The sequence below is a fragment of the Macaca thibetana genome, chromosome 2, assembly GCF_024542745.1.
Source record: "Macaca thibetana thibetana isolate TM-01 chromosome 2, ASM2454274v1, whole genome shotgun sequence".
Classification (NCBI taxonomy): Eukaryota; Metazoa; Chordata; class Mammalia; order Primates; family Cercopithecidae; genus Macaca; species Macaca thibetana.
The window spans coordinates 916,953-1,055,381 of record NC_065579.1 but is presented as its reverse complement, the minus strand read 5'-3'; the positions used below and the strand labels follow the sequence as shown (position 1 = coordinate 1,055,381).

General features: G+C 51.7%; 2 protein-coding genes and 1 pseudogene across 3 annotated transcripts; 1 reads left to right on the top strand and 2 right to left on the bottom strand.

The window, feature by feature from the left end:
• Positions 1–24,412: 24,412 nt before the first annotated feature.
• Positions 24,413–31,320, bottom strand: LOC126947846 (kinesin-like protein KIF3A; annotated as a pseudogene).
• Positions 31,321–45,387: 14,067 nt separating this feature from the next.
• On the top strand, positions 45,388–107,055 carry MUC4 (mucin 4, cell surface associated). The gene is made up of 25 exons (XM_050776129.1): positions 45,388–45,469; positions 71,041–71,084; positions 76,861–76,999; positions 78,450–78,583; positions 80,299–80,463; positions 81,313–81,468; positions 82,528–82,658; positions 85,172–85,260; positions 86,428–86,607; positions 86,778–86,903; positions 87,688–87,807; positions 88,376–88,584; positions 89,068–89,158; positions 89,824–89,991; positions 90,499–90,600; positions 90,977–91,207; positions 92,789–92,926; positions 94,720–94,901; positions 97,759–97,918; positions 99,222–99,401; positions 100,703–100,776; positions 102,262–102,326; positions 102,415–102,638; positions 104,799–104,961; positions 106,444–107,055. The coding sequence occupies exons 1-25, from the start codon at positions 45,388–45,390 to the stop codon at positions 106,646–106,648; spliced, it is 3,558 nt and encodes a 1,185-aa protein (XP_050632086.1). The 3' UTR covers positions 106,649–107,055.
• A 13,451-nt stretch (positions 107,056–120,506) lies between these two features.
• Positions 120,507–131,971, bottom strand: MUC20 (mucin 20, cell surface associated). 2 transcript variants are annotated; one of them, XM_050776117.1, is made up of 4 exons: positions 131,797–131,921; positions 126,758–127,987; positions 124,254–124,345; positions 120,507–120,907 (listed from the first exon to the last, which is right to left on the bottom strand). In XM_050776117.1, the coding sequence occupies exons 1-4, from the start codon at positions 131,870–131,872 to the stop codon at positions 120,839–120,841; spliced, it is 1,467 nt and encodes a 488-aa protein (XP_050632074.1). In that variant the 5' UTR covers positions 131,873–131,921; the 3' UTR covers positions 120,507–120,838. The 2 variants fall into 2 exon arrangements, with proteins under 2 accessions (XP_050632074.1, XP_050632069.1); XM_050776112.1 differs by lacking the exon at positions 120,507–120,907 and having other exon boundaries at positions 123,882–124,345; positions 131,797–131,971.
• Between the last annotated feature and the right edge of the window lie 6,458 nt (positions 131,972–138,429).

The window sequence follows — 138,429 nt, the reverse complement described above, 5'->3', positions numbered from 1 at the left end:
TGGATCCCTGTGAGACTCAGGGCCTGGACTTCATTTGCTGTAGAGTTCTGTAAGGCGGGATATATGCTGCAGGAGAGAGCACAGCAACTCAGTTACACGGAGCCAAGCCAGAAATGTTAGGAACAAGGAGCCCTTCAGTATGTTAGGCATTTTAATTTTGTTTTTCTGAGTAACTCATATATTCACACGGTTCAAAATTGAAAAGGCGCTGAAGAGTGTACAGTGAAATGACCCACCCCAGCCGTCCACTTCCCCAGCCCAGAGACGCCTGTGTCACCAGTTTCTTGTGTAGTGCTTGTTGTTGTTTTTGTTTTTTTACTTAACAGTATTTTGAAGAATTCCATAGCAATATTGAATGTGCTTCCCCATTCTTTTTTTTTTTTTTTTTTTGAAACAGAGTTTTGCTCTTGTTGCCCAGGCTGGAGTGCAGTGGCGTGATCTCTGCTCACAGCAACCTCTGCCTCCCAGGTTCAAGCGATTCTCCTGCCTCAGTGTCTGAGTAGCTGGAACTACAGGCGCCGCCACCACTCCCGGCCAATTTTTGTATTTTTAGTAGAGATGGGGTTTCTCCATGTTGGCTAGGCTGGTCTTAAACTCCTAACCTCAGGTGATCTGCCCGCCTCAGCCTCCCAAAGGGCTGGGATTACAGGCGTGAGTCACTGCGCCCAGCTGGGCTTCCCATTCTTTCCGGTTGCATGGCTGTACGGGTGTACCACAACCTACTTACCTGGGCTCCTTCTGATGAAGGGCAATTTTAGTTGTATCCGGTCCTTTGCAGTTACACCCATTGCCTCAGTAAATGGTGTACGTGGGCACGTCAGTCTGAAAGATGAGTTCGCAGCAGTGGGGCTCCCGGGTCAGAGTGTGTGCCGTGGCGGTGGGTGCTGCTGAACCTGCCCCCAGTGGAGGGGCGTCCTCAGTTGTCCACCACCTGTGCAGGAGGGCGTTCTGTGTGTGAAGGAGTTTTCTGATCTTTGCCAGACTGTTAGAAAATAGTGTTTCTATAGTTTTAATATGCATTTCTCTTATGAATAAACTCAAGTTGAGCCATTTGTGTTTCCTTTTTAATGAGTTGCCTATTAATATCCTTGGCCCATTACAGAATGTCAGATTATTCGTCAGTTTCTTTCTGCTTTCCAGGAAATCACTAGGTCAATTAAGGAAACTAGCTCTTTGAGCTTCACATAGGATCATGTGACCTTGATAGGAAAAGAGGTAAATCATAGGAAAGTAGGCTGATGACTCGGGTTTATTGAAAACAAACAGGCCATTCAGGATGAGTCTGGGCCACGTGTGTGTCGGTGGCTATAGGCTGGCCTTCGGGGTAGGCCCTGAGGCTCAGAAGCTCTGAAGCCTGGCAGATTTGCATATGCCGTTTGCAAAGGCAGGAATTCTATTTTAACTGTGATTTAAAATACCTAGTCAAATAGACATAAAAAGGAACAAGTTCTTTTTTTTTTTTTGAGACGAAGTCTTGCTCTGTCACCCAGGCTGGAGTGCAGTGATGTGATCTCAGCTCACTGCAACCTCCGCCTCCTGGGTTCAAGCGATTCTCCTGCCTCAGCCTCCCGAGTAGCTGGGACTACAGGCATGCACCATCGCACCCGATTAATTTTTGGATTTTTAGTAGAGACGGGGGTTTCATCATATTGGTCAGGCTGATCTTGAACTCCTGACCTCATGATCTGCCTGCCTCGTCCTTGATCCCAAAGTGCTGGGATTACAGGCGTGAGCCACCGCACCCAGCCAGAACAAGTTCGTATCAAGTGAGCTTTGAGCATTGCTGTTAGACCTGGATTTCATTCCCAGCTCTGTTTCATCTTAGAAACGTTATTTAACTTTTCTGAGTCTGTAAACTGATGGAGTAATTCCTGCTTTCTAGAAGGGTTGTGAGGACTGACTGAGTTTGTGAAGATAAAACATTTTGCTTAGTGTGTGGGCCATAGTCAGTACCCACTACACAGTAGCTATTATAAATGTTATTTCCGCGTGTTCCTGCCTGTTTCTATTAATCAGTAGCTTACGTTGTGCACTGACCACACTCTGCACATAGAATTGTGTTTTACATTTCTCATTTTCCCTATTTTTTTGGAAACAGTTTATTCTTTTGCTCACAATTATCCTATTTAGAGATCATAGGTGTTTTCATTTTTAAAAAGACATCCATTTTTTTGTAAGCAATCCAGACGTGTGTATGCTTTACAAGAATTTAAAAATCTGTTTCAGAGCCAACACATAAAGATTTTTGCAGGGGGCAGAGGATGTCAAAGCAGCTGGAGTTTTCTCAGGGGAGCAGGGAACCCCATGTACTTTTCCTGCCAGACACACAGTTCCCTAAACCCTGGGGTTTCCTGCTGTGTTTTTCTTGCTTCTAATTGGCCTGCCAGCTTTTCCGGCATCTTCTGGGTTTACCGAAAAGATCTTCAGTTGGGATGTTGAAACGCTGACCCAGGTGTGTTTGCCAACAGGGAGAATCAACTCAGTGGGGAGGTGTTGGGTGCTTTTTGTGTGTTGAGCCCTGATGAGGAAACACAAGCCGGCTAGAAACAGTTCGTGCCCCAGAGGGGTTCTCAGTCTTTGGGGGACTGTGACATCATCATGGCAAGACAAGTGCTCTGTAATCACTGTGCCCCAGGTGCCTTGGGAGCAGAGGAAGTGGCTCCCCACGAGGTCACGTTGTGCTGACGTGATGGGTAAGAACGGTGCGTGCCAGGTAGGTGAGGGGACAAACGCACTGCACCCAAGGCGGCGGACGCGAGCCGGCTTGTCCCAAGCACTGAAGTTGGCAAGGCCAGAGCGCATCCTTTTGTTGTTTTGGGGGTGGGTTGGAGGCGGCTCTCGTGATCCTGGCACGTGAGGCAGGCCTGGATCATGAGGCTGCTAGTGTGGAATGCTGAGTTCTTTTCGACTTTGTAGACAAAGGAAGACAGCAGGAACAGCCAGAGGGGCGGTGGGGTTGCGTCTGCGTGTTTAAGCAGGATGGGTTTGCTTGAAAGTGGCTGGCGGCTCCGCTGTGGCCACAAGAGGAGGAAAGATCTAGCGCGTGTCTCTCGCTGCACACTGCGGACGGCAAGGTGTCCTTAATTCAAAGCAGGCTAATCTGTACAGAAACTAAATTTGGAGATTGGAGGAACCTCCAACTCCTGGAATCTTTGTCGAGAAGAAGGGTTCCTGAAGGCCAGCCCAGGGCCACTGCCCGTCTAGAGTTAAGTGTTCAGCCCCCTGAGGTGAAGTGATAAGAACTACAGGACTGAGCTTTCTTTAAAATGAAACAGATTCGGTTTCAAGGATGGTCTTTATTTGGATGTTTGTGTCTTCCTGAGTTCTTGGTGTTGAAATGGCTGTTCTTGCATGGTGGTGGTGGCGGTGGTGGTAGACGGTAACTGTGTCCCCGTGTCCTTGGGGAGCAGTGCTCTGTCCCGACGCCCCCCAGCAATGACGGCTGTTTGAGGGACCCCGAAGTCAGCCTTGGGGACCTGGGGCCAGCGTGCGTTCGTGGTGGGCAGCACCACCTATTGGCACAACGTGGCATTGCAGGCCCTCTGGCTAAATTTCCCAGCATGGGAGGGATGAGACTGTGCAGTCATCAACGGCCTCATAAATCAATTAAGTCCAAATCTGCTGGCCCAAGCCCACGGGTGCTTAAAGGGAAGCTCCGGGTCGCCCACCGTCCGGAGCCACACGGGGACCAGCGAGGATCTAAGGTCGGGAAAGGAGACTGAAAAAGGCCACGCCTGCACCTGGGCCAGAAGCCTGCGGCTCTGGGCTGGCTGGAGGAAGCTGAGGGCTGGCAGAGTGGGCAGCCACTCTCCCGCAGAAGTCCTGGCATCACACCACTCCATCTGGGAAGCCTCAGCTCCTGTATTTAAAAACATGTTTTTATGATTGTCAGACATGCTCTTCGTTGAATGGGACCATTCAGAAAACAGCAGTGAGAAAATTAAACACCCAGAAAGTCGCTTAAAATTTTGATATATTCCACTTTTTTTCTGTGCACATATATGTTATGTGTATTATGGTTTTGTAAAATAAGATCATCCAGCATGCAGGGTTTTCGTAAGCTTTATTTTTATCTTTATTTTATGTGGTTTTGTTTTGTTTGAATCAAGGTCTCCCTCTGTCACCCAGGATGAGTGCCTGGCATGACCATGGTTCAGGGCGGCCTGGAATTCCTGGACTCAAGCGATCTTCCCACTGAAGCCTCCCCAGCAGCTGGGGTGACCGGCATGCCCAGCACACCTGGCTAATTTTTTTTATTTTTTTTATTTTTAGTAGAGACAAGGTCTCACTATTTTGCCCAGGCTGGTCTCGAATTTCTGGACTCAAGCAATCCTCCTACCTCAGGCTCCCAAAGTGCTGGGATTATAGGCGTGAGCCACTGTGCCTGGCCAGTTTTCTGTAACTTCAAATTCATCTTCTCAAAGAATATTTAAACCCTGCCTCGTTTTTATTCTGTGGATAAACTCCAGTTAATACACTTTGTTAACATTTTTATCTTGTAACTGTTCATTTGTTTAGAGACAAGCTGTCCCTCTGTCTTCCAGGCTGGAGTGCAGTGGCGCCAGCTCGGCTCACCGTACCTTGACCCCTCTAGGCTCAAAGGACCCTCCTGCCTCAGCCTCCCGAGCAGTGAGGATGACAGGCACACGCCACTATAGCCGGATAAGTTTGTTCTTTGTTTTCCTTTTTTCTGTAGAGATGAGGTCTCACTATGTTGCCCAGGCTCACTATGTTGCCCAACTCCTGGGATCAAGTGATCCGCCCACCTCGGCCTCCCCAGAGTGTTGAGATTACAGGCGTGAGCCACCGCACCCAGCTGTAACAAATTGTTTTAATAAATAGGGCTAAAAGGTTTTCCAGAAATATTTGTCTCTTTTATTAAAATAAAGTATATGTTTTGAATTTTTTCATGAAAGAAAATGTACTCTCTCTCTCTCTCTATATATATATATTTTTTTTTTTTTGAGACAGTTTCACTCTGTCACCCAGGCTGGCATGCAGTGGCCCGATCTTGGCTCCCTGCAACCTCCGCCTCCCGGGTTCAAGCGATTCTCCTGCCTCAGCCTCCCAAGTAGCTGGAATTACAGGCACCTGCCACCACACCCAGCTGACTTTTTTGTATTTTTAGTAGAGACAGGGTTTTACCGTGTTTACCAGGCTCGTCCTGAACTCCTGACCTCATGTGATCTGTCCACCTCGGCCTCCCAGTGTGCTGGGATTATAGGCATAAGCCACCGTGCCTGACCATATATGTTTTTAAAGAAAGGACTTATGTTCTGGACATATATTTTAAAATATGTAAAATTTTTATATGTATGTTTATAGAATATATATATATATATATATATAGTGAGATGGAGTCTCACTCTGTCACTCAGGCTGGAGTGCAGTAGTGCGATCTCGGCCCACCAGAATCTCTGCTTCCCGGGTTCAAGCGATCCTCCTGCCTCAGCCTTCGAGTAGCTGGGATTACAGGCACCTGCCACCACGCCCAGCTCATTTTTGTATTTTTAGTAGAGACGGGGTTTTACCATGTTGGTCAGGCTGGTCTCATGAATTCCAGACCTCAGGTGACCTGTCCACCTAGGCCTCCCAAAGTTCTAGGATTACAGGCATGAGCCACCATGCCTAGAGGATTTTTATTTTATTTTATTATTTTATTTCATTGTTATTTATTTTCTTTTTAGAGATAGGCCTCACTATGTTGCCCAGGTTGGTCTTGAACTCTTGAGCTCAAGCAATCCTCCCGCCGCGGCCTCCCAGAGTGCTGGGATTCCAGGCTTGAGCCACTGCGCCCGGCCAGAGTGCAGTAATTGTTTTAATGGAAGACGTACTGTCTGTGATGGCAAATCACTGGGTCGCTAGTCGCATGTCCTCCCCTGCCAGCATCACAGAGGGCCCTGGAGCAGTGAGCATCCCTGTACCGGGGCGGGCTCTGGAAGGACTCAGCCTGCAGGGAGCACCCCTACTCCCTTCCCTTCTTGGCCTGCCAGCCGCCCACCTCGCTCACCTGCTCTCCCTTGGAACCTTGGGGCTGATCATGGCCTTGGGAGTGAGGAGAACTGATCAGAGGAAAAGCCGTGTCAGGCCTAGCCTGGGTGGAGGTGGCGGCGCCACAGGCTTGAGCTTCTTTCATGGGCCCGGGCAGCACTGTGTTTGGGAGAGGGGCTCGGCTGCCGGAAGTCCTGGGGTTATGAGCACTCTGTCTTGTCTGATAACCACAGCCTAGTCCGCAGGCAGGAAAGCTAACAGCTTCCTCTAAGGTGCATTTATTTTCCTTTGTCTCAGTTACATCCTTCCCATTTGGAATACCTAATTCCTTTCTCTACCAGAAGTTTTGTTGTTGTTTTTGAGACAGGGTCTTGCTTGGTCCCCCAGGCTGGAGCGCAGTGGCACAATCTGGGCTCACTGCAACCTCCGTCTCCCGGGCTCAGGTGACTCTTCCACCTCAGCCTCCCAAGTAGCTGGGATCACAGGCACGCGCCACCACGCCCGGCTAGTTTTTTGTAGAGACGGGGTTTCACCATGTCGCTCAGTCTGGTCTGGAACGCTTTCCTGGGCTCAAGCAATCCACCTGCCTCAGCCTCCCAAAGTGCTAGGATAAAAGGCGTGAACCACCGCGCCCAGGCATTTTTTTTTTTTTTAATTAAAACAATTTTTTTTTTCTGGAAGCTTCTGAGGTCGAAAAAGGAGAAAAGAAAAATAAAATTTTGCCCCCTCATAGAAGTTTTAAAATTTCAGATAATATCATATGTCTAAGTATGTTATTCATCCATTCATCAACACACATTTCGTGCTTTCTGTTGTGTACCTGGCACTACTGGGAGCCAGAGGTATGGTGATGAGCAAAGCAAGAATAGGTGGCCAGGTAGGGAGGGGCCTAACATCACAAAAGCTGTTGTTACGACTATCAGCCACGTGCCAGAATAAAAGAATGGCCTTTTCCCCCCAGATAAAGTGTTTACCTTCTTTGCCAAAAGAACATTCTCATTATGGAGCTTCTGGATAACCTCCCTCTCAGAGCGTTTCCTGGGGACCTCCACCCAAGATGATGCCCGAAGTGTCCTACAAAAGAGAGAACAACAGAACCTTCAGCTCATGCTGGCTCTTGAATCCCTGTTGAACAGCGTGGGGCTTCTCTCCTGTTGTGTGGATGTTTTTAATGTGCTCACTTTATTATAGATTTGTAAATACTGAGTACATGTGCCAAAATACTCCGTCACTCCCCTTTGGTTGGTTATAGAGATAGTTCTCATTTTTCTTCTGTTATACTTATTGCCAAAAAAAGCGAATTGTGCTAAGTCTATTACTATCGAATCATCCCCTCTCAGTGCTTAGCATTTGCTCTGTTTCGTTCCTTGAAAAAAATCACTTGGCCATTATGCTATTTTTTCTTTTTTTTGGATACAGAACCTCACTCTTTGCCCAGACTTGGAGTGCAGTGGTGCAATCTTGGCCCACTGCAGCCTCTGCCTCCCGGGTTCAAGCGATTCTCCTGCCTCAGCCTCCTAAGTATGCTGGGATTACAGGTACCCGCCACCATGCCAGGCTAATTTTTGTATTTTTACTAGAGACAGGGTTTCACTATGTTGGCCAGGCTGGTCTTAAACTCCTGACCTCAAGTGATCCACCCGCCTCAGCCTCCCAAAGTGCTGGGATTCCAGGCGTGAGCCACCGCGCCTCGCCCATTCTAGCCTTTTAATCTCTCAGTGGCATCAGTTTCCTCATCTTGAAATGGGTTTGAGAAATTGTGAGGAATTTGATGTGTCAAAACTTCCAGCTGTGAGACCTTATTTCCTGTTCACTTTTGCTTCTTCCCTGCAGACCAAGTTGGAGGTGCGTCCTCCGTTTGCCAGACCTCCTCTCGTGCCTCTTGCTGTATGCGGAGCGTTGTGAGACAGTAAGAGAGAAACCAGCAGTCCCTTCCCGGTGGGAGCTTGCACTAGATGGGAGGGGCTCATGGAGGAGGCAGTTGAGGAAATGCATTATGGTGGCGGGGCGGGGATGGGGGTGGGGGGAGGCAGGCTCAGCCGGACTGTGAGCCAGGCAGGACTGGGCAGATTTGGACATGGGTGGCCTCAGTGGCAGCAGCATCAAGGGTTCTGGGACCAAAGCCATTTAGTTTGGTGCTAGTCTTAGTGCCCTCCACCCACGTCCTCCAAACCTGAGGAGGCCTCGGGGCTGCCTGTGGAGGTCCATGGCCTGTGGCCCATTCTCATCTTGTGCCTCTCAGGCAAATTTTCTATTTGGGTTGTCGTATTTTTCAGTTGTAAAATTTTCATGTTTCTCTTTAATATTTCATGTATTTGCCAAGATGATGTGTTTTTTTGTTCACTTCGGTAGTGTTTGTTCTTACTTCTTGGAGCATGGTTATAACAGCTGCTTAACGTCTGTGGTATTCCAGAACCTATGGCCTTGTCGTGGGATTGGCCTCGGTTGCTTGTCTGTCTCCTTGTGAGATGTGAGTTCTGTGGTTCTTCGTATGTTGAGTAGTTTTGGATTGTATCTTAGACCTTTGGAAGATGATGTTATGAGATTCTGGGTCTTGTTTAAAGCCCGCAGAGAATGTGATTTTTGTTTGTCAACGGGTTGATTTTAGCAGGTAGTTGACTTAGACTGAGACCCCAAGTTCTGCCTCCTGTGAGGGGCGGCTGCAATGTCAGTTCAGTTTTCAAGTCTTTGTATTTTGTGGTTGGGATCCGTCCCACATGTGCACCAACCAGTGACCAGTCTGGGACCGCGGTGGTAATCTGCCCACGGTTCAGTTCTCAGGGCCTTCAGTACGCAATTTACGGTCCATGCCTGTGCCGTCAAGGGATGGGCCCAGGAGCTCGGATCCAGCTTTATGGGATTCCTGCCCTGAACCACCTCCTTCTTTTCAGTCTCTGTGACACTTTCTGGCTTTCGGTCACCCCCGCCCCCGACCTTTCCCCCACCCTTTCTGGCTCTCTGGCTTGAAGGCCTGGGCTTTAGCTTCCCTGCTCCACCACACACTTCCTGAGGCTGCAGCTGCCTCTGGGGCCAAACAAAGAGAAGACGGAAAGAGAAAAAAGGCCAGTGGGAATTTCCTCCATACTTTTAGAAGCACAAGTCCTCTGGTCAGAGAGAAGAGTTCTAGGTGCTTGTCCAACTGTTGTGATGGGTTTGCTGTAAACTAGATACCCATTGACTGATGCCAACTATGGGATGCCTTGTGGGTCATCCAGAAGGCAGATGTGGGCCTGAAACTGAAAACTGTGATCACAGCCTGTAACCCCTTGCCACCTGCTAGAATGTAATCTCCAAAGAGGACAGGCCTTCATTGCTTTGTTCATGGATGTATCTCCAAGTGCCTAAAACAGTGCCTGGCACATGGTAGGCAATAGGTATTTGCTGAGCTTGGTGAACTATAATTTCTGGTAATAGGAGCTTCTGCCATTTACCCTGTACAGAGGCTCTAAACCTACGAAACTCAGTGTTCCCTTTCTAGGACAAATATTTTGCAACACCTTTACTATGCTGAAATGAAATTCCGAAGATAATATAATCTATCCACACACCACGTTTAAACATCAGCGTACGGTCTGTCACAGATTTGGGGTGTGCCACCCACACCACTCATCCAGGACCAAGACCCTTCCTCCAGCTGCAGGAGTGTCGGCTGCTCACAGCTGAGGCCCGAGAGAGCCACATGTTTGTCCCTGGGGGGAGGGGAGCACACATCCAGTGACTGGTCGAGTCTCCACTCCAGCATCCATTTGGGACATCTCTGAAGGCCACCCCAGGCCTGAGCCCTGAGGGACCAGCTGCATCCTCTGCTGTGACTATATCACAGCTGAACTTCTCCCTCTGCCCAATCCTGCATTACCTGCCCCTCACAGGCGTTTTTGAGAGCACACCCTACTTCGCTACGGGCACACACATCTCCCTCTCAGAGTGTTTCCTGGGGAACTCCACCCAAGATGATGCCCTAAGTGTTGTACAAAAGAGAGATAAGAGGCCAGGCGCCGTGGCTGACGCCTGTCATCCCAGCACTTTGAGAGGCCGAGACGGGCACGTCACTTGAGGTCAGGAGTTCGAGACCAGCCTGGCCGACATGGTGAAACCACATCTCTACTAAAAATACAAAAATCAGCTCAGTGTGATGGCGGCTGCCTGTAGTCCCAGCTACTTGGGAGGCTGAGGCAGGAGAATTGCTTGAACCCAGGAGGCGGAGGTTGCAGTGAGCCGAGATGGTGCCACTGCACTCCAGCCTGGGTGAGAGAGCGAGACTAAAAAAAAAGATAAGAGAATCGTAGTTTATAATAAATGTGTTCTCTGCACACACACTTAGGTGTGACTACACTGGGACCTCATAGCATGAGTTTCTCAGGTCCCCCCTCAGACCAGCTGGACAGGAGTCTGCACTTTGACAAGTTCCACAGGCATTTGTGTGCACACTGGCACATGAGAAGCGTTTCACTAAGATGTTACACGGGTCAGGTGCTTGTGCCTAAGTGGCTGCTGTTACACGCGCGGGCTGACGCACGGGTCACGGCCACTCAGATACCGCATGTGGCAGGTGCCGCCAGTGATTGGTTTCCCATGCTGGTGAACAACTGTTGGCAAAGTGCCAAACAAAACTCACTATGAAACTTTCTCAACTTACACAGTAGTTGTGTCCCCGGAAAATTCAGTTTGTCTTAAAATTGTGCGAAAAACTATTTTGTCAGGTAGGATCCGTGACATTTCCTCATTGCGCATCACTGCCCCTCGCACTGCAGGAGGCCCTGCGGCCCTGCCCTTCAGGCCAGTAGCCCCAGTAGCCGCTGGCTCGGTGACAACAGAAAACACCCCCAGAGCTTCCCACACTGTCCACTAGGGGTCATCACTGTCCTCGCTGAGAGCGGCTGGTCTACCAGAGAGAACCTTGTGCTTAGATCTTATGTGGTATTACACAAATCCTCCTGACAAGCATAAGAAGCCTTATATTCTCTCTTTAGCTAAGAAAACCAAGTTCAGAGAAGTTCAGCGGTTTCTCCAGGGTCACACAGCTAGTAAGCAGGGTAGCAAGCAAGATCTGGGCCCAGGTCTTCCTGTCACCAAAGCCCATGTTTGCCACCACGTGTGCTTTGCAGGTGTTTGTAGGTGATCAAGAGCTGCATGGTTACTAGGCCGTGGCTGGGTTTATTTATTTACTTTTATTTTTATTTTTGAGACGGAATCTCGCACTGTTGCCCGGGCTGGAGTGCAATGGTGCAATCTCAGCTCACTGCAACCTCTGTCTCCAAGGTTCAAGCGATTCTCTTGCCTCAGCCTCCTGAGTAGCTAGGATTACAGGCACCTGCCACCACGGCCAGCTAATTTTTTGTATTTTTTAATAGAGTAGTTTCACTGTGTTGCCAGGCTGGTCTCGAACTCCTAACCTCGTGATCTGCCCACTTGGCCTCCCAAAGTGCTGGGATTACAGGCATGAGCCACAGTGGCTGGCCAATTTTTAAATTTGTTTTGAGATGGAGTCTTGCTCTGTTGCCCAGGCTGAGTACAATGGCGCGATCTCAGCTCCACTGCAACCTCCGCCTCCCAGGGTCAAGCGATTCTCCTACCTCAGCCTCCCCAGTAGCTGGAATTACAGGCGCGCGCCACCACGCCTGGTTAGTTTTTGTATTTTCAGTAGAGACGGGGTTTCACCATGCTGGCCAGGCGGCTCTCGAACTCCTGACCTCAGGTGATCCGCCTGCCTTGGCCTCCCAAAGTGCTGGGATTACAGGTGTGAGTCACCGCGCCCGGCGGCGGCCCACGAGTTTTAAAAAGCTCTCCACGGAGTTGTCCTGAGCACCCAGGACTGAGAGGCCCTGAGCCTGACTTGGAACGGACGTGAGCTTGAGCGAGGCTTTGCAGCGGCCAGGCTTGGCAGGTGTAAGCAGAGCGGACCGCGGCTCGCCGGGCTGGGGAGGTGTAAGCGGAGCGGACCGGGTCTCGCCGGGCTGGGCAGGTGTAAGCAGAGCGGACCCAGGCTCGCCGGGCTCGGCAGGTGTAAGCGGAGCGGACCGAGGCACGCTGAGCTCGGCAGATGTAAGCGGAGCGGACCGGGTCTGGCCGGGCTCGGCAGGTGTAAGCGGAGCGGACCGGGTCTGGCCGGGCTCGGCAGGTGTAAGTGGAGCGGACCGGGTCTCCCCGGGCTCGGCAGGTGTAAGTGGAGCGGACCGAGGCACGCTGAGCTCGGCAGGTGTAAGCGGAGCAGACCGGGTGTGGCCAGGCTCGGCAGGTGTAAGTGGAGCGGACCGGGTCTCCCCGGGCTCGGCAGGTGTAAGTGGAGCGGACCGAGGCGCGCTGAGCTCGGCAGGTGTAAGCGGAGCAGACCGGGTCTGGCCGGGCTCGGCAGGTGTAAGCGGAGCGGACCCAGGCTCGCAGGGCTGGGCAGGTGTAAGCGGAGCGGACCGGGTCTCCCTGGGCTGGGCAGGTGTAAGCGGAGCGGACCGGGTCTCCCCGGGCTCGGCAGGTGTAAGTGGAGCAGACCGGGTCTGGCCGGGCTCGGCAGGTGTAAGCGGAGCGGACCGGGTCTCGCCAGGCTCGGCAGGTGTAAGCGGAGCGGACCGAGGCGCGCCGGGCTGGGCAGGTGTAAGCGGAGCGGACCCAGGCTCGCCGGGCTCGGCAGGTGTAAGCGGAGCGGACCGGGTTTCCCTGGGCTGGGCAGGTGTAAGCGGAGCGGACCGGGTCTTGCCGGGCTCGGCAGGTGTAAGCGGAGCGGACCGGGTCTGGCCGGGCTGGGCAGGTGTAAGCGGAGCGGACCGGGTCTGGCCGGGCTCGGCAGGTGTAAGCGGAGCGGACCGGGTCTGGCCGGGCTCGGCAGGTGTAAGCGGAGCGGACGGAGGTGCGCCGGGCTGGGCAGGTGTAAGCGGAGCGGACCGCGGCTCTCCGGGCTGGGCAGGTGTAAGCGGAGCGGACGGAGGCGCGCCGGGCTGGGCAGGTGTAAGCGGAGCAGACCGGGTCTGGCCGGGCTCGGCAGGTGTAAGCGGAGCGGACCCAGGCTCGCCGGGCTCGGCAGGTGTAAGCGGAGCGGACCGAGGCGCGCCGGGCTGGGCAGGTGTAAGCGGAGCAGACCGGGTCTGGCCGGGCTCCGCAGGTGTAAGCGGAGCGGACCCAGGCTCGCCGGGCTCGGCAGGTGTAAGCGAAGCGGACCGGGTCTGGCCAGGCTCGGCAGGTGTAAGCGGAGCGGACCGGGTCTGGCCGGGCTGGGCAGGTGTAAGCGGAGCGGACCGGGTCTGGCCGGGCTGGGCAGGTGTAAGCGGAGCGGACCGCGGCTCTCCGGGCTGGGCAGGTGTAAGCGGAGCGGACCGCGGCTGCGCTGGGCGGGGGAGCGCGTCCTCCGCGGCCGGGGTGGGGCCTCCCTGTCTGCGCGCGCCCCCTGCCGGCGGCACCCGGCCCCGCGGCTTCAGCGCTTCGGTCTCGGCCGGAGCTGAGCGTGGCTGGAGGAATCCACAGCCCCGTGTGCGTCCGGCTCCTCCGGAAAGCAGGCGCCGAGATGGGGATTAAACTCCCCAGGGTTCTATCAGGGCAGGTGACTGTGTGAGGGAAATAAGGAGGGAGCCAGAGGAGCTGGGAGCGCCTTCAGACGGCCCTGCAAGTCTGAACCTGCATGAAGGAATGAGAGGGGAGGGGGGAGGGGAGCGCCCCAGACCCGCCGTGTGCCTTCCTGCCCCTGCCTTCCTGCCCCTGCCTTCCTGCCCCTGCCTTCCTGCCCCTGCCGCAGCCAGCCGCTGCCTGGGGCTGCCCCGGGAGGCCCAGCCTCAGCGCACCGCACGCTCAGGGCTTCCCAGGGCTGCAGCTGGGCCTCAGAGTGATGGGAGGTCCCTTCCTCCCCGTGGCCACCTCACCAGTGTCGTGGCTGGGAGCGTGGGCTTTAGTCAAGACCACCTGGGCAACCCCACTGCTGCCTGGGTTTAGGAACGTGAACAGCTTTCTCACCCTTCTCGAGCCTCAGTTTTCTCTTCTGTATCATAGACATCAAAAGCATCTGCCACAAAGAGTGGTCACAATGATAAGGACTTAGCATATGGTAGAGACGTGACAATCCTTAGCTGTTGTTACTAGTGTTAGAGGCGTGTGAACCAGAGCAACTGCATCTTGAATGGGAGCTGGGTAACATGAGGCCGGAACCTACTGGGCTACATTCCCAGATGGTTAGGCATTCTAGGTCACAGGATGAGACAGGAGGTTGGCACAAGATACAGGTCATAAAGACCTTGCTGATAAAACAGGTTGCAGTAAAGAAACCGGTTCTATCCCACCAAAACCAAGATGGCCACGAGAGTGACCTCTGGGCGTCCTCACTGCTACACGCCCACCATGACAGTTTACAAATGCCATGGCAACCTATATGGTCTAGTAAGGGGAGGCATGGATAATCCACCGCTTGTTTAGCATATCATCAAGAGATAAACATAAAAACTGGCAAAGCAGCCCTCACTGCTGCATCTATGGAATAGCTATTCTTTTATTCCTCTACTTTCTTAATAAACTTGCTTTTAGGACGGGCATAGTGGCTCATGCCTGTAATCTCAGCACTTTGGCAGGCCGAGGCGGGCAGGTCACGAGGTCAAGAGCAAGAGCTCGAAACCAGCCTGGCCAACATGGTGAAACCCCGTCTCTACTAAAAATACAAATATTAGCTGGGTGTGGTGGCGGCGCCTGTAATCCCAACTACTCGGGAGGCTGAGACAGGAGAATGGCTTGAACCTGGGAGGCGGGGGTTGCAGTGAGCTGAGATTGTACCACTGCACTCCAGCCTAGGCGACAGAGCAACTCTGCCTCAAAATAAAAACACATAAACAAACGAAAAAATAAACTTGCTTTCACTTTACAGACTCAATCTGAATTCTTTCTTGCGCAAGATCCAAGAACCCTGTCTTGGGGTCTAGATCGGAGCCCCTTCCTTGTAACGTTAGGACTCCTGAACCAGTCCCATGTTATCTGAAAGAGTGTAGAGATGCAGTCTATCCCGGATGGAAATCTTCCTTGTAAATCCATCACATGTTTACATGTTCAGAGCTGCCTCCCCCAGGATGGGGACACTGGGGATTCTTTCTGCTCTACCGCAGCCCTTCCCTCCCTCCTCCACATCCACGGGGTCCTGGAGGCCCTTCCATCCACCCAGGACCTTGGCTTTGTCCAATTTTCCTCTTCCTGGAGCAGGCGAGAAGACTTTAGGAGCCATGGAGGAGGGGAGAGGGTGAAAGAAAATGGCCCTTGGAAAGGCACAGCCACAAAACCAGCACACCTTTCTTTTGCCATCGTTGGTGGCCTCACGACTCTGGTGCACTCTTATTCTGAGAGCATCTCTATTTCCCCTCCATTTTCATAAAGATACCCCCACCCCCAGGAAGGTGTGGGGGCCAACTCGGTGGCCTGTAGCATTGTCCATGGATGAGCAGGAGAAACACTGGGGAGGGTGTGGCCTGGTCTGGCTTGGAGGTGGGGGAGGCGCTGTACAGGGCTGCTCCTGGGGACAGGAACCTGCAGAGGAGGCTTCTGCAAGGGTTTTGTGGTGGTCGGCGTGGGGCGAACCGAAGGTGGGGCATCTGGGGCAGGGGTGATCAGGGAGGAAGTCCCTCCTTGGTCCCAGGGAGCAAGACCCAGGCCTCAGGCTAGGCACCAAGCAGGAAGTGCCTGGGTTTGCGACAGGCTGGAAGGGAGAAACAGGGCAGTGCTGGCCAGCCCAGCACAGCAGGGACTGCTCTCCTCCAGGTGTGTGGGCAGATCAGGCATGTCCCCAGTGGGGCCCCACACCTAGCGCCAGTCCCAGCTAGACCCGTCAGCAGCCTGTGCCTTCTTTTCCCCCCAGGACAGGCTTGGCCGTGGTCATCCCAGAGTGGCCCAGAGGCTGCCAAACCCTGGGGCAAGTCCTTGCTCTGCAGCCCGGACTTCGCCCTGTCCTCCTGGTGACCCCATCATCTCTGCTGACCCATGTTCCGCAAGCCGAGTGACTAATGCGCGGAAACCTTACCGGGGAGAGCAGAGACCAGGCCACACTCCGAAATGGAAACCAAGCCCGAAGGGGTGTGGCTGACAACCTGAGCAATCTCTTTCACTGCCCATAGGTGCCAAGAGAGGAGCGAGGCCCAGGGCAGGGGATGAAGAGGGCGAGGGTCGGAAGTGGGCAGGCAGAGGCAGTGGACACCAGACGGATGGGGAAAGATTTCCCACTAGACAGGAAGCTCCATGAGGACAGAGAGCAGGTTTATCTCCTGTACCCACAGCCTGGCAAGTAGCAGGCACACCATAAGCACTCATGGGCCACCGCGCCCGGCCCCCTTGTCTGATATTGGTGATCTTGGTGGGGACAGTTATACTCGTCCAGTGGGAAGATGTTTTGATCTAAAACTGCTTAAGGATTTTTGTGCCACTCTCCATCATTAGATTCTGCAGTTTAGTTGCAGCCTAGCCTGGGAGGTCTAGTCCCACAGCCTCACTGGCGAGGCAGAGTCACCCACTGGCTATTTTTCCAGCCTCAGCAGATATCTCTATAACCAGTGTCACATCTTTGCTAATTTTACTGAAAGATGCAACAAAATCCCTGCAAACAAACTGATGTGAGCTGCCTTCAGCTTCTAATACGAGTCCTCCTTCGAAAACACACACCAGCCCCCGGCATGGGACTTTGCTGGTCACTTCATATTCCACTGGAGGCCACCACCAAGGTTTGCAGGAAGCCTGTGGGTCTTGAAGAGCTAAACTGAAAAGTTAGTCAGCTCCAGAGACCTACCGCCTCAGAGAGTGACCACTTTTCTCATTTCTTGAGGAGTGGTTGGTAACACAGGCAAAGTCAATCCCATAGCTGGCTAGGGAAGGGAAGACAATTTTTGTCCTAGTTACATTTGCCAAAGCAAAACAAAATAACAAAGCAAAACTGTTCTCCACTGTCCACAGCTTCTGTAATCAATCTGCACGGCCAGACCTCCTGGGTCCCCTACCCTGGGCCCTGCTCCCTTACAGGCCAGGGTGCCTACAGGAGGGCCTTCATTCTAGATTGAGATCCAGTGCTCTCCTCTGGCCCAGGATTACTGCTATTTCCATTTCTTTTTTTTTTTTTTGGGTAAAACATTTTTATTCTTATTTAACCATGCTGCATATATACATACAATATCAATATGTACAACTTGAGCAAATACAATTTATACATAAAGTACAATGAAAGCATGGCTTTTGAAATTGATGCAACTGACTTACTACTCACTTTGTGATTTTGGCCAGTAGACAGTGTTGTAGTAATACTACTGAAGTTACTAATTATTTAAATTAGTTAGATTACAGCATAAGTTTAAGGGCACTAGAAAATCTATGTTTTTCCAGCCTGGGCAACATGGTAAAAACCCATCTCTACAAAAAATACAAAAATTGGCCTGATGTGGTGGTGTGTGTCTGTAGTCCCAGCTGCTTGGGGGACTAAGGCAGAAGGATTGCTTGAACCTCAGGAGGTTGAAGCTGCAGTGAGCAGGGATCGCACCACTGCACTCCAGCCTGGATGACAAAGTGAGAAAAAGAAAGAAAGAAAGAAAGAAAGAGAGAAAGAGAGAGAGAAAGAGGGAGGGAAGGAGGGAGGGAGGAAGGAAGGAAGGAGAGAGAAGAAAGAAAGAGGAAAGAAGGAAGAAAGAGAAAGAAAGAAAGAAAGGAAAGAAAGAAAGAAAGAAAGAAAGAAAGAAAGAAAGAAAGAAAGAAAGAAAGAACCTATGTTTTCTTCCATTCTTCTAGGTTTTTTGTTTTTGTTTTTGTTGAGATGGAGTTTCGCTCTTGTTGCCCAGGCTGGAGTGCAATGGCGCGATCTCAGCTCACTGCAGCCTCTGCCTCCCGGGTTCAAGTGATTCTCCTGTCTCAGCCTCCCAAGTAGCTGGGATTACAGGCATGAACCACCATACGTGGCTAATTTTGTAATTGTAGTAGAGACGGGGTTTCATCATGTTGGTCAGGCTGGTCTTGAACTCCCGACCTCAGGTGATCCACCCACCTTCGCCTCGCAAAGTGCTGGGATGACAGGCATGAGCCACTGTGCCAGGCCTCTCCTAGTATTTTTAAGAACAAAGAATAATTTTAAAAAAGCCAAATGTGTACGTTAGGAAATTGAGCAGACACTGGCTTACTTAAACGTAAACTCTACCCATTCCTTAATTCACAGCCCTGTAGGAAAGAGAACTTTCCTTGAGATTAGAGTGAAGGGGAAAGATATTAAAAACAGACTAAAAAGAAACAGAAGCAAAACAAACAAACAAAAAAAAGCCCAAACCAGAATCATGGTTTTCAGAATATGTTACAGATGAAGTAGCACCACCCAGTACCACGAAGTCACCTTAAATTATTGCTGCAAAAAAATTCCCCTTTCTCCAGAAAGTAAATGAAATAGCATATGGAATGGATTCCATTCATGGGGCAAGTATGTGACGCAACCTCCTCGCCTTACTACATTTCTACTTTACAATAATCTAAACACAAACAGAGAAGACGATTATATTTTAACACCTAACTATTGGTATATGTAATATAAGGATTTTTTTTTTTTTTTTTTTTTTTTTTTTTTTTGAGACGGAGTCTCGCTCTGTCGCCCAGGCTGGAGTGCAGTGGCGCGATCTCAGCTCACTGCAAGCTCCGCCTCCCGGGTTTACGCCATTCTCCTGCCTCAGCCTCTCGAGTAGCTGGGACTACAGGCGCCCGCCCCTGCGCCCGGCTAATTTTTTCTATTTTTAGTAGAGACGGGGTTTCACCATGGTCTCGATCTCCTGACCTTGTGATCCGCCCACCTCGGCCTCCCAAAGTGCTGGGATTACAGGCGTGAGCCACCACACCCGGCCAAGGATTCTTAAAGAACATACTATAAACCAGTAACTCTACCAAGGCTCGTTTTAATAAGTAAATATTACCTTTTAAATTAAAGGGAAAAGAGAATACCCATTCAGAAACCTGTTCCTGTACGTGTGCCCCTCATTAAAACACCTGTTCCTGTACCTGCGCCCCTCATTCAAAAACCTGTTCTTGTACGTGAGCCCCCATTCAAAAACCTGTGCCTATTCGTGCGCCCCCCATTCAAAAACCTGTTCCTGTACGTGCGCCCCTCATTCAAACACCTGTTCCTGTACGTGTACCCCCATTCAAAAACCTGTTCCTGTACGTGTACCCCCATTCAAAAACCTGTTCCTGTACGTGTACCCCCATTCAAAAACCTGTTCCTGTACGTGTACCCCCATTCAAAAACCTGTTCCTGTACGTGCGCCCCTCATTCAAAAACCTGTTCCTGTACGTGTACCCCCATTCAAAAACCTGTTCCTGTACGTGTACCCCCATTCAAAAACCTGTTCCTGTACGTGTACCCCCATTCAAAAACCTGTTCCTGTACGTGTACCCCCATTCAAACACCTGTTCCTGTACGTGCGGCCCTCATTCAAAAACCTGTTCCTGTACGTGTACCCCCATTCAAAAACCTGTTCCTGTACGTGCGCCCCCATTCAAAAACCTGTTCCTGTACGTGTACCCCCATTCAAAAACCTGTTCCTGCGCCCCCATTCAAAAACCTGTTCCTGTACGTGTGCCCCTCATTCAAAACCTGTTCCTGTACGTGCGCCCCTCATTCAAAAACCTGTTCCTGTACGTGCGCCCCTCATTCAAAAACCTGTTCCTGTACGTGCGCCCCTCATTCAAACACCTGTTCCTGTACGTGTACCCCCATTCAAAAACCTGTTCCTGTACGTGTACCCCCATTCAAAACCTGTTCCTGTACGTGTACCCCCATTCAAACACCTGTTCCTGTACGTGCGCCCCTCATTCAAAAACCTGTTCCTGTACGTGTACCCCCATTCAAAAACCTGTTCCTGTACGTGTACCCCCATGCAAAAACCTGTTCCTGTACGTGCACCCCTCATTCAAACACCTGTTCCTGTACGTGTACCCCCATTCAAAAACCTGTTCCTGTACGTGTACCCCCCATTCAAAAACCTGTTCCTATATGTGCGCCCCTCATTCAAAAACCTGTTCCTGTACGTGTGCCCCTCATTCAGAAACCTGTTCCTGTACGTGCGCCCCTCATTCAAAAACCTGTTCCTGTACGTGCGCCCCTCATTCAAACACCTGTTCCTGTACGTGTACCCCCATTCAAAAACCTGTTCCTGTACGTGCGCCCCTCATTCAAAAACCTGTTCCTGTACGTGTACCCCCATTCAAAAACCTGTTCCTGTACGTGCGCCCCTCATTCAAAAACCTGTTCCTGTACGTGCGCCCCTCATTCAAAAACCTGTTCCTGGACGTGCGCCCCTCATTCAAAAACCTGTTCCTATTCGTGCGCCCCCCATTCAAAAACCTGTTCCTGTACGTGTACCCCCATTCAAAAACCTGTTCCTGTACGTGCGCCCCTCATTCAGAAACCTGTTCCTGTACGTGCGCCCCTCATTCAGAAACCTGTTTCTATATGTGCACGCCTCATTCAGAAACCTGTTCCTATTCGTGCGCCCCTCATTCAAAAACCTGCTTCTATATGTGCGCCCCTCATTCAAAAACCTGCTTCTATATGTGCGCCCCTCATTCAAAAACCTGCTTCTATATGTGCGCCCCTCATTTTAAATCCTGTTCCTATATGTGCGCCCCTCAAATTTGCTTCAAATAATGAGCGAGTGTGTTCCTCTCTACCCTTTCACCACATCAGCACTGAAGTTATGAAATATTTCATTCGTGGACGAAGACAGTCATTGTGAGGAAACCACAGAACTGCTATGACTGGAACTGAAGATGTAGCTCAAACACCAGCGTCCCACATTTTCTTATGGCTATTCAGGCCTGGCTTGACAATCAAAGTTTGGTATTTCCAAAGGTGGACATTTAATGTCCATCTGGCATCACTGATTTTAACATAATGCTTTAAAAATATACTGCTATGGTGACCCTGCTTTAAGAACTTCTTCATTCTTCTTCATTGACTTCTTATGCTTCTTATAGATTGACTATTTTTTTTTTTTTTTTTTTGAAACAGAGTCTCGCTCTGTCGCCCAGGCTGGAGTGCAGTGGCACAATCTGGGTTCACTGCAACCTCCACCTCCCAGGTTCACGCCATTCTCCTGCCTCAGCCTCCCAAGTAGCTGGGATGACAGGCACTCGCCACTACGCCCAGCTAGCTTTTTGTATTTTTTTTTAGTAGAGATGGGGTTTCACCATGCTGGCCAGGCTGGTCTCAAACTCCTGACCTTGTGATTTGCTGCCTCGGACTCCCAAAGTGCTGGGATTACAAGCGTGAGCCACTACACCCGGCCTAGATTGACTTTTTATTTTGACTTTTTATAGATTTATTTTTGTTATTGTGGTAGGATGGGATAGAAAAATACGTAACATACTGGCTTAAATTTCCACAATGTGCCCTGCGAACATGGCACAGTGAGTGGTGTTGAGCCTGCAGGCTGTGCCCGCCGAGGCCCTGGCAGCTGTAGGCAGGCGCCGTCTGGACGCTGCACACAGGACCCGCTCTGCTCTCCATGTGTAAATTCACAGAGAAACATGAATGGCTAAAGACAGAACATGGTGTCCGAACAGGGGATCAGCAGTTTTGCACAGGCAGCATTGAGAGACGTGGTTTACTGTAGTCCGCCTGAAGCTGGGGCAACACTGAACACACAGGATGAGTTTGGTGCTTTGGAAAGTGTGAAGGCTGCTGATGGACTCTCTTATCTTTTACCAGGAGAAGTAACTGAAATTAATGAAGCTCTTGCAGAAAAGCCAGGACTTGTCAACAACTCGTGTTATGAAGACGGTTGGCTGATCAAGATGGCACTGACTAACCCTTCAGAACTAGATGAACTTAGGAGTGAAGAAGCGCATGAGAAATACGTACAATCGATTGAGGGGTGAAAACTAAATAAACGAGTCTGAAATAACACAACCCAGCAGGGCTGTCTTAAATTAGTGGTGGATGGAGGACTTAGAATAGCAACTTTTAGCATTACCGACGGGAAAAAAAAACTATTCTTAACACTGCCAGTGAAGGAGAATGCCTTCAACTTTCTTTTTTTTTTTTTTTTTTTTTTTTTGAGGCGGAGTTTCGCTCTGTCTCCCAGGCTGGAGTGCAGTGGCCGGATCTCAGCTCACTGCAAGCTCCGCCTCCCGGGTTTACGCCATTCTCCTGCCTCAGCCTCCCGAGTAGCTGGGACTACAGGCGCCCGCCACCTCGCCCGGCTACTTTTTTTGGTATTTTTTAGTAGAGACGGGGTTTCACCATGTTAGCCAGGATGGTCTCGATCTCCTGACCTCGTGATCCGCCCGTCTCGGCCTCCCAAAGTGCTGGGATTACAGGCTTGAGCCACCGCGCCCGGCCTCAACTTTCTAATGATGATAGAGAAACATAATACACGTCTTTCTCACAATACCCTATGATTTTTACACTAGGCTCTAGTATTCAGAATTCATGGTATTATCCATGGTAAAAACTGGTTATAAAAATTACATAATTCAAAGATAACCTTGTTATTCTTAAGCCTTATGTTACATTGTAACTCGCATACATCCATACCTGGATTGGGCTGAAATACCCAATGATTGTTCCATTGGAAACAGCTGGGAGTGAAGACGTTTTTGTGGCTTGTACAGGGTTAGATGAAGAACAACGCTATCTTAGTTTTGCAATATGCTGCATTTGCTGCTGCTACTTTTATACAGTGAAGCAACAGTTTTGCAGCAAAATAATACAATACTTCTTCGTTAAAAAATTTTCCATAATGTCTTAAAGCTTAATGCAAAAGTTACCCCTTTCCTATTAACTGAATTGTTAAAGGCTAGAAACATGAACTTTGTTTTGTTTTGTTTTTAGTTTAAGTTCTGGGATACATGTGCAGGACATGCAGGTTTGTTACATAGGTATCCATGTGCCATGGTGGTTTGCTGCACCCATCAACCTGTCATGTAGGTTTTAAGCCCCACATGCATTAGGTGTTTGTCCTAATGCTCTCCCTCCCCTTGCCCCCCACCCACCAACAGGCCCCGGTGCGTGATGTGCCCCTCCCCGTGTCCATATGTTCTCATTGTTCAACTCCCACTTATGAGTGAGAACATGCGGTGTTTGGTTTTCTGTTCCTGTGTTACAGAAACATGAATTTTTAAAAAGAAACATTGATTTTTTTTTCTACTGGCAAATTAAGATTTCTGTAGAGTAATTACTAACAGAGTTAAATGTGCATCATCCAAAACATTTTACAATTACCAAAATATTCTGCTGGTACAAAGTTTTTACAAGACACATGTTCACCTCAAGTCTGTGCAGTACCTAACAATGCCCCCACAGAGTTAAGTTATAAGCTTCTAACTATCTCACAAACCACAAAGAAAATGTTGCCAGTGAAATGCAATTCTAATTACCTAGAAAATGCTCACTATACACAGAACTTCACTTATGGAATGCACTTTAAATTTATGGATACCTTTTTACCATCACCTCACCAGTGTTCCATCTTCACTTGCCCCCTCTATACACAGCTCATACCTGTAATCCCAGCACTTTAGGAGGCCGAGGAGGGTGGATCACTTGAGCTCAGGGGTTCGAGACCAGCCTGGGCAACATGGTGAAACTCTATCTCTACCAAAAATACAAAAATTAACCAGGTGTGGTGGCGCACGTCTGTGGTCCCAGCTACTCGAGAGGCTGAGGTGGGAAGGTCGCTGGAGCCTGGGAAGTCGAGGCTGCAATAAGCCGTGGTCGTACCACTGCATTCCAGCCTAGGTGACAGAGCGAGACGGGGTGTCAAAAATAACTGACTAAATAAATAAATTAAATAAACAAATACTAACTTATGAAGTCTCAAAACATTTACAGCCAATGTGTTTCAGGGCTGATTACATAATTAAAAAACCCACAAAACATATAGTAAGTGATTTAGGAGTAACACAACTTTCAAAAAAGTGTAAAATTTTGTAAGCGGCCAACAAGAGGACAGACAATTCCGTCTATTACAACTTACTTTACTATGAAATGAAATGGGGTTTCCCCGTGTTGTCCAGGCTGATCTCGAACTCCTGAGTTCAGGCAATCCGCCCACCTCGGCCTCCTAAACTGCTGGGATCACAGGCGTGAGCCACTGTGTCTGGCCTGATCTGCTACTTTCTATGTGCAACATAGGACATAGTTTTTGTTTTCTATTTTGAAGCTCTAGTTATCGGAATACACAGTAGCTGGGTAAATAGCTAATAGACACACATCTAAACTGATGTATAGCACAGATGCAACTCTCTGTAGTCTGAACTGCCACCCAACTTCCCTGTACGGGGCAATGGAAGAGTCTTATTCGGACAATTTGAACAATCACCAGTTGTACCATTTTAATATTTCATATTAGTATACAGAGACTAACAGCTGTTAGGCAAATTATTATTTCCAGTCTTACTCCGTGACTTACAGCTTCCATGAATTAAAATGATAGAGAAGTCTTCACTGTTGCAATTAAAGATTTGGTCCAGGCATGAGAATATCACTGATTTTTATTGTGACTTTAAGTCTGTAACACGAACGTAAAGAGTCAACTATAGTTTCAGTCTCCGCAGAACGCGTTCTCCTCCCAGTCCTCAGCCTTGCTTTCCCGTTTGAATCTCGCGACCTTTCCCGGTTTCATCAAAGCCAGATGCAGACGCCCCTAAGCCTGGGCGAGATACACGGGAGAAAGGCCCACTTCAAAGGGATCTTCCTCCTTTTAATCAGGTACTGGATTTGCCTCCTCGTGTTATTTCCTGTGTGGGCGACACGTTTTAGCTGCTATTCTCCTGTGTCTTTATTCCGAGGGACACAGTTTTCTATCATTTCCTGATAAACCCAAGGTATGATGTTATCAATAACAGGCATCCGAAGTCGAAGCTCCCGGCTGAGCAGCCAAATGTTCTTCAGGAGGCCTTCAGTTTCTTTCTGGTGCTCTCACTGGACATCAGCCACTTCTGTTTGCAGCCATCAGAATAGTCCAAATTTTCTTTTCTTTTTTTTTCTTTTTCTTTCTCTTTTTTTTGAGGTGGATTCTTGCCCTGTTGCCAGGCTGGAGTGCAGTGGTGTGTTCTCGGCTCACTGCAAGCTCTGACTCCCTGGTTCAAGCAGTTCTGCCTCAGCCTCCGGAGTAGCTGGGACTACAGGCACGCATCATCATGCTCAGCTAATTTTGTTATTTTTGGTAGAGACAGGGTTTCACCATGTTGGCCAGGATGATCTCTGTCTCCTGACCTTGTGATCCGCCTGCCTCGGCCTCCCAAAGTGCCGGGATGACAGGCGTGAGCCACCGCGCCTGGCCCACACTTTCTTTAACGTTTTGGTCTTTCCCTCTGGTTCCTCTTGCAAACTGGTGTATTTTTCTTCCATTTCCAGGCGTTCTTACCTTTTCTCCTCAAGTTCTCTGCAAAGTCGCTCTGCTCTCTTCCTCCTTTCTTCCAGTTCCGTGTTAGATTCTTCGAGAAGTTCCTCTTGTTCCTTGGCTTTGGCCCACAAACCAACACCACCAACAATTACCTTCTTCTCCAGGGCAGAGAATTTTCTGGCAAAGATGCCTGTTTCTGTAATTTCGCTGCGGCCTTGTTTCTTCTTCCACGTCAAGCTTTGTTTCCAGTGCTTTCTCTCTGCATCCGCTCCGCCGGCGTTTCAGCCTTCTCTGGGGAGACTTTATTTTTCCCCTTTCTTTTTTTTCCTTTTCTCTTCATCTTCTCCAGCCTCACCCTCTTCATTGTCATCCCCCTCTGACCCCCTGACATCAGAGCCTGATGTTTCTTAACTTTCTCTGAGCTGCTTTTTCAGGTCTACTGTTTCTTTCTGAAATTGATGAAGCAAAGCATCCTTCAGATCTTCATTAATTCTAGCTTTATTTTTAATGTATATTTTTTCTGAGACAGAGTCTTGCTGGGTTGCCCGGGCTGGAGTGCAGTGGCACGATCTCAGCTCACTCCAACGTCAGCCTCCTGGGTTCTAAGCAAACCTCCTGCCTCAGCCTCCCGAGTAGCTGGGATTACGGGCGTGCGCCACCACTACTGGCTGATTTTGTATTTTTAGTAGAGACAGGGTTTTGCCATGTTGGCCAGGATGGTCTCCAGCTCCTGACCTCATATGATCCACTCACCTCGACCTCCCAGAGCGCTGAGATTACAGGCGTGAGCCACCGTGCCCGGCCCCATGGAATGATTTTTAAACTACTGAACTATAAAATGATTTTTAAAAATTTATTGATCAGCATCGTGACTGCCTCCCGTGCCAAGCAGACCACCCTGCTCGGGTGCTGCCCAGTGACGCCGGGTGCGTGGAAAGGCTTGCCAGAGACTCTGTGCACAGGCGCACCCTTGGTTTTTCTGTCTGTTTCCCATCAGCTGGTTTTTGTTGTTGTTGTTTTGTTTTTTTTTTTTTTTTTTTTTTTTGAGACAGGGTCTGGCTCTGTTCCCCAGGCTGGAGTGCAGTGCCGCGATCTTCGCTCATTGTAACCTTGAACTCCTGGGCTCAAGTAGTCTTCCCCAGGTCAGCCTCCAAACCCACTACGTTTTTGGTTGGTTGGTTGTTTTTTTGAGACGGAGTCTCGCTCTGTCGTCCAGGCTGGAGTGCAGTGGCCGGATCTCAGCTCACTGCAAGCTCCGCCTCCCGGGTTCACGCCATTCTCCTGCCTCAGCCTCCCGAGTAGCTGGGACTACAGTCGCCCACCACCAAGCCCGGATAATTTTTTGTTCTTTTAGCAGAAATGGGGTTTCACCATGTTAGCCAGGATGTTCTCGATTTCCTGACCTGGTGATCTGCCTGCCTCGGCCTCCCAAAGTGCTGGGATTACAGGCGTGAGCCACCGCACCTGGCCTGTTTTTTAACATTTTAAAAGGAGAGGATAGAGAAAAACAACAGGTGCACACGCACACATGCACACACATGGACACTCACAAACACGCACATATGCACGTGAACACATATGCACACACGCCAACATGCACGTGCACATACACACACATGCACACGCACACACACATGCACACATGCACACACGCAGGCATGCACACGTACACACGCACAAATGCACATGAACATGCACACATGGACTCACACACGCATGCACACACACACGTACACCCGCACATGCATGCACACACACGCTGACACGCACCTGCACACGCTCACACATGCATGCACACACACACACGCATGCACACTTGCATACACACGCACAATGCACATGAACATGAACACACATACACACATGCACACAGACATGTGCGCGCACACACACACAGACGTGCACACGCACGTACATGCACCCACACCCACGCACATGGATGCACACGCACACACATGCACACACGCACACACGCATGCACACACATGCACCCACACATGCATGCTCACGCACACATCCACATACGCACACACGTACACATGTACACACATGCACACAGGAAAAATCGCTATTTAACTCTCTAGACAATTCACTATGAGAATACACACACACACACACACACACACAGGAAAAATACTAACTCTCAGTGTTAAAAAAATACATTAAAATACAGGCACCAATTGGATTGCAGTCTTGCTCTTGCCACCAAGGCTGGCGTGCGATGGCTCATCTCAGCTCCCTGCAACTCTGCCTCCAGGTTCAAGCTATTCTCCTGCCTCAGTCTCCTGAGTAGCTGGGATTACACGCCCACCACCACACTTGGCTAATATTTTTAGTAGAGATGGGGTTTCACCATGTTGGCCAAGTTGCTTGAACTTCTGACCTCAAGTGATCTGCCCACCTCGCCTCACACAGTGCTGAGATTACAGGCTTGAGCCACTGTGCCTGGCCCCATGGAATGATTTTTAAACTACTGAACTGTAAAATGATTTTTAAAAATACTTCCCAGTGCTTGCAAAGAATTGGTGAAAGTGGCACTTTCATACATTTCGAGGTGCAGTTTTTTTTTTTTTGGTTTGTTTTTGTTTTTTTTTGAGACAGGGTCACACTGCACCCAGGTGGAGTGCAGTGGTGCCATCATGGCCACGGCAACCTCCACCTCCTGGGCTCAGCCTCATGAGTAGCTGGACTACACGACACCTGCCACATGTCCACTAATTTTTTTTGCAGAGACGGGCTTTCACCATGTTGCCCCAGGCTGGTCTCGAACACCTGGGCTCAGCAATCTGCCCACCTCTGCCTCCCAAAGGGTAGGATTACAGGTGTGAGTCACTGCGCCCAGTTGAGGTGCAAAATTTTTGAAAAATAATTTGGTAATGTGTGTTAACACACAGGGATTTCTGTACACTGTGCAGTAATACTACTTCTGGGAATCTATCCTAAGGAAATACTAAAAGAGAGGGAAAAGTTGTAGGCATAGTTTCCATGGCAACTATTTATAATAGTGAAACAAGCAAACCAAACAAAAACAATATATCTAAATATTCAACAATAAGGGAACGCGGGGTGTGGTGGCACACGTATCCCACATGTGAGAGGCACATCCCTTGATGTTGGGGGTTGCACCACAGGAAAAATCGCTAGCTGGGCGTGGTTTGCAAAGCTCTCTAGACAATTCACTATGAGAATACACACACACACACACACAGAAAAAATAGCTATTTAACTCTCAAAAGTGGTTAAAAAAATACATTAAAACACATGGATTTTTTTTCTTGAGACGGTAGGAGCAAAAAGTTATTGTTTCTTGTTATACCACCATTTTTTGAGGGGGCGTGCTCTGCGATGGCTCGATCTCAGCTCCCTGCAACCTCTGCCTCCAGGTTCAAGCTATTCTCCTGCCTCAGCCTCCAGAGTAGCTGGGATTACAGGCACAAGCCACCATGTCCAGCTAATTTTTGTATTTTTTGGTAGAGACGGGGTTTCGCCATGTTGGCCAGGCTGGTTTCGAACTCCTGACCCCAAGTGATCCACCCTCCTCAGCCTCCCAAAGTGCTCAGATTATGGGCGTGAGCCACCGCACCCAGCCCTAGTATATGTAATTTAATTATAAATTAAATTAAATATATAAACATATATAACTTAAATACATAAATATATAAATTCAATTATAAATTAAATATAATTAATATATGTGATTTTCTAATGTCAGATTTTAAAAAACATTTGTATATTGCTTTTGTTTTTTTTAAGTAATAAATGGAAGAATGGAGAAAGAGCGCGTGCATGTGTCTCCCGGCTGCAGGTATTTTGGACACTCCCCAGCCCTGCCCCACGCAGGCCCTCAGCCTCAGTCCTGCAATCCTGCATACAAAGGGTGGCCTCTGGGCACCAGCTCCTCCCCAGGAGGAGAGGAGCAGGCAGGGGAAGCAGCTCCTGACAGGGAGGGCAGATGAGGGCAGAGGAGGGGACAGTGTGTCCTGGTCCTTCCGTCCACCGCTGGGTTCCTCCTCCACCTATTCCGGTCCTTCCACCCTTCAACATCCACTCACATCTGAGGATCTGATTGATTGGCCAGCGTCGCTCTTGCTCGTACCCTCCAGATGGGAACCCAACAAGGCAGAGAGCCAGGGTTAGGCCCAGAAACCTGCCTAGAACTTCAGCATCCTGCCAGCCAGCTGTAGTGACCAACAACCCACCCAGGGCTGGCCGGGGCCACCTGGAGGCCCAGGTCTCTCCCACTGAAGGGTGAGGGGGAGGAGGGAGACTCCTGGATGTTTGCTTCATCTCCGTCTGCCAGAGACCCCTTTCCTTTCTTGGCCTGGCTAATTTCTACCGTCTTGAAAGACTCCACGGAGGGAGTGGAAGACCCCACGGAGACCCCATGGAGGGGCCACCTCCTGCGTGAAGCCTTCCTCAATACCTGCCTCCCTCCCAGGCTGGCTCCGGCTGGGGACACCGGGAGGACACAGACAGGCTGCGGCTTGGCAAACATGAGCTGATGGAAAAGGAAATGACTTGTTTGTGACTTCCTTGGTCTCACTTCTCCCTGGGCCCCGAATCCTCTGCACCACCCAGGCTGTCTTTCAAAGAACAGCTCCTCTTTCTCTGCATCTGTTGAAATCAAGAGATAAAAATAAAGAACAGCTTCCTCAGCCCACTCACGGAGTGTGGGGAGAGGACGCAGTGTGCCGCTGCATGAAATACTCAGCGTTTGTGGTTTGAAGCCACTCGGTTTCGGAGTCATTTGTGAGGCAGCAGCAGACGACTGATAGCCCCTCCTCCTTTCACGGGTGTTCTCTCAATCCATCTTTTCATTCACTTCTAATCCTGTCATGCCTTCAGCTTGTCAGACTGAAAAAACAGAGGTGTAAACATAGTCGTCAAAACAACCAGTTCTTACTGAACACCTACCTGTGGGACACGCTTCTAATCACGTCCCATTTTAGTTAATCCTGCAACCATCCTGCGAGAGACTCCTACTGTTCCCATCTTACAGACGGGGAAACACGCACAGATGGTAACTCATTTGAATGTGGAGAGAGAAGTTAGAATGGCAGAAACAGCTGTGGTCACTGCCAGGGTTCTTGTTCTGGCTCTGCCGTGTGGCTTTGGACAAGCCATTTCACACCTCCAGACCTCAGTTTATTTTTATTTATTTATTATTTTTATTTTTAGTTATTATTATTATTTTTTGAGACACAGTCTTACTCTATCACCCAGGCTGGAGTGCAATGGCCATCTCAGCTCACTGCAACCTCCATCTCCTGGATTCAAGTGATTGTCTTGCCTCAGCCTCCCCAGTAGCTGGGATTACAGGCACTTGCCACCACGCCTGGCTAATTTTTGTATGTTTAGCAGAGACGGGGTTTCACCATGTTGGCCAGGCTGGTCTGGAACTCCTGATCGCAGGCAATCCGCCCACCTCAGCTTCCCAAAGTGCTGGAATTACGGGCATGAGCCAGTGTGCCTGGCCCAGACCTGAGTTTCTTCATGTTTCTAAAGCAGCATACGTAACTACACACTACATCACTGGACCCTGAGGTCCCTTTTATGATGGTAACAAGGATAACAATAAGGTATCACTAGGATTCTGAGAGTCAGACTAGTAAAACCAACATAGACCAATAGACCAGATCACACACACAGATCCATACATACGTGTGTGTATGTGTACATACAACATACATGGCAACTGGAGTCATTCTTTCCATGGGGCCTAGAAATAAGAATGGATCAAGCCCATTCCACCTCCCTCATCAAATACAAAGTTCTCCTGAGACCCCGAGAATCCTTCGCTGGGGGTGACGCTCTCGTACCACCTCCGGCTCCCATGTCCCGCCTGTGGCTTCTTGGGCTCCACATCCCTCAAGGCATTTCTGCTTTGTCCTCTGTCCCTGCGTCAATCCCGGTGTGGGACGTGGTGTTTCTCTTTGGTTTCTGCCCCCGTGCCCCATCTCTGCGAGGCACCTGCCTGCTGGAGAGCCCTGACTGCGATCTTCAGGCCGCTGGCCATGCTGCGTGGCCAGCTGCTGCCTGTCGCCACGAGGTGGGCAGTCTCTCCCCCAACCCCCACCCCTGCTGCCTCCCGCCACAGCCTCCCCCAGCTGCTGCCTAGATTACTGGATAAAATACAGGACCTTCAACCACACTGAATTTCACATAAGTGACAAATCTTTAGAATAAGTGTTCCCAAATCTTGTATGTGATTATAATACTTAAAAAAATCATCTACTGTTTAGATGAAAGTAAAATTTAACTGGATATTCTCTATTTTTACTGGCTAGATCTGGCTTTGTCTTCCTTTCCAAAGCTGTCCTTACCCTTCCCTTCCAGATCAGCCCTGACCCTGCAGATTTTGGCCACTCTATAAGCTGGAGCAGTTCTGGTCTCCCCGGACCTCACCCCAAAACTCAGCCCAGGTCCACGCCTCTATGTCTAAATCCCTTGGGGACATCTGATCCTTTATTAGTTCAGGGCACCCACAGTTTATGTTTTTGTGTTTAATCCCTGTAACCTGTTCCTTTTGTCCCTGTGTTGCTGGTATGGTGTTTCTGTTGCACAGAAAGGCCTCCCGGGCTGACCTCAGGGTGTAGCAGGCCCTCAGTGCCTAGGCAGCATCAGTTACGTGGACCAAGAAAGAATGTACCTGAGAAGCCAAAGGAGGAATGAGAAGCAGGGGCCTGGGAGGCTGTTCCCAGGAAGAAAGCCTGGTGGGAGGGCAGGGGCCTTGGACACAGGGACCCAGTTCCCCACCTCAGAGAGGCCTGGAACCCATTCCTGGCAGGAGCCCGGCCTTGCCCGTTGGCTGGTATTAGGGAGGGTGAGGGAAACCAGTTTCGTGGCCAGATCAGTTTAGAAAACTTCCTGTAAAATGGTGTTTGTTTCAGAGCTTTGACCAGGCCGATGCACATGTGAATTTCCACAAGTGGGTGAGCGAGCAGACTTCTGCAAGCTGCATCATCCACAGAGTCTTTTATTTTCCTTTTTTTGGAAAAGCTGTTCATGCAGGAAGTTCGGCTTTGGGAAACGCAGTCTCACACCCCCCTCTCCCCTAATCCTGTTTCTAGGCTCCTGTTTAAAGCTTTCCAGTTTGAGTCTTCAGATATCCAGAAGCTGTGAAGGGGCAGCCCGGTCACCAGACACAAGCCTTGCAAAGGGACAGCGTCCGTGGAAGACGGACAGACCCACACGGGGGAGAACAAATCAACGGGCAAAGGAAGCATCTGGCCAGCTGGGGAGTTCTGCCTTCCATTTTAACTAATAAACCGGCCTTCCGGTTTGTGCGTCGGTCATCCTCCCGCGGGTCTGGCTGGCAGGCCTTGGTTTCTGAGGGGCTGGCTGCGTCTGGGGCCGGGTGGAGGCCTCACTCCTGGGCTGCCAGGATGGGCCAAAGTGACCTTCGATGGAGCATCTCCCAACTCTAGAATTACAGGGATTTATGAAATGTGGATCTTTCCTGAATGTTAAATTTGCTGAGGGCCAAAGCGGTCAACCATCTCAGCAATGGGCAGGGGCCAGAGGTGCACGAGGGAGGGAGGAGAGAAGTGAGGAGGAGACGCGGAGCGGTGGATCGGGGCACGGGAGATCAGGTCCAGGCCGGCGGGACAGGGGCCTGACGCGGGAGGGCGGCAGCGGGGATGTGTGGGGAGCAGGAGGTGGGAGGAAGCAGGCTGCCATGCAGGCTGACCCCAGGAGTACCAGCTGGGAGGAGAGGCGTGTCCCCGTCCAGAAGCGCTGAAAGATGGCCGAGGCTCTGCTGCTGCCCTGGGGAAGGCCATCCCTGGGAGAGCCCCTGTTCTGAGCTCTGGCTCCAGGGGGGAAGGGCCAGATGCCAGTGAGGGCCCTGCTGGGGTTCTGGGTGGTGGCAGGAAAGCTCTGGGAACCCGGGACTCAGAGCCTCCTGGGCCTTATCTTCCTGTTAGGATGTTACTTTCAATGGCCCCTGCTCTGGTCCTGCTGGCCTGTCCTGGGTGTGAAAGGAGAGGGGGACTCCTTGTGGGCCCGTGGAGAAGGGCGAGACCCCTTTCTAGAGGACCTCCTCGGCCTCCACATTTGCCAGGACACCATGGCGGTCGATTCCGTTTCCTCCGCCTGGTGCACCTGAGCTCACAGTTGCTCATTCTTCTCCTAGTAGACAGGAGCTGGGCCAGGCCTGCCACTCCCTGCACCCCCCACCCCCCACATCTCCGGCCCTGTCCCCGGATGCCGTCAGGGCCTGTTCCCCACCCAGTTCTCAGAGCAGCCCAGATTGAAACTGTATTTGAAACATCCCCTTACTTCCTTGTTCCTCTTGGCACCCGATCACCTCAGTCCCGGCCCCAAAACGTTCATTGTACCAGCGTCCTCCGGAATCAGAGACCCACCCAGGCAGACTCAGAGTCCCACAGTGTCAGAGCCGAACGGGGTAGTGACCGACTCGCTCAACCTCATTTCACAGATGAGGAAACTGAGTCGCAGGGTGCGGAGGAGCCAGCAAAGGCCACACAGCAGTGAGACCGTCCCCATTTGGGGATCTCCGTGACCTCCCCGAACCAAAAAGCACCCACAGTAGAAGTCTCCTCCGTCCAAATCCAAAGGCCTCCAAGTGGCCGACGACAGCAGGGGCCACTGCTGCCCCGTGACCTCTCTGTGTGCAAGGACCACCCGGCCGTGGCTGCCCAGTGGCGAGTCCAGCTCGGCCTCCTCCCGGGGCCCCAGCACCCCCAGCACATTTTCTGACTTTACATAGGCCATCGGGTAAATGCCGTCACCTGCACGAGCCTCAGTGTGTCCGTCTGGGAAAAGGGAAGCACCTCCCAGCAGGCTCTTCTCCCAGTGGTACTGCAAAGCCAAAATGAGATTCGGATGCAGACGCGCGCCGGGAGGGAGCCTGCGAGGCCTCTGCTAAGGCAATGGGGAAAAGGAAACCCACAATACGCACAGCGGGCTCCGCTCAGGCCACCGGCTCTGGGGCCGCCTCGTCCCATGTGGGCTCTGGCTTTGCTGACACCGTTCCCTTGTCTGGAGGCTCTTCCTCTGACCCTCAGTGGACCCGTTTGACAGACAGTCTGATGTGCCTTCTTCCTTTAAGGAAGACATGGTGTCCTGGTTTTGGAATCAGACCGAACTGGGTCCAAATCTTGTCTGCTGAATGGTTTTGGTGTCAACGGCTTCTCCTTTCTTAGAAAAAGTCCCAGATTCAGCCAGGTGCGGGGGCTCACATCTGTAATCCCAGCACTTTGGGAGGTCGAGGCAGGTGGATCATGGGGTCAGGAGTTCAAGACCAGCCAGGCCAACATGGCGAAACCCTGTCTCTACTAAAAACACAAAAAATTAGCCGGGCATGGTGATGGGCGCCTGTAATCCCAGCTACTCGGAAGGCTGAGACAGAGACTTGCTTGAACCTGGGAGGTGGAGGTTGCAGTGAGCTGAGATCACGCCACTGCACTCCAGCCTGGGCCACAGAGCGAGACTCTATCTCAAAAAAAAAAAAAAAAAAAGTCCCAGATCCTTCAGATGGCCAATAACACCCTTGAATTGTCCTCATTCGGCCGCCTGCCTCGGTGCCACTCGGGGAAACGGGTCCCAGCGCAGACTCACAGGCTGGGGCTCCAGGGAGGGCACGGCCGGCCCCAGAGCCTGCGCTGAAAGTAGCTTCCTTAGGAGATTCTGATGCTCACAGAGCTTGGAAACTCGAAAAATCTGCCTCCTGCCCCGCTGTGTAAGCCCACCTCACTCATCCCGCTCCTGCTGCCCCAGTCCCCCTGAGCCCTCCTGCCCCGCTGTGTAAGCCCACCTCACTCATCCCGCTCCCTCTGATCCAATCCCACTGGACTTCTTTCAGACCCTTGGATGGGCAACGTGTCTCTCTACCTCAGGCCTTAGCACATGCCATCCCTCGGCCCACAGCAGTCGTGCCAGCCTCTGCCTGGCTAAACTCACTCTCCTCCACTTGCCCCTGGTCAGGTGTCCCTCTGCCAGCCTCTCACTGCCAGCTAAAGTCGGTGCCCTGCTGTATGTCCCTAGAGCGTCTCTGCTTTCCCTTCGTAATACTTATCGCAATTATAATGATTTGCCTGCCTTTCTGTTTATTATCTGCTTCCAGACCAGGCTGATGAGAGCAGAGACACCAGCCTTCCTGCCCACAACCTTTACCTCTGCTTCTAGCTCCACCCCTGCACAGACGGGCACTTAATAGACATTCTTTATTCTTTCAACAAAATGAATCTTTCAGTTTCATTTTCTCTTCTGTGAAACAGGATGTTCACATCTGCTTTTTAAAGATTCAGGCCGGGAACGGTGGCTCAAGCCTGTAATCCCAGCACTGTGGGAGGCCGAGGTGGGCAGATCACGAGGTCAGGAGATCGAGACCATCCTGGCTAACACGGTGAAACCCCGTCTCTACTAAAAACACAAAAATTCGCTGGGCGCAGTGGCGGGCGCCTGTAGTCCCAGCTACTCGGGAGGCTGAGGCAGGAGAACGGTGTGAACTCGGGAGGTGGAGGTTGTGGTGAGCCGAGATCGCGCCACTGCACTCCAGCCTGGGCGACAGAGTGAGACTGTCTCAAATATAAATAAATAAATAAATAAATAAATAAAGTTTCAGTGAGTAGAGATTTTATATATAAATATATATTTTATATATTTATGAATATATGTTTTATTTCATTCATTTTATTTACCTGCATGAGAAACACCTTTACCTGCACAGGAGAAACACCTTTACCTGCACAGGAGAAACACCAGCTCACCTGACCCAGCCAGTTTGCGAGGACCCTTGAGGGGACAATAGCCTCCCGAGCCTTGTGGCCATGCCCACCCCCTCCCTCTTCCAGAATTATTCCCTCAGCCAGAATCAGGCATTGTCACTCCGTCATGCCTATGATCGGGCCCTCCACCCAGAACAACCCTAGACTCTCCTTCTAAAGAGTTTCTCTTCCCACGTCCACATTCGGGGGGCAGGGGCAGGGGACGCTCACATTTGCTGAGAACCTGCGATGTGCTAAGCTCACAGGAATCACGTCTACTCTCCTGACTGTGCAGACGTGGAGCCTGGGGCTCAGCTAGGAAGTGGCTTCGCCCGCAGTGACTGCAAAGCTCCTGCTCTTTCCCTGGCACCCGCTCTGCCTCCTACAGCTCAGCAGCGGCCCCTCTCTCACCCCGCTCCTCCAGCGGGAAACCAGGAGGGCCGGGCTAGGTGCTGGCCGAAGGCTCGAACCCTGGGCCTCGCCAGGTCCCGGCAGCTTATGCTGTCCCTGGCACCTTGGGGCCAAAGCCAGCTGCGGGCCCTGGAAGCTGAGCTTTCATTTCAGTGAAATGTCCATGCAGGCTTATCAGTCATCACCCTCTCACCCCCTCCTCCAGCTCCAGGAAGTGTGAGCGGGAACTGGGGCCGAGGACTGAGAACACTCCAGGTGCACCTGAGGCAAAGTGTCAGGGGTGGGGCTTGGTGAGAAGTTCCTTTTTCCTCTAAAGGGAGAGTCTGGCATGTGTGGGCTAAAGAGAAGGTGTCTAGGTCTGGCTCCTCCTCACCTGGAGGGCATGTGGGGGTCGCAGGTGGGTGAAAAGCAGGCGGACGCCCCTGTCTGTGGAATGCTTGAGGTTGAGGTGGGGCGCGTTTATTTTTAGATACACTTCCTGTCTCTCTCCCCTCTCCCACCCTTACCCTCTTCTCTGGGTACAGAAGGAAATGCGGGAAGGTGATACCTTCCAGTCAATAGCGGGTCCACCTTTGAGAGAGCAGGGCTGAAATCACGGAGGCAGGTGTGGCCAGCACCACCTGGGCCCTGCTCTTCTGCCCTCCTGGGCGGGGGTGGGGGGGTGGGGTGATCTCAACATGGGCTTGACGAGCTACAGCTGGGGGCTCCTGACCTCGTGACCCAGGAAGTTAGAGCGAGGGATAGCGAAGCTGATCGCTCAGTCACGCAGCCTGGCTCCTGACTCAGTGGTGACAAGAGCCGAGATTTGGGGGATTTCCAGAGCCAGCCCGGGGTGACATGGGCACACCTGCTGGTCTTCCCAAATAGGTCATTATTCGGCAAGAATAATCTATTGTAATGACCCACACACCTGCCCTGCCCCAAATTTTCTTCAGGGAGGTTGTACTGGGGTGAATACGTGTCCCCCAAAATTCATGTCACTCAGAATGTGACCTTATTTGGAAGTAGGGTCTTTGCAGAGATTATTAGTTAAGTTAAACTGAGGTCATGCCCAGTTGAGGCAGAGCCTAATCCAGTGACTGGTGTCCTTATGAGAAGAGAAAACAGACACACGCACAGGGGAGAAGACGGCCTCGCGACACGATGGAGGCAGAGGCTGCAGAGACACGGCTGCCAGCCCGGGAATGCGGAGCATGGCCAGCCACCCCTGGAAACCAGGAGACAGGCCAGGACGGCTCCACCCCAGAACCTCCGGACGGAGTGTGGTTCTGCCCATGCCTTGATTTTGGACTTCTCGGTTCCAAACTGTGAAAGAATAAATTCCGGTTTGTTTGAAGCTGCCAAGTTTGTGGACACTAAGACGGAGGCCTTCCTGGGTGGCCCTCACTGAGGCTTGCCTGTTGCCCAGCACACACCCATGCCCGGGACCACAGACCCTGTTGCTAAATGCTCCTCCCTCCATGTCTAGATTCCACTAGCTCGTGACCCTGTGAGGGCATGGGCCCGGCACACAGGGCCCCGTGGTAATGTGGCCATCACGTTGCCAGACTGCCCCTCTGCCTGCATGCTGCCTCCCCGGGCTCACCAGCCTCCTCTTCTGTCCCCTGGCCGGCTTCAGCTGGTGACTCCCCTCACCAGGGAGCAAGGGGAACAAGGAGCAAGTCTCACTTTCCAGCCTGATGGGCTAATCTCACTCCCTTTTTTCTCTTTTCAAATTTTGTCTGGATCACTTTCTGTAGGATAGTCACAGTTTCTAGTATAAAAATGAGAGGGCTGACAATTGGTCCTGTTTCATGGCTGGGAGCTCACCCAGGAACAAGCTGGGATGGGGAGGGGGCCTCCACCTTTTCCCCACCCACCTGCAGAGTCCTTAATCCACCTGTCATTTTTAGGCCTCCTGAGTAGTTATTCTATTTATTTTATTTTTTTAAGATGGAGTTTCTCTCTTGTTGCGCAGGCTGGAGTGCAGTAGCGTGATCTCAGCTCACTACAACCTCTGCCTCCCGAGTTCAAGTGATTCTCCTGCCTCAGCCTCCTGAGTAGCTGGGATTACAGGCGCCTGCCACAATTTCTACTAAGTTTGTATTTTTAGTAGAGACGGGGTTTCTCCATGTTGGTCAGGCTGGTCTTGAACTCCCGACCTCAGGTGATCCTCCTGCTTCGGCCTCCCAAAGTGCTGGGATTACAGGCGTGAGCCACCGTGCCCGGCTCCATTGTTGGCTTTGCCTCCACCATGAGACCATCAACATTAAAAGAGATAATTGGCCACAGGTATCCAAAAAAGTGCCCGACGTCCTGGACAGAGCGAGCTCATGTTCTTGGGCTTCTGACTGTAGGAGAAGGAGGGTCAGAGCCGCCGATCAGAACACACCAGCTCTGCTTTCAGGTTCAGGAAATGACCCTAAACGCAGAAGGCACGCTGGGCACAAAGCCTCTTCTCCGGGCATTACCCGTAACAGGGACGACCGTGAATAACCCAGTGTCCAAGTTAGTTCAGTTATGGTGGCAGCCAATGCAGTATCACATGGCCTTTGGAAATGTGTGAATGAAGTTTTGTAATAATGGGGGAGGTGTTTAGGTTTAAAGTTAGATGGGGGCCGGGCATGGTGGCTCATGCCTGTAATCCCAGCATTTTGGGAGGCCAAGGCAGGTGGATCACAAGGTCAGGAGTTTGAGACCAGCCTGACCAACATGGTGAAACCCCGTCTCTACGAAAACACAAAAATTAGCCCGGTGTGGTGGCGGCGCCTGTAGTCCCAGCTACTCGGGAGGCTGAGGCAGGAGAATGGTGTGAACCCAGGAGGTGGAGCTTGCAGTGAGCCGAGATCGCGCCACCGCACTCTAGCCTGGGCCACAGAGCCAGACTCTGTCTCAAAATAAATAATAAATAAAATAAATAAATAAATAAAGTTAGGTGGTAACGAGGAGGCCAAACTGTATCTAGGATACGACCGATTTAAACGATGGCTCTGAGCTGTGTTTGAGGAAAAAGCCAGAGCTCTCTCAGCGCGTTAGTGGCTTGTTCTAGGGTGGCGAGACATCAATGACGTTTTTCTTCTCTCTACTTTCAAGTGTTTTCATGTCTCTGTGGAGAGTGTGCATTACTTTACCATGGTAAAAACCCAGTAAACTTTATTTTAAAAGATGGCTTTTGGCCTGGGTTGGGCTTTCTGTCAGAATCCCACGTCGAAGAGCTTTGTGGGCCCACCCTGTCCGGGAAGATGGCCCACCCCCATTCAGTCCCCATGGTGGCCACATGTACGTGCCGCTGCGGCAGAGGTTCAGCCTGGGATCAGCGGTCTCGCCGGGAGCCAGGAGTGTGCAAAGGCAACCAAACGGACGTGGACGCTCGGCAGCAAGACAGAGAAGGCGCCGGAAACCCGGGCTCCGGGACGCACCTGCCGCTCGCCGGCTGTGCCAACGAGGGCCTCCCTTCCCCCTGGGCCCACACCTCCCCCACAGTAGAATGAGGACTTTGGACGACACGGTCACCAGGGTCTCTTCCAGTTTTAAAATCATGTTAAGATCCTCTTATTCTTTCAAGCTTTACAAAGGGAAGCCCCACCAAAGGACACAGGTGGCAAATCCGGGGACCTGGATGCTGGCTCACCGACTTCACGTTCTCGCTGACTTCCTGGCCTGGGCTTTCTTCTCCTTAAGGCTGGGTGGATGGAATGGGTTTAGATCCCTGGGCCTCCAGGCCCTCCTGTGCCCCGGGAGGCCCTGCTTCACGGGGACGCCCTCAAGAAGACGTTGTGTGTGTAGGCATCGTGTCCCACTCCACCACAGAGGTAAGATGAGACGGGACATGAGCTAATTGGCGTGAGAATGCTTGGCACTTTTAGAGAATGGAGAAACTCAAACCCAAGAGAATGACACTGGCTCTTTTTGTGTGCCCCTAGTACCAGGGCCCCTGCTTTCATCGTGGCCTCGGATAGGGACCACACACAGCAGGTGCCGGGGCCCCCAGCCCACCCGCCTCCCTGCTGAACCGTGGAATACAGGGCTGTGGAGGAGGACAGGTTTTGGAGTCGTGCTGACCTGGGTCTGAATCCCAGCTCGGAGGGCCAGCTTCCACATCTGTACACGGGCATCCTGTTTTAAGTGAGTGTCTCGGGTCAGGTCCTCCTGGAAGCAAATGCTGAGCTGGTGGAAGGAATGTGGAGGGAGGCTATAGGGGAGTGGCATCTGCGTAAGGCGAAGGAGGCCGGGCCGGGTGGGAGGACGTGGCACCTGCGTAAGGAGAAGGAGGCCGGGCCGGGTGGGAGGATGTGGCACCTGCGTAAGGAGAAGGAGGCGGGAGATGTGGCACCTGTGTAGGGAGAAGGAGGCGGGAGGATGTGGCACCCGTGTAGGGAGAAGGAGGCCGGGCCGGGCGGGAGGACGTGGCACCTGCGTAAGGAGAAGGAGGCCGGGTCGGGCGGGGAGACGTGGCACCTGTGTAGGGAGAAGGAGGCTGGGCCGGGCGGGAGGACGTGGCACCTGCGTAAGGAGAAGGAGGCGGGAGATGTGGCACCTGTGTAGGGAGAAGGAGGCGGGAGGATGTGGCACCCGTGTAGGGAGAAGGAGGCCGGGCCGGGCGGGAGGACGTGGCACCTGTGTAGGGAGAAGGAGACCGGGCGGGGGGGAGGACGTGGCTGTGTAGGGAGAAGGAGGCCGGGCCGGGCGGGAGGACGTGGCACCTGTGTAGGGAGAAGGAGGCGGGCCGGGCGGGAGGACGTAGCACCTGTGTAAGGAGAAGGACGCCGGGCCGGGCGGGAGGACGTGGCACCTGCGTAAGGAGAAGGAGGCCAGGCCGGGCGGGAGGACGTAGCACAGCTGACACAGCCACAAAGCTCCTGCTTGTGGGATGCTCTGAGGGGCAGATCGCCTGTTGGAGGAGTCTTGTGGGGTGGAAATGTTGAGGTCACTGCGATGCCACTTTGCTTAGTCATCGGCCATAGGGTCTTCTGGAGAAGAGCATGAGCTCAGCATAAAAGCCAAGGCCCACCCTGCAGGGGCCAGCAGCTGGGGGATGTCCACTAACCACTGTCCTTGCAGCTGGACAGCGAGGCCCCTCTGAAAGGCCGTCTCCACCTGCCACCGGGAAATGGCCTGGAGCGGAGGATGTCGTGGGCGCTCAGCCCAGGTGATCGGGAGATGGCCTGGAGTGGAGGATGTCGTGGGCGCTCAGCCCAGGTGATGTCCTTCTTTTGCTTTGGAGCTCAAATTCCAGCTCTGTGACTTAGTGTGTGGTCCGGAAAGCTGTGATTGTGGAGTTAGCACTCTCCAGTTTCACCAGATGGCCTGACCTGGCCCGTGACTCGGGGATAATGGGCGCACGTGCTCCTCTCCTGGAGCCTCAGCGTGCTCACACGAGAGGTGGGGCAGCGCGTTGCACTTCATGGGACCATGGGGACAGGCTCAGGGCCTGGCACTCTAGTGACCAGCTTCACGCTGGGTCACGGACTAGAGAATCCACACGCCTTTTTAGTCCAGACTGAGTAGGCACATCAGACTTAAATATCCAGCTTCCTGCTCCAGCTCAGCCTGGTTGTCCTAAGTTTGGCAAGATTGAACTTTATTCACAGCACGAGGCATACATGATATAAAGGCAAGCAATTTTAGGGGACCCAAAAAACTAGGGACTCCTACTTAGGGAGCTTAGAAGGGGAATCTCTCTTGGAGATCTTGACTTTGCTGCCTCAAACCCAGCTGTCTATTCAAGGCCAGTCTGGGAGAATCTCATGATCTTATCCTCGCTCCAATTTACTCACACCTCACATCCACACTAAGCTCTTCCTGCCCCCCAGGGAATATTAACTTACACCTGACTTCAGACTCCTGCCCCTGTGCAAACCCAGCAGCATGCAGGCCTAGGAGATTTTTCGGCCACAAGGAACTAGAGAAGCCACTCATTTTGTCCCCTCTCATTCACCCCATTCTGTCCCCATCAGATGCCTTGGGAGGGGGGAAGGAAGGACAAATGGGTGTCCCATGATCCAACCCAGATGAAGAGATAGTCATTTATCACAGAGACATAGACGCATCCTAACTCTGGAAAATGGGCACGTTGAGGGGAGCTGGAAAGCAGAAGGGAAACGGGCGTGGGTAGGGAAGAGGTGAACAGGAGTGCGCATGCCCAGTTCTCCAGGATCTCACGTTCCTAATCAGAATCCTGTAAAACTCAAAGGGGATGCAGGAAAGACCTGGGCCTGGAAATTCACTTCCAGACTCCTCCTGTATGCTGGCTTTCCTCATTTGTGTCTCCCTCCAGGGATGATGCCTGGATGGAAGGAGGAGCCACGTTCCTCCACAGGTGTCCTAACAACAGGTGTCCTAACAACAGGCATCCTAAACAACAGGCACCCTAACAACAGGTGTCCTAAACAACAGGCGTCCTAAACAATAGGTGTCCTAACAACAGGCGTCCTAACAACAGGTGTCCTAACAACAGGCGTCCTAGCAACAGGTGTCCTAAACAACAGGCATCCTAAACAATAGGTGTCCTAACAACAAGCATCCTAATAACAGGCGTCCTAACAACTGGCATCCTAATAACAGGCGTCCTAACAACAGGCATCCTAACACTCCCACAGCCCCTCAGCATCTACAGGCTCACTCCCACCCTACAACCTTTCAGATAGGTGTCATTATCCCCATTTTACAGATGAACGAGGAAAACAGCTCGAAGGGGCTGTGACTTTGTGACGACTCAGTGGCAGAGCTGGGATCGAGCCCGGGTTTGTAACACCCTCCCGGAGTCCTGGCCATCACAGCAGCCTCCAGAGAGAAGGCCTCTGGCCTTCCTGGCATTGGAAAGTGGTCAGCTACCTGTGTTCGGTCAGCAAGATGCCCAACTCTTAGTTTGTTCTCACCTGGATGCTTCTTTCTCCTCTAGAGATGGAAAACTGTGGTCCTGAAAGGGTCACCAAACACAACCTTGGAAAGGTAATGGGGGAACCCACAAGCAAGAGCTGACATAGAAAAATGACCACAGCAGGCCGGGCGTGGTGGCTCACGCCTGTACTCCTAGCACTTTGGGAGGCCGAGGCGGGCGGATCATCTGAGGTCAGGAGTTCGAGACCAGCCTGGCCAACATGGTGAAACCTCGTCCCTACTAAAAATACAAAAAAAAATTAGCCGGGCGTGGTGGTGGGCACCTGTAAATCCCAGCTACTCGGGAGGCTGAGGCGGGGGAATTGCTTGAACCTGGGAGGCGGAGCTTGCAGTGAATAGAGATGGTGCCACCGCACTCCAACCTGGGTGACAGAGCGAGACTCCGTCTTAAAAAAAAAAAAAAAAAAAAAGCAAAATGATCACAAAGGCCAGGCTGGGCCTTGGTGTCTGCGAATTCCCTCCAGTAGTGCCCTCCTGCTGCCCTGCCCAGGCGCCCACAGGATGCTCCACATCCCTCCTTACCTTTATGACTTTCTTACCTCCAGGAAAGAACAGGATCAGCTCATCCAGAGCTGGAGGGACTGTTAGGGGACCACACCACTTGCCCACAGTATCCTGGGCGTGCAGGCTTTGGCCTTGGGCCATGAACCGACTTTCAGCTTCTAGAAGCAAGTGATCACAGGGCTTCCATGACCCTCAGAGACGGCACCATGGCGTCCGCTGCCTAATCCTCGCTGGACGAGGCTGGCTCTGCTCGGGAATGCGGAAACCCCGATTCCTCGTCCTGGGCCCCACGGTGTCTGAGTGTCGGAAGTCCCTGCTCTGGGACCAGTCACTCCACAGACACCCCACGTTCAGGATTCAAGTCCTGAGGAACCAGAAGCAGAGACGCACACTGTGGCAAAGAGCGGAGCGGAGGTATCCCCGTTTGCCTTTGCGGAGAGCTACACCAACTGCCCTCTTCACCTTTACAACCCTGTTTGGGGTCCTTGTCCCTCTTCACTTGTGCCTGTGAGTTCCAAGAGGTGGAACTGGGGTGAGCGGAGCCCCCAGGTCTCCAGGAGCAGCTCCACCTCCTCATGGGTTACAGCTGCACTGCTCCTCCTACCCAGGTTCCACCTTCAACCCACTGCCCACGCCAGCTCACTCGGGCCAGCCTCCCACATTGTCCCAGGCTCCCTGCACCGTAGCTCTGGCTCCCTGCCCTGGAAAGAAGAAGTCCACTATTTGGTGAGGGTCTGCCACGCATCTGGGGTCTGCCATGCGCCTGCCCTGAGGGTCTGCCACGCATCTGGGGTCTGCCACGCGCCTGCCCTGAGGGTCTGCCATGCGTCTGGGGTCTGCCATGCGTCGGGTCTGCCACGCGCCTGCCCTGAGGGTCTGCCACGCATCTGGGGTCTGCCACGCGCCTGCCCTGAGGGTCAGCCATGCGTCTGGGGTCTGCCATGCATCTGCACTGAGCAGATATTCTAAGCACAACACCCCTTTCCAAAAGATGGCGTACATTTCTGTTCCTGCCCCTCACCCACATGGTTCCCCCGCTTCCTATTTCCCTGGGGTCTGCGTAAATCTCACTCTCTTTCCCCCCTTCATACACCCGCAAGGTCGCTCCCTCTGTGGCCCTTTCTTACCCATTCTTCCCAGCAGCCCAAAGTTCTGGTGGGACAGGGGCAGCCCCTGGGGAGGGAGGAGAGGGCCCAGGAACCCAGCCAGGAGGGTGGCCCACCCATTTCCTGTGTGACCTGTTCCCGTCCCCCGTGTCTCCTCCCGTGTCTCCTCCCGTCCCTCCTGCCACTCAGTCTCAGGCTGGTGAGGAGCAGAGCAATGGGTGCACCGGTATTTTCTTTCCTGGCGGGGGAGTGGGGTGGGGCTGAGGAGAGAAAAGCCTGATTGGTGTGGGGCCCCGCCCTCTTTTGTCCTCTTCCCAGGTTCTCTGGCCCCTTCAGAGAAACGCACTTGGTTCGGGCCAGCCGCTGGAGGGGACAGGCTCACGTCTGCTTCTCATACTGCAACTCCTGGGCGTGGAGCTTCCCCAGGGAGCCAGAGGAACTTTTGCGGCAGCCATGAAGGGGACACGCTGGAGGAGGGTCCCCTGGGTGTCCCTGAGCTGCCTGTGTCTCTGCCTCCTTCCACGTGTGGCCCCAGGTAAGTGATGGAGACAGCAGGTGAGGCTGGCTGTGGGGAGCACATGGGGGAACTGGGAGCTGTCAGAGAAAGAGAGGTCCGGGGAGAGAAAGAGAGAGACCAGGGGAAACGGAGACAGAGAAGAGGAAGAGAAGAGAGAGAAAAAGAGAGAGAGAGAAAGGAGAAAGAGATGAATGGACAGCATGGGGGGAGGGTGGAGAGAGACCCAGAGAGGGAAAGAAGAGGAAGGGAAGAGGGAGAGAGAAAGAAGAGAGGGCCAGACGGTGGCTCACGCCTGTCATCCCAGCACTTTGGGAGGCTGAGGCGGGCGACTACCTGAGGTCAGGAGTTTGAGACCAGCCTGGCCAACATGGAGAAACCCCGTCTCTACAAAATATACAAAAATTAGCCGGGCGTGATGGCACATGCGTGTAATTCCAGCTACTCAGGAGGCTGAGGTAGGAGAATCGCTTGAACCCGGGAGGTGAAGGTTGCAGTGAGCTGAGATTGCGCCATTGCACGCCAGCCTGGGAGAGAGAGTGAGACTCTGTCTCAAAATAAAATAAATAAATAAATAAATAAATAAGAAATAAGAAGAGGGGAAAAGTGGGGAAGAGGAGGTGTGAATTGGCAGATACGGGACAAGATCTGAGGGGAAAGACAGGGAAAATGCTCGAAAGAGAGAGAAAAGAGGACAGAGAACCAGAGGGCAGCCCGGCGATGTCTGGAAGGATCTATGGAGGGAGCCAGGGCTTACTCGCGGAGAGAAAGACAGGCAGAGCCGGAGCAAGAGGAACAGAGTCGAGGAGAAAGATGCACACCCCTGTGCACAGAGCCGGGGTGGAGGGGATGCCGGGAAAGCTGGGTGATGAAGACGGAAGAAAACTCAAATAAAGCCGCAGGGTGAGAGGACGAGACAGGTGAGAGACAGACAAACTGACACACCCTGGGAATGGAGAGAGGAGACGATCGGGAGACAGCAGCAACCGAGGGAAGCGACGAGGAGGAGAGGCAGGCCGGCTGGAGGGCGGTGTGGAGGAGGCAGCAGGGCGGAGAGGGCCAGGAGGTGCTGGCCGTGGGCTTCTTGCCTCTGAGCTTGGGTTTAAAAGCTTTCACCTGGGTCACGGCCTTGCCTGGGGCTCGCAGCCTGGCACTGGCCTTGGCCTCCTCCATGTACAGAGCCGGCAGGGGAGTGATGCCAGGCCTGTGGGAGACGTTCCCACCGGGGCCCCTAGTCCTCTTCCCCACACCTTCCAGGCTGCCCCTCTGGCTTTGGGACCAAGTTTCATTCTGTATTTCTGGGTGTCTGAGTCTTCGGGGGAGCGTCTGGGGTCCAGGAGAGGGTGAGGGGTCCAGAGTTGAAGCCAGAGTTCGAGTCTCAGCTCCTGCCCTGCCTCAGCAGGCCGGAAACATCCACCGAAGGAAAGTGGTTCTTGGGCGCATTTTCGAGGCACCTCTTGGGAGTGGGTCAGAAGGGGAATGCCCTGTAAAGGCTGCAAGAGAAACCGGGCTGGTGAAGTGGAACATTCCATCTCAAAATGTTTCAGGACTTGGCTCTGGACAAGCACCCCCACCCCACCCCGGCCACATACCCTCGCTCGAGTGCTCATCCCACTGTGAGGACATGGAGGCCAGAAGCAGCCGCCACACAGCCTCGCCCTGCAGATGGTTGAAGGGGTCTCCATGGGAATCGCGACTCCCAGAGCGAGGCTGGGGGTTGGGGTGGCAGGGAGGCAGCTCGCATTTAGGAGCCCCAGTGCCAAGTCTTTGCCATGAACCGTTATGGTCCCCGTGACCAGGCCCCGCCCCGTGTCTCCCCAGGGCCCCGGTCCCCTGTGTAAAGAGCCGTGGTGAATGGCTTGACCTCCTGATGCCTAAGTTCTTGAGTTTCAAAATCTGTGATTTAAAGCTGACCACAAATGGCTAGGTACCAGCTGGGCACTCAGCTCCATGTGGAGCCAGGAAGCGGGGTCTGTAGAGAGGAGTCCAGAGGGGCAAGACCCGGGGTGGGCGTGGAAAAGCACGGGGCGTGACCCCGAGAGGGAGTGGAGGACGGCTGGTGTGCAAAGGCATCTCCACGGCGACCCGAAGAAGCTCGGCATGCCCTGGAGCGCTGGGTCCTTTGCGTCGTTAAGGGGACCAAGAGGAGCTGGGCCAGGAGAGGAGGTGGCAGTGGCCGGGAGATGGCACCCACACATCTGACCGGGCATTACCAGGGCCTTGGCAGGAAAAGCAGTCACCAACGGTGGGCAGGCGGCCCCCACCCCACAGGGCAGCTGCTGGGGCACTGGCAGCCAGCCAGCCCCATTCCTTTTGGCTCCCTGAGGGGGCTTACAGATGACCTGCCTATGTTTGAGTCTAGGGTCTGTTTGCACACTTGCTGGCAGGACCCTCACCCAGGCTTGGTCACACTGAAGCCCCAGGCCAGAGGAAAAACCCAGGGTTTCCACAAAGGAGCCGCCACAATGAGGGTTTCCTTCAGGAACAGCCCTGGCTCTCAAGGGTTAAAGGATAAGGCACAGCAGACAGAGGTGGGCTAGACGAGGACAAATGGAAATTTGGTGTCCACTGGTGGCCCCAGGCAGGAATGACTCAGAAAGAAGCCTGGCTGTCCTGGTTCCATGCCCCAGGAAAAGGCCACTGGGTTGAAATAGGCCTCCAAGGGTCACTATCACTATCAGCGACCCCAGGGAGGTGACAGGCTGGACCAAGCACAGGACAGGCAGGGAGGAGACGCCGGCCACAGCGCACCCCGAGGGGAAGGATCTCTGTGGGCCCCTCCTCGGAGAACCCGCAGTCTGTCTGTCGGTCTGGGAGAGGCCACCTGAACTTGCCACCAAGGACCCCAAAACTCTCCATAGACCCCTCTGCCCTCTGGAAACCCCACTGTGCTCCAGGACATGCAGAGGGAGAGGATCCCGGGACAGGAGGTCCCGCCAAAAAAATCAGCCAAACTGTGGCCAACGACCAGCAAAGGGCACAGCAGAGAGCAGGAGCTGGAACCCAGAGGCCCAGCGCCAGCGACGCCCTTGGCAGCCCGGGGAACACAGGCAACGCCCCTTTGGCTCTGGAGTCTCAGGGTCTCCGTTGGCAAACTGAGCCCAAGGGGAAGGGGCTGCTACGTAGGGTTGTCATGAGGATGAAACGAGACAGCATCTGGTGTAAAGTAGAAAAGTCATAAAGGGCCGGGCGCGGTGGCTCACACCTGTAATCCCAGTACTTTCGGAGACCCAGGTTGGTGGGTCACCTGAGGTCAGGAGTTCAAGACTAGCCTGGCCAACCCCGTCTCCACTAAAAATACAACATTTTGCCAGGCATGGTGACGGGCGCCTGTAATTCCAGCTCCTCGGGAGGCTGAGGCAGGAGAATTGCTTGAACCCGGGAGGCACAGGTTGCAGTGAGCCGAGATCACACCATGGCCCTCTAGCTTGGGTGACAGAGCGAGACTCCATCAAAAAAAAAAAAAAAAAAAAAAAAAAGAGAAAAGCCATAAAGACACGTTTGAGAGAGAGGCCTGGGAAGAAGGGGGAAGGAGGGTGACGGAACCCGGAATGGCATGGGCACTGGTGTCGGCCCAGGGTGACATCCTTTCATGTAAGGATCCTCGTGCCTCTAAAAAGCCACCCTGTGCTTCCTGTGGGTTTGCAGGGGCTGGCGTGGTGTATTCAGAACATGGCTTATTGCACGAAGGGACCCCGAGTGCCAGTCGTGGCCCCAGAGCAGGGCTCGCTCCAGCAGACGGCTCTGCCTCACCGCTCCCTGCCTGTGAGTCCCGCCACACCCTTGGTTTCTGGGCTCAGCTGTGGAGACCGAGGCTGGCCTGGCAACGCTTGACACGCAAGTGGTTTGTGTCTTCATTGCCAAGAGAGGACACGAAGCGGCTGGACCTCTGTGTGCTCAGCGGGTGGTTTTGCTCCTGATTCTGTCCTCTGGTGTCACGGTGCCGTTAAATGCTCAAAATGTGCACATCATGTAGTTCCCAGAGCTTCTCTGAAGGCCTGGACAGGGACCTTTTAGGCTCTCTCTCCCCCTAGTTTCAACCTTTTACCTTAAATATACATATTTCTACTAGGCTGAGTTCATGCCCCAGCGTGTTCTGAGAAATTGAGTCAAAATAACTGAATCTGTTGGCACTTCATAGACGGTTTTTTGTTGTTGTTGGTTTTATGGATTTGTTTGTTTTTTGAGACAGAGTCTCACTCTGTCACCCAGGCTGGAGTGCAATGGTGTGATCTCAGCTCACTGCAGCCTCCGCCTCCCGGGTTCAAGAGATTCTCCTGCCTCAGACTCCCGAGTAGCTGGGATTGCAGGCGCCCACCACCACAGCAGCTAATTTTTGTATTTTCAGTAGAGATGGGGTTTCACCATGTTGGCCAGGCTGGTCTTGAACTCCTGACCTCAGGTGATCTACCCGCCTCAGCTCCCAAAGTGCTGGGATTACAGGTGTGAGCCACTGCACCCGGCCCTACTTCATAGAGGTTGAAATGCCTTTTCGCCCTTCTCCTTGAGACTCTGAAGAGGCCTCAGGAACTGGGCATTGGTGTTGCACATGAGGCCCTGCAGTGGCACGCCTGCTGGGAGGACAGGAGGAAGGGCACTGGCTGTGTTGCCGGCAGCTCCACTCCCCACGTGTGCGTGTTTAGGAACCGCAGCAACATGGACTCTCTGTGGGATACCGCCCCCACCCAGGTTGCAGTTTGGGTTCCAAAAGTCCAGTTGCCAGTGGATTTTGGGGGAATTTGGAATAAGAAGGAGCCTAGCCTTTGGAGTTGTTCATTCACTTGCAGAATTTCTACTCATGCCAGCAGCTCTGGACAGGAAGATGAATCGGTCATGGTTCCTGCTTTTCAAAGCTCTCTAAGTGAAGTGACTCATTTAAGGTCATAGAACCCGTAAGTGAGGCAGCTGGGACTAGATCCCAGGTCTCCTGCCTCACTGCAGCACGGAGCCTTTCAGCAATCTCCAAACCAGCCCAGCCCACCAATGGAGGGAAGAAGAGAAGCATTCACACACGCTGCTGAGACAGCCATTCATTCATTCATTCATTCATTCATTCATTCATTCATCCATCCATCCGTCCGTTCGTTCGTTCGCATTCATTCATTCATTCATTCATCCATCCATCCGTCCGTTCGTTCGTTCGTTCGTTCGTTCATTCATTCATTCATTCATTCATTAAACAGCCGTTTAGGAAACGCCTGCCTTAAGTTCCTGACATTGTTCTAGGACACAGCACTGGATGCACACAGTGAAGAATGAAACAGACGTGGCCCAGTCTCTTGGCACTAAAATCTTAGTGCAGACAGACATCAAATAATTACAGAAATGTTCCCAGCTGCACATGTGGTAAATGCAGGGTGGGAAAGTTCAGGGTGCTGAGAGCTGCATTTTGAATGGCCAGAGAGTACGGGAACTGCATCTGACTGACAAGTCAGGAAGGCCCCTGTGAGGAACGGCTCTGGGGGGAGCTGAGGCCTGAGGCTGAGGACAGCTGGGTGGGAAAGTGCCAGGCCTGAGCAGGCAGAGGCGGAGCTCATGGAGAGGCAGGAAAGAGCTTGGCCCCTGGGAAGGCTTGGAAGAGAAGGCAGGTGTTAGATCGCACAGGACTTTGCAAGCTGTGGAATAGATTATGAATTTTATGTTATTTTATTTATTTATATTTTTGAGACAGTCTCACTGTGTCACCCAGGGGAGGGCAGTGGCGTGATCTTGGCTCACCGCAACCTCCACCTCCAGGGTTCAAGAGATTCTTGTGCCTCGGCCTCCCGAGTAGCTGGGATTACAGGCACACGCCACCATGCTCTGCTGATTTTTGTATTTTTAGTAGAAATGGGGTTTCACCATGTTGGCCAGGCTGGTCTCGAACTCCTGACCTCAAGTGATCTGCCCACTTTGGCTTCCCAAAGTGCTGGGATTCCCGGTGTAAGCCACTGTGCCCGACCCAGATTATGGATTTTGAGTAACTAAAATGACAGACAAGGCTGGTCATGGTGGCTCATGCCTGTCACCCCAGCGTGGTCACAACGCTGGTCACAGTTGATTCTGGGGGTCATACATAGATAGCATTAGCTCCCCACCAAGGGCGGTGGGGCCGGCGGTTCAGCATCTGCACGCCTTCCCGGCCGCCTGCTGCCTGTGTGTGGGCGAATGTTCTCCTCAAGGCCATCCTTACCGTTGGGCACTTCCCTTGGGCTTACACTGCCCTGCCTGAGGCAGCCTGGCAGGGGCCCCACCGGGCAGGAAGTAATGCCAGGAAAGTGAAACACTGTGGGCGATGTGGCTTATGGGTTCCTCACCTCCGGTTCCAGGAAAAACCCAAGGCAAACAGACCAGATGCTAGGAACAAGCCTCAAGCCACAGCACTTAGAACGCCGCAGGCTTTGCTGTTTCTTCAGGGAGTGGCTTCACCCGTCTTGGAATCTGTCTTCCGCCATCGTCACTCATGCTGCTGCCAGTCCTTCTCCCGAGCCAACAGCACACCTGTCACCTCGGCACACCTGTGGAGTCACCAGAGGGACTGGGGAGAACCTGGGGAAAACCATGCGACTGCCACTCAGCAGCCTTCACGTTCCTGGAGCCCTAAAAGACGCGAGGCCGCTTCGGGGCATCTCCCACCTGAGGCAGTTCAAGGAGAGAAAAGAACTACCTTGATGGGAGATCTCTGGCTGACGTGATGGCAGAGGCTTGACGGAGGCTTTGAGGACTCAGATGTGGGGAACGTCTGTACCTCAGTGCCAGCTCCAGTGCCCTCCTTGTCCCTGGATGGAGCCTCCTCCTCTGAGAGAATGTCATTAAAACTCTCCATTTCACTCGATGACACACGTGTGTCTTCTCACAGTGACCTTGTCACCTTAAGGGGTCAACAGCCTTCACACTCACCCTAACATCATCCCAGAAAAGAGACGCCAGGAACATTGGCAAAAATACCCCAGCGTCACCGCGTCCATCCCAAGAATGAGCCTGGCTCAGCCTCAGGCTCAGAGACCTCTGCATGTGGCAGTCCAAGCATCTGGGCCAGGTCAGTAACCGTTTCCCCATCCTTGCCTCAGCTCTCCACCCACTCGGTGGTAGTCCCAGAGCTGAGCAGCTCTCAGCTTCCGAGCAGCCGCTCTTGCCCTGAGCCCCCGGCCCTGCCACTTCCAAGGCATGTAATATCACTCAGTCTCTTCAAATCTCGATTTCCTCACCTGTGAAATGCGGCCGCTGTTAACAAGATGAGCTGTAAAGCATGAACACGAGCACGAGCTGTGAACATCTGTATTATTCATGGAGTCATAATGTGCCCACGAGAAAAGGAAGACGTCCTGCCTCCCTGGTCTGCTCATCACAAGTCAGCTGACCCCCAGTAACTCGAGACCCAGCACAGATGCAGAGGCCACGCTGCCTGCAGAGTTTAATCCACGAGGTCTGGTAGGAAGAAAGTGAATGTATTAACCAAAACTAGCAAAGGGGAAGCAGCCAGATTTCTACTTAAAGTAGCTGCTTTAATTTTCAGAGGGGAAAGCATGGGTTTCCAAGGGAAAGCCTTGATAAGGAAGGCGCGCAAGAATTGGGCTGAGTCCTGTGTCCATGTGTCTTGTTCTGGTGGCTCTTTTGGGTCCCAGTCCGTCTGGACCTCGAGCTGACATTATTTTAACAACGGCCGGATTTTAAGGAGTTGTCATGAAGTAATTTCTGGGATTTTGCAGCTGGGTTTCCAGATGTGGTTTGTCTCTTTCAAGATTTTAGCCCCTGAAACTTTTAGGAAGACCCACATAGTTCAATCCTCGCACATAGTTAGGTAAATGGAAGGGAGTGTATACAGATGGCGAGAAAAGGGAGGGAGTGTATACAGACGGCGAGAAAAGGGAGGGGGTGTACACAGGCGGCGAGAAAAGGGAGGGGGTGTATACTGACAGCGAGAAAAGGGAGGGGTGTATACCGACGGCGAGAAAAGGGAGGGGTGTATACCGACGGCGAGAAAAGGGAGGGGAGGGGAAAAGGGGGGGGTGTATAGGGGTGTATACCGACGGCGAGAAAAGGGAGGGGTGTATACAGACGACGAGAAAAGGGAGGGGGTGTATACAGGCGGCGAGAAAAGGGAGGGGTGTATACAGACGGCGAGAAAAGGGAGGGGTGTATACAGACGGCGAGAAAAGGGAGGGGTGTATACAGACGGCGAGAAAAGGGAGGGGGTGTATACAGGCGGCGAGAAAAGGGAGGGGGTGTATACAGGCGGCGAGAAAAGGGAGGGGTGTATACAGACAGGGGTGTATACAGACGGCGAGAAAAGGGAGGGGGTGTATACAGGCGGCGAGAAAAGGGAGGGGTGTATACAGGCGGCGAGAAAAGGGAGGGGTGTATACAGACGGCGAGAAAAGGGAGGGGTGTATACAGACGGCGAGAAAAGGGAGGGGGTGTATACAGGCGGCGAGAAAAGGGAGGGGGTGTATACAGGCGGCGAGAAAAGGGAGGGGTGTATACAGACGGCGAGAAAAGGGAGGGGTGTATACAGACGGCGAGAAAAGGGAGGGGGTGTATACAGACGGCGAGGCGACGGCGAGAAAAGGGAGGGGGTGTATACAGGCGGAAAAGGGAGGGGTGTATACCGACGGCGAGAGAAAGGGAGGGGTGTATACAGACGGCGAGAAAAGGGAGGGGGTGTATACAGGCGGCGAGAAAAGGGAGGGGGTGTATACAGGCGGCGAGAAAAGGGAGGGGCGTGGAGTCTATTTCTAGGCTAAGGAAAACGGCCTTTGCAGTTCCCTCAAAGTTATATTTGGAAACCCAAGAGAAAGCGGAAAGAACTTTAAAATGCATCTTGAAGGTAAACTGCCGGCTGCAAAACTGAAGACAATGTCTCCGCAGAAATGAGAAATCCTTGGCGTGGCCATTTCTGTTACGGAAGCTGCCCCGCAGGTGCACACAGACTCGTTGGAAGTCCTCTTTCCTCAGTCACAGCCGGAGGAAGGTCATTCTGGCCCAACGGCCTCCCTCTGAGGATTCCGGTTTCTGGCATCCGTGTCACAACGGCAATGCCAGTCACCAGCCTCTGACCACAAGACCCCCAGGACCTACGCAGACACCGGGACCTACCCATGCCCCCAGGACCTATGCAGACACCCGGGACCTACCCATGGCCCCAGGACCTACGCAGACACCTTCCAGGGCAGGCAGGCAGGCCATTTTCCAAAGCAGTTCAAGCTAAGGAGACAACAGCTGAAACCCTCCCTCCTGGCCCTGAGAGCTGAGGATCAACCCACAGGGGTGTGATGGAGGCTGAGAGCAGGGCTGTGGAACCGGAGTCAGCAGGGGCAGTGAGGAGGCTGCTGCAATAGTCAGAGTGACAGGGAGGAGGTGGCAAAGCAAACAAGAGGACGTGATGGGCAAACACTTGGAGGAAGAGCAGCTAGTACCGACTAGGACATTGGGGACAAGGAAGAGGAAGAAATCAAGAGGACCCAGAGCTTTCTGGGCTGGATGTCTGGGGGACTGTTGTTAGAATGAAGAGAAGGAAGGAAGAAAGCTTGGAAGGAAAGATTGACCTGGACCTGCTGCATTGCATGAGCTAGGCAGGAAATCCCTGGGAGGGTGAGGCCAGCGTATGGGTGGGAAGTCAGGGAGAAGTACAGATTTGTAAGGCGTGAGAGTAGACGCAGGGTGGCCAGAGAGGGAGGGGCAGCAGGAGAGGGAAAGTGCTGGAGACATGTCATTTGGGCCTGGAGGGGAGGAGAGAGGCGGCAAGGGGAATGGAGGGCCCGGGAAAGTGGACGGTGGAGCAGGACCCGTCAGCTTCAATGAAGGTGAGGCTGGGTGGTGGCACGGGGCCGCCGGCCAGGGAGAGCACGTTGAGGTGGGTGCTCAATACACATCTGTCAAATTCATGAACAAATAAACGGATGGGGCCGAATTTACGAGACGCGCGGGGACTGTAGAAAATCGTTCTTGCGGTTGGGAAGGAGATTCTGGTAGCTCTGAGGAAAACGGCTTGAGCCAAGTGCCTGAGGTGGGGGCAGGGCGAGCAGCGCCTGGTAAAGAAGAGGCAGCGAGGGGACGCCCCTCCTTCACGGTGCTGGAGGGCAAAACAAAAGACAGGGATGAGGACGACACAAACGGATGAGAGACTTGTTTTAGGCCAAGAGACACCTAAACATGGTCACAGGCAAAAGAGAAGGAGAAAGGCAGAAAGAGTGTCAGAGGCAGAGGCAGAGCAGTGAGCCATCCAGGCAGGAGGGAGCCACAGGGCCCCGGGGAGGGTGTGGGGAAGGCTCTGGTGGGCATTGAAGGAGGAGGGAGCCACAGGGCCACGGGGAGGGTGTGGGGAAGGCTCTGGTGGGCATTGAAGGAGGAGGGAGCCACAGGGCCCCGGGGAGGGTGCGGGGAAGTCTCTGGGCATTGAAGGAGATGAAGGGCATGGCTTTGGTCCTTTCAGTGAAGTAGAAAATGGAGTGTCATGGGGAGAGGAGAGACCTGTTTTTCTCCAATATCAACTCTTGACGCTCAAATCTCCCAGCTGTCTGCTCTGCAAGTGTATGCGTTTGGCCAGAGTGAGAACAGTAAGTTTCAGTTGTCTGACAGCCTGATGGAACCTGACGGGCCTGGCTTGCGTCCTGGTGAGAGTCAAGGTCAGTTCATTCTGGCCAACACTTGAGCAGCAAGAACAAGGCTATGAATATTTTTTAGAATAAAACTTGATTAAGTCTTCAAATTTCTCTGCCTTACAACTTCAGCAAGATGGTTTTAGCTTACAAACATTAAAAGTGGATGCTATCATTTTATTTTAAGGGCAGTATTTCTTAACATGTGGTCCACGGACCACCTATACCAGGATCACTCTGGGCATGTGTTAAAATGCTGAGGCACCCTGCTTTTGGAGAACCACTCTTTTTTTTTTTTTTTTTTTTCAGAGAAGGGGTCTTGCTTATTGCCCAGGCTGGTCTCAAACTCCTGGCCTGAAGCAATCCTCCCACCTCAGACTGTCCATGCTGGGATTTTAGGTGTGCGCTACCATGTCCAGCTGAGAACCGTTTTCTTACCAAAAGTAACTCTCCATAGTCTCTCCGTCCACTAGGATTTCTCTCTTTTCTTTTTTTTTTTTTTAAAGATAGGTCATACTTGAACACAGAATTTCTTACCTACAAATAACCTACTCAGGTTTAGTAGATTGAGTTACCTGCAAACTGCTTTCCTAAATAGCTGAATAATCAATCTGTGGCAGGAGTGGCTTCAGATGTTTAAACGACGGTGAAAGACAAATGCGGTAACTGTGGTTTTTGTCGTAACGAATGCTCATCTCTTCCTCCTCACAAGCCCAACAGACTGAGAGATTTTGACAGCGCCTTCTCCCCTAGACAATAAAACTATGTCCTCCGCATGCAGTGACTCACCTGTCCTCCTGTTTGCGGCAGCAGGAAACTCTAATCAACTCAGCTCAAGATGAGCAGGTTCTCTAAATAAAGATGTAAAACGAGGACTATCAGGACACAGCCTTGTTTAGCAAGATTTTCTTTCTTTCTTTCTTTTTTTTTTTTTTCCTGAGATGGAGTCCCGCTCTGTCGCCCAGGCTGGAGCGCAATGGCACGATCTCGGCTCACTGCAACCTCCGCTTCCCGGGTTCAAGCAATTCTCCTGCCTCAGCCTCCCGAGTAGCTGGAATTACAGGCACCTGCCACCACCCCCTGCTAATTTTTGTATTTTTAGTAGAGATGGGGTTTCATCATGTTGGCCAGGCTGGTCGTGAACTCCTGACCTCAAATGATCCACCCGCCTCGACCTCCCAAAGTGCTGGGATTACAGGTGTGAGCCACTGCACCTGGCCGATTTTCAATCGATGCTATGAAGCAAAGAGCAGCAGGTGAAGGATGGGGCCTGTCCTGGATCGTGCCCCTTTGTTCACAGGCCGGGATATGAGGAAACAGGCACACTCTTGCACACTGCCAACAGGTCTGTAAATTGGCACAAGCTTTCTGCAAAGAAATTTGGCAGTATTTCTGTATTAATAACATGAAAAATTTTATAGCAGCATTAACCAGTAATTCCAGTGATAGAAATTTAAGTTAAGGAGATGAGCTGAAATAATGTAAACGAAACATTATACACGAAGATAGTCATCAGGGCTTTATTTAAAATAAGCAATACATTGGAAACATTCTAAATGTCCAACAGTAAGTTAACAATATGAGCTTTTTCTACGATGATTTATTATTTAATGTTTAGGCCGAGTGCGGTGGCTCACACCTGTACTCCCAGCACTTTGGGAGGCTGAGGTGAGCGGATCACCTGAGGTCAAGAGTTTGAGACCAGCCTGGCCAACATGGTGAAACCCAGTCTCTACTAAAAATACAAAAATTTAGCTTGGCATGGTGGCACACACCTGTAATCTCAGCTACTTGGGAGGCTGAGGCAGGAGAATCACGGAGGTGGAGTTTGCAGTGAGCCGAAATCATGCCATTGCACTCCAGCTTGGGCAACAAGAGCGAAACTCCATCTGGAAAAAAAATGTTTAAAGGCTATGTCCACTATTCCATAAGGGCATGGACACACAGACACACAGACACACACACACAGTGTCTCTCACACACACACACACACAGTGTCACACACACACAGTGTCACACACACACACACACAGTGTCTGTCTCACACACACACAGTGTCACACACACACAGACACACACACACAGTGACACACACACACAGTGTCACACACACAGACACACACACAGTGTCACACACACAGTGTCACACACACACAGACACACACACAGTGTCATACAGTGTCACACACACACAGTGTCACACACACACAGTGTCACACACACAGTGTCTCACACACACAGACACACACACACAGTGTCACACACACACAGACACACAGTGTCTCACACACACACACAGTGTCACACACACACAGACACACACACACACACAGTGTCACACATACATAAGCAACACACAAACACACAGAACGGGCATAAAGTAAGATGTGTTAAGGAGACATTGCGAGCAGGAGGCGGTGGAGTCCACATGGCCTCTGAGCTCTCATCGCACAGAGAGGTGGGTACGGTGGACACACAGCAGGATGTGGTCCAGGAGAGAGACCTGCGCCTATTGAAGGGGAAATGGGAATGGTAACAGCGCTTCCAGTGGGGAAGTGGCTTTGTTAGGAAGGAAGCCACCAGAGCTCAGCGGGGGAGTTTTATACAGCACCCTAGATTTTACTGCGGAGCGGAGCTCTCCCAGCCCCCTGAGCCAGCTCTTGTAGGACTCCAAAACGGGGAAGCAAGGAACTGCCATCCGAGACATAAAAGATGTGCCTCTTCTCGGGCTATGTTTACAAAGCTAGTATCTTGAAGAAATGCTCATATCAGGTATGGCTAAAAAGGCAGGACACAAAATTATGTATACTGAATAAGTTAAACTATATATATATACACACACACACACACACACACGTTTTGTTTCTGTTTTTATTTTTCTTTTTTTGAGATGGAGTCTCACTCTGTCACCCAGCTGGAGTGCAGTGGCGCGATCTGGCTCACTGCAAGCTCCGCCTTCCGAGTTCACGCCGTTCTCCTGCCTCAGCCTCCCGAGTCGCTGGGACCACAGGTGACCGGCTAAAACTATATATTTTTTAAAGCATAAAAAAATCCTAGAAGGAAGCGTTATCTAGTAGCAAGATTATGGGTTTTGATCTTTCAACTATCTAAATGTTCCCAAATGCACGTAACTAGTATGTGTGTTTTCTTTGGCATATTTCAATGCAGTTGTACAATTTTGTCCACAAAGATTAAGCACGTTTTTTGTTAGATTTATTTTTATGTACTTTTTTTTGGTCACCATCATAAACACTATAGAATTAAAAATATTTTCTCTTTCACTGATATATAGGAATGCAGTTTTTTTTTTTTTGTTTTTTAATCTTGTTTTGAGGCAGAGTCTCCCTCTGTCATGCAGGCTGGAGTGCAGTGGGGCGATCGTAGCTCACTGCAGCCTTGAACTCTTGGGCTGAAGTGATCCTTCCCCATCAACCTCTGAGTCGCTGGAACTCTATGTGTGTGCTACCGGGCCCAGCTATTTTTCGTTTTTATTTCTGTAGAGACAGGATCTTGCTATGTTGCCCAGGCTGGTCTCGAATGCCCGGCCTCAAGTGTTCCTCCTACCTCAGCCTCTCAAAGCACTGGGATTACAGGCATGAACCACCACACCCAGCTGGAATGCAATTATTTTTAAAATTTTGATTATGGACGTAAAACTTTGCTAATAATTTATATGTTTGGGAAGTTTCTATGTAAACAATTATGTTATCTGCAAATAACCATTGGCTTATTTCATCCCTTCCATACCCAAAATAACTTTTGTGTACTCTCATACCTTTTGTTTATTTTTCTTGTCTTATTTCACCAGCTAAAACCTTCAACCGAATGTTGATTAGAAGCGGTGATTGTTGGCATCTTGGTTTTATTCCTGATTTTACGGAAACGTTTCCAGTGTTTTAAGTATAATGTTTACATAGGGTTATAATTGACATTGTTTATCAGGTTAAGAGAGTTAACGTCTCCTTTTAGTTTGCCTGGAGTTTTAACGGGAATAAGTGCTGACTTTTATCAAATAATTTTCCTGTATCTGCTGCGGTGATTGTGTTTCCCCTCCGTTCTGTTTATATGGTGATTTACATTAAGAAAGCATTGTCTTTATCTTGCATTTCTGATTTAAACTCAGCTTGATCATGATGTACTTTTAAAATTCTTATTTATTTATTTATTTATGATAGAGTCCTGCTCTGTCACCCAGGCTGGACTGCAGTGGCACAATCTCAGCTCACTACAACCTCCGCCTCCTGGGTTCAAGCCATTCTCGTGCCTCAGCCTCCTGAGTAGCTGGGATTACAGGTGTATGCCACCAAGCCCAGCACACAGCTGTAATCCAAAAAAAAATACAATTTTTTTTTGTATTTTTACCAGAGACAGGGTTTCTCTAGGTTGGCCAGGCTGGTCTGGAACTCCTGGCTCCAAGTGATCCACCCGCTTCGACCTGCCAGTGTTGGGGTTGCAGGCGTGAGCGACTGCGTTCGGCCATGATGCACTTTTTAAAATTCTACTTTGACTTGTTAATATTTTATTTATGATGCTTCCATCTATTATTAATCTGTAGTTTGTCTTTCTTATCCAGCTCTGGTTTCCAACCTTATAAAATTAGTAACAGATCATTTCCTCCCGTTCTAAACTCTGAATAAGTTTGTATAGAATTGAAATTACCTCTTCCTTGAATGTCTGATTTGCCTGTAAACTCATCTTAGCCTACATTTTTTTGTGGGGTGGATAGATTATATATACATATATTTTTTTTGAGACGGAGTCTCGCCTTGTCACCCAGACTGGAGTGCAATGGCACGATCTTGGCTCACTGCAACCTCTGCCTCCCAGGTTCACGCCATTCTCCTGCCTCAGCCTCCTGAGTAGCTGGGACTACAGGCACCCACCACCATGCCCGGCTAATTTTTTTTTTTCACCGTGTTAGCCAGGATGGTCTCGATCTCCTGACCTTGTGATCCGCCAGCCTCGGCCTCCCAAAGTGCTGGGATTACAGGCGTGAGCCACCTCGCCTAGCCTAGATTATATTTTTTAAACTGTTGATTCAATTTAAAATAGTTTATAGCGACCGGTCGAGGTGGCTCATGCCTGTAATCCCAGCACTTTGGGATGCCGAGGTGGGTGGATTAGCTGAGGTCAGGAGTTTGAGACCAGCCAGGACGACATGGTGAAACCCAGTCTCTACTAAAAATACAAAAATTAGCCAGGCGCGGTGGCACGCGCCTGTAATCGCAGCCACTTGGGAGGCTGAGGCAGGAGAATCTTGAACCTGGGAGGCAGAGATTGCAGTGAGCCGAGATCACACCACTGCACTCCAGCCTGGGTGACAAAGCAAGACTCTGTCTCAAAAAAATAAATAAATAAAACAAAATTAAATAAATAAGAGAGTTTATAGCCAGGTTTTCTTTTTTTCTTAATTCATTTTTGATAAGTTATATTTTTAAGGACACTATATCCAATTTATCTACGTTTTCATATTTTTTGGTATAGATTCATCAGAGCACTGTCTCTTGAATTTTTTTCTGAAGTTATGTACCCTTTTTTGTTTCTAATGATCTTGGTATCTGTGTCTCTTCCGTGTCTCTCTCCCTCCTCCCCACTCTCTCGCTTTCTCTTGCCAGGTGTTTGTCTGTTTTATTATCGAAGAACTAACCTTTGGCTTCATTGATTCCATTTTTAATTGTTTCTATAGCGAGTTCTTATCTGTTACCATATCCTTCGTTTTACTTCCTTTTTCTTTTTTCTTCCTGGTCTTTCCAGTCCACCGTTTTGCTGGCGGTTCCAGCTTTTTGCAGGGAAACTCAGGGCAGTGTCCTGACCGAAGCTCTTGCTTCCTTTCCTTTTTCAGCCTTTCAGTCAGCAAATTTCCAAGGGCATTCATTGACTCACCATCTTAGTTGTTAACTTCTTCACTCTTGAGTGTTTCCCTTTCTTTCTTCTCATCTCGCCTCTGCATTAGAAAACATTTGTTACATTTATAACATGTATTTAACGGCATCGGCTGGTTTTGCTATTAAAGGCCCGTGTCTTCTTCCCTATCACTAAAACGGAGCTGTGCCACTTTTATAAAGAAACAAAAATCTTTAAAAAAAGGATGGTGCTGTAGATGTAAAAGAGCTGATGCAGGCTCTGAAAAGATGTTAATTGCCAAGAATTTACACGTTCAGAAAGTTTGGCACCTAGATAGCTCCTGTCTGTTTACTCAAAGCCTGATGATAGACAAATGCACTTAATTATGTTCTCAGGAAAATGAAGTAAGGTTAACAATAACTGCGTGGAGAATGTTTTTAAATTTAAACCTTATTTGGAGAAACCAAGTTTTGCAAATTTTCTCTAGGAGAAAGCAGGCGTCGAGTTTAGAGTCCTATCAACAAATCTCATCATAATTCCAACTAAAGGAAGTTTCTGTTTAAAGTTGAAGCAGAGTCATTTCGGATTAAGCCAGGGGCCCAGGGACCTCCCAGCGGGCTCTGCAGTTCAGTCTGTGGCTTTGTCCACGTGGGTTTAGAAGTGTGTCACCAGCAAGCAGTTACTATTAATGAAGTGCAGAAGCTTGCGAGTGAGTCGCTTTTTTAACAATTAGAGCTGATTCATAACCATTCTCACTCACTTGAGAGTCTAAATTGCTCTCTTAAGATGAGAAAGTGGCGGAAATTACAGTCAATTCCGGAAAGTGTACTTGAGCCTAAATTCTTCCCTGAGACTTTATCTCTCTGAATATCATCTTGCCAACTATCTGGGAGCACTGAGATTTAAAAAAAAAGGGTGGGAGCGGTGGTTCACACCTTTAATCCCAGTGCTTTGAGAGGCTGAAGCCGGAGGATCACTTGAAGCCGGGAGTTCCACACCAGCCTAGGCAACATAGCAAAATTCCACCTCTACAAAAATAAAAAAATGACCCAGGCGTGGTTGTGTGTGCCTGTAGTCCCAGCTACTCAGAAGGCCAATTACACGGCTGAACTTCAGCCTGGGGGACAGAAGACCTTGTTTCCCTCTCTCTCTCTCTCTCTCTCTATATATATATATATATATGTGTGTGTGTGTGTATATTCTTTTGATATATATATAAAATATCTATCTATCTATATATGTGTATATATATTCTTTTGATATATATATAAAATATCTATCTATCTATATATGTGTATATATATTCTTTTGATATATATATAAAATATCTATCTATCTATATATGTTTAAAAAGAAAAAAGTTTGAGAACAGCTAGGGAACTAATGAAAACCCAAAAGAGTAAGTTTCTAAGAAAAAAAAAGCAAGTTTTCTTGGTTTCTTCTTGGTTCAGAGACTCAGAGACTAAGGTAATATTCAGGAAGATGGTATGTGGCTAGTGTAGGTGCTATGAAATATTTTAAACAAAAAAATCCAATATTTAAACATTCTGCCTGGGAAATATTTTTCTTTCTTTATTTAATATATTATTATTATTATTACTATTACTATTTAAGACACAGGGTCTCGCTATGTTGCCCAGGCTGGTCTCAAACTCCTGGCCTCAAGTGGTCCTCCCACCTTGGACTCCCAAAGTGCTGGGATTACAGACATGAGCCACCATGCCTGGCCTCTGCCTGGGAAATAATGTTTTAAAATAAGTAGTTATGACCAATGATATTAGCCTCATGGTAGTCTGTGACCAGGACGAGAGTATATGCATTTACCGCTTGGGTTTTTTATTAGATTGGGATAAATGTTAACGAAACAGAACAGTAGAAATTTAATTTATTTTTAAGAAAGATAACGCTGTAATTCAAGGTGAGAGAGTTAACCCGGCTTACAGCAGGGTACCGTTTCCGTCTTCCCATGGAGTTTAAAACAGTTCATTCACCATTCTAGTCTAACCTTACCTTCCTCCCCACAACGAAGACAGCCGGGAGCTGGAGAAGACCATGGGCTGTACTCCTGGGACTGTGCTTTTTCTAGGCGATTTGAAGCAGTGCTTCTAGGGGCCTTCCTCCGTGGGGATCCTGCACCCCCATCTCTCTCTCTCTCTCTCTTTTTTTTTTTTTTGAGACAGAATCTTGCTCTGTCGCCCAGGCTGGAGTGCAGTGGCGTGATCTCTGCTCACTGCGACCTCCACCTCCTGGGTTCAGGTGATTCTCCTGCCTCAGAGTTTTGAGTAGCTGGGATTACAGGCACCCGCCACCATGCCCAGCCATTTTTGTATTTTTTTTTTTCTGGTAGAGACGGGGTTTTGTCATGTTGCCCAGGCTGGTCTCGCACTCCTGACCTCAAGTGATCCACTCGCCTCGGCCTCCCAAAGTGCTGGGATTGCAGGTGGGAGCTACCATGCCCAGCCCTATCTCTTATTATTTTTTATTCCCCAAATATGTACAATTGCAATATATTAATTTTTCATTTTTTCTTTTTATTTCACTTTTTTACTTTAAGTGAAATAAAAGCAAATGTGCAGCAAATGCAGGTTTGTTACATAGGTATATGTATGTCATGGTGGTTTGCTACACCTATCAACCCATCACTTGCATGCATTAGCTATTTATCCTGACACTCTTCCTCCCCTTGTCCCGCCCCCTACAGGCCTGGTATGTGCTGTTCCCCTCCCTGTGTCCATGTGTTCTCATTGTTCAACTCCCACTTATGAGTGAGAACATGCAGTGTGTGGTTTTCTGTTCGTGTGTTAGTTTGCTGAGGATGATGTCTTCCAGCTTCATCCATGTCCCTGCAAAAGACATGATCCCATTCCTTTTTTTATGGCTGCATAGTATTCCATGCTGTATATGTACCACATTTTCTTTATCCAGTCTGTCAGTGATGGACATTTGGGTTGGTTTCATGTCTTTACTATTGTGAATAGTGCTGCAATAAACATACATGTGCATGTATCTTTATAACGGAAGATTTATATTCCTTTGGGTATATAGCCAGTAATGGGATGGCTGAGTCAAATGGTATTTCTGGTTTTAGATCCTTGAGGAATCCCCACACTGTCTTCCACAATGGTTGAACTGATTTACATTCCCACCAAGAGTGTAAAAGCGTTCATATTTCTCCACAGCCTTGCCAACATCTGCTGTTTCTTGACTTTTTAATAATTGCCATTCTGACTGGTGTGAGATGGTATCCCATTGTGGTTTTGATTTGCATTTCTCTAATGATCCATGATTATAAGCTTTTTTTCATATGTTTGCTGGTGGCATAAATGTCTTCTTTTGATAAGTGCCTATCATATCCTTTGCCCACTTTTTGATGGGTTTGTTTTTTGTCTTGTAAATTTAAATTCCTATGTCCTGAATGGTATTGCCTAGGTTTTCTTCTAGGGTTTTTATGGTTTGGGGCTTTACATTTAAGTCTTTAGTCCACCTTGAGTTAATTTTTGTATAAGGTGTAAGGAAGGGGTCCAGTTTCAGTTTTCTGCATATGGCTAGCCAGTTTTCCCAGCACCATTTATTAGAGAATCCTTTCCCCATTGCTTGTTTTTGTCAGGTTTGTCAAAGATCAGATGGTTGTAGATGTGTGGTCTTATTTCCAAGGTCTCTATTCTGTCCATTGGTCTATATGTCAGTTTTGGTACCAGTACCATGCTGTTTTGGTTACTGTAGCCTTGTAGTATAGTTTCAAGTCAGGTAGCCTCCCACTTTGTTCTTTTTGCCTAGGATTGTCTTGGTTATTCGGGCTCTTTTTTGGTTCCATATGAATTTTAAAGTAGTTTGTTCTTATTCTGTGAAGAATGGTAGTTTGATGGGAATAGCATTGAATCTATAAGTTACTTTGGGCAGTATGGCCATTTTCACAATATCAATTCTTCCTATCCATGAGGATGGAATGTGTTTCCATTTGTTTATGTCCTCTCTTATTTCCTTGAGCAGTGGTTTGTAGTTCTTTTTAAGAGGTCCTTCACATCCCTTGTTAGCTGTATTCCTAGGTATTTTATTCTATTTGCAGCAATTGTGAATAGGAGTTCATTCATGATTTAGCTCTCTGCTTGCCTATTGTTGGTGTATAGGAATGCTTGTGATTTTTGCACTTTGATTTTGTATCCTGAGACTTTGCTGAAGTTGCTTATCAGCTGAAGGAGTTTTTGGACTAAGACAATAGAGTTTTCTGAATATAGGATCATGTCGTCTGCAAACAGAAACAATTTGACTTCCTCTCTTCTTATTTAGTACCCTTTATTTCTTTATCTTGCCTGATTGCCCTGGCCAGAACTTCCAATACTATGTTCAAAAGGAGTGGTGAGAGAGGGCATACTTGTCTTGTGCTGGTTTTCAAAGGGAATGTAGCTTTTGCCCATTCAGTATGATATTGGCTGTGGGTTTGTCATAAATAGCTCTTATTATTTTGAGATATGTTCCATCAATACCTAGTTTATTGAGAGTTTTTAACATGAAGGGATGTTGAATTTTATCAAAGGCCTTTTCTGCATCTATTGAGATAATCGTGTGTTTTTTTTCATTGGTTCTATTTATGTGATGGATTACATTTATTAATTTGCATATGTTGAGTCAGGCTTGCATCCAGGGATGAAGCCGACTTGATCGTGGATAAGCTTTTTGATGTGCTGCTGGATTCAGTTTGCCAGTATTTTATTGAGAATTTTTGCATCAATGTTCATCAGGGATATTGGCCTGAAGTTTTCTTTTTGTTGTTGTGTCTCCCCTGTTTTTGGTATCAGGATGGTGCTGGCCTCATAAAATGAGTTAGGGAGGAGTCCCTCCTTTTCAGTTGTTTGGAATAGTTTCTGAAGGAATGGTACCAGCTCCTTTTTGTACCTCTGGTAGAATTCGGCTGTGAATCTGTTTGGTCCTGGGGTTTTTTTTGGCTGGTAGCCTATTTATTACTGCCTCAATTTCGGAACTTGTTATTGGTCTATTCAGGGATTCAACTTCTTCCTGGTTTAGTCTTGGGCGGGTGTATGTGTCCAGGAATTTGTCAATTTCATCTAGATTTTTCTAGTTTATTTGCTTACAGGTGTTTATAGTATTCTCTGATGGTAGTTTGTATTTTCTGAGGGTAGTTTGATATCCCCTTTATCATTTTTTATTGTGTCTATTTGATTCTTCTCTCTTTTCTTCTTTATTAGTCTAGCGAGCGATCTATTTTATTAATTTTTCAAAAAACCAGCCCCTGGATTCATTGATTTTTTGAAGGGCTTTTCATGTCTCTATCTCCTTCAGTTCCACTCTGATCTTTGTTATTTCTTGTCTTCTGCTAACTCTTGGATTCATTTGCTCTTCTCTAGTTCTTTTAATTGTGAGGTTAGGGTGTCGATTTGAGATCTTTCCAGCTTTCTGACGTGGGCATTTAGTGCTATAAATTTCCCTCTTAGCACGGCTTTAGCCGTGTCCCAGAGATTCTGGTATGTTGTCTCTTTGTTTGCATTGGGTTTCAGAAAACTTCTTGATTTCTGCCTTAATTTCATTATTTACCTAGGAGTCACTCAGGAGCAGGTTGTTCAATTTCCTTGTAGTTGTGTGGTTTTGAGTGAGTTTCTTAATTCTGAGTTCTAATTTGATTGCACTGTGGTCTGAGAGACTGTTATGATTTCAGTTCTTTTGCATTTGCTGAGGAGTGTTTTACTTCCAATTATGTGGTTGATTTCAGAGTAAGTGTCATGTGGCACTGAGAAGAATGTATATTCTGCTGTTCTGGAGTGGAGGGTTCTGTAGATATTAGGTCCACTTGATCCAGAACTGAGTTCAAGTCCTGAATGTCCTTGTTAATTTTCTGTCTTGTTGATCTGTCTAATATTGGCAGTGGGATGTTAAAGTCTCCCACTATTATTGTGTGGGAATCTAAGTATCTTTGTAGATCTCTAAGAATTTGTTTTATGAATCTGGGTGCTCTTGTATTGGGTGCATATATATTTAGGATAGTTAGCTCTTCTCATTGAATTGATCCCTTTACCATTATGTAATGCCTTTCTCTGTCTTTTTTGATTTTTGTTGGTTTAAAGTCTGTTTGTCAGAGACTGGACTTGCAAATCCTTTTTACTGCTTTCCATTTGCTTGGTAAATTTTCCTCCATCCCTTTATTTTGAGCCTATGTGTGTCTTTGCACATGAGATGGGTCTCTTGAATACAGCACAGCCATGGCTCTTGATCTTTATTCAATTTACCAGTTTGTGTCTTTTAATTAACCTTAAATATAAATGGGCTAAAAGATTAGCCCATTTATATTTAAGGTTAATATTGTTGTGTGTGAATTTTATCCTGTCATCATGATGCTAGCTAGTTATTTTGCACACTAGTTGATGCCATTTCTTCTTAGTGTCGTGGGTCTTTATATTTTCATGTGTTTTGCAGTGACTGGTACTGGTTTTTCCTTTCCATATTTAGTGCTTCCTTTAGGAGCACTTGCAAGGCAGGCCTGGTGGTGACGAATTCCCTCAGCATTTGCTTGTCTGAAAAGGACTTTACTTCCCTTTGCTTATGAAGCTTAGTTTAGGCAGATATGAAATTCTGGGTTGAAAATTCTTTACTTTAAGAATGTTGCATATTGGACCCCACTCTCTTCTGGCTTGTAGGGTTTCTTCTGAGAGATCTGCTGTTAGTTTTATGGGCTTCCCTTTGTAGGTGACCTGGCCTTTCTCTCTGGCTGCCCTTAACATTTTTTCCTTTATTTTGACCTTGGAGAATCTGATGATTATGTGTCTTGGGTTGATCTTCTCGTGGAGTATCTTACTGGGGTTTTCTGTATTTCCTGAATTTGGATGTTGACCTGTCTTGCTAGGTTGGGAAAGTTCTCCTGGATAATATCCTGAAGTGTGTTATCCAACTTGTTTCCATTCTCCCTGTCTCTTTCAGGTACGCCAATCAGTCATAGGTTTGGTCTTTTTACATAGTCCCATATTTCTCAGAGGTTTTGTTCATTCCTTTTCCTTCTTTTTTCTCTAATCTTGTCTGCCTGCCTTATTTCAGCAAGATAGTATTCCATCCCTGATATTCTTTCTTCCACTTGATCGATTTGGCTATTGATACTTGTATATGCTTAAGGAAGTTCTCTTGCTGTGTTTTTCAGTTCCATTAGGTCATTTATGTTCCTCTATAAACTAGTTATTCTAGTTAGCAGCTCCTGTAACCTTTTATCAAGGTTCTTAGCTTCTTTGCATTGGGTTAGAACGTGCTCCTTTGCCTCAGCGAAGTTTGTTATTACCCACCTTCTGAAGCCTACTTCTGTCAATTCGTCCATCTCATCCTCCGTCCAGTTCTGCTCCTTTGCTGGAGAGGTGCTGCAGTCATTTGGAGGAGAAGAGGCACTCTGGCCTTTCAGGTTCTCAGTGTTTTCTTGTTGATTATTTCTCATCTTCATGAGTTTGTCTCATTTCGATCTTTGAGGCTGCTGACCCTTGGATGATGTTTGTGGGAACTTTTTTGTTGATGCTGTTGTCATTGCTTTCTGTTTGTTTTTCTTTCAGTAGCCAGATCCCTTTTCGGTAGGGCTGCTGCGATTTGCTGGGGGTTCACTTCAGGCCCTCTTCATCTGGTTCGCTCTCCTGCACCTGAAGGTGTCACTTGAGGAGGCTGGAGAACAGCAAAGATGGGTGCCTGCTCCTTCTGGGATCTCTGACCTTGAGGGGCACCTAACTGATGCCAATAGGGACACTCCTGTAGAGGGTGTCTGACAATTCCTGTTGGGGGCTCTCACCCAGCTGGGCAGCACGGGAAGCAGGACCCATTTAATGATGCGCTTTGGCTGTGACTTGGTGGAGGGGGTGTGGTTTGCTGGAGGGAAACCCACTCATCTGGGCTGCCCAGATTCCTCAGAGCCAGCAGCAGAAAAGACTAAATCTGCTGGTTCACAGAGACTGTCTTATTTTCTACCGGAGATTTTTTTCGTTAAGCTTTCCTCCAGGCAAGTCTCTAAACCACTGACCTGGAGCAGGTTTTATTGACCAGACCTGACCCTGGGGCTCATTTGGCAGCAGTGTTAACTGGCCACCCTGATGCAGGCTGTGCTGTGAGTCTGAATGTTTCCTTCCCTACAGGTGCCATTTAGTCTCCACGGCAGGGAAACTGCCTTCATTTTTTTGTACCTCTCAGGGCTATTTTAAGGAGAGGAGTATTTGGCAACTTGAGCAAGAAAGACTGGCCACTTCAAATCACATCAGATACATGAAATTCAGTTTTGTTTCTAGATTTCTTGAAAACAGATTGATGACACCTTTTCATTTGAAAAGGACATCCACATTACAGTATTTTAAAAACAACTAATTTATGTCATTGACAATTTACTTTTGAGGCCCTGAAGGTGTACAGCAGAGCCCTCAACCAGACAGCTGGTACCTCTGCAGAATATTAACCTTATTTCTGCTCTGGGTGTTTTGAACTTGGCTAATTACCAAAAATCTCCTTCTTCTGATTAAGAGTTTTAAATCTGGCTACTGTCACCTTGCAGAAACAGCTCTGTTCAATGAAGGAGCAGTGCCCTAGCCTTGATGTTCATGTTCCCTAAGGGGACAACACCTCCTGATACATGGAAAAAGGGTTTTCAATCAATCACCAAATACCACAAATCTCTTGAAATTGAGTTTATTGTTGCATCATAATAACTGTATGGAAAATAATTTTAGCATCAACATAAGAAATAGCTTTGTTATTGGGCTTTCTTTCTCCACCACCCTATTCATGGGTCACGCTACCACTCTTCCTGTCACCAGTGCTTTCCCAGCATCCACAGTATCCTCGGGCTCCACTCTGAAGATGGAAACATCAGGTAGCTGCCATCTGCCTTGTCTTCGTCTCTCCCAGTGGCCCCCTTGGCTGAATTCAGCCTAAGGAGTACTTGAGAACACTGGCGCATTCACATTATCTGGTGGGACTGAGTCAGGTCCCACAGAGGAGGAGGTGATGGGTGTGGTGGGTGACAGGCTCACCCCACTCTCTGCCCCAGTCGAAAACCGCTGATGTCGAGAGTGGTTTGGATATGACCAGCGGACAGACAAGGATTTTCCAACTCTCTCTTCCAGCTCCTGATTTCTTTGAATCTCTTTGACTCTGCTGTTCTCTTACTGTAAGAACCACCCCTGCCTTCTCTTTTCATGTGTCCAGGAATGATGACAACCTCAGTGAAGACAAGCAGCGAGAGTCGCCGAGTCACATCACTACCCCCAACAACCTCCAAGACCACCACAGCCACATCCACATCCCCGACCTCCGAGACCGCCACCTCTGCCACAGCCACATCCACACCCCCAACAACCTCCCAGACCACCACCTCCGCTACAGCCACATCCACACCCCCAACCACCTCTCAGATCACCATCTCCACCATAGTCCCATCACCACCCCCAACAACCTCGCAGACCGCCATAGCCACATCCACAGCCACATCACCACCCCCAACAACCTCCCAGACCATGACAGCCACATCCACATCCCTGATGACCTCCGAGACCGCCACCTCTGCCACAGCCACATCCACACCCCCAACAACCTCCCAGACCACCACCTCCGCTACAGCCACATCCACACCCCCAACCACCTCTCAGATCACCATCTCCACCATAGTCCCATCACCACCCCCAACAACTTCCACCCCCCATCCACACCCCCCAAAACCCTCGCAGACCGCACAGCCACTCCACCCCCAACACCTCCCACCCACCACAGCCACATCCACACCCCCAACCACCTCTCAGACAGCCCACCTCCACCATAGACCCCAGCTCCACCACCCCAACAACCTCGCAGACCGCCACCACCACAGCCACATCCACACCCCCGACACCTCTCACCGCCACAGCCACAGCCATATCCACATCCCCAACCACCTCTAAGACCACCACTTCTGCCACAGCCACAGCCACATCCCCATCAACCTCAGACTGACCTCCGCTAGAGCCCGTCCACACCCCCGATGATCTCCCAGACCGCCACCTGCCACAGCCACATCCACACCCCCAACCACCCCTCAGACCGCCACCTCTGCCACAGCCACATCCACACCCCCAACGACCTCCCAGACCGCCACCTCCGCTACACAGCCACATCCACACCCCCAACCACCTCTCAGATCACCACCTCCACCACAGCCACATCCACACCCCCCATCTCTCACCCCCCCACAACATCCACATCCCCAACCACCTCGACAGACCGCCACAGCCACATCCACACCCCCCCCCAAACCGCCTCTAGAGCCACGTCCACACCCCCACCTCCCAGACTCCGCCACAGCCACATCCACACCCCCCAACAACCTCCCCACCCCGACCACCCCCCACCGCCACCTCCGCCACAGCCACATCCACACCCCCAACCACCTCTCAGACCACCACAGCCACAGCCACATCCACACCCCTGACCACCTCCCAGACCGCCAGCTCCACCACAGCCACATCCACACCCCCGACCACCTCCCAGACCGCCACCTCCACCACAGCCACATCCACACCCCCGACAACCTCTCAGACCGCCACAGCCACAGCCATATCCACATCCCCAACCACCTCTAAGACCACCACTTCTGCCACAGCCACATTGACATCCACATCCCCAACCAACTCTCAGACTGCCATCTCCGCTAGAGCCACGTCCACACCCCCGATGATCTCCCAGACCGTCACCTCCACCACAGCCACATCCACACCCCCAACCACCCCTCAGACCGCCACCTCCGCCACAGCCACATCCACACCCCCAACGACCTCCCAGACGGCCACCTTTGCCACAGCCACGTCCACACCCCTGACCACCTCTCAGACCGCCACCTCCACCACAGCCACATCCACACCCCCGACAATCTCTCAGACCGCCACAGCCACAGCCACATCCACATCCCCAACCACCTCTAAGACCGCCACTTCTGCCACAGCCACATTGACATCCACACCCCCAACCACCTCTCAGACCGCCATCTCCGCTAGAGCCACGTCCACACCCCCGACGATCTCCCAGACCACCTCCCACCTCCACCTCACCACAGCCACATCCACACCCCTGGCCACCCTCCGCCACCTCCACCACACATCCACACCCCCGACCACCCCCCAGACCGCCACCTCCGCCAGCCAGCCACACCCCCGACCACTCTCCCCAACTGCCACAGCCCCCAGACCCCCGCCACCTCTCCTCCGCCACAGCCACATCCACACCCCCAACCACCTCTCAGACCACCACCTCTGCCACAGCGACATCCACACCCCCGACCACCTCTCAGACTGCCACCTCTGCCACAGCGACATCCACACCCCCAACAACCTCTCAGACCGCCACAGCCTCAGCCACATCCACACTCACAACCACCTCTCAGACTGCCACCTCCACCACAGCCACGTCCACACCCCCGACGACCTCCCAGACCGCCATCGCCGCCACAGCCACATCCATACCCCCACCACCCTCAGACTGCCACCTCCGCCACAGACCACACCCCCAACCACCTCTCAGACCGCAACAGCCCCAGCCACATCCTCACCCGCCACTCTCAGACATCCACCACAGTCACCCACACCCCGACGACCTCCCAGACCTCTCCAGCCATATCCACACCCCCGACCACCTCTCATCGACCCCTCCGACACAGCCCACACCCCCAACCGCCTCTCAGACTGCCACAGCCACAGCCACATCCCCAACTACCTCTAAGACCGCCACTTCTGCCACAGCCACATCGACATCCACACCCCCAACCACCTCCCAGACCACCACCTCCGCCACAGCCACGTCCACACCCCCAACGACCTCCCAGACCGCCACCTTCGCCACAGCCACGTCCACACCCCCAACGACCTCCCAGACCGCCACCTCTGTCACAGCCACGTCCACACCCCCGACCACCTCTCAGACCACCACCTCCACCGCAGCGACATCCACACCCTTGACCACCTCTCAGACTGCCACCTCTGCCACAGTGACATCCACACCCCCAACAACCTCTCAGACCGCCACAGCCCCAGCCACATCCACACCCCCAACCACCTCTCAGACTGCCACCTCCACCACAGCCACGTCCACACCCCCGACGACCTCTCAGATCGACACCTCTGCCACAGCCACATCCACATCCCCAACCACCTCTAAGACCACCACTTCTGCCACAGGCACATCGACATCCACACCCCCAACCACCTCCCAGACCACCACAGCCACGTCCACACCCCCAACAACCTTCCAGACCGCCACCTCCGCCACAGCCACATCCACACCCCCAATGACCTCCCAGACCACCACCTCCATCACAGCCACGTCCACACTCCCGAACACCTCTCAGACCGCCACCTCCGCCACAGCCACGTCCACACCCCTGACGACCTCCCAGACCGCCACCTCCACCACAGTGACATCCAAACCCCCGACCACCTCTCAGACTGCCACCTCCATCACAGCAATATCCACCCCCCCAACAAGCTCTCAGACCGCCACAGCCCCAGCCACATCCACACCCCCAACTACCTCTCACACCGCCACCTCCACCACAGCCATGTCCACATCCCTGACGACCTCCCAGACCACCACCTCCGCCACAGCGACATCCACACCCCCAACAACCTCTCAGACCGCCACAACCACAGCCACATCCACATCCCCAACCACCTCTAAGACCGCCACTTCTGCCACAGCCACATCGACATCCACACCCCCAACCACCTCCCAGACTGCCACCTCCACCACAGCCATGTCCACACCCCCAACGACCTCCCAGACCGCCACCTCCGCCACAGCCACGTCCACACCCCCAACGACCTCCCAGACCGCCACCTCCGTCACAGCCACGTCCACACCCCCGACCACCTCTCAGACCGCCACCTTCACCACAGCAACATTCACACCCCTGACCACCTCTCAGACTGCCACCTCCGCCACAGCCACATCCACACCCCCGACCACCTCCCAGATCACCACCTCCGCCACAGCAACATCCACATCCCCAACAACCTCTCAGACTGCCACAGCCCCAGCCACATCCACACCCCCAACCACCTCTCAGACCACCACCTCCACCACAGCCACATCCACACCCCTGACGACCTCCCAGACCACCACCTCCGCCACAGCCACATCCACACCCCCAACCACCTCTCAGATCAACACCTCCACCACAGCAACATCCACACCCCCAACAACCTCTCAGACCGCCACAACCACAGCCACATCCACATCCCCAACCACCTCTAAGACCGCCACTTCTGCCACAGCCACATCGACATCCACACCCCAAATGACCTTCCAGACCGCCACCTCTGCCACAGCCACGTCCACACCCCCAATGACCTCCCAGACTGCCACCTCCACCACAGCGACGTCCACACCCCCAATGACCTCCCAGACCACCACCTCCGGCACAGCCACATCCACAGCCCCGACCACCTCCCAGACCGCCACCTCCGTCACAGCCACGTCCACACCCCCACCACCCCAGATCCACCTCACAGCAACATCCACACCCCCACCACAGCCACGCCACCACAGCCCCTGATCCCCGACCACCCCAGACCACCACTCCGTCACAGCCACACGTCCACACCCCTGACCAACTCTCAGACTGCAACCTCTGCCACAGCCACGTCCACACCCCCAACCACCTCTCAGATTGACACCTCCACCACAGCGACATCCACACTCCCAACAACCTCTCAGACCACCACCTCAGACACAGCCACATCCACATCCCCGACCACCTCCCAGACCGCCACCTCCGCTGCCACAGCCACATCGACATCCACACCCCCGACCACCTCTCAGACCGCCACCTCCACCACAGCCACGTCCACACCCCTGACGACCTCCCAGACCACCACCTCCGTCACAGCCACGTCCACACCCCTGACCAACTCTCAGACTGCAACCTCTGCCACAGCCACGTCCACACCCCCAACCACCTCTCAGATTGACACCTCCGCCACAGCGACATCCACACCCCCAACAACCTCTCAGACCGCCACAGCCACAGCCACATCCACATCCCCAACCACCTCTAAGACCGCCACTGCTGCCACAGCCACATCCACATCCACACCCCCAACCACCTCTCAGACCGCCATGTCTGCCACAGCCACGTCCACACCCCCAACGACCTCCCAGACTGCCACCTCTGCCACAACCACATCCGCACCCCCGACCACCTCCCAGACCACCACCTCTGCCACTGCCACGTCCACACCCCCAACAACCTCTCAGACCGCCACAGCCCCAGCCACATCCACACCCCCAACCACCTCTCAGACCGCCACCTCCACCACAGCCACATCCACACCCCCGACCACCTCCCAGACCGCCACCTCCGCCATAGCCACATCCACACCCCCGACCACCTCCCAGACCGCCACCTCCGCCACAGCCATGTCCACACCCCCGACCACCTCCCAGACTGCCACCTCCGCCATAGCCACATCCACACCCCCGACCACCTCCCAGACTGCCACCTCTGCCACAGCGACATCCACACCTCCAACAACCTCCCAGACCACCACAGCCACAGCCACATCCACACCCCCAACCACGTCTAAGACCACCACTTCTGCCACAGCCACATCCACACCCTCAACAACCTCTCAGACCGCCACCTCCGCCACAGACACATCCCTACTCCCAACCACCTCCCAGACCGCCACCTCTGCCACAGCCACATCCACACCCCCGACCACCTCTCAGACCGCCACCTCCACCGCAGTGACATCCACACCCCCAACAACCTCTCAGACCGCCACATCCACATCCACACCCCCAACCACCTCTCAGACCGCGACCTCCTCCACAGCCACGTCCACACCCCCAACGACCTCCCAGACCACCACCTCCGCCACAGCCACATCCACACCCCCGACGACCTCCCAGACCGCCACAGCTACAGCAACATCCACACCCCCCACCACCTTTCAGACCGCCACCTCCGCCACAGCCACATCCATACTCCCAACCACCTCTCAGACCGCCACCTCTGCCACAGCCCCCTCACCACCCCTGACCACCTCCCAGGCCTCCACCTCCGCCACTCCCAGCACTGCCACGCACAGCCACTCCACAGCTGCCCCCGCCCCCGCCCCCGTCCCCGTCCCGCCTGAGAAAGGTGAGTGAGGCCGTACAGGTGAGACTTGTGCGTTTTGGGCGGTGACGTAACTGATGGCTCCCTCTCAGCCTGCTTCCCACAGTCTCTGCTCTTTTGGGTCAGCAAGGCCTTAGTGAGGACAGGGACACAGCATCGGAGTCGCTGCTGAGGGCTGGCTTTGTGCATGGCACTGGGCCAGGGGCTGGAGACAGAGAAATGACCCTGGTGCCATTCAGCAAGGGACAGATGGACTGTCTGGTAGAGGCGGTTAGAGGACTCATGCCAGGGTCTAAGCACACACAATGGAAAGCCCTAAGGAAGGCAGAGCCGGGGGATGGAGAGCACCCCGGGTAGGGAGGAGGGGCAGGGAGGAGGGCGGAAACAGCTGGAACAAGTGTGGAAGGTATGGCCGTGGAAAGTGGACCCGGTGCTGCATGGGGAGTGGATCCCTGAATCATTTGGGGTAGCTGAAAATGAGAACAAGAGGAGCAAAAAGTGCGGCCAGCATGCAATCCTGTAGGTAAGGAGAGCCAGGGAGGACTGTTTTGCATTGTACAAATGGCATTTAACAAGTGGTGCCTGCAGCGGCCAGATGTGCAGGCAGCGACGAGGCCAGGAGAGCCTACAGGATTCCAAGCAGGACCAGGGGAGGGCCCCAAGGAGTCGGCAGCTGCGAGAATTATTTGGGACAAGGTTTCTCAATCCGGAGCCCAAGAACCTCTAGGGAGTCCTAGGTTAAATTCGAGGAGTCTTCAAGTTTAACCGGAGAAAGGCCATCTTAGGAAGCAAGTCTCATTCCCTGAAAAGGATTCTGCAGTCACGAATCTTCACTGCACTGGACTTTTGTCATTTTTTTTTTTTTTTTTTTTTTTTTTGAAACGGAGGGTTGCTCTTGTCGACCAGGCTGGAGTGCAGTGGAGCAATCTTGGCTCACTGAAACCTCCACCTCTCGGGTTCAAGCGATTCTCCTGCCTCAGCCTCCCGAGTAGCTGGGATTACAGGCGTCCACCACCACACCAGGCTAGTTTTTGTATTTTTAGTAGAGACGAGGTTTCTCCATCTTGGTCAGGCTGGTCTCGAACTCCTGACCTCGTGATCCACCCGCCTCGGCCTCCCAAAAGTTCTGGGATTACAGGCGAGAGCCACCGCGTCCGTCATGGACGTTTGTCATTTAACCCTGAAAAGGATTGGGACTACCTAAGAGATGGCGAATCGTTTGCTGGTATTCTGCCAGCAGGACCTGTTTTCCTCCGAGCTGGGGAAGGATGAGAGGCGCAGTTCGGGAGTAAAATGACCACATGCGTTCAGTGTGGGTGGAGAGGGAGCCACAAGAGCCCTTGCTGGCTGCCTCTGGGGCCCTCGGGGAACGGGGCAGGTGCGCGCAGCGCGCGGGGAGGGCTCTGGGATCCCTTTCGGCCCTAAAGAAGGCCCAGGCCCCCTCGGACGTCCTGCTCGTCTTTGTCCTGGCCAGGAGCTTCCCTCCTCCCCTACGGGGCCGGCGCCGGGGACCTGGAGTTCGTCAGGAGGACCGTGGACTTCACCTCCCCGCTCTTCAGGCCCGCGACTGGCTTCCCCCTCGGCTCCTCGCTGCGCGATTCCCTCTACGTGAGTCCCGGCGGCGGCCTCGGCTCCCTGGGCCGCTTCTCTCCCCAGCTCCGAGACAACCCAGAGGAAGCAGGAGTGGAGGCAGCCTCGGCGGGGCCCCTCGTGCGCCCCACAGCCCCCTTAATGTCAGGCGTCTGCCGAGGAACACGGGGCGCCAGGCGAGGGCGGACGCCTGCTGGGCCCAGCGCTGCTCTGCGCGGCCTTCCCGGGGCAAAACGCTGCGCTTGGGAAACGGAGCTGTTCCCGCCGTGCCCGCGTTCTGGCATTAGTCTCTGGCCCCCCGGTCCCTGTCCCCTGGACGGAGTTGGAGGGGCCGTCCTGGCTCCCGCGGCCCTCAGGGGGAGGCTGTGGGACGCACCATGAGAGGGCGACTCAGCAATGGTGAGGTGTCTACACCTGCTGAGCCATGGAGAGAGATTTCCACCCAAGCGATGGAGAGAGGGTGTCTACACCCCCGAGCGATGGAGAGAGGGTGTCTACACCCCTTAGTGATGGAGAGAGAGTGTCTACACCCCCGAGCGATGGAGAGGGTGTCTACAGCCCTGAGTAATGGAGAGAGGGTGTCTACACTGCTGAGCGATGGACAGAGGATGTCTACAGCCCTGAGGGATGGAGAGGGTGTCTACACACCTGAGTTATGGAGAGAGGGTGTTACACCCCTGAGGGATGGAGAGAGGTTGTCTACACCCCTGAGTGATGGAGAGGGTGTCTACACCCCTTAGTGATGGAGAGAGGGTGTCTACACCCCTGAGGGATGGAGAGAGGGTGTCTACACCCCTTAGTGATGGAGAGAGGTTGTCTACACTGCTGAGTGATGGAGAGAGGGTGTCTATAGCCCTGAGTGATGGAGAGAGGGTGTCTACACCCCTTAGTGATGGAGAGAGGGTGTCTACACCCCTGAGTGATGGAGAGAGGGTGTCTACACCGCTGAGTGATGGAGAGAGGGTGTCTACACCGCTGAGCGATGGACAGAGGGTGTCTACAGCCCTGAGTGATGGAGAGAGGGTGTCTACACCCCTTAGTGATGGAGAGAGGGTGTCTACACCGCTGAGTGATGGAGAGAGGGTGTCTACACTGCTGAGCGATGGACAGAGGGTGTCTACAGCCCTGAGTGATGGAGAGAGGGTGTCTACACCCCTTAGTGATGGAGAGAGGGTGTCTACACCGCTGAGTGATGGAGAGGGTGTCTACACCCCCTGAGTTATGGAGAGAGGGTGTCTATACCCCTTAGTGATGGAGAGAGGTTGTCTACACCGCTGAGTGATGGAGACAGGGCTCCAGCCACTGAGGGATGGAGATAGGCTGTCTACACTTCTGACTGATGGAGAGAGGGTGTCTACACTCCTGAGTGATGGAGAGCAGAGTTTCCACCTCCTGAGCCCCACATGATGTGTCACAAGCTTCAGGATGGGGCCCAGGGGACTGGCCAAGAGGGATGTGTCTGTGATTGGCTGGTCCACAGCCGGGGATCTGCAGTGAAACAGGACCAAGCCGACCACCCAAGGACCCAAGGGATGCCTTAAGGGTGGAGTATTCTGTGAGATTATACGGAAAGGGCTCTCCCGAAGCCAGGACACAGGAGGTGACTTCCCGGGGTTGTTAGCACCCCTAAAGCTCTACCCTTGGGGGTCACGCTTCTGTGGAGCTGGACCAAGGCTGGGACTTTCCTCCCCACCTTCCTCCCTGAATGGTAACCACAAAACCTGTGTGCTTAGTTCACAGACAATGGCCAGATCATCTTCCCAGACTCAGACTACCAGATGTTCTCCTATCCCAACCCACTCCCAACAGGCTTCACAGGCTGGGACCCTGTGGCCCTGGTGGCTCCGTTCTGGGACGATGCTGACTTCTCCACTGGTCAGGGGACCATATTTTATCAGGTGAGCCTTTCAAAGCCTGGCGGTCAGGATCCTGCAGCAGCTGGCAGACGAGAAAAAGAGCTGTGTGGAAGGCATTGCCAGAGTCACTGCTGTGACAGCCCCTGCAGCAGGGGACTGAGGCTTAAGTATGGGTGTGGGAGGAAGCTGGCAAGGGATATTAAGCTGACTCAGGAATACCCCAACCCAACCATGAAACTGACCAGGAATACCCCAACCCAACCATGAAACTGACCAGGAATACCCCAACCCAACCATGAGAAGACCTGCAGGTGATGCGGATGGGAGCTGACAATTCAGCCTTTGATTGTAAAATCAGGCTGTAGGGGGTCTATCCTAACAAGAGTGAGTCAAGAGGGCCTGTCCTGTGCTCCTGGACTGGGTGAATAACTCCAATTAGAGGAAGCACGTGATGAAAGCTACTGCAGGAAGTGTGGACCATGTGCCTGCCATGGACGAAGTGTGGACCGTGCCCCTGCCATGGACACGGCAGTGTAGAGGCTCCAAGAGGGAGAGTCTCATGCCTGTTCTCAAGGAGCTGCAGATTAGGCATGGGGAGGTAAAAGTGGGCCCGAGTGGCTTTGCTCTCTGGGCCAGTTTGAGCTAAGAGACACTTGAGTTCAAGTCCAGAGGTCTTGGACGTCTGGGCTAGGACTCTGCATTCTGCACACTGCAGGCCTTCCTGCAGCCCGAGTTTGAATTGAACTTCACGTCAGAAGAGCTCACGGCAAAAATGCAGGCCTGGGACAGGGGAGGGCAGGCCATGTGGGTGGGTCCCCAGGCAGAAAGTGGGGGTCCATGTGCGGGAGTGGGACCCTCGTTGGCTTGTTCTCATCTGCCCTCCTTTCCTAGGAATACGAGACGCTCTATGGTGAACGCAGCCTGCCAGTCCTGCAGGCCGAGTCTTGGATTAGAAAGATCACAAACAATGGCGGCTTCAAGGCCAGGTGGACCCTAAAGGTCACGTGGGTCAATGCCCACGCTTATCCTGCCCAGTGGACCCTCGGGGTGAGTAGACCCGTGGGCAGCTCCCAGGGAGCCATCTGGGAGTCAGACATCCTAGAATCCTAGGCAGGGGCTACTCTTCCAAAATCCTCTCTGGCTCTAGGAAAGATTGCTAATTATAGCAGCCCACCCACTGCCACCCCCGCTGCTCCCACTGCTGGCGGAGCACTCACTGTGGGCCCGGCCGGCCTCAGCCCTTTGCCTACTTGACCTCACCACAGCCCAGCAAACCAGATATTATTAGGTTGAAACATAGCAAGTGACATTTTTGTAAGTCAAAAATGTCTGGCTGTTGGGAATTTCATGTGGCTCAACTGGGTATTCTGATCCACATTTTACAGATGAGGAAGACAATGGTTAGAGAGGTTAAGTAACTTGCTCAAAGTCATGCCACTGCAAATGGCAACGCCAGGCCTGCAGCGGAGCTTCTTCTGACTCCAGCCTCTGGCCATTAAGCACGGGCTCATCCAACGGGCATGGGGCACACCACACCATCTCCTCTGTCCTCCCTCCGAGGACCCGCTCTTGTAGTCACCAAGTTCTTCCTTATGTCTGGTCTAAAGTCACTCATTTCTTCATTCACTTGACAAAAGTTCACTGGTCACCTACCGTGGACAACGTGTGCACCTTCAGCGAACCCCAGTGTCATCCATGCTGTTCAGGTGGAGGGGACAATTTGGACAATGTCCTTAAATATCCGCGAGGGAGCTAACAAAGCCTCCTCTCTAGCTCTGGTATCTTGGCTAATCTCTCAGGTTCTGGTAGCTTTCTCCTGCAAACACTCATCTAACTGAATTATAACCCAGAACCCTTTATCTCCCTTCCTGGAAGAAAGTCACCAAAAGGCAAATCCACCGTGGTAAGTGTGTTCACACCCAGGGTGAAAGCTGCCCTCATTGACCCAAAACTTGCCAGCATTTTGGGCCCATGCCTTTGCTGTGGGCAGACCAGGAACAGGTGCTGTACATGTCCAGGCAGGGCTGTGGGACGGGCGGGGGTCATAAGAGAGGAGACCCCGGATCTCTCACGGGCATCCCTGTGTTTTCTTCCACCCACCCCCAGAGCAACACCTACCAGGCCATCCTCTCCACAGACGGGAGCAGGTCCTATGCCCTGTTTCTCTACCAGAGCGGTGGGATGCAGTGGGACGTGGCCCAGCGCTCAGGCAACCTCGTGCTCATGGGCTTCTCCAGGTAGGAGGGGAGGGGTTGTCAGCACTGAGCAGATGGCAGGGAGGGTGCAGAGTGGGGTTTCACTGCACACACACTCCCACCCTGGGCGAGATGTGAACCCTCCTGGCTGGTGCTTCTGACTCACGCTGACTCCAGCTCCCGCTGGGGCCGGGCATCTGGCTGCTTCCCACGACAAGAACACCCATTTGTCCACCACGCCCTCTCCCATCCCAGTCCCTGTGCGTTGTAATAATTCCCAGAGCTTTGGCTTCCCTGATTTCTACTACATTAGCTGGCCTCTCTTACCTTCTCAAATATCATGATAATAACAGCCAAGACTGATGACACTAACACTTCACGTACATTATTGCATGTCATGATCACAACCACCCCATGAGGCGGATACTATTTATCATCCCCACTCTACAGATCAGGAAACTGAGACACAAATAGACAATTTGCCTAAAGTCCCAGAGCTGGGAAGTGGCAATGTGATTTGAACCCAGACATCTGAGGCTAGAATCTGCCTTCCCGACTTCCTGAGAATTCCAGGGGGCACCAAAAGCTTATAAGGAGCTGGTGGTGAAGGGAGAGAGGAGGCACGGGGCTGTGGGCGGTTGAAATATGGATTTCCGTGTGTGGGAGGCCGTCTCCGATGCAACAGTGCACCGTCTCTGTCCCATATGCTGGTGTGTGGCAATCAGTGCAAAGGCCACATGTCTTGTTCTTCACTTGATCTTAGCCAAAAGGCCGAGAAGCGATGTCTTTTGTCCTTGATAATCGCTGCAAATGGTCTTCTCCTACACTGAATGTGCTCAGGTTACCCCTTTGATTACACTGCTTTCACTGGTTATGTGGTGTGCTGTGAAGGTGAAAGGAGGGGAATTACCCTCCTGAAATTCCTGCCTAGGAATTTCACATGGTCCAAGTACACCCAAGGAAGGTGTCACACAGGGGTGCGTCATCCTGCTTGTGTCAGGGAGGAGGAAAAGCCCAAGAGTCCCCACTCTGCAGCAGGCACCCAGGATGGGGCTACAGGCCGCCGCTCCAGGCTTCTCTCCTTCCTGAGCATGCTCGGACCCCACACCTGCAGATGGTGATGGCCATAGTGGTGGTCGTGGTGGCGATGGTGGTAGTGTTGGTGGTGGTGGCGGTGATGATAGGGTTGGTGTTGATGGTGGTGCTGATAGTGGTGGGGGTGGAAGTGGTGATGGTGGTAGTGGTGGTGATGGTGGTGATTTTGGTGGTAGTGTTGGCAGTGGTGGTGGTGGCAGTGGTGGTGGCGATGGTGGTAGTGTTGGTGTTGGTGGTGGTGCTGATGGTGGTAGTGTTGGTGGTGGTGGTGGAAGTGGTGATGGTGGTAATGGTGGTGATGGTGGCGATGGTGGTAGTGTTGGTGGTGGTATTGGTGTTGGTGGTGGTGCTGATGGTGGTAGTGCTGGTGGTGGTGGCGGTGGTGGTGTTGGCAATGGTGGTAGTGGTGGTGGTGGTGGTGGTGGTGGCGGTGGTGGTGGTGGTATTGGTGTTGGTGGTGGTGCTGATGGTGGTAGTGCTGGTGGTGGTGGCGGTGGTGGTGGTGGCAATGGTGGTAGTGGTGGTGGTGGCGATGGTGGTAGTGTTGGCGGTGGTGGAGGCGGTGGTGGTGGTGGCGATGGTGGTAGTATTGGTGGTGGTGGAGGCGGTGGTGGTGGTGGTGGAGGCGGTGGTGGTGGTGGTGGAGGCGGTGGTGGTGGTGGTGGTGATGGTGGTGGTGGTGATGGTAGTAGTGTTGTTGGTGGTGGTGGTGGTGGCGGTGGAGGTGGTGATGGTGGCAGTGTTGGTAGTGTTGGTGGTGGTGGTGGTGGTGATGGTAGTAGTGTTGTTGTTGTTGGTGGTGGTGGTGGCGGTGGAGGTGGTGATGGTGGTAGCGTTGGTGTTGGTGGTGGTGACAGCAGTGGCAGCACCTGTTGTATCGAGGCCTCACTCAGTTCTGAGGGATTCGCAGATGTTACTGCATTGAATCCTCACCGTACAGCTAGGTCATGCTACTTTAATCCCTTTTACACAGATGTGAAAACTAAGAACCAGAGAGGGTCAGTAAGTTGTCCGTGGTCACCAAGCTAGTAAGTGTGGGGATCAGCAGTTGAATCCGTCACTGCCTAACTCCAGAAACTGGCTCTTAACCATCACAATACACTGTCCCTAGAGTCTGTCCCGCTCCAAACCCTCTGCCTGTTGAAGGGAAACAAACAGAAATGAGGCCTGAACTCTGTTGTTTTCACGCCCCTGTCTCGTGACCAAGCGGACCTGCCAGTTTCTTGCAGAAGCGGAATTGGTTAGAGCCTCCTACCTCTGCCCATCCGTCTTGTCCCCTCTGCTGCTCAGTGCTGGGGCTCGACAATGGGGGTTGGCTGACCCACTGACCCACTGACCCACTGCCCGCCTAGCTGGCTGACCAGCTGCTGACCGGCCAGTGGGATGAATGGACGCCTTGCAACCGCGAGGCAAGAGCCTGTGCATGACGGAGGCCTGAGAGAGTCTCTCCTTCCCTGCAGTGGAGACGGCTATTTCGAAAACAGCCCACTGATGTCCCAGCCAGTGTGGGAGAAGTATCGCCCTGATAGATTCCTGAATTCCAGCTCAGGTAAAAGTGCCACCTTATCACCCCTGAGCTGGTCTCAAGCCCTCGTGTGTGCTCCAGCCCACACACCACCGCAGTCCTAGAGGGCCGCTCCCTAACGTCACCACCGTCCTGAAGGGCCTCCCCTGCACAGTCCAACCTCCTACAGGTCTAGGTGGGATGTGGCACCGCCCAGGGGGCCGCTGGTACCTCCTGCACCCCTGGACACAGCACAGTCTCAGAGGGGGCTACATCTTCTCCCTCAGATGAACCAACCCAAGAGGGCTCTCAGGGGGGCCCAGATCCCAGAAGTGAGGACAGGGTCTTGTGGGAGGTGAGATTTGAATGGGCAGTTCAGACAATTCTCCAAGTGTCCTGCCCAGAGCAGGAATGAGAACCCAGGTGAGATCCTTTAAGAAAATCTACCGGCCGGGGTGCGGTGGCTCACGCCTGTGATCCCAGCACTTTGGGAGGCCGAGGTGGGTGGATCACCTGAGGTCAGGAGTTTGAGACCAGCCTGGGCAACATGGTGAAACTCTGTCTCTACTAAATACACAAAAATTAGCCAGGCATTGTAGCGCACACCTGTAATTCCAGCTACTCGAGAGGCTGAGGCAGCAGAATCGTTTGAACCCGGGAGGTGGAGGTTGCAGCGAGCCGAGATCGCTCCACTGCACTCCCGCCTGGGTGACAGAGCGAGACTCCATCTCAGAAAGAGAGAATCTACGAAGGAGAGGCCGACATTCATCATCATCATTTACTGGGCACCTGCTGTGTGCTGGACACTGTGCTAACAGCCAGAAACATTTTAAAACGGAAAAAGATCAACTATGTTTACTCTCAAAGAGCTTTCATGTGGGTAGAAAGACAAGTGTCAAGAGGCAGACGATGACGCCTTCTCCGACTCAGTCCAGAGGCCCCAGTGGGAAAGAAACAATAGTTTCCAAAATGTGATAGGATAAAGGACAGTTTAGCCTTAGAACCCAGCCATGTGAATTGTGAAGTATAAATCCAGTTCTATTTGTTCTGTGGCAACCACTTTTGGTAAAGAAACAGACGCTAAGTCAAGTAATGGGCTTTGGGGGAGGAATCCTTGCCCACCTGACGTGGGCCCTTTTTCCCTCCCCATCCCCGGACCCCAGGCCCAGGCCCTGGATAAGCCCTTTCTCTCTCCCCATCTCCTGACCCCAGGCCTCCGAGGGCTGCAGTTCTACAGGCTACACCGGGAAGAAAGGCCTAACTACCGTCTTGAGTGCCTGCAGTGGCTGAAGAGCCAGCCTCAGTGGCCCAGCTGGGGCTGGAACCAGGTCTCCTGCCCTTGTTCCTGGCAGCAGGGACGATGGGACTTACGATTCCAACCCGTCAGCATAGGTGACACCACCTTCCCGCCCCCCACAAGCTCACCCACCACCCTCTCTGCTCGCGCCCTCAGCCTCCTGCCCTCTCTGCTCGCGCCCTCTTCCCAGAAACAGCCCCTGCTTGTTCCCGCCCCGCCCCTGGCATCCCCGGCCTGGGCCTGAGTGGGACTGGACTTGTTTCAGGTCTCTTGGGCCTCGGCAGCAGGCAGCTCTGCAGCTTCACGTCCTGGCGAGGAGGCGTGTGCTGCAGCTACGGGCCGTGGGGAGAGTTTCGTGAAGGCTGGCACGTGCAGCGTCCCTGGCAGTTCGGTGCGTGAGTCCATGGAGATCTCAACCCCACCTTCCCAGCCAAGCAGGGGACCCTCAGCATGAAGCCTCTTGTCCTCATTCCTTCCCAGACCCTTCCCCTCTCTGGGCCTCCATTTCCTGATCTGGTAACATTAGGAAGCTTCCAACATCCCCACCAGCGGACATTCGGGGATGTGTGAGCTGAGTGCCTCTTTGCCCATCTCCGTACCTGGCTCCGCATCCCTAGGCCAGAGTGGGGCCATCTCTCCAGGCAAGAAGAGAGCACCTAGGCTGACCCTGTCCCTGTAGACCCGGATGAGCAGGATGTTTGGGGGAAGACTGAGAATCAGCTCCCGCAGAGACCCTCCAAGGGAGCTGCAGAGCGCAGGGGCGTGGGTCACGTGGTCTGTGTCCTCCTGTTCTCTCCCCTGTCCCTTGGCAGTTTCCACAGTTCCCTGACTGTCAGCCGTGCCCTCCCCACTCCCATTATGTTGAGAGTGTCAGTACTTGGCTGTCCACCCTCAGGACAGGAAATCTGCTTATCCCCTACCATGCACCCTGCTGCACAGTGGCCCCAGTGCCTGAAAAAGAGACAGCACCCTGTCCACTGCCCAGGGTCACGAGAGGGCCGTGCTGGATTCCAAAGCCATGCTCTTGCCACCAACACCACCCCGTCCTACCCAGCTCTCCACCGACACTGCCCTGCCCTGCCACCAAGCTCTCCACTGACCCCGCCCTGCCACCCAGCTCTCCGGCTGGGTCCTCCAGGTCCTCAGCCTCCCCGACTCACTGCTCCTCTCTGCAGCCCCGGAACTGGAACCGCAGAACTGGTGCTGCCTCTGGAATGACAAGCCCTACCTCTGTGCCCTGTACCAGCAGAGGCGGCCCCGCGTGGGCTGTGCTACATACAGACCCCCACGGCCTGGTGAGCCTCAGGGCCCAGGCCCAGGCAGAGCCTCTGGGGAGGGGGAGCTTCTGGGCTTCCAGGAGGTGGCATCTGGATGAGGAGTAGGGGCAGAGCTGTGGCCACAAGGGAAGATGGAGATGACGCCAGTGATGGGCGGACAGCCAGTGGAGGGGCTTTGTACCTGGTGTTGGGGAAGGAGTGAGAATAGTGGGGCACAAAAGTGCAAGGAGCCTTGAGGGGAGGAATCTGTGCTCCGTGAACATCTCCCCTGCTGAGTCCACCTGGACAAGTGTCCCCCCTGACTACAGTGAGGAATCCCAGCCCCGAGTCCACCTGACAGGTGCCCCCCCAACTATAATGAGGAATCTCAGCCCTGAGTCCTCCTGACAGGTGCCCCCCCCACTGTAGTGGGAAATCTCAGCCCTGAGTCCTCCTGACAGGTGCCTCCCTGACTATAGTGAGGAATCCCAGCCCTGAGTCCACCTGACAGGTGCCCCCCGGACTGCAGTGAGGAATCTCAGCCGGGCACTTGGTTTGTCATGCTGAGGCGGCATCTCTGCTGAGGCGGCATCTCTTTTTTCCCCAGCCTGGATGTTCGGGGACCCCCACATCACCACCTTGGATGGTGTCAATTACACCTTCAATGGGCTGGGGGACTTCCTGCTGGTCGGGGCCCAGGACGGGAACTCCTCCTTCCTGCTGCAGGGCCGCACGGCCCAGACTGGCTCAGCCCAGGCCACCAACTTCATCGCCTTTGCGGCTCAGTACCGCTCTGGCAGCCTGGGCCCCGTGACGGTGAGTGAGGGGCGCGGGGACCTCCCTGCATTGCATCCACAGGGACCTTCAGCCACACACTGAGGCTGAGGAGAAGGAAGACAGCGAAGAAGAGGAAGCCGGGCAGGAGGGAGGGAGCCACACCCCATCCGCGCAGCTGTCCCGGAGTAAATCGTGCGGATGGGGGATTACGGCTCTGGCGCCACGGTTTCCCAGCTGTTTGGCTTCGAAGAAACTACTTAACTTGGTTTTCTCCTGGTAAGAACGGGGATAACATGACTTGCCTCACGGGCTGTTGTGAGAGCTAAAGGGGCTCATCCGAAAACCATGCCTGGCCTTGCGGAGCACACGGTAGACGGGGCTGGCGTCACTCGGGCCGCGGCCTCCAGCGCCTTCCTCCAGGCCCAGGGCGCAGCTTCCAGCCCCGGGGGCTCTCCCAGCCGCTCTCCTGGGCGTCGGCTCCACCTGCGGGTCGGGCTCAGACCCCTTCCCATCTCCTTCCAGGTCCAATGGCTCCTTGAGCCTCATGATGGAATCCATGTCCTGCTGGATAACCAGACTGTGACATTTGAGCCTGGACATGGAGACGGCGGAGGTGGGCTGGGGAGCCCCTGCCTCCGGGAGCAGCGAGCTGGGCGGGAAGCCGTGTTGCGGTGCAGGGCCGAGCGCATTGCGGGGCAGGGTCCAGTGTGTGGCGGTGCAGGGTCCAGTGCGTGGCGATCCAGGGCCCAGCGCGTTGCGGGGCAGGGTCCAGGGCGTGGCCATGCAGGGCCCAGAGCGTTGCGGTGCAGGGTCCAGGGCGTGGCGATCCAGGGCCGAGCGCGTTGCGGTGCAGGGTCCAGTGCGTGGCGGTGCAAGGCCAAGTGCGCGCAGCCTCTTTCCCCGGAGCGGGGCCTGCAGCTCGCCGGCCTCTTCTCCCGCCTCCAGTGCAGATTCCTCCAGGCTTCAGTCCCGGGGCAGGGGGAGGGGCAGGGGGAGGGGCAGGGGGGGCAGGGGGAGGGGCAGGGGCAGGGGCAGGGGGAGGGGGAGGGGCAGGGGGACAGGGGCAGGGGCAGGGGGGGGGAGGGGAGGGGCAGGGGGGGGCAGGGGGGTGCAGGGGGAGGGGCAGGGGGCGGTGCAGGGGGAGGGGCAGGGGGAGGGGCAGGGGGAGGGGCAGGGGGAGAGGGATGGGGAGGGCTGGTGCGGGCCGGGCAGGGCGCGGGTTCGGTGGGGGCCGCGGTGCCGACCTGGCTTCCTCTCCGCGCCCTCCCGATGCTCCAGGCCAGGAGACGGTCAACGCCACCGGAGTCCTCCTGAGCCGCAACGGCTCCGTGGTCTCTGCCAGCTTCGACGGCTGGGCCGCCGTCTCGGTGATCGCGCTCTCCGACATCCTCCACGCCTCCGCCAGCCTCCCGCCCGAGTACCAGAACCGCACGGAGGGGCTCCTGGGTGAGGGCGGCGCGCACCTGCCTCTGAGGCTCTACGGAGCCGGAGCTCGGACCCCCACGCCCGCGGGCCCGGGCAGCCCTGCTCGGCCTCCCTTTCTCCGCCTCCTTGGAGCAGAACCCTCGGGCACGGAGCGGGCCGGGAGCGGAGGGGCTTCTCCAGCCGCCACCGAGGCACCCTTTCTGGCCACCTCCCGCTCTAAGGGAGCATCAGGGGTGGGCTCCAGGGAGTCGGGGGCGGGGTCACAGCCATCCTTTGGCCCTTTCCTCTTGCCTTCCACATCCTCCCTCCCTCCTCCATGGCTGCCCAAGTTTCCTCCCACCCCTCCTGAAGGCAGCCGGGCAGGGTGTGAGGGCCCGTCCTCCCGGCTCCCCTGGAGGCCTGACAGCAGGTGCGACGGCAGAGGCTACCAGGCCCTGGCCTCTCCCCACTGCGTTCACTGGATGCTCCCCAGGAAGGGGACAGCTGTGTGCCCAGGGTGGCCAACCTCCCACTCTGACTATCCCTCAGGAGTCTGGAATAACAATCCGGAGGACGACTTCAGGATGCCCAATGGCTCCACCGTCCCCCCAGGGAGCTCTGAGGAGACGCTTTTCCACTACGGAATGACCTGTGAGTCTGGGCAGGGTCTCGGGGCAGAAGGGGCAGGTAAGGAGAGCCAGTGTGTTTAGGTCGTCCCCCTCAGCCCTGTAGGAAGCAGACCTCCATCCTCCCTAAGGTCCGAGGAATCTGTGCCCCCCCTCGGCCCCCCAGGACTGTCCCCCCAGGACCAGTGCACCTGCCTTTCTCTAGCTGGAGGAGAGAATGGGGTAGGTCGAGCGTCCTCTCTCACTGCAGCAGGCGTTTCCAGACTCAGAAGCTAGAAACCGCTGTCGCCCTGCACTCCCACCGCCCTGCTCCAGGCCACATAAAGTGAGGGGTAGGGGTGGACACAGAAGGAATAAGGCTGAGTGCCATGCCCGGTACCATCACGCTCTGTGTGTTACAGGGCAGATCAACGGGACAGGCCTTCTTGGCAAGAGGAATGACCAGCTGCCTTCCAACTTCACCCCTGTTTTCTACTCACAACTGCAAAACAGCTCCTGGGCTGAAGATGTGATCTCCAGCTGTAATGGAGACAGCTCATGCATCTATGACACCCTGGCCCTGCGCAACGCAAGCATCGGACTTCACACGAGGGCCGTCAGCAAAACCTACAAGCAGGTGAACGCCACCCTCAGTAAGTGGCCCAAGCCCCTGGGAGGCCTTTTCAGAGAAGAAGCAGATGAGGAGCTGCCCTTCCCTGACCCTGCTTTACCCTGTGCATCTGCATTCACTGAACAGATTCTTTTGCTCCTGTTATTCCTCTGCTCAGACCCTCCAGTGGCTTCCCCCGCTCTCTCCATCCTAGCAGGGGCCTTTGGCCCGGTTCGGCTTCTCAGAGCTCTTCTCCTAGTGCTGGACCCCTTCCCAGCTCCCTGCACTCCAGCTCGCTCAGTCTGCCCCCCGCCATTTCTCAGAGCTCTTCTCCTAGTGCTGGACCCCTTCCCAGCTCCCTGCACTCCATCCTAGTGCTGGACCCCTTCCCAGCTCCCTGCACTCCATCCTACTGCTGGACGCCTTCCCACCTCCCTCCACTCCAGCCCCGCAGGCTCCTCTGTGTTCCTCAAACACAACAGGCATGTGCGCTCAGCTCCCAGGCTTCACACATGCTGTTCTCTTGCCTGAATGCCTTTCCTTCCCTGGACAGCCACACGCTTGCCCCTCACCTCCTTTATGTCTTTATTCCAGTTCCCCTCCTCAGCGAGGGCTCTCTTGGCCGCCCTGTCTAAAATGGCACATTCACCCACACTTCCTGTTTGCCTTCCCTGCTTTTTTTCTCCTTAGCATTTATAATTACTCAACATTTTATAATTTTCACAGGTATCTTTTTTATTATTCATTCATGACTGTATCCTCACTACCCAGAGCAATGCCAGCCACTTAGCTCAATAAATATTTGTTAAATGACAGATTGAATGGATGTGTGAACCAACTATGAAATGGAAATGGCAGGGCTCCGAGAAACAGCTCCATGAAAAGGTTTCACTCCCTCTCTATTTCTGGACAAATGTGATGTGCGTTTCGATGTGACTCTCCAGGTTTTTTTCGTTCTTTCTTTCTTTTCTTTTCTTTTTTTTTAAGATGGAGTTTCACTCTTGTTGCCCAGGCTGGAGTGCAATGGCGTGATCTCGGCTCACGGCAACCTCTGCCTCCCGGGTTCAAGCGATTCTCCTGCTTCAGCCTCCTGAGTAGCTGGGATTACAGGTGCCTGTCACTACGCCTGACTAATTTTGCATTTTTAGTAGAGACGGGGTTTCACCATGTTGGTCAGGCTGGTCTTGAACTCCCGACCTCAGGTGATCTGCCGGCCTCGGCCTCCCAAAGTGCTGGGATTACAGGCATGAGACACCACGCCCGGCACCCTTCAGGTTTTCAGCCCTTTGCCGAAGGTACAACTCTGTAATGGTCTAAACAAATCTGCTCTCGAATTCGCTTTTTGTCATACCCAGCATAGCATCATGTTCAGGAAAGAATCCGAAAGGAGCTCTTTTTGAGGAGGCTGGGGGAGAGAGAGAGGCTAAAGATTTGGCTAGGTGGGCAGTACAGTCCCAGCCTGCTGTGCGTCAGTCGAGAGCGGGTACACAGAATAATTCCTTCTTCCAGAGGTGGGGCACAGTCCTGGGAATGCCTCACACATATTAGATTTGAGAAAGAGAGGAGGCTGATAAAGCAGGAGACTGCCCTCCCTCGGAACCCCCATCCCCTCTTTGTGTTTCAGATCAGTACCCGCCCTCCATCAATGGTGGTCATGTGGTTGAAGCCTACAAGGGGCAGACCACGCTGATTCAGTACACCAGCAATGCTGAGGATGCCACCTTCACGCTCAGAGACAACTGGACTGACTTTAAGCTCTTTGGTAAGAATGTTTGGCTGGGGAGAGTGGGGAGGTGGGTAGGAATGAGGTCAGAGTCAAACTTTGGGAAATTTTGCATCGCTATACCCAGCAAAACTTGCCGTCAGTCTTTCATTTGAATATCCAGGACCGGCATTTCTGAGGAACGATACGTATAACTCAAATAGGTGCCCCCCAGTAAGTAGTAGTGACAGGCTTATGGTGATTTGGTCAGATAGGTAGAGTGAATCTGGGCACATAGAACTGATTCAAGGCTGGGCGCGATGGCTCAGGCCTGTCATCCCAGCACTTTGGGGGGCCGACGCGGGTGGATCATCTGAGGTCAGGAGTTTAAGACCAGCCTGGCCAACACGGTGAAACCCCATCTCTACTAAAAAAACAAAAAAATAGCCAGGCATGGTGGCGGGTGCCTGTAATCCCAGCTCTTCGGGAGACTGAGGCAGAAGAATCGCTTGAACCTAGGAGGCAGATGTTGCAGTGAACTGAGATCGCGTCACTGCACTCCAGCCTGGGCAATAGAGCGAGACTCCATCTCAAAAAAAAAAAAAAAAAAAAACTGACTCAAAGATCATTTAATCTCAATCTGATCATACGCAGTCATCTTTAATCATTATGCATTCACCAAAGTATTAGAATAATCAAGTGCAACATTTAAAATGACCAATTTACAACATTTTTATATCTATTAAAGGAAGGATCTAATGTAGGACAAGACTTAAAGAAATATAAAAAATACTTTCATTTGGTACCTTTCTTGCTCTTTTTATGTCTGGTAACCGTGTTTACCTAGCTGTGTCTCTCCTTGTCTGATTTCCTGGGCTAGGACCCAGTAACGTACCATCGTTTCCTCTCCATAAAGGTGTTAGAGACCCTGAGCCCTGCATCCACGATCAGGGCCAAAGGGTCCCAGCACAAGGGATGCCGCTGCCTGTTGCCAGCACTAATTCTGTGGGTGACTGTTCTTGGCTAAACCAAAGCCCCAGGGGGCATATCTGCATTTCTTTGCCTCTCTGCCTGACGTTCTTTCTCTCCGTGTGCCAGAAGGGACTGCTTTGCCCACATCCCTTTTGCCTCACATGCGTCCTCCCAAGTGTGAGACAATTGTGCCCCACGTGCGTCCTTCCAGGTGCAAGACAACGGCGTTGGGAGATTTTATTCTCCACGGGCTCCATCCCTGGAGGACGATGGTCTGGAAATTGCGTTCGTCTGTTCTCTGTCACTTCCTTTCAATCTGCTGTTCTAGGCTTTCCTATTTTCTTGAAAAGTGTAAGTTGGATCAGAAGATGTGTAGCAGTGTTTCACTACAGTGTGGTGTCTGAAGGGGGTGTCTGGGAAAGGTCCAGGAAGTGGGGGGTGGGTGAGAAATCAGGGCAAAGGATGGGGCTGCTGTGAGAATGAAGCTGGTTTGGCTGGCAGCATAGCCTGGGGAGGTGCCTGGAGGATCCTGGCCTTGATCCTCCATCCCCCAGGATGTGCCATCCTGGTGCAAGCCCAGCGAGGGCTGCCCTTTGGGGTTTCTTCAGTGGGAAACTGCTTTTCCCTCTGTGGTGTCCCCCGTTACAATCAGTATGTTGGACTGGTGCCACCTCCTTCCAGCTGGGAGCATGACCAGGATCACCCGATACCAGCCTTGCTCAAAGGAAATCACCAATGAGATTTGTCTGGGGAGTGGGGAGGTGGCCTGAGATGGGTGGGAGAAGCCCCGCATCAGCAATCAGGGTGTTGGATGAGGATGCATCAGACCACAGAGCTGAGGAGTCTCCCGGCTCTCAACGTTCTCATCTTCCCCGGGGCAGAGAATGGGACGTTGCTATGGACACCCAAGTCGTTGGAGCCATTCACTCTGGAGATTCTAGCAAGAAGTGCCAAGATTGGCTTGGCATCTGCACTCCAGCCCAGGACTGTGGTCTGCCATTGCAATGCAGAGAGCCAGTGTTTGTACAACCAGACCAGCAGGGTGGGCAACTCCTCCCTGGAGGTGAGTGTTGGGAGGCAGGTGAGGAGTTTCTGTGCCGAGGGGAGAGGAAACGGGAGTGGAACGGATGCTGTGATTCTGCCTCTGCTGGGTGTGTTGGTGTTGGGAGGTGGGTGGAGCAGATTCCAGTCTCAGGCCATAAACTCACATGGGAAGAAAGAGAACTTTCTGGCCGGGTGCAGTGGCTCACGCCTTTAATCCCAGCACTTTTGGAGGCTGAGGCAGGCGGATCACAAGGTCAGGAGATCGAGACCAGCCTGACCAACATGGTGGAACCCCATCTCTACTAAAAATACAAAAATCAGCCAGGTGTGGTGGCGGGCGCCTGTTGTCCCAGCTACTTGGGAGGCTGAGGCAGGAGAATCGCTTGAACGCGGGAGGCGGAGGTTACAGTGAGCCAAGATTGCGCCACTGCACTCCAGCCTGGGCAACAGAGTGAGACTCCATCTCAAAAAGAAAGAATGAAAAGAAAGGAAAGAAAGAAGGAAGGAAAGAAAGGAAAGGAGAGACAGACAGAAAGAAAAGAAAGAAAGAAAAAAGAGAAAGAAAGAAAGAAAGAAAAGAAAGAAAGAGAAAGGAAGGAAGGAAGGAAAAGAAAGAGAAAGAAAGAAAGAAACTTTATTGGAGAAGAAGAAAGAAGGAAGGAAGGAAAGAAAGGGGAAGGAAAGGAAAGAAAGAGAAAGAAAAAGGAAGAGAGAAAGAAAAGAAAAGAAAGAAAGAGAAAGAAACTTGATTGCTTATAGTTCAACCGGACTTTTCTCTCCCACCTCCCCTCTGCCAGGTTGGCAGGAAGCCTCCACCTCAGTCTTTCTCACAGTGCCCAATGGTTTCCAGTTCCACAGCTCTGTGGCAAAGCTCAGCAGAGGGCCCTGCGGTGTGGGGTGGAAGGTGGTCATGGGGTCCCTGGGCATGAGTCCACACAGGTTTCCATCCCAGCTCTGCCCCACTTCCCCTTCAGACCCAGGGAGAGGCTCTGCTGCTTCTGTGCCTTGCTCAGACATAGGACACCTTTTACGAGGCCACTTATGGTCCTGTCTGCCTAGAAGCACCCCACAGCCATTTCTCCCTAGGATGTCATCATCACGGTGCTGGGAAGAGAGCTGCTGGTCGCTCTATCTTGACACCTCCAAGCCCCTTTGCTTTCTCTTTTACTCTCTCCCTCTGGCTAAAAGAAACATCTTTTCCAGTTTGGAGAAATTACTTCTCCATGTTTCTAGCCAAGATATTTGGCCTAATTCCACAACTCTTGTCCTATGTGCTTTTTAATTTTTATTTTTGGTTGTAAAGGAAGAGCCAGAAAGTGTTTATCTGGCAACACAAAACCACCTCCTTCACCCTTTACACACACACACACACACGCACACACACATGCACACATGCACACACACACAGACACATACACATACACATCCTTCTGAAGCATGAGCAGAGAATGGGGACTTGAAAGGGATAGAGGTAGTGATGGTTGGTGAGGTGGGGGGTAGAAAAGGATAAAATACACAATGGGAAAAAGACAGATTAAAAAATCTACTATTCTGGAACTGCCCCGAGTTGCTTCAGTAAGGGAGTTAGAAAGGGGAGTGCAGGGAGCATGGGGAGATATTGGAGCCACAGCCTTTGCTGGGCTGTTGTTCTGGTTGCTGTGTTTTCTCAGTACTTAGCAGGGAGGTTCCGTCTTCTTGGTTTGGGAGTCAGCAAGGGAGGTCAAAATGTCAGCTTATATGAAATCCAGTTTGCAGGCCACATAGGAGCCTGAGGCAGGTGGATTGCTTGAGCTCAGGACTTCGAGACCAGCCTGGGCAATATGTGAAGACGCTGTCTCTAATAAAAATCAAAAAATTAGCTGGGCATGGTGGCATATGCCTGTAATCCCAGCTATTTGGGAGGCTGAGGCACAAGAATTGCTTTAACTCAGGAGGGGGACATTGCAGTGAGCCGAGATCAAGACATTACACTGCAGCCTGGAAAACAGAACGAGACTGTCTCATAAAAAAAAGAAAAAGAAAAATACAAAAATTAGTGGGCATGGTAGTACATGCCTATAGTCCCAGCTCCTCAGGAGGCTGAGGTGGGAGGATGGCTTGAACCTGGGAGGTGGAGTTTGCAGTGAGCCGAGATCAAGACACTGCACTCCAGCCTGGGTGACAGAGTGCGACCCTGTCTCAAAATAAATAAATAAATAAGGAATCCAGTTTTCAAGCAATAGTACATACACACATACATGATACATACATTGATACATACATACATGATACACATACATGGATATATACATACATTGATACATACATGGATACATACATACATGGATACATGCATACATACATGATACATACATACATTGATACATGCATACGATACATACATGCATGGATACATACACACATGGATACATACATACATGATACATACGTTGATACATACGTGGATACATACGTGCATGGATATATACACACGTGATACATATATACACACATGGATACATACATAGATACATGGATACATTCATTCATTCATTAATGCTTCAATCATTCACGCATCCCCCGTCTTACTCTAGAAAGGATTTCAGGCAAAGAGCTAGAGTGTGAGAGGGAAGAGGCTGAGATCCTGGTGCAGGGCCAGGCAAGGAGTCGGAGTAAATAATGAACCAGGGAGGCCAAATGGGCAGGACTACCGTGTGGCTTTAGGGCCTTGCAGCCCCAGGGCCTGGTCAAGAAGATACTCACCAGGTGCTGGTGGAGCTGAGACATGACTCAGGCAGGGTCCACGGGTTCCCAGGCCAAAGGGGTCAGTCAGAGACAGCCAGAAGCCCTTACCAGTTTGGTCTCATGGCCGCCCGTGATCAGCAACCTTCCTCCAGATGGCCGGCTGCAAGTGTGACGGGGGCACCTTCGGCCGCTACTGCGAGCGCTCCAAGGACGCCTGTGAGGAGCCGTGCTTCCCGAGTGTCCGCTGCATTCCTGGGAAGGGCTGCGAGGCCTGCCCTCCACACCTGACTGGGGATGGACGGCACTGTGCTGGTGAGCCGGGAACAGGGCCTGGAGGAGGGACTTCTGGGAGCAGCTCACAGCTCAAGGGTGTGGACAGCCAAAGGCAAACCATTTCTCTCCCTTCTCCGGCAAGCCTTTAGAATGCGCAATCTAGGTAGGTAATCTAGGCAGGTACGGGAAATCTAGGCAGGTATGGGAAATCTAGGCAGGTACGGGAAATCTAGGCAGGTACAGGAAATCTAGGCAGGTACGGGAAATCTAGGCAGGTATGGGAAATCTAGGCAGGTACGGGAAATCTAGGCAGGTACGGGAAATCTAGGCAGGTATGGGAAATCTAGGCAGGTACGGGAAATCTAGGCAGGTATGGGAAATCTAGGCAGGTACGGGAAATCTAGGCAGGTACAGGAAATCTAGGCAGGTACGGGAAATCTAGGCAGGTATGGGAAATCTAGGCAGGTACGGGAAATCTAGGCAGGTACAGGAAATCTAGGCAGGTACGGGAAATCTAGGCAGGTACGGGAAATCTAGGTAGGCCTGGAAAGGGGGTGGATGGTGTGGTGCTGAAGGAGAAGAGGTTGTACAGGCATAGGGGAGGGGACGGGGCTAAGCATCCCTGAGGCATTGATGGGGGAAACCCTGGGCAAAAGACTGAAGATGGTCTGCCCAGGGGAGGAGACTTCAGCAGCGGCCAGGGAACCGGGCAAGCTGGCTCCTCGGGCTCCCTGGGGGTCTTCAGAGACACGAGGCCCAGGATCTCTGCATCTCACAAGTCAGGACGTTTGGAGGGGCTGGCGTGGGGATCCGGCAGCAAAGGTGCCTGATTTTCCCTTTGAGTCCTCCCAGCCACCTGTTCCTCCCGCTCTGAGCCATCAGAGTCTGATGAGGGAGATCACAGCAAGGCCTTTACCAAGCCCCCTTAGGCACCCAAATAAAATCTAGAGGTCACTGTGCCTTCAGAGCCGAGGCCAGAGTGGGTAGAACCACAGATTTTATAAACGCAGAAGAGGAGACGGAAGTGAGAGGCGAGGGCGTGAGGAAAGCCGGCTGGGGGCCCCTCCTCTGCCAGCCTTCAGGGTCCTTTCTGAAGCAGAAGGCCTGAGAAACACTCCAGTCCCTCTCTAGAAGTGGAAGAATACCTGCCTGGTCGAGGAAAGGGGTTGCCTTGCAGAGAAACGCCTGGAAAAGGGGGGAAGGATGGTTTGGGGTTCTGAGTGGCCCACAGCAGAACACTGGGGGAAAGAAAGCAGGCCTGTCCCAGAGCGGGTTTCCACGGGCTGGACTCTCCCTCCGCTGCCCCAGTGCGCTGCTGCTGACCTCCCTGCTCACTCTGCAGCTCTGGGGAGCTCTCTCCTGTGTCTGAACCAGTCCTGCCCTGTGAATTACTGCTACAATCAAGGCCGCTGCTACATCTCCCAGACTCTGGGCTGCCAGCCCACGTGCACCTGCCCCCCGGCCTTCACCGATAGCCTCTGCTTCCTGGCTGGGAACAACTTCAGTCCAACTGTCCACCTAGGTACCGCCCTCTCACCCCGACGCTCCACCCAGGCCCTGCCCTCTCACCTCCACACTCTACCCAGGCCCCGCCCTCTCACCCCCACGCTCCACCCAGGCCCCACCCTCTCACCCCCACGCTCCACCCAGACCCCACCCTCTCACCCCCACGCTCCACCCAGGCCCCGCCCTCTCACCCCCACGCTCCACCCAGGCCCCACCCTCTCACCCCCATGCTCCACCCAGACCCCACCCTCTCACCCCCACGCTCCACCCAGGCCCCGCCCTCTCACCCGCACGCTCCCCCCAGGCCCCACCCTCTCACCTCCACGCTCCACCCAGGCTCCGCCCTCTCACCTCCACGCTCCACCCAGGCCCCGCCCTCTCACCCCCACGCTCCACCCAGGCTCCACCCTCTCACCTCCACGCTCTACCCAGGCCCCGCCCTCTCACCTCCACACTCTACCCAGGCCCCGCCCTCTCACCCCCACGCTCCACCCAGGCCCCACCCTCTCACCCGCACGCTCCACCCAGGCCCCACCCTCTCAACCGCCATGCTCCACCCAGGCCCCGCCTTCTAACCCTGGCACTCCACCCAGGCCCCGCCCTCTCACCCCCACGCTCCACCCAGGCCCCACCCTCTCAACCGCCACGCTCCACCCAGGCCCCGCCTTCTAACCCTGGCACTCCACCCAGGCCCCGCCCTCTCACCCCCACACTCCACCCAGGCCCTGCCCTCTCACCCCGGCACTCCACCCAGGCCCCACCCTCTCACCCCCACGCTCCACCCAGGCCCCGCCCTCTCACCCCCACGCTCCACCCAGGCCCCGCCCTCTCACCCTCACACCCCATCCAGGCTCCGCCTTCTTACCCCCGCACCCCACCCAGGCTCCGCCCTCTTACCCCTGCGCCCCACCCGGGCCCCGCCCTCTCACCTCCACACTCCTCCCACCTTTGGGGAATGGGATATGATAATGGGATGGGGAAGCTCTGGGGTCACAGGACAGCTCCGGATTTCTCTGGGATGGTGTAAGGTGCGGGCTGTAGGAGCTGGCGAGGGCAGCTGTCACAGCAAGGACCACGGGGCTGTGTGGCCTGTGGAGGAAGGACGGAGGCAGAGACTTCACAGCTGGCTCAGTGAGATGAGCGGCCGGAGGCCGGGGGCATAGTGGAGTGAGCGCTAGGGTGAGGGCCACTTCTCCGGTGTCTTCAGTGACCTGTCACTGTGGAATGGAGCCGTTGCCCTGGGCTGGCCCGACGGACTTCTTGGGTAAGTCTGGGTAAACCGTGGGGTGATGATACATTTGCTTCTCCCATCTCCAGAACCTCCCTTAAGAGTCATCCAGCTCTTGCTCAGTGAAGAGGAAAATGCCTCCATGGCAGAGGTCAACGCCTCGGTCAGTGCTGCAGGCCGCGCTCCGGGTGGGAGGGGACGCTTGGCGGGTTCAGGCGAGGGCGGAACCATCCCTGTGCGGCCTTCATCTTGTCATCCATCTGGATTCAATTGCCAGAGAAGGCCGGAGCCTGTTGCCCCATGGGAGGTGCAGGGCATTAGGAAGTGAGGAAGGCCGGGGACAGAAACCTCAGCTCACCACAAGCAGAGGCCAGGGTGCCAAGTCACCCCAGCCGAGACCTCTAAGCATCTCGGGTATGACCTGGAAGAAACCAAAGGACGTTTCACCTCCAGGGAGTCTTCCCTGACTTCCCAGAGGGAACTGGGTGCTCCCTGCTCTTGGCTTCCATGCCATACCCCAATCACAGGCAAAGTTGCACAACTGCCGAGTGTTTGAGGCTCTAGCATCCTGCACACCCAGAATCAAAACCTCTGCGCTGCCCCTCACTAGAGCAGGTATGTTAATTACACACATTATGTAACAGGTCATCTGTAAACACAGGGACAAGCATAGCACCTGAGTCAACAGGCTGTCTCACCGTTTAAATGATGTGCGTCAAGCATTTAGTACGGTGCCCGACACGCAAGTATTCAAACATTGTAATTGCTATTATTACTACTGCACACATAGCACTCCACACTCCCCACTCCCCACTTCCCACTCCACACTCCCCACTTCCCATTCCCACTCCCTACTTTCCACTCCCCACTCCACACTCCATACTCCACATTCCCCACTCCCTACTTTCCACTCCCGACTCCACACTCCCCACTCCCTACTTCCCACTCCCCACTCCACACTCCCCACTCCCTACTTCCCACTCCCCACTCCACACTCCCCACTCCCTACTTCCCACTCCACACTCCCCACTCCCTACTTCCCACTCCCTACTTCCCACTCCCCACTCCCCACTCCCCACTTCACAATCCCCATACTCCCCACTCCCTACTTCCCACTCCCCACTCCATACTCCCCACTCCACGCTCCCCACTCCCCACTCCCTGCTCCCCACTCCACACTCCCCACTCCCTGCTCCCCACTCCACACTCCCTACTTCCCACTCCCCACTCCCCACTCCACGTGGTAAAATCTGTTGACATTTGTCACCTGCACCAGACTATGCACTCTTTGAGTTTAGACTCCACCTAAGTCACCTTGACACCCACAGCCCCTGACCACCTCCTAGGTCTACTTAACCCATGTTCAGTATACTGTGGAGGGGTCATGAGTCATGCATCAGAGGCGAGGCTGAGGAGGGGGACAGAATGGAAAACCCTTCACTCACAACAAACGTTATTAAGCAAGGACCCGCGACAGTCACTGGGCTAGGTTAGAGTGCGAGGATGCAGAGACGGTGAGGAATGTGCTGGGGTCCTGGGGCTCCCGTTCCAGGAGGAAACAGGGATGAATACACCCATCAAGGTGGGAGGGGATCTCCCCTCTGGATGGGGCCTCACCCCCACCCGCCCATCCCCCATCCTGTCCTAGGTGGCATACATACTGGGGACCCTGGACATGCGGGCCTTTCTCCGCAACAGCCAAGTGAACCGAATGTAAGTGGGACTGTGTCCCCCTGAGCCCCCAGGTCCTCTTCCTCATCCCCCGCTCCCTGGCCTCCCTCACCGTCACCCTCCCACACAGCGATTCCCCAGCACCTGCCTCGGGAAGCCCCATTCAACACTGGATGGTCATCTCGGAGTTCCAGTACCGCCCTTGGGGCCCCGTCATCGACTTCCTGAACAACCAGCTGCTGGCTGCGGTAGTGGAGGCGTTCTTCTACCAGGTTCCACGGAGGAGGGAGGAGTCCAGGAACCACGTGGTCTTCCAGCCCATCTCCAGGGAAGACGTGTGGGATGTGACAGCCCGTGAGTCCATCCATTCCAGGGACAATGTGGGGGTCACTGCAGGGGGCGGGTAAACGGAGGTGCTTCCGCCCACACAAACAAGTTAGTTGAGTTTTTCTGTTTGCTTGGTTTTGAGAGAAAACGTGAACATTTTATCCAGCTTCCTTTTAGATTCAAGAGCAGGAGCAGCCAGCACTGCTAAGGCAGTCCCATGTATGCAGCTTCACAGAGCAAGTACTCAGCCAGGGCCTTGCTGACTGTGGCCGCTAATAAAACAGCAGCAATTTATTTTCATAACATTGCTAATAGTTTTCTTAAGATGCCATTGCACTTAAACATACACAAGGACACCCCCATCATGTCTGTCCTCCAGCTGCAGGCTATTAAGCTGGAGACTGGAGACTGGCCAGGGACAGAGGCAACTCTTCCCTGAAATGATGTGACCCTGTGCAACCACCTTCCCCAGGCCAGGCCAGGCCTCAACACCCCCCAGCACCTTCTCCAGGCCAGGCCAGGCCTCAACACCCCCCAGCACCTTCCCCAGGCCAGGCCTCAACACCCCTCAGCACCTTCCCCAGGCGAGGCCTCAACACCCCCAAGCACCTTCCCCAGGCCAGGCCAGGCCTCAACACCCCCCAGCACCTTCCCCAGGCCAGGCCTCAACACCCCTAAGCACCTTCCCCAGGCCAGGCCAGGCCTCAACACCCCCCAGCACCTTCCCCAGGCCAGGCCTCAACGCTCCTCAGCACCTTCCCCAGGCGAGGCCTCAACACCCCCAAGCACCTTCCCCAAGCCAGGCCAGGCCTCAACACCCCCCAGCACCTTCTCCAGGCCAGGCCTCAACACCCCCAAGCACCTTCCCCAAGCCAGGCCAGGCCTCAACACCCCCAAGCACCTTCCCCAGGCCAGGCCAGGCCTCAGCACCCCTGAGCACCTTCGCCAGGCCAGGCCAGGCCTCAGCACCCCCGAGCACCTTCCCCAGGCCAGGCCTCAGCACCCCCATCTGAAAATGAGATGAGATTTCTGAGCCCCCTTTCAGTGCTGACAGCCCCTGGTTCTCCTGGAACAGGTATAAGTTGGCAAGCTTGTCAGAGTAACAAACGAATAACACATCCTATTTTCTGTATAGGGCAGAGAATAGGGCAGTGGCCACCCCAAACACAACAGAAAGTGCTGTTTTACTTGGGTCTGGGACCAAGCAAGAGCTTCTCCTAGAATGCAGGCTAAGCCTGCTCTCTCCTGGAGCAGTGGGTGAAATCCCTCAGAACTACTGTATGTTGGGGAGTTGGGGTAGGAGGCCCAGGGAGGAAAACCCTGACTATGCAATTAAGGAAAACCTATAATTTTTATTATACAAGTATCCTATGTTTATTGCAGAAACTTTAGGAAACACAAACTTAACAAAAAGAAAAGAGGGAAAAAACCCTGTAATCCCAATCCCCAGAGAGACAACAATATTTTGTACATATCCTTCTGAACTTTCATTTATGCCTAAGAACTTCACACATCGATTTTTTATTGAAGGATCAAATCATTCCTAATGTTTGATAACCTCCTCGTTAAACATTTGTGAACAGATTGTCTCATATATTGTATCCATATTCCCATTTGACATATTATAATGGTAGGTTTGAATATAGTGTCATATTTTAAAATACATTAGAATAATCATTTCCATTTTTTGAGTGCTTACTGTGTGTCAGGCAGTGTACTGAGTACTGTGGACATATTACCTCATTTAAATCTCACAGCAGCATAAGTGCTATTATGATCATTTCCTTTTAAAGATAAGGAAACTGACACTGAAAGAGTTAAGGAATGTTCCCTGAATTACACATCTAGTTACTAGTAGAGTTTCAGTTTCAACCCAGGTCTGGCCACCTTCAAAGCATACGCTCTTTAGGAAAGCATTTTCCATAGAAAACTTTTTCCATAGGAAACTTTTTCCATAGGAACTGTCATCCCTTGGTAAGGATGTGCAGTTTATTTAACCCGACCCCACTTCTGAAACGTTGTTACTATTATCCACCACGCTGATCTGAATATGCAGGGGCATATGTATCTGTGCATCTCTCTAATTACTTCTCAGGAGAAACACCTGAAAAAGAATTCGTGGTTGAAAAGGTATTGATTTAGTGTTCATCAGTTGCTTTCTGTGTTAATCTATGTCCTTCCCGACAGTGAACGTGAGCACGCTGAAGGCTTACTTCAAATGCAATGGCTACAAGGGCTATGACCTGGTCTATAGCCCCCAGAGCGGCTTCACCTGCGTGTCCCCGTGCAGTAGAGGCTACTGTGACCATGGAGGCCAGTGCCAGCACCTGCCCAGTGGGCCCCGCTGCAGGTGCATAGGGCTGCGGCCAGGAGGTGGATGACAGTGCTGGGGAACCCAAGCTGGGCAAGACACCGCAAGGGGTCCAGAAATTAGGATGGCTCCCTTCGTAACGAGAAAGATCGGAGACCTGGGAAGAGGGGACAGTGGGAAGGGAGAGTTGTGAGTGCCTGCTCTGTGTGGAGAATATATTACAAACTCTGAAACCCAAAGGAGCCACAGGGGGTATTGAAACCATTTCGAAGATGAGAAAACTGCAGCTTAAAGATGACCAGGAACTTGCCCGGGGAGCCAGTAGGTTAAGCAGCAGGGTATGGTTTCCAAAGCCAAACATTTTTTATTTTTTGAGATGGAGTGTCATTCCGTCGCCCAGGCTGGAGTGCAGTGGCGTGATCTCGACTCACTGCAACCTCCACCTCCCGGGTTCACGCCATTCTCCTGCCTCAGCCTCCCGAGTAGCTGTGACTACAGGGGCGCACCACCACACCCAGCTGATTTTTGTATTTTTAGTAGAAACAAGGTTTCGCCATGTTGGCCAGGCTGGTCTCAAACTCCTGACCTCAGGTGATCCGCCCACCTCAGCCTCCCAAAGTGCTGAGATTACAGGCGTGAGGCCCAAAGTCAAACCCTCCCACCTGATCTGGCTGCTGCTTCCCTGCTGTCTCCTTGTGGGGAAGGAACCTGCAGTCCTGTGTCTAGGGCCAGCCCTGCCCCTCAGTCACGGGAGGCGCCTTTGCCCCTGCCCTCACCAGCAGTCCCGGGGTTCCGCTGGTGAACAGCGCAGGAAGCCGCGGCGCACGCAGGCCTGGTCTCCGCGCCCTCCGCCAGCTGCAGTTCCAGATCCGCCGAAGAAGGGGGTGGGCGGAGCGGGGGCGGGGCCCAGCTCTCCGGGCGGGGCGGGGCCGGGGCGGGGCTGTGACTGCGCATGCCCACTTGTGGCCAGTCGGCATCCCTGCTGCCCAGGCACAGCTGACTGCACGCGCAGCTGAATTCACTCCACGTTTTTGTTTTTGTTTTTGAGACGGGGTCTCTCTGTCCCCCAGGCTGGAGTGCAGTGTTGCAATCTCGGCTCACTGCAAGCTCCGCCTCCCGGGTTCAAGCGATTCTGCCTCAGCCTCCCGAGTAGCTGGGACTACAGGTGCGCGCCACCACGCCTGGCTAATTTTTGTATTTTTAGTAGGATGGGGTTTTACCGTGTTGGCCAGTCTGGTCTTGAACTCCTGATCTCAAGTGATCCGCCCGCCTCAGCCTTTCAGAGTGCTGGGATTCCAGGCGTGAGCCACCAGGCCCGGCCCAGGCCCATGTTTTAAAGCCCACAGCTGCCTCTTGGCCCAGTGGCCTCACTTCAGAACGACCTCAGGGCTGACTCAGCCTTTCTCTCCGGAGAGTGGGGCAAGCCCAGCCTCTCCTAGAGAACATCTTCCCCAGCGGAAGAGGCGGGGCTGGGAGGCTGAGCTCCCGCCTCTGACACGCTGTCTCTCTCTCGGTTCCCAGCTGTGTGTCCTTCTCCATCTACACGGCCTGGGGAGAGCACTGTGAGCACCTGAGCATGAAACTCGACGTGTTCTTCGGGATCTTCTTTGGGTCCCTGGGCGGCCTCTTGCTGCTGGGGGTCGGGGTGTTCGTGGTCCTGCGCTTCTGGAATTGCTCCAGGACTAGCTTCTCCTATCCCCTGCACTCAGCTGAGGCCTCGCCTTGAAGGGACAGCTGTGGTCTAGGCTACCTCAAGACCCACCCCATCCTCACCGCACACTTAAGGCGCCATTGCTTTTGGGAGACTGGAAAAGGGAAGGTGACTGAAGGCTGTCAGGATTCTACAAGGGGAGTGAATACTGGGACTCAAGACAAGACTATGCCTTATCCATAGGCTCAGGTGCACAGGGGGAGGCCATAATGACAAGCGTGGAGGGGTCCTCACGCAGACACCCGCACAGAAGGACACTGGCCTGTGCACGCGTGCGCGCACATACACACACACACACACCAGAGTTCATAATGCAGTGATGGCCCTAAGTTAAGCAAAATATTTCTGCACACAAAACTCTCTGGTTTACTTCGAATTAAAGTCTATTTAATAAAGCTGTCTAACTTTTTGTGTCTTCAAAACCAGAGATTCTATTCCTGATTTTCTTCTGGTGGCCGAAGGGCTGGGCACAGGCTTCTCCCAACCATCCGAGGGCACAGTGTGTGGAGGTTAAGTGTTGGGCAGGCGGTGGAGCAGTGGGGCAGCTGGATCCAGTCCTAATCAGCCCGGTCACCCATGCTGGAAATCCTCAGTTGCTCCACCCTAACCTTGCTTCAGGCTCCACATCATCTTCTTCTTCCCCCACCCCAGCACAGGCCAAAGCTTCCCCTCTAAGGAGGAGGGCGAAAGAGATACCCCAAGATGGAGTGACCCAGACTCTCTCCCAGGACCCCTCCCCACCTGCCTGTCCATCAATTTCAAAAAGTCATAAAAGGATCAATGTACAGTGTGTTTTCCTGTCTGGTGGCTGTCCCCACCGCCTGTGTTTCATGGAAGAGGGATTAAACCATTTCAGCTCCCTTTCCAGGAACCAACTCAAGAAACATGCCACCACCCCACCCTTAGATCTGGAGGACCCGATCCCTAATACCTTCTCTGTCCTTTCCTGGACCCCAGATGGAGTCTTCTGAGGTTCTCCATCCCACAGCCCTTCAGCCCTACCCTGCCTCCACTTGTCCCCGGCAACCTGATCAGCTTCCACATAATCCTCTCAGCAGGCAGGACTTTTACACCTATCTGGTGTAACAACTCCAACACCATTGGTCCCCAATTCCTGTGTCTAGAAAATCTCAATTCCAACTTTATGCAGAAACTAGGTAGCTGCCTCTTAGTTCTAAATCCCAAATCCCTGAAGAGAGAATCTGACTGGTCCAATTTACATCAGTTGTTTATGCCTGGTCCAATAAAATGCAGTCATGGGGTCAGAAAGGAAGTCACATGGTGCAAAGCAGGTGTTCAAGCTCACTCTTGCGGGTGGGTAAGTGCTGTTGAAGGAAGCTCCCAAAGGAATATCTTTGGTTGGGCACAGTGGCTTACGCCTGTAATCCCAACACTTTGGGAGGCTGAGGCGGGCGGATCACTTGAGGCCAAGAGTTTGAGACCAGCTTGGCCGACATGGTGAAATGCTGTCTCTACTAAAAATACAAAAATTAGCTGGGCATGGTGGCACGTGCCTGTAATCCCAGCTACTCAGGAGGCTGAGGCAGGAGAATCTCTTGAACCCAGGAGGCAGAGGTTGCAGTGAGCTGAGATCACGCCACTGCACTCCAGCCTGGGTGACAGAGCAAGACTCTGTCTCAAATATGTATGTGTATATATATATAAATACATATGATCTTTGTGTTAGTCAGGGTTCCCTAGAGGGACAGGACTAATAGGATAGATGTATATATAAAGGGGAGTTTATGAAGGAGTATCGACTCACACAATCACAAGGTGAGGTCCACAATAGGCCGTCTGCAAGCTGAGAAGCAGGGAAGCTAGTCTGAATCCCAAGATCTCAAAAGTACGGAAGCCGACAGTGCAGCCTCAAGTCTGTGGCCGAAGGCCCGAGAGCCCCTGGCAAACCACCAGTGTAAGTCCAAGAGTCCAAAAGCTGAAGAACTTGAAGTCCGATGTTCGAGGGCAGGAAGCATCTAGCACGGGGGAAAGATGAAGGCTGGAAGACTCAGCCAGTGTAATCCCTCCATGTTCCTCTGCCTGCTTTATTTCTAGCTACACTGGCAGCTGATTAGATTGTGTCTACCCAGATTGAGAGTGGGTCTGCCTCTCCCAGTCCACTGATTCAAATATTAGTCTCCGTTGCCAAGACCCTCACAGAGATACACCCAGGAACAATACTTTGTGTCCTTCAGTCCAATCAGGTTGACACTCAATATTAACCATCACAGTCTTTGATCTGAGCAGACTCCAAACTGTCTACGTTATATGGAGAATGACTTCTCCCAATGGGTGATGCCACTCTCCTATGTACAAAGCTGTAGCTTTACCCTCATATGCCCCAAAGTGGAATGTAATGAAGTCTCCATACGAAACCATAGTCACAACATTCATTTATCAAGAAGTAAGCACACAGCATAGATGACTTCGCTGGTGAATTTTACCAAATATTTAAGGGAAAATAATACCTATTTTCTGCAATCTTTTCTAGAAGACAGAAGCAGCAGGAATACTTCCTAAGTCATTTGTCAGTGTCACCCTAATACCAAAACCAGACAAAACCATTACAAGACGACTGACTATAGACCAATATTTCTCACATAGATGCAAAAATTACCAACCAAATATTAGCAAATTGAGTTCAACAATACGTAAAAAGAATTATAGGCCATCACCAATAGGGATTTATCCCAGGTATGCAAGACTGGTTCAATATTCAAAAATCAGCTAATGTAATCTGTTACATCAACAAGCTAGAGAAGAAAAATATTCAAAAATCAGCTAATGCAATCCGTTACGTCAACAGGCTAGAGATGAAAAATCACATGATCATATCAGTGGATGTAGGAAAGGCATTTGACAAAATCCAACCCTGCTCATTATTTAAAAAAAAGAAAAAACCTCTCAGTAAATTAGAAATAGGAACTTCCTCAACTTGATAAAGGATATCTACAAAAACTGAGCTGGGCCCGGTGGCTCATGCCTATAATCCCAGCACTTTGGGAGGCTGAGGCGGGCGGATCACAAGGTTAGGAGTTCGAGACCAGCCTGGCCAATATGGTGAAACCCTGTTTCTATTAAAAATACAAAGATTAGCCAGGCGTGGTGGTCAGCGCCTGTAGTCCCAGCTACTCGGGAGGCTGAGGCAGGAGAATCGTTTGAACCCGAGAGGCGGAGGTTGCAGTGAGCTGAGAACGCACCACTGCACTCCAGCCTGGGCGAACAGTTGGAGGACTGATATCACCTGACTTCAAGGCTTACTCTAAAGCTATAGTCATGAAAACCGCATGATACTGGCAAAAGAATAGACAAATAGATCAATGGGACAGAATAGAGAGCCCAGAATATTAAAAGTAATATTTCTAATCGACCTGTATAAATGTGTCAACTGATCTTTGACAAAGGAGCAGAGGCTATGCAATGGAGCAGAGATAGTGTTTACAACAAACGATACTGGGACAACTGGACATTCACATGCAAAAAAATATAAATATATTTATATATAGACACAGACCTTATACCTTTCATAAAAACTCAGAATGAATCATAAACCTCACTAAAATGAAAATGAAAAACTGAAAGACCCAAGAAGATAACATAGGAGAAAATCTAAATGACCTTGGGGATGGTGATGACTTTTTAGATACAATACCAAGGGCATGATCCATGAAGGAAATAATTGATGAGCTGAACTTCATTAACATTAAAAACTTCCTCTCTGTGAAAGACAATGGCAAGAGAATGAAAATATTTGCAAAAGTCCCATCTGATTAAAGACTGTTATCTAAAAATACACAAAGAGCCAGGTGCACTGGCTCACACCTGAAATCCCAGCACTTTGGGAGGCTGAGGTAGGCGGATCACTTGAGGTCAGGCATTTGAGAACAGCCTGGCCAACATGGGGAAACCCTGTCTCTATTAAAAATACAAAAATTAGCTGGGTGTGGTGGTGCATGCCTGTAATCCCAGCTACTCGGAAGGCCGAGGCAGGAGAATCGCTTGAACCCGGGAGGCGGAGATTGCAGTGAACTGAGATTGCACCACTGCACGTCAGCCTAGGCAAAAGAGTGAGATTCTGTCTCAAAAAATAATAATATTTAATTAATTAAATATACAAATAACTCTTACAAGTCAACAATAAGAAAATGAACAACCCAATTTTTTAAATGGGTAAAAAAACTGAACATACATATCACCAAAGAAGGTATTCACATGGCACATAAGCATCTAAAAAGACGTTCAACATCATGTCCTTAGGGAACTGCAAACATCGCACAACAAATACACACCTGTTAGAATGACCACAATTGCCAGGCATTGTGGCTCACACCTGTACTCCCAGCACTTTGGGAGACTGAAGCAGGAAGATGACTTGAGCCCAGGAGTTTGAGACCAGTCTGGGCAACAAAGCAAGATCCCATCTCTACAAAATATTAAAAAATTATATGAGCACGGTAGCAGGTGACTGTGGTCCCAGCTACTCTGGAGGCTGAGGTGGGAGGATTGCTTGAGCCCAGGAGGTTGAGGCTGCAGTGAGGCATGATCCAGCCTGTAAACCAGCCTGAGCAACACAGTGAGACCCTGTCTCAAAAGAAAAAGAAAAAGAAAAAAAGAATGACCAAAATCCACAGCACTGAAAACTTCAAATGCTGTTCAGGATGTGGAGCAACAAGAACCCTCCTTCATTACTGGTGGGAAGGCAACATGGTACAACCACTTTGGAAGACAATTCGGTAGTTTATTTTTTTATTTTTCTTGAGACGGAGTTTCACCCTGTCACCCAGGCTGGAGTGCAGTGGCGTGATCTCAGCTCACTGCAAGCTCTGCCTCCTGGGTTCACGCGATTCTCCTGCCTCAGTCTCCCGAGTAGCTGGAACTACAGGTGCCCGCAATTTGGCAGTTTCTTACCAAACCAAACCATACTCTTACTATGCAGTCCAGCAATCACACTCCTTGGTATTTACCCAAAGGGATGGAAAATGTTTTTGTCCACACGAAAACCTGCACATGGAGATTTATAGCAGCTTTATTCATAATTTATAGCAGCTTTATTCATAATTGCCAAAACTTGGAAGCAATCAAGATGCCCTTCAGCAGGTGAATGGGTAAATAATCTATGGTACATTCAGACGATGGAATATTATTCAGTGCTAAAATGAAATGAACTATACAGCTATGAAAATACATACAGAATTATGTATATAATACATACAGAATTAAATGCATATACTATGTGAAAGAAGACAATCTGAAAAGGCTACTTACCTCATGATTGCAATTATATGGTATTCTGGAAAAGGTAAAATTATGGAGACAGTAAAAAGATCAGTGGTTGCCAGGCGTTAGGGATGAATAAGTGAAGCACAGAGGATTTTTAGGGCACTGAAACTACTTATTTTTCTGTATGATGCTACAATGGCAGAAACATTTATTTTATTTTATTTTTTGAGATGCAGTCTCGCTCTATCGCCCAGGATGGAGTGCAGTGGTATGATCTCGACTCACTGCAACCTCTGCCTCCCAGGCTCAAGCGATTCTCCTGCCTCAGCTTTCTAACTAGCTCCTCAGTCTTCCAAGTAGCTGAGACTACAGGTGTGCGTCATCACACCCAGCTAATTTTTGTATTTTTAGTAGAGATGGGGTTTCGCCATGTTGGCCAGGCTGGTCTTGAACTCCTGACCCCAAGAGATCCACCTGCCTCGGCCTCCCAAACTGCTGGGATTACAGGCATGAACCACCGCGCCCGACCAGCCGATACATTGTTGAATAGAGAATGAATGTCCAACGCCAAAAATGAACTGTAAACTCTGGACTTTGATGAGGATATGCTGACGTGGACGCATGGACTGTCACACATGTGCCCCCCGTGCAGGGTGTTGATGGTGGGGGAAGCTGGGCGTATGGATATGTGTGTGTGGCAGGGAGTATATGGGAACTTTCTGTATTTTCCACTCAGGAAAATTTTGCTGTGAACCTAAAACTGCTTTAAAAGGTAAATTTTATTATTTAAAAGATGATTTTAAAATTAATATATTTAAATTTTTAAAAGAATTAAGCACACATTGTACTGAGGGGGTGGCTAGGGAGTCAACCGTCCGTCAGTTGTGAGGAAGGGGGAGGCCAGCAGGCACGAAGGAACTGATGAGACAGCCCTCACCTGGCCGCCAGAATCCCAATTCCGTGAGGACTTCGTCATGTGACTCAGAGTCGGAGCCAGCAGAAGGCCCAAAAGCTACGACTCACCCGAAACCCACCAGGGACTATTGGCAAAGGATTCACCCGCCATGGAAGACGTGGGAGCGCTGTGGGGGCCGCGTGTCATCAACTGTGGAGATTGTGAAGGATTCACCCGCCATGGAAGATGTGGGAGCGCTGTGGGCGCTGCGTGTCATCAACTGTGGAGATTGTGAAAGGATTCACCCGCCATAGAAGACATGGGAGCGCTGTGGGGGCCGCGTGTCATTAACTGTGGAGATTGTGAAGGATTCACCCGCCATGGAAGACATGGGAGTGCTGTGGGCGCTGCGTGTCATTAACTGTGGAGATTGTGAAGGATTCACCCGCCATGGAAGGCATGGGAGCGCTGTGGGGAGCGAGTGTCATCAACTGTGGAGATTGTGAAGGATTCACCCGCCATGGAAGACATGGGAGTGCTGTGGGGAGCGAGTGTCATCAACTGTGGAGATTGTGAAGGATTCACCCGCCATGGAAGGCATGGGAGCGCTGTGGGCGCCGGTGTCATTAACTGTGGAGATTGTGAAGGTTTCACCCGCCATGGAAGACGTGGGAGCGCTGTGGGGAGCGAGTGTCATCAACTGTGGAGATTGTGAAGGATTCACCCGCCATGGAAGACGTGGGAGCGCTGTGGGCGCTGCGTGTCATTAACTGTGGAGATTGGGAAAGGAGTCACCCGCCATGGAAGACGTGGGAGCGCTGTGGGGAGCGAGTGTCATCAACTGTGGAGATTGTGAAGGATTCACCCGCCATAGAAGACATGGGAGCGCTGTGGGCGCCGGTGTCATTAACTGTGGAGATTGTGAAGGATTCACCCGCCATGGAAGACGTGGGAGCGCTGTGGGCTCCGGTGTCATCAACTGTGGAGATTGGGAAAGGATTCACCCGCCATGGAAGGCATGGGAGCGCTGTGGGGACTGCGTGTCATCAATTGTGGAGATTGGGAAAGGATTCACCCGCCATGGAAGACATGGGAGCGCTGTGGGGACTGCGTGTCATCAATTGTGGAGATTGCGAAAGGATTCACCCGCCATGGAAGACATGGGAGCGCTGTGGGTGCCACGTGTCATCAACTGTGGAGATTGTGAAGGATTCACCCGCCATGGAAGACGTGGGAGCGCTGTGGGGGCCGCGTGTCATCAACTGTGGAGATTGGGAAACCGGAAAGAGCAAAAGCAAAGTGGTGAGTGGGGAGCAGAGCTGCCCCAAACCCAAGGTCCGTCCTCCCGCGTCCACTTCCGACGCTGAGCAATGGAGGGAGCGGGAAGACAGTGTCTGTGTGTGATGGACAGCTCCTCCCGAGGCAGAGGAGAGGCCTGATGCGTGGGGGGAGGTTGAGAGCTTGATACGCTGAAGGAGACCCGCAGATTGGAGGGAAGAGAGGAGGCGGGGACCCTGGTGGGAGGCGATGCATTAAAAGTAGGGCTGTCTGGGCCAGGTGCGGTGGCTTACGCCTATAATCCCAGCACTTTGGGAGGCCGAGGCAGGCGGATCACCAGAGGTCAGGAGTTCAAGACCAGCCTGACCAACATGGTGAAACCCTGTCTCTACCAAAAATATAAAAAATTAGCTGGGCTTGGTGGCACACACCTGTAATCCCAGCTACTCGGGAGGCTGAGACAGGAGACTCCCTTGAACCCAGGAGGTGATGGTTGCAATGAGCCCAGTTGGCACCACTGCGCTCCAGCCTGGGAGACAGAGCGAGACTCGGTCTCAAATAAAATACAAACAAAAATAATAAAAGTAGGGCTGTCCGATTTAGCAAATGAAAATGTAGGAAGCTCAGCTTAAATTTCAGATTAACCACAAATAATTGTTTTAGTGTAAAGACATCCCATGAACTATTTGGAACATTTCTTTTTTTTTTTTTTTTTTTTTTTTTGAGACAGAGTCTCACTCTGTCGCCCAGGCTGGAGTGCAGTGGCACAATCTCAGCTCACTGCAAGCTCCGCCTCCCAGGTTCATGCCATTCTCCTGCCTCAGCCTCCCGAGTAGCTGGGACTACAGGCGCTGCCACCACACCCAGCTAATTTGGAACATTCTTGTATATTTTTAAGTGTTCATCGTTTATCTGAGGTTCTCATTTAACTGGAAGTCCTGTGTTTTCTTGGTGAGCCCAGTCAAAGCCACTGAGGCCCTGACTGCATGGGAGGAAGAGGCGTCCCAAGAAAGGAGAGGGCACCTGGGGACACCCTTCTCTAGCTGCCCCTTCATGAGTGGGACAGTTAGAAGGACAAGAACACAACCATCCATTTTCGTCAGCTCATTCCCTGGCTCCAAGTGGTCTGAATTCTGTCGCTTTGGCCCCTGGAATAAAAGAACTGACTGACCCTTCCCCGGGGTGCCAGGTGTGAGTTTGCTTGGAAGAAATAAGGGCGCAGACCCCCGTCCCCTGCTGGTGGCAGGCAGCCGGGACACCTTCAGTGGGCTCGGGAGTGGCAAAGGGAGCTCTCTGGGGCAAAGCTTGGCTAAAGACACAGACTCCCTTGCCCATTCTTCCCTGCTTCAAAGGAGCCTTCCAGAAACTCCCCGCAGGCCTGAAGTAAGTGGCTTAATGACTAGGATAATGAGTAACAGGTAACTAGCATGATACACACCTTTACGCATTTATTGGCACCAGAAAGTGACATGCTGTCCACTCATTAAAGTGTGGGGCACACCCATGGAATTTGTTTCCATTCAAATGCTTTGCATAATTTGGTGGCCAATTCCCCTCACAAGGGATGAAGGCAGGACTGGCTATGGCAGAAGCTTCAGATGAGGTCTCTGGTCAGAGAAGTTCCACCTCACATTGTCTTCATCATTGCTATCTTCATCACTTCTGTGCCGTCTCAGAGCTCACGCCAAGTCACAGGTGACTTTAGACAGGCCATCTTGTTTAGGTCCACGCTTAAATTTGTCTTTATAAAACATGTGACATTTTTACCTCATATACACACACTTTTAGAATCTTAAATAGCTGGAGAGTTTTCTCCAGGCACTTCTGGCTCCTGTTGGTTTGGTAACATTACTCCTGCTAACTTTGGTCATCTCCAGTAATAGACGTGTGCGCACACACACACGCACATACACACACATTTACACACACACACACATTCTCTTTCTTCCTCTTTATTGTTCCTCCCACCACCACATGCAATCATAATGATACATTTTAGTTCCCAAATGCTTCTAATTTGTTTTGTTGTTGTTGTTTTGAGACAGGGGCTCGCTCTGTCGCCAGGCTGGAGTGCAGTGATGCAATCTCTGCTCACGGCAACCTCCACTTCCCGGGTTCAAGTGATTCTCCTGCCTCAGCTTCCTGAGTAGTTGGGATTACAGCCACATGCCACCACACCCAGCTAATTTGTGTATTTTTAGTAGAGATAGGATTTCACCATGTTGCCTAAGTTGGTCTCAAACTTCTGGCCTCAAGTGATCTGCCCGCCTTGGCCTCTCAAAGTGCCGGGATTACAGGCGTGAGCCACCGCACCCAGCCTCTGATTCGTGTATCCCATATTTTACAGATTTTTTAAACTAGTCAAATTTTACATTTTTTTACTTCCAAAAATAACAATAATCAACATTATATGTACATATATGTCATGTACATATATGTGTGTACATGTGTCCTCATATGTAGTAATTAATATTACATGAGCCCCTGTATTAGGTATCACCAATTTGAGGAAGTACAAAGCAAGAGAAGAACAACTATTTAAGAATTGGGTTTATATAACAGTGGTGCTGTTGTCATTTTTGTCAACTGCTCTCCATTCATGCCTAATTATAGTGCAGCTTCAGAACAATTATATCATTAAATTTACATTTTGTGTGACTTCAATACCGAATGCCATTTTCTTAACTTTCAGAGCCCACTGAAAGTTTCAGGGCCATCTGCTTATGTGGCCCACCATTGTCCCAGTCACTCTGCAAACACATCAGTGCCCTCAGGTGGAGGGCTCCATGCTAGCTTCTGTGATGACAGAGGTGAATACTACTGACTGCTTGTCCTAGAGCACCTACAATGTAACAAACTTGTAAATAAAATAAGCACATTATTGTACAGCATGTTAAGTGTTATAACAGAAACACAAGTAAAGAGACCAGAAAATCAGCACCTCTGTAGGGAATCTGACAAAGTCATGGAGAGGTGCCACCTGAACTGGGCTTTGAGGAATGAATAGGAGTTTTCCAGGCAAAGGGACCAGGGGAAGAATCATGATGTGCAGACACTCCAGATGGAAGCAGGTGTGCCTGGGGTTAGCGAGCTGCTCCCTGTGCAAGGAGCACAGGATATGGAAGATGGGGCCGCGACCTGGAGCTAAGGTAGTTGGCTGAGGCCGTATCATGAAGACCCTTGCATACCAAGGTGGGGATTTCATCCCGGAGGTAGGAACAGGAGTAGCTTTGATTTGGGAGAGGAAGGCTCTGAGATGGTATAAAAGGTAGCTTGGAGTTAAAAAAAATTTTTTTAGTTCCACTTTTAGAAAATAAGAGAAGATAAAATAATATTTCATGAACTTTTTTCCATCTTAATACATGTTTCAACAACGCTTCTGTAGCTTGCAAAAAATAACACTATAGTGTGTAAGCAAACTGTTACATAGGGAGATTTTAGGTTATTTGTGTTTCATTTTGTCTTTTTCATCTATTAGTTGTTATAAAAATTAGGCACGGATTCTTAATTACTTCCTTAAGATAAATCAGTCACGAAACTGCTGAGTTAAAGTGTGTACATTTTTCAGGCTTTAAATAAATCAGTTAAATTGTCCTCCAGAAAGGCTGTACCAATTTCTTTCCTCCTAGGAGTGTTTGAGAACGCCCATTTGCCCAGCACCCAGTACGGATCAGTACAGACATGCAACAAGCAATTTCTCACTGTATTAATGGACCTGTTTTTGTTAGTGAAATCACACGTTCTTTTTCATTGCGGGAGTGGTGGTGGGAGGAGAGGACATTTGTATTTCCTCTTTTGTGAACTACCTGTTGCCCTTTATCCATTTTTCTACTGGTGTGTTCGCCTTTTTTTTTTTTTTTTTTTTTTCTTGCTCTGTAAGAGTTCTCTAAATTTAAGTGCATCCTGTTGTTGCTATATGCGGTATAAATAAGTTCTTTCAATTTATTATTTCTGTACATGTCTAACTTCGATCCCTGGGAGAAGAGACAGGTTTGAATCCTCCACGGCACGTAGCTCAGTCTATCTTCTGAGGCAGGTGCTCAATATATTTGCCAAGATGAGCGAATTATTTTTGTTCAAGCTACTTTATGAAACTCATTCTGCCCCACTCCAGAAATGGAAGGGATCCGTCAAACGCTCACACTCCCCTTGCTCACAGCAATGTCAACATTGTCTCCTTGTTTCCTTCATTCATCTAACGAATGTTTACTGAGCCCCCGGCATGTGCCAGGTACTGTTCTTGGCACTAGGGAAACCGTAAAGGGCAAAACCTTTCATTCTAGTTGGGGGACACAGATAATAAAGAAAACAAATAAAATACGTATGATGTTCAACTGTGATCAGCACTGTAAAGTACATCAAAGTACAGAAGGGGAGACTGAATTTTTAAGCAGCATGGTCATGGCAGACCTTGCTGAGAAGGGACGTGAAGGTGGAGGTAGAGGGTTAGCCAAGTGGATATGCAGAGGTGGAGCAGACTGAGCAATGCACAGAAAGGTCCCAAGGCAAGAGCAGGCCCAGTGCATTCAAGGGACAAGAAAGACGTCAGTGTGGCTGTGGTGCAAATTAAGGAGGCAGGGGAGGGGTGCAGGTTCTGTATGGCTTTGTAGCTGTTGTCAGAACTCTGCTTTCCTTCTAAGTGAAATGGGAGGATTGGAGCAAGGAAGTGGTGTGGTCTGCCTTATGTTGTAAAAAGACAGCCCTGGCTGACATATTGGGACTAGACTGGGGTGGGGGCAGAGCTGGAAACAGGAAGACCCGTAGTAGTGCAGGTGAGAGATGACGGCATCGTGGACCATCTTGGTGGTAGCACTGGAGATGCTGAGGAGGGGCCAGATTCTGGGCACAGTTTGATGGCAGTAGAGCCAGCAGAATTTCCTGGTGCAACATGTGAGAGAGAGGAATAAAGAACAGTGCCGAGGATTTCGGCTTGAGCAACTGAAGGATGCAATTGACATTAACTGAGATGGGGAAGATGCAGGTGGGGCAGGTCCAGAGGAAGAGATCAGAACTTCGATTTTAGAAAAACACTAATAATAATAGCTGTATCTGTATATAAGGCTGGGCACAGGGGCTCATGCCTGTAATCCCAGCACTTTGTGAGTCTGAGACAGGAGGATTGCTTGAGCTCAGGAGATCGAGACCAACCTGGTCAACATGGTAAAGCCCCTTCTTTACAAAAAAAGTACAAAAATTAGCCAGGTGTGGTGGCGCATCTGTGGTCCCAGCTCCTCAGGAGGCTAAGATGGGAGGATCACTGGAGTCTGGGAGGTTAAGGCTGCAGTGTGCCATGGTCGTACCACTGCACTGCAGTTTGGGTGAGAGTGAGACCCTGTCTCTATTTTAAAAAATAAATCGTTGTATCTAAGAGGTGGGATTATAGGACATGTTTTCTTTCTCCTCTTCCCACTTCTTACTTTGCTTGGTCTTTGGAATTTTTCAAAATTTTGAAATCATAAACAAGTTTTACTTTTATTTTAAATTTATTTATTTATCTATTTATTTATTTATGAGACAGAGTCTTGCCCTTTCACCCAGGCTGGAGTGCAGCGGCGGGATCCTGGGTCACTGCAACCTCTGCTTCTCAGGTTCAAGCAATTCTCCTGCCTCAGCCTCCCGCGTAGCTAGGATTACAGGCCCCTGCCACCACACCCAGCTAATTTCTGTGTTTTTTGTAGAGACAGAGTTTCACCATGCTGGCCAGGTTGGTCTCAAACTCCTGACCTCTTGATCCGCCTGCCTCGGCCTCCCAAAGTGCTGGGATTACAGGCACAAGCCGCTGCACCCAGCCACTTTCATTTTATTTATTTTTATTCATTTACTTTTTGGAGACAGGGTCTCACCTTGTCACCCAGGTTGCAGTGCAGAGGTGTGATCTCAGCTGACGGCAACCTCTGTCTCCCGGGTTCAAGTGATCCTCCCACCTCAGCCTCACGAGTACCTGGGAATACAGGTGTCCACAATTACACCCAGCTAACTTTTGTATTTTTCGTAGAGACAGGGCTTTGCCATGTTGTTCAGGCCAGTCTCAAACCCCTGAGCTCAAGTGATCCACCCACTCCAGCCTCCCAAAGTGCTGGTATTACAGGCATGAGCCAGTGTGCCTGACCAAGTTTTAATTATAATAAAAAGTAAACCATATTAATTTTTTAAAACATAATAGCATGTAAGTTATAACATATAAGAAGAATAATTGAGGCTTGTGTCCAGAACTTGAAATTTAAATTTAGGTCAATTCCACATTCTCTGTGATCCCACCGCAGGCCAGACGCTCTGCTAGTTCAGGAGATACTGAGATGAACAAAGGTGGCCCCTGCCCTGCCACAGCGCCCTGTTCAACAGGCTCCAGGCCCGTCTCAGTAAATGCTATCATCAAAGTGCAAACCAAGACCTGGGGGAGTGGAAGGAGGAGGTGCAGTGAGAATATCCACAATCCCTCTACCGTAAAAACGGCGAAAGCATACAGATCAACAGACAACCTCTGGACCACGCTGAGTGAATTTTCATGCAGGATGGAAGCACACAGATGGCTGATCAGGTCTCTCTTTACTGAAACAGAACATGTGCCAAGGTGAGTCCAAGGACACCTCTGGGAACAGGTGAAGCCCCTCCCCGCATATATGCTCCGGTGGCCGTGAGCGAGGTCCTGTTGCCACATCTGGGGTCAGGGGCTTGGACCGGCTGCCCTTCACAGGAAACTTCTTGGTACCTCTCAGCACAGTAATGCATCTGCAGTCTGTTGGTGGGGGCCCAGGCCATGGGCAGCACCTTCTTTTGGCATACAGGACAGGCCTGGCTGCAGCTGATGTCTGTTAGCCTCTCCTGATGCGCAGTAAGGAGACCTGGAAGTGAGGCGCGTGGGCGTGGAGTTCCTGGCGGAGCTGGAGAACAAGGGAGCCAGGTGGTCCTTTCAGCCCCTCTGACCCATGAGCTCGCCATAGGCAGAGGACAGGAAGGGACAGTGGGGCAGAATGCATGTGATGGACGGCAACCCTTCCTGGGCCCTTTACATGTTGGACACAGGCTGGTGCTTCACACACATTATGTCATCTAAACCTCACAGAAACCTTATAAAGCAGGTGTTATGATCCTCATTTTATAAGGGATCAAAGTCGCATAGAATAACTTATCCAAGACCACACAGTTGGGAACTAGAATTCACACCCAGATCTAGCTGGTTCCGACGCTCATTGTCTAATTCCTGAGCCCAAACCGTGGGCTGTCCCCGGACGAGAACTGACGCCCAACCCTACAGGGCCTGGTGCCTGCGCCTCAGCTGCCCGACGTGCTCCTGATCACCCAGTTTCTTTCCGATTCCTGAAATCATTTCCGGTTTGGGAGCGCAGACCTGAGACTCAAAACTGGCTTCCTGGCTAGATGCGGTGGCTCACGCCAATAATCCCAGTGCTTTGGGAAGCTGAGGCGGGTGGGTCATTTGATGTCAGGAGTTCAAGACCAACCTGACCAACATGGAGAAACCCCGTCTCTACTAAAAATACAAAAATCAAACGGGAGTGGTGGCGGGCACCTGTAGTCCCAGGTACTCAGGAGACTGAGGCAGGAGAATTGCTTGAACCTGGGAGGCGGAGGTTGCAGTGAGCCGAGATCGCGCCATTGCACTCCATTGCACTCTGAACAACAGAGTGAGAATCTGTCTCAGGAAAAAGAAGAGAAAGAGAAAGAGAAAGAAAGAGAAAGAGAGAGAGAGAAAAAGAAAAAAACAAAATTGGCTTTCCAGCCAGGCGCAATGACTCATGCCTGTAATCCCAGCACTTTGGGAGGCTGAGGTGAGTGGATCACAAGGTCAAGAGTTCGAGACTAGCCTGGCCAAGATGGTGAAACCTGAAACCCTGTCTCTACTAAACATATAAAAATTAGCCGGTTTGCTGGCGCGGGCTTGTAATCCCAGCTACTCGGGAGGCGGAGGCAGGAGAATGTCTTGAACCTGGGAGGTGGAGGTTGCAGTGAGCCAAGATCACACCAGCCTGGGCAACAGAGCGAGACACAGTCTCAGAAAACAAAACAAAACAAAACAAAACAAAACATAAACAACTGGCTTCCCTCTTCCACAAGGATTCACACTCGCTACTTTGATTGTCACGTGCCAGGGGCATTTGTCATTTATTTGGCCATTGGGGGTCGAATCTCCGTGCTATGTTTAGGGAACTCCTTGCGGTGGGAGTCTTGATGGGCCTCGCTGCCACTAAGAGAACTCCAAGGATGCAGATATCCCTTCTTCCCATCCCCTGGCACCTGGCTGTGGACTCACGGGAGCACAAGGGCTAAGCTCAGCCTATCAAATGTTCCTACTCAGGACTTTGGCTCTGTAGCAAAAAGTCCAGCGAGACAAAAAGGCAGCGAGAACCCGTGTGAACGTGTGCGCAGGCCGCATGACACCCGTCGGCTGTGGCAGCGTCCAGTAGCGACTCACCAGCAAGAGGGACCGTGTCCCAGCCAGCGTGGTCCCACTGTCTGGCCCCCAGAGCCCCCGCACTCCCCTGGGGGTCCTCCTGCCTATGTTCCGAGCCTGCTGTCCTGGCATTGCTTTGATTCTATGCACTCTGGGAACTGCCAACAAATCCGCCTTTTACTTATGACAGACAGAGGTTTTCTTTCGCCTGCAACAAAGGATCCCACTCTCCACAGACGTATCTTGCTTCCCTCTGCAAAGGGCAATCACTTCACCTGTCCAGCCCAGCTATGAACTCTACACCTGGCATAAGACCCCCAGCCAGCATCTCTGCCAGGTTTACCCTTGCAAGGGATGACAATAAGTCTCAGCCACTTTTAAGTGGTACGGTACCTATTGACTGTGAGAGGTGCTAAATGCAAGCTTCGGGTACTGACAAGGGCACTGCCAAAGAGGCAATCCACGTTAGACTGTGTACCGGGCCTGTTTTCACTGGTCACGTTTGTGAGCAGAGCTTAGATACTTCCCGTCATGCCCCATCTGCTACTGTGTACCGCACAGCAGGAGAACCACCCGCCCCTCAGCGAGACCAGGCCCGTGAAATCTGCACGGAGCTGACCCAGCCTAACCTTCCAACAAGCCACAGCATCCGCATCCCCGAGAGCCCAGGCCCCGGGATTTCACCATCGGAAGTTCTGTCCAGTGGGCTTCAGGAGAATTTTCCCAACTTGTGCAAATGCCTCCCAATCTTGGTCCTCATCTAGGGTGTACATCTCTGGGGTTTTTCTGCCTAGCCTCCCTGTTTTCTCGGGGCTCGTCCTTCCTCTATGGGATCCTAATTGGGTTGTCAGTCGTGATGGCCCTTGCAGGCCACGGAGACCTGCCCTTCCCCGGATGACATGAAAATTTGGGGAGAGGGGCCCAGGCGTGGTGGCTCACACCTGTAATCCCAGCACTTTGGGAGGCCGAGGCGGGCGGATCACGAGGTCAGGAGATCGAGACCATCCTGGCTAACACGGTGAAACCCCGTCTCTACTAAAAAAATACAAAAAAATTAGCCAGGCGTGGTGGCGGCGCCTGTAGTCCCAGCTACTCGGGGGGGCTGAGGCAGGAGAATGGCGTGAACCCGGGAGGCGGAGCTTGCAGTGAGCCGAGGTCACACCACTGCACTCCAGCCTGGGCAACAGAGCGAGACTTCATCTCAAGAAAAAAAAAGAGAGAGAGAAGAAAAGAAAAGTTGGGGAGAGGGAAGTGCCTTGTGAATCTATGGCTAACAAAGCTGCCTTTTCATACATATAAAGAAAGACTCTGAAGAATGAAGGGAGTAGAGCTAAGACGGGGAGAGAAAGAGAAAATCCCCGTGATCACGTTTGAGTTGCCGGATCCAGCCATACTGAAGCTGAGGAGATGCTTCTAGGTTTCTCAGACCTTGCCTTTTTTTTTTCCATAAACTGCTCTGACTTGGGTTTCTGCCACTTACAACCAAGAGTCCTGCCTACCTCCCATCAATATCACTGACCTTCTCCTCAGGGGCCAGGGCCAAGCTTCCAAGGACCAGAAGAAATTGGGGGTTGGGCAGTCATGGGGGTTGGGCAGTCATGTGTCTACACTGCAGAGAAGGAAACGAAGAACTCGGAGAAGGCAGGCAGAAGCAAAGCCAGGCAGAGATCCTCCGATGCAGCTCCCAATTCTCTGTAAGAAACGAGACTCCCTTCCAAGTGCGGTAGCTGCTCTTCCGTGTCCCGCGGGTCTTCCCGGCAGCCCCTGCAAACCTCACGCCTTCCTCTACTCCCCTGGCCCAGAAAGTGTCCACTCACCTGCTGCATCAGCCTCTCTGCCACTCTGGGGTCACTGAGGTCTTCCGGGGAGGCCACACTCAGCCGCAGGAGGAGGAAACCTACATCTTCACCTGCAAATGGAGAACAGTAAAATGAAAATCAGGGCTGGGGGCGGTGGCTCACGCCTGTAATCCCAGTACTTTGGGAGGGCGAGGCAGGTGGATCACCTGAGGTCAGGAGTTCGAGACCAGCCTGGCCAGCATAGTAGAAACCCTGTCTCTACTAAAAATACAAAAATCAGCTGGGTGTGGTGGCTCACGCCTGTCATTCCAGCTACTCAGGAGGCTGAAGTGGGAGGATCATCTGAGCCCTGGAGGTGGAGGTTGCAGTGAGTCGAGATCATGCCACTGCACTCCAGACTGGGTGACAGAGTGAGACTCCATCTCAAAAAAAAAAAAGGTCCTGTTTACTGCAGCGCTGTTTGTCTTAATGAAATACTAGAAACAACCTAAGAGTCCATCCATGCAGAACTGGCTAAACAAGTGATGGTAAAACAAAACAGGACGAAGAAAGAATAGCTTTCTGAAGGACAGGGAAGCAGGGAGGAGCTGACCAAGGGGGTGACATTTCAGTTATGCAAGATGAGTGAGTTCCAGCGACCTGCTGTACCGTACCGTGGGTAACACTGTATCGCAGCATCTCAGAGCGCAGATCTCATGGTAAGTGTTCAAACCACAATAAACACAATTTTATTCACTGGTCAGTAAAACTAAGGCAATAAGCTTGGGCGCGGTGGCTCACCCCTGTAATCTCAGCACTTTGGGAGCCCGAGGCGGGCGGATCACCTGAGGTCAGGAGTTCAAGACCAGCCTGGCCAACATGGTGAAACCCCATCTCTACTAAAAATACAAAAATTAGCCAGTATGGTGGCACACGCCTGTAATTCCAGCTACTCGGGCGGCTGAGGCAGGAGAATCACTTGAACCCGGGAGGCAGAGATTGCGGTGAGCCGAGATTGCACCATTGCTCTCCAGCCTGGGCAACAAGAGCAAAACTCTGTCTCAAAAAAAGAAAAGAAAAGAAACAATCCCACAGGTTACACGTGTGAAGAGAACTGGCTGGGGGTACAGCCGGGGAGGAAGACATTTTATGATGTACCTTTTTATGCTAATCAGCCAATAATAAAGAAAGGTATTTTTCTTTCCAGGGCAGTTTAGCTACCATCTTTAACCCTATCAGATGCGGTCGTGTTACCCACCTCCTAAGGCTGTTTTGAAGGTTAAATAGAGGAGATAACATACACGAAGCTGGTGGCACTGCCTGGCATCACACTGCCTGGCATCACACTGCCTGGCATCAGAGAGAACGTTCAGCGGGGGCCAACGCTTACTGGGTGTGAAACATGTTTATATCACCCCTTTCTACAATACAAAAGATATTCAATAATATCCTTATTTATTGAGTGGCTGTGATTAATGTTTGTATTCCCACCTCCCCCAGAAAGGTGGGAGCAAGCTGTGGATACACAGAGATGAGGCCCAAGGGCAGAGTGACAGCAAGTGGAGGTGGAGGCTACAGGCTGGCCAGAAGCTGGACTGACCAAGCAGCCTCTGACAATGAACTCTCCCCTGAGAAGTCCCTGTTTGTTGCCTCAGAGATGTAGCTTTAAACTACCAAGACTTTGCTGTATTTATTTGTTTGTTTGTTTTTGAGATGGAGTTTCACTCTCATCACCCAGGCTGGAGTGCAGCGGCGTGATCTCGGCTCACTTCAACCTCCACCTCCCGGGTTCAAGCGATTCTCCTGCCTCAGCCTCCCGAGTAGCTGGTATTACAGGCGTGCGCCACCACGCCCGGTTCATTTTCAAATTTTTAGTAGAGACGGGGTTTCACTATGTTGGCCAGGCTGGTCTTAAACTCCTAACCTCAGGTGATTTACCCTCCTCGGCCTCCCAAAGTGCTGGCGTTACAGGCGTGAGCCACCGCTCCCGGCCTGTACCTGTATTCATTTATTTTAGGTCACTATCTATGGCATAAATCCCAGGGAATGCATCCAGCGTGTCCCACTTTCATGGGGTCCCAGCCTGTCAGAGAACAGCAGCTTGGGCCTGATGCCTGCACGCTGCTCCTCTGTGCGGCTACAGCTGGAATAGAAGCTTCCAGAGCTGCTTAACAGTGAACTTCATAGAAGGTCAGAGCTGGACAGGACTTCGGTGCCCATCCCAACCCTCTCCAACTACAGGTGGGGAAACTGAGGCCCGGAGAGGGAGAGGGACTTGCCCAAGGTCACTCGGGTTGTTAGAGGCAGAGCTGAGACTGAAAACCGTTTCTCCAGACTTCCATCTCCACCTCTTTCCATACACAACCCTCCATCTGCCTTTTCCTGATTTCGCCAAGAACCACTAGAAGATCACGAAGCGGCAACATCAGGGGCAGGCTCTGAATAGGCTCCAGATCCTTCCTTCCCCTCCACTCCTCAAGCGCGGAGACGTCCTGGAAACTCCGCATCCCAAATCCCAAAGATCACCAGCAGGAGCCACTTACCTGCACTCACGTCTGTGGTCGGCCTCGTCCGAGCGGTGGTGGGCGTGGCTGTTGGGGGCTTCATCGGGGTCTTCGCTGAGGCTGTGGTCTTGGCTAAGGTGCTGTTCATCCCTCGGCTGCTGTTGGCTGTAGTCGGAGGGACAGAAGGAAGAGGGTCCCTGCTGGTGGGGAAGGGCCCCTTGGTTGTGACGTCTGCAGTCGGTGTCTCTGAAGGGGTGAAGTTCTTGATGGTGGCTTCTGAGGGGCCGCAGGAGAAAGCAGAGCCCCCAGCAAAGGAAGCTGTTTTGCCCACTGTTGACCCGGCCTCTGTGGAGATGAGAGCTGCTCCTGAGACTTTGATGTAACTTGGTGTCTCCACAGAGAGGGCTGAGGTTTCTTCCAGGGGACTCCCGCTAACTGTGGCCAGAGTTCCACTGAGGGTCGTGGCCCTGGGTGCTGTCACTTCTCTTTCTGTGGCGCTGTTGGTGGGGAGTGGGGTCCCAACCGTGGCATCAGGTGCGGTTGACTCTGTGGTGCCGGCTGTGGACAGGGTCTCGGCAGAGGCTGTGGCCTCGGTGCTGTGTGGTTTTGCATCAGTGGAGTCAGGCAGAGCTGGTGGATTGGAGGTGGGCGAGGCCTTCATCCCTTCCGTGGGGATGTGATCTGTGTCTGAGGCCCCAGGGATGCTGGAAGTCGTTGTTTCTGTTTCTGTGATGCTGCAATTGATAACCTCGATGTGGGTGACGGTCACCAGGGCTTCAGTGAGGAGAGCGACGTCAGATCCCGGGGACCATGAGGGGGTGATGGCTGGATGGCGGCCGTTGGAAGAGGCGCTGCTGTCTGAGGCCAGGCCCTTAGCTTCTGTGGAGGTGTGAGCCAATGTCAATATGTCCGTTGTGCGTGTCTTTGCCTCTTCAGAGCTATCATCGGTGCGAAGGGTGTCAAAGACGGCTTCCTTGGGATCACTGCCTGTGACGGTCTCAGCTGTGGTCATTCCAGGTCCCTCGGGGCTGCCAGTGGCGGCGGATGTCTCCGCAGAGGTGGCGATCAGCACCGTGCGGTCGGGAGGTGTTTCTGTGGAAGTCCTGGTCTCTGCTTCTGGAATGGGGCCGGCTGGGGTTAAGGACCTACAGGAGGTCTCGGCACTCAGAGTTCGAGTTTCCAGAGTGGCGTGGCCTGGTGCTGGAATCATAGCGGGCACTTCTGTGTCGTCCATTGTCATCGCAGCGTCTGCTCTGCGGCTGCTGGGGCCTGTGTTGGTTAAGATTGACTTGGTGAGCCTGGGTTCCAGTGGACTTCACGCAAGCGATTTCGTTTACACCCTGGGCACTTCTGGGAGGAGGGTGGGGAGGGGAAGTGCTGTTACCTCCTTTTTCATCTACATAAGCAAACAAGAAGGAGGCAGTCCTGGGAAGCCCAGGCCCATGTGGCAGCCACAGAGCTGGGGTTGCCATGACTGGCGTCCTCTGAAGCCCTGACAACTCACTAGGGGCCAGCAAGCCCCGGGATCTGCTGGCTCTCGGCCTGCGTCTTTAACAGGGGATGAGTGGGGCCAGCGTCCACCTTCCAGGGTGAGCCAAGAAGGCAGAGCAGCGTCCAGGACTCGCAGAGCTTTCTGAACCTGTGTCCCCTTCCCCGGCCACTTTTCTCATCCAACACATACCTCCCCACGGAAGTCAAAACCCTTCAAAGATGAGAAAGGCCTTTCGGGGTGGCTGGGTGGACCGAAGGGAGGAACCTCCAGAGACAGGGTGGGCAGTGCTGCTGCCAAAGCGAGGGGGCCGGCAGAGTCCTTGGGGCTCCGGCAAGGGAAACAGGGCGCCCCACCCTGCCAAGGCCCCTCCTGAATGAGGCTGAGAACTGCAGGGTTGGAGCCCGGGAACCACAGAAACTGTGGCCAGGCATTTTCCACAGGACACAGGGAGCCAGCTCAGGCAAAACCTAGCCTTTCAGAGAGCGGCTGCTGGCACTTCTGCCTAGAGCAGAGGCCTGTTCCCTTGACTGGCCCTGAGGTGGGAGGAACGGGGGCCCCGAGGGAGGCCACGGTAGGATATTTTCCCCAGAGACAGGATCTTGCTTTGTTGCCCAGGCAGGTCTCGAATTCCTGGGCTCAAGTGATCCTCCCGCTCCAGCCTCTTGAGTAGTTTACTGCAAGATCTTTTCTGGCCTGAGAAAGGGGGGGCCTCTCCTGTCTACAGGGAGATCGGGCTCTCCCTGGGAGTGGGCCAAGGAGCCTCTTGGAGAGGGTTTCTAGATTTAGCAAATAAAAATATAGGGTACTCAGTTAAATTTGAACTTGCATTTCAGATAAATGCAAGTTTATCTGAATAACTTTTTAGCATATTTCTCATGCAATATTGGCTACATACTTACACTAAAAAAAAAAAAAAAAAAAAAAAAATTGTTACCTGAAATTCAAATGTAACTGGATGCCCTGTGTTTTATGTAGTAATCCCAGTCGTGGAAGGAAAAGGATCAAATACAAACCCCCTCATTTCTCTGAGCCTTCTTGGTCCAGCCCACACAGCTAGAAGCCCAAAGGTGGCACTCTTGGAGTCTGACCTCCCCTGGCACATGGTTTGAGATAGTCTTTACCCAGCTCCACTGGTCCAAAAGTAGCCCATAGACCCCCAAAGAGGCCTAGAACCTCTCCCCAGGGCATCAGGACGGGGCCCCAGGTCCCCGCTGGCTGTCCTGTGGACCTCAGGGAATGACGAGGCAGCTCCTTGGTTGCAGCTGCCGCTGTGCTGCCCACTGCTGGCTCTGGGGCCGGATGACTCAGCCTCCTACTAGCCCGGCCAGTCTCTAGACCCCTCCCAGCCTCCATGTCCTCACCTGAGAAAACAGGGTCACAATACCTGCCTTGCCAAGGTGGTGAGGAGCAGCGGAGAAGGTGAAAGGGAAAACCCTCATATTCCAAAGCCCACAAGGTAAGCACCCCTCCCCCATGGAGTCCTCTCCCCGGCCACCTGAAAGCACCCACAGTCGATGTGACTATAGTGAGGAGCACGGGCTGCACCCCCAGGCAGCGGGCGAGTCCTGGGCACCCGCTGCCACCACTGGTCCATTGCAGCCCAGCTGCACACACAAATCTCACTTTGCAGGAACTGTTCCTCTGCCTTCATAATACAGTTTCTTCTCCCCACTTCAAGGCCTGAGATCATTTCTCTGAGCCTTCTTGGTCCAGCCCACACAGCTGGAAGCCCAGAGTGGTGCCCTTGGAGCCTGACTTCCCCTGGCACATTTTCCAGCTTCTCCAGGAGCCCCGGGGTGTCAGTTTTGCTGTGAAACCTCCTCATGCTCCCCAAGCCCACAGCCTTTTGGGTCCGGAGGGTCTTCTCAAATACAGCAAAGCCCGGCCCAGCCCCTCGGGAGCTCTGGAACACTGCGGCTCTCCTGGTACCATCTTCCAATCTGGTGGAGAGGAAAGCAGGTGGACTGGGGACCCTGAGTTGGAGAACCTGCTCTCTGCCCTGTGACCCTGGCCAAGTCTCTCAGCTCCAAGCCTGCATTTCTGCATCCGTAAGGTGGAGCTAACGGGACATGTGCACACCAGGCCACGGTGAGCACAGGCAGGAGGCCGAGGCGTGCAGTGCTCAGGCCTGTGTGGAGTCAGATCCTGGCTCCGAGGAGGAGTCACTGGATCCCCAGAAGCACAGTGGCCTCATCCTTAAAGCGGTGGAGTCCGGGGTGGTCAGAGCAGGGTCAACTTGTAGGGCCATTGTGAGGGTTAAAAATATAATGTATGATAATGATGCATCAGAGTAGGTTCCTCAGTCCTAACAAACGTGCCACTCTGGTGGGGGATGTTGATGATGGGGGAGGCTGTAAGTGGTGGGGATGGGAACTCGATACTCTCTGCTCAAGTTTTTTGTTTTTTTGTTTTTTTTTTTAAACAGTTTCACTCTGTTGCCCAGGCTGGAGTGCAGTGGCGTGATCTTGGCTCGCTGCAACCTCCACCTCCCAGGTTCAAGCAATTCTCCTGCCTCAGCCTCCTGAGTAGCTGGGATTACAGGCAGCTGCTACCACATCCCGCTAATTTTGTATTTTTAGTAGAGACGGGGTTTCTCCACGTTGGTCAGGCTGGTCTCAAACTCCTGACCTCTGGTGATCTGCCCGCCTTGGCCTCCCAAAATGCTGGGATTACAGGTGTGAGCCACTGCACCCGGCCTCTCCACTCAAGGTTTAGAGCAAACCTAGAACTGCTCTAAAATAAAATAAAGCCGGGCGCGGTGGCTCACGCCTGTAATCCCAGCGCTTTGGGAGGCCGAGGCGGGCGGATCACAAGGTCAGGAGATCGAGACCACGGTGAAACCCCGTCTCTACTAAAAATACAAAAAATTAGCCAGGCGCGGTTGTGGGCGCCTGTAGTCCCAGCTACTCGGGAGGCTGAGGCAGGAGAATGGCGTGAACCCGGGAGGCGGAGCTTGCAGTGAGCTGAGATCGCGCCACTGCACTCCAGCCTGGGCGACAGAGCGAGACTGCGTCTCAAAAAAAAAAAAAATAATAATAAAATAAAATAAAATAATAAAATAAAATAAAACAAATCCCCCCCTTTTTTAATGTATGTGATGAGTTTGGCACAGCTCCTATTAACGACAGGTCAGGGTTCCTTCCCGTCTTTCACAAAAGCCCTGCCTCTCAGCATCCACCCTTCCCAAGCAGTTTGTGGTAGTCGGACTTTTCACTCGGAATCTGTATTTTGAAGGAAATCCATGCCAGGTAATAAACTTGGAGGAGTCCGAATCTTGTTGAGCCACATTCTTCAGCTTTCTGCACAATGATCGCCAGCTGGCACCTCCCTGCACCCACCTCCCCACCCCACTCACTCTCCACGTTCATAAAGGCAGACTCTCAGCCACCTCTCACCATGGCAGCGCCAGGCAGGCTTACACTCACACACCGCCATCCGCACACTCTTTATCATCAACGATGGCACTTCACAGGTAGCACTGTGGTTCCTTGTCACCAACCCAAGAGAGCCTGCCCTTGCCCACACTGAAATTCACTCCCAGAGCCCCACGAGGGGGGAGGCCCACCAGCCCCTCTGGCCTCCTTACCTGCAGAGATCTCAGACACCGCAACCTCCCAGCAGAAGAAGAAAAGGGGCAGAGCCAGACCCCAGAGAGAGCCCATCCTAGCCGGCCACCGCCGCTGCAGAACTGCTGGCCGTCTCACGGGTACCTTTTCCTGCTTCCTCAAGCCAGGGAGGAGGGGCCGCCTCCTGCCGAGGTGTGTGACTGGCTAGTTGCCAGGATGTGGCCACACAAATGTGCAGGCTGAGGGCTGGCAGGTTGAGGCTGTCAGCAAGCTGACCCCCTGCCTTGCTTGCCCAGTAAACACTCCGCTGAAATTTGATTTGAAGATGTGGAATCACTAGCTTTTTGTTTGTTTGTTTGTTTTTGAGATGGAGTCTCGCCCTGTCGCCCAGGCTGGAGTGCACAGCAGTGAGATCTCAGCTCACTGAAACCTCTTCCTCCTGGGTTCAAGCGATTCTCCTGCCTCAGCCGCCCGAGCAGTTGGGATTACAGGCGCCGCCACCACGCCCAGCTAATTTTCGTATTTATGGTAGAGACGGGGTTTCACCGTGCTGGCCAGGCTTGTCTTGAACTCCTGACCTCAGGCGATTCGCCCGCCTTGGCCTCCCAAAGTGCTGGGATGACAGGCCTGAGCCACCGCGCCCGGCCAAATCACTTCCACAGTGACACTGACCCTCAGTCTTGTGCTGGGAAGGCCACGGGGGTCCCGTTTCACCACCTCCCCTCCCGTGCCTGGAGCTGGGGCTTCGAGTCAGACCCCGGCTTCATTCCCGGTCCTGGGCATGATTAACTCTATCTCCGAGGGCACATTTCAGAGCCAGGCTGAACCTTCTCCTCCTGCTCTGTAAATGGATAAACCCTGCCTCGCCGGGCTGCTGTCGTAAGGATGACACGCGATAGTAAAGCTCTTACACAGTGCCCGCCACACAGTTGATGCTCATCAAAAATATATACATCTTAGGTGCTCAGTAAGTGAGTGGGAACCCTGACATCCGCTCTGATCCTCAAGTGCTGGGGAGAAAAGACAGCTCCCCGGCGTGGGACAAGACTCTGATTCCTAACATCCTTCCATCTTCATCATCCTGTGATTCTGCATCCCAGTCAAAGCCAGGAACACTGGCCAGGCTGAAGGCGCAGGGCTGGGAAGAGAGAAAAGGTGAGCGTGCTCATCTGAGTTTCAGGGCCTAGGAAGAGAGGATGCGGGAGGGTGATGACTCAGAGAAGCTAGAGATTCAGCCATGAGAAGGGACATGCAGTTACTGAATATATTTCCAAACGCCCAAGAGGAGAATCTTCCTCCCTCCGTGTGCCACGGACATGGACAGTTATGGCCGCTGGCCGGTGACCACACAAGGCAGCTTGGGAATTTCCGGGCAGGAGCGCTGATGAAGGCCGCTCTTGAGTAGAAGAAAGCCTGCTGGATCCACATGAGGGAATCACAACATCTCAGAACTGGAAAGAACTTTAAAACCAGGCTGGGTGCAGCAGCTCACACCTGTAACCCCAGCATTTGAGAGGCCAAGGTGGACAGATCACTTGAGGCCAGGAGTTCAAGGCCAGCCTGGCCAACATGGCGAAACCCCGTCTCCATTAAAAATACTAAAATTAGCCAGGCATGGTAGTGTGGGCCTGTAATCCTTGCTACTTGGAAGGCTGAGGCAGGAGAATCTCTTGAACCCAGGATGCAGAGGTAGCAGTGAGCCAAGATTGTTCCACTGCACTCCAGCCTGGGCGACAGAGCAAGACTCTGTCTAAAAAAGGAAAAGAAAAAAAAAAAAATTGGAAGGTCCAGGTTCCATTTCCAACTCTCTCCTTAACACTGACCCAGGAGCTGTGTGAACGTACAAGTTATGTGCTCTCTCTGGGCCTCAGTCAACATGAACTGCAAGGTCCTTTTGGCCCCATGGTCTGGGGTTCTGCGTTGGGTGTGTGACATTGTCTTGCAGAAATTTACTCTGCTCTGGGCTGTGCTGCTGGGAAGAAGGAGGGAATGGGAGAGAATGGGAGGAGGAAGAGGCCGAGGGGGGCCCATAGGGGACAAAACCCAGCACTCGGGGTGGGGATCCTGGACACCATTGATCTGTAGGCTGAGCCCCTTCCATCCTCCACTCAGCCCCAGCTCTTTGCTTATCAAATGAGACAAGGACCCCCTGGGGGGTGTCAGGTAGAGAGAGGAAGCCAGGGCCACAGCAGGGACTGTATCCTCTTAGACCCCAGCTAGTAGCTGCGATCCACTCTGAGGCTCACCCCAAGGGAAGACGGAGAAGAGACTAAGCAAGAATGCAGGTCCTTTCAGCCACCCCAGCCCTCCTCCAGCCCCACCCCTGCAGGGATCGGAGCTTCCTCATTCCAGCAGCAGGTGACTCCACTCCAGCCTGTTGCAGATGAGGAAGTGAGGAATCCCCGGAAAGGAAGCCTGACTGAAAGCTTCCCTGGGTTTGCTGACTTTTGGATGATTTTCCTCGGTATTTGGGGAAATTTACAAGCCTGGGCAGATGACTGTTAGCCCTGGGGGCCATAACAGGCTTACACAGAAAGTTCCTGGGACATATTTTCAGCCAAACTCAGCTCTCACCTTGAATGAGCACAGGAGGCCAGTTCATTAATTTAACACTCATGTATGGAATTCCTTCTATATGCCAGACATTGCTCCAGGCACTTGGAATACATCACTCAGTAAAAGAGATCCTGGCCTTCATGGAACAACTTTCCTAGTGAAGAGAGACAGCAAACTTGAACCCCAAATATCTGAGAGAGGTCTCAGTTAATTTAGAAAGTTTATTTAGCGAAGGTTGAGGACTCACGTCCATGACACAGCCTCAGAAGGTCCGGGTGACCTATGCCAAGGTGGTCAGAGCATAGTTTGGTTTTACACATTTTCGGGAGACATGAGACATCAATCAACATATGTAAGATGAACATTGGTTCAGTCTGGAAAGGTGGGACAACTGGAAACAGGGAGGGGGCCCCCGGGTTATGGGTAGATAAGAGACAAATAGTAACATTCTTTTGAGTTTCTGATTCACTTTTCCAAAGAGGGCAATTAGATATGCATTTATCTCAGTGAACGGAGGGAGGGATGACTTTGCATAGAATGGGAGGCAGGTTTGCCCTAAGCCATTTCCAGCTTGACTTTTCCCTTTAGCTTAGTGATTTTGGGGGCCCAAGATAGTTTCCTTTCACATTTCTACCCCTTTCCTTTTTAAAATTTTTTGAGAAAGCATTTTAGGAGAAAATGAGTCTCTGGTCTCAGGTTTCATCTGGTCTCTCATGGCTAGGATGGTGTATTTCTAGATGGGTAGGTCCCAAGTTATTAGGAAAGCTCATTTTTAGCAGGTTGTGAAGTCTCATGTCCTGTGAAGAAAAACTAGGGGGAGGAAGGGAGAAAAACAACAACAGACAAAAGAACAGTCCTGGAAAAATCGATATAGGCCACATTACTCTGAAGTTTATACATCAGTAGGCAGGTATGAAAGTGGCTTATGTATGTAAATAAGGTTGCTGTTATTTTCTTCTGAAGTTTAAGTTGTCTAGCTTCAGTTTGCATGGCTTTAAGAAAGCACAGCTTAGCTTTCAATGACTCAAAATTAGGAAAAATGGGGAAAAAGAAAGGAAAAAATTGAAAACATTATTTTGAAGACTTGTAGCCAAGAAAAATTAGAATTTGGTTCAAACTACAGAAAACAATAAAAATTGAAAAATATTAGGCAAAACTAGAATCTAACAACAGGTGTACTATAGTTTTTAAAACATAATTTTTCTCTCTCCAGCTTCTCATTTTTACTAAAGACAAATCATGGTAGGACTGATTTCCTTTATTATACTTGGCCTGATTATTTGTATACAGTGCAGCAAGAATAATTATTTTTTTACACAGGCTTTTAAATTGGCTTTGATGGAACTTTGTTCCATAGAAGGAATCTCAGAAAAGACTTGTTTAAAGCTGAGCCCTGCCACGGATTTGTACCAACAAATACCTATGAGTTGCATGAATTCCTCTCCTCTTGAGGTCCCAAGATAAAACTTGGGGCTCCTGGGCCTGTCAGAAAGTGACATTCTTTACTTACCACAGGTCAGGAACCCTGTTCAGGGACTGTGTAGACAGGGCATGCGGCCAGTTTTCCCAAGGGGCTTTTACTGGCTCCATAAAACAAGTTTAATTCCTTAAAGGAAAGCACACCATTCCAGTCAAAGCTGTGGTAGAATAACCAGTTTCTCCAATTGTGTCCTGTTACAAATAAAAACAGATTATTATTGTACTTATGCAAATAATTATATTGTGATAAGTTAAGAATACTCACAAATAGTTTCCAAATTCTGGAGAAATCAGGTAGAGAGAAACAAATATGCCCCAAATTTTGTTCATAGGAGTATAATAACTTGTTAAAAGCTGTCAATAGCTCAAAAGAAAAGTTTCCTTGACTCTGAAAAAACAAAACAAAGGATCAACAACGTTTTAAGCAAAAAGTCAAAAAGATTACTTCAGTCTTCTGTAAGTTCAGTCCATGTAGTTAATTCCTGTTCTGCTTGATATTTATGAACACTTCAGATCTCCATGAGTCCTGAAAGTTTTTCTTCTATTCTGATGTCACAATCTCCAAAGTTATCAGAAACCTGCATTCAAGAGTACCTTTTAGAGTTTTATAGCTGATTATAAAACCACCTTTTTTTTTTTTTTTTTTTTTTTTTAATAGACAGTCTCACTATCTCACTCAGGCTGGAATGCAGTGGGGTGATCTTGGCTCACTGCAATCTCTGCTACCCGAGTTCAAGTGATTCTCCTGCCTCAGCCTACCAAGTAACTGAGATTATAGGCACCTGCCACCATGCCTAGCTAATCTTTGTAGTTTTAGTAGAAACAGGGTTTAGCCATCTTGGCCAGGCTGGTCTTGAACTCCTGAGCTCATGATCCACCACTTCGGCCTCCCAAAGTGCTGGGATTACAGGCGTGAGCCACCATACCCAGCTATAAAACCACCTTCTAAAGAGGACCAAAACAAGACAATTGTCTGTGGGTAACAAAAAGTTTTAGGGGAGCCATAGTCAAAGACACAATTGACAAGGAAATTTGTTGCCTCTGTGGCACAAAATAATGTAATATAACAATTACAATTATTACTGATAATGTACACTAAGTCATAACAAAATTATAGGAGTTTCCCATAATTTTAGAACACATACCAATAACATATTTATACAAATACAGTCCAAAGAAACCAAACACAATTTCATACTTGACAATGCTTTCTGTATAATTTTTATAATAAATAAGCCAAATTATGTCATTTTTGGACTTTAGGAAACCTAGTATCTTAAATGATTAGGACAGAAAAATACATAATTTATAATTTGATTTTGGAAAGTTTGTCAGATATCAAAGGTTTAAAACACTTGATATCACAGGTCGTTGTAAAATAGGTCACTGATTTGACCAAAGTGATAACTCAAGCATTTAAAAAAAAAGGCAAAAGTCTTCATTGTTTGGGAGAGGAGACTTAATTTGCAAATAATAAGCCCTAATTTAAAACAACAGCAGGAAGCTAATTACATTTTTCAAAATTTTATATAAGCAATGTATAAAATTTTAATATTGACCATAACATATAACTTCCATAAGCCTTTTATAACCTTTATTAAGGAGTCAGTAATGCTTCAAGAAAACCTTGTTGATCTGACACAGGGCCACATGCTGGTCTTGCGTCAGTGTGCCATTGACAGTAATGGTTAATTTACAGAGAAACTCAATGTATTTCCTCTCTCAAAACTGGCCCTTACAATCTCACATGCCCATGCTAGTCCCTGGGCCCTGAGGAGTTGAATAACTTGAATTTCTGCATCTCAGGAACATAGTTCATTTTGATTGGCATCTTCTACTGGGCCTGAAGATGAGGCTTGAATTCCTGTCAGTGTTTAAGATTTAGCAGAACTTGGTGTCCTTTTTAGACCCAGGACTCAAAGCCCTGTAACTTCATGTCACAAGGACTTTAAAAGAACATACAGCAAGATACATGGATGTAATAACCTTAATTTAAGAAAAATGTTTCAATCTCAGTTTTTTTCTAAGCAAACCAAAATTTAATAATAATGGCAATTAGTTTGATAAACCATGAAATCTGTTAGGCCAGTTACCAAAAGGGAAAAGAAAAGACCTTTGGCTCTGCACAGAATATTATGATGAAAGAAAACATTTCCTTTAGACCTTTAAGAGAACATTGTTATCATCAGGCCACAACAAATAGAACTTGAGGAAAAAAACTTGTATGAGCTGCAAATGAGTTGAAGGGGAGCGTTACTATTTTGCATCCTTTCAAAAGGGAGAGAAAATAAAAAATAGTGAGATGCAATAAAAGTTGAACTTTGGGTTATAAAAAAATTAGAGTCTCTTATAATTTATTAAGAGTAAATCAATCCCTTAAGAGAATTTCATTGTTCTAACTAATTATTTAGTGTATAAGTGGTTTTTTTTTTTTTTTTTTTTGCATTAAGCCCAATCTCTAGAAAGACCATTATAATTTCCCTTTAATTATAGACAACTTAATCATATAAAAGTTTTTTGGTTTGTTTTTTTTTTTAAAAAAAAAATCCTTTTATTGTGACTTACACAGACTGTTCATGATATGCTTGGATTTTCTGGTCTATCCTGAACATCTCTTT

Bases quoted from the DNA above. Each gene is read 5' to 3' on its own strand.
- MUC20 (XM_050776112.1), bottom strand. From the start codon at position 131,872: ATGGGCTCTCTCTGGGGTCTGGCTCTGCCCCTTTTCTTCTTCTGCTGG. The intron at 127,988-131,796 runs GTAAGGAGGCCA...TAACCAACACAG, and splicing joins GGTGTCTGAGATCTCTGCAG to GCCCCAGCAGCCGCAGAGCA. The intron at 124,346-126,757 runs GTAAGTGGCTCC...CTCCATTTGCAG, and splicing joins GACCACAGACGTGAGTGCAG to GTGAAGATGTAGGTTTCCTC.
- MUC4 (XM_050776129.1), top strand. From the start codon at position 45,388: ATGAAGGGGACACGCTGGAGGAGGGTCCCCTGGGTGTCCCTGAGCTGC. The intron at 45,470-71,040 runs GTAAGTGATGGA...TCATGTGTCCAG, and splicing joins CCTTCCACGTGTGGCCCCAG to GAATGATGACAACCTCAGTG. The intron at 97,919-99,221 runs GTGAGCCGGGAA...CTCACTCTGCAG, and splicing joins GGATGGACGGCACTGTGCTG to CTCTGGGGAGCTCTCTCCTG.